Here is a 144,179-nt window from a genome sequence, read left to right on the forward strand (position 1 = left end):
AATTGATATATCTTCTCTGCGTTGGGAAATAACATAGGGCGTTTAGAAAAGATCAACTACTACCTTTCTTCCCCACATTGTTTCCCACGACATTTCTAATTGTTGAGAGAGGGATTGTAAGTCTTTAGCTAATTAAATAAAGGCTCTAAAGGCTGCCAAAATTCACTCAACTTATTTTACGCTGCCTTTTAGCTCTCTATATAGGTAAAATGGCGGCATTATGGATTGAACGCAACATTGCGTGAGTGGGTCATGCAGCGCATGCGTTGATTGCCTTAAATGCTTTAACGTGATTAATAAAAAAAGAATTAATTACCGCCGTTAACGCGATAAATTTGATAACCCTACTTTAAGCCAAAACTAAAGACTCTGGATGAGCGTAAGACATTTTGTCTGTAACGTTAATACAATTAGAAAATGATTTAATTAAAAAAAAAAAAATTTTAAAAAGGCATGTCCGATATTTTTTTGCCGATTCCGATACTTTGAAAATGACGTGATTGGACCCGATCGATTGGCGTCCCGATCGATCGGGACATCTTTACCTGAGTGTTTTCCGCCATGTACATTAATAAATGGAAATACATACAGTATATGTGTACCATGTGAATAAATGGAAATATGTACAGTACGTACAATTTGTTTAGCTGCATCACTGATGTTATTATTGTTATCAATTTAGCTAATTAGTACCACTGTCCCTTACCCAATATTTCATTCCTTGAAAATAGTGTATGTCCGAAAACATTAGGGGTAATGAATGATTATGTTTCAGTGCCGTTGACAGCAATAGCTGAACTAGGAGAGCTGGAAGTGAGTGATTTCTCCTCTACTAGTCAAAATGAATCGTACATATATTGATAGTAGCTAAAGAATTGATGATCAATAATGGTAGGAACTATTGAAATTAGAGATGTCCTGATCCGATATTTGGATCGGATCGGACACCGATATGGGCAAAAAAATGTGCATCGGTATCGGAACGGCCAACACAGAAAAATTCCGATCCAGACTTCCGATCCAGTTTTTTTTTTTTTTTTTTGGAAGACCGGTCCGGGTTTTCCAGCGCACCGATTTACATAATCCCTTCCAGTTTTTACTTCGGTTTCCCTAAAATCCGGTCCGCATTTTATGACACAACTTCAACACACTACATTTACATTACCGTCTCCCAATTTACCGAGAGACTTTATCGGTAAAAATGTCAGCCGTGTGGGATCATTTCACCTTAAAGGACGACAAAGACTAAGAGGCAGAGTGCAACATATGCGACAATAAAGTCAAGCGTGGTGGTAAAGCTATAAGAAGTTTTAATACAACCAACCTAATCAAGCATTTTGCGAAATACCACCACAAACAATATAAGAAGTATGGTAAGAAAACCGAAGACAAAAAGAAAGGTCCTACGCAACTAACACTGGCAGAAACTTTTGCTATGCATGACAAACTGGCACTCGACAGTCCCAAAGCCCAGGGAATAACAAGAGTCATTGCCGAAGAATTTTTATTCTGGAAGACGGGCTATTATCTCTCGTGAGTAAAGACGCATCATCCAACACCACGGTACAACATGCCCAGCCGTCATTACATCCTTGAGCGATTCGGCCGTGGAAGATTCGAAAACGATTCACAAACATCCAAATTCCGATTATTGAAATATGTCAAGTAAAGCGGAATACACAGCGCGGTCTTTGGGACGCAATGAGAAACGGACCGAGAGTAAACATCATGCTTGTCATAGACCCGGGTAATGCCAATGCTCAACTCACGGCTTTAGCTCAACTCATGCCGCTGGATAAAAAACACAAGACTACCTGACTGCTGCTGACAGCCGCTACAAACTACATCAACATCGTTTTACTGTTGATAATAGATATCATATGTATATAGAACTAGATGCAAATTGACAGACTCGACGGCATTAGCAACATTGAAGCATTGAAAACTAGTTGCATTAGTAAACAGCCGCCATCTTAAAGCAGGAGACTTCCCTAGTAGGCTGTTGCGAACCTTCCAAGCGAACCTAATTAACTTTTTCTCTAAAATACTCCTAAACTGGCAATATCATGACTTGAATCTATCTTCAAAACAGTTTTAAAACTTTCACATGTCGAAAGTGGACAGAAGGGAAATTATGGAATAACGGGAGTAATTTTAACAACTTTAACAGTTGATTCGCAAAATTAAATGAATTGAATGTAGGTTAAAGCTGCTGATATAGAATGGGGACTTGAGTATTTTATTTACGGTTTTAAAATGTTAACTTGATACTGAAATAGTAGTTTATTTAAACCTGAGAGGCTTTTTATACAACTTTTGTAACTGACGCACGAAACATTAAAAACATCTAATAGCTTGGGGGGTTTGTGGGATTTTTCACTGAGGTTGTTTGTGTGTTTTGCTTTTTTAAGACAGTTTACAATATTATTTGCACGTTTTAGTGACTGACTATGCCATTTCTGTTTGTTATTTATAATGTTTTGTGTTTGTCACTGAATAAACAGGTCAGTTTCTTGTTACCAACCGTTGTGTTATTCAAACTCACCTAATTCAGCTGGCTAGTTGTTATCAAGAGTACTAAAACCTTTTTCAACATGAGTCTGACAACTAATTAAGGAGGCTAAATAACTTTAAACTTTAACACATGTTCAGATAGGCCGGTATCGGTATCGGCCAGTATCGGTATCGGATCGGAAGTGCAAAACAATATCGGTATCGGATCGGAAGTGCAAAAACCTGGATCGGGACATCCCTAATTGAAATACAAATAGGTTGTAGCTGTACTTATGCAGATGACATATCAATGTAAAAAAAAAAAAAAAAAAATGTTAAAAAGACAGGTAAAGTCAACCCCAGATGATCAAAAGTTTGCATTAAACTGAGAATCTTAACATGTTTAATATCCTCAATATACATCAGAATTAGTACACAATTACTTTATGTACATTATTACAGTTATGCATGTAGTCATAGCAAAGCAATGTAGACTGGTAGTAGGGTTGAAGTGGAGTGGTGCGGAGTAGAGTGGGTGTTTGGGTCCAGCCCGCCTGTGACGGTGCACGCAGTCATTGAGTAGACATTCATTCCTGCAGACAGACACCGCTGCACTGCATGTCCCCTTGGAGCCCCACTGTCTTTTTACATTGTGAAGGAGCACAACTTGCTCGGTGTAAACTTTTTTTGAAACCTTGAATCTCTTATGTGGACCTGTGCATCTCACTTCATGGAGCTGTGGATTGTTGTGCTCTCTTCATTGCTGGGAGTCCTCTTCAGTCAAGGTATGTTTTATTTGAAGTTACCAGGTGAAGCAGAAGTGATGCTTCACTTTGTCCTTCTAATGTGGTTAGATCAGTTCATTTCCTGCTGGTTTCTTTCACAATTAGTAATGACAGTTTAACAAAACATTCTTTCAGGGGTAGAAAGCAGCTTCTATGCCTTACTACTTTATCTTATATGCTGGATAGCATTATTTTTTGGATGATATTTTCCAATTTTATATCACATTATCATCATTAACCCTAATTTCGGCATTAGTTGAATCTTATATTTTCTCCTCCAGTGTGACAAAATGTGTTTACATTTTATTTATCGCATGGATATTTGGAACAAATTATTATGTCAGTAAAAGTTTGAAAAAAGTTCATGTAAATTTTTAAAAACTTTATTACGTTTTTAAAAACATAAAAACTCTGATTCTAAGCATGATGTTTTGCATACAATTAAGAAATTAGATTACATTTTTGTGTACATTTTTATCTCTGTTTCTATTGATTAAATTGACTAAATAAGAACTTAGGTTCATTTCTGATTCTGCTTGCGGAACATTTCAACAAGGCCACGTGCCTTCTTGTGCCAGTGATGGGATGTTAGAGACATGAAAATCCCGCTTACTTCAAGACAGAAGGGTGTGATTTACAAAGAAGGAGGGTCATCAAGGCATGTAGCATCTCTTGCACGCATGGGGCCACTTTCACAGTCAGTGGGGGCCAACATATTTTAAAATGGGACTACAAACCTCCAGCACCCATTCTGCTTCTGGGTATTCAAGGAATCACAAGGAAATATGACTCGAGTGCTACAGTATCTTTAATGTTGCAAAAAGCAGATACTAAAAACTAGGGTTGTTCTGATCATGTTTTTTTGCTCCCGATCGTTTTAGTTTGAGTATCTGCCGATCCCGATATTTCCCGATCCGATTGCTTTATTATTGCTCACGATTCAATTCCAATCATTCCTGATAATTTTTCCCGATCATATACATTTTGGCAATGCATTAAGAAAAAAATGAATAAAACTCGGACGATTCTATACATTCAACATACAGTACATAAGTACTGCATTTGTTTATTATGACAATAAATCCTCAAGATGGCATTTACATTATTAACATTCTTTCTGTGAGAGGGATCCACGGATAGAAAGACTTGTAATTCTTAAAGGATAAATGTGACTTTGTATATTGTGACTAAATATCACCATCTAGTGTATTTGTTGAGCTTTCAGTAAATGACACTGCAGCCATTTAACTGTTCTGCCCAAATGCATGATGGGAAGTGCAACCATGACTGTGCGTAGGGGCACCAATTGATATATCTTCTCTGCGTTGGGAAAGAAAATAGGGTGTTGAGAAAATGATCAACTACTACCTTTCTTCCCCACATTACCTCCCACGATATTTTTAATTGCTGAGAGAAGGATTGTAAGGCTTTAGCCAAATAAAAAATGGCTCCAAAGGCTGTCAAATTTCTCTCTACTCATTATGCGCTGCTTTTTAGTTCTATATATAGGTAAAATGGCGCCTTTATAGATTAAATGCGAGAATGCGTGAGTGGGTCGTGCAGCGCATGCGTTAACTATTTAACGTGATTAATAATAATAAAAAAAAAATTACCGCCGTTAACGCAATAAATTTGATAACCCTACTTTAAGCCAAAACTACTTTGGATGAGTGTAAGACATTTTGTCTGTAATGTTAAATACAATTAGAAAACGATTTAAATAACATATGTATATATTAAAAAAAAGGCTAGTGTGTCTAGTGTATTTGTTGAGCTTCCAGTAGATGATACAGTAGCCATTTAACTGTTCTGCCCAAATGCATGATGGGAAGTGCAACCATGACTGTGCGTAGTGGCACCAATTGATATATCTTCTCTGCGTCGGGAAGTAACATAGGGTGTTAAGGAAAAGATCAACCACTACCATTCTTCCCCACACTGCTTCCCACGATATTTCTGATTGTTGAGAGAGGGATTTTAAGGCTTTAGCCAATTAAAAAGAGGCTCCAAAGACTGCCAAACTTCCCTCTACTCATTTTACGCTGCCTGTTAGCTCTATATACAGGTAAAACGGCGCCATTCTAGATTGAACGCTACAATGCGTGAGTGGGTCGTGCAATGCATGCGTTACTTGCATTAAACATTTTAACGTGATTAATTTAAAAAAATTAATTACCGCCTTTTACGCGATAAATTTGATAGCCCTACTTTAAGCCAAAACTAAAGACTCTGGATGAATGTAAGACATTTTGTCTGTAACGTTAAATACAATTAGAAAACGATTTAATTAAAAAATATATACGGTATATATTAAAAAAAGGCATGTCAGATATTTTTTTGCCGATTCCGATACTTTGAAAATGACCTGATCGTGACATTCTTACTAAAAACAGTTAGTCATGAATGGAGATCCACTGGCACTTGGAGCCCACATACCAATTGATTGTGCCATGACAGTACAGAAAATACACATTTAGTGTTATCATTATGTAACGCAGCATAATGGGACTTCCTCTACAATTTTCACAATACCACTAATAGATGGATAGATGGCTTACAATGTATGTGTCTGCAGTGTTGAATGTTGATGCTCCAGTGGTCTTATTAAGTCTTGTTTACACAAGGCGTCTAGACGAAGTCAAGCCTTGCCAAAAGAAAAGAGAACAGCCCCCACATCTCTCATCTGATCCAAAAGGGAAATCAGCAGACAATACATCACAACAGCATGGCGTCTGCTTTGCCTCGTTCTGATAAAAAAAAATAAAAATTAAAAAGCAGAAGCCGAACTTCTGTTCTTTCAATTTAGGGTTTTAAGTGCCCGAGACAGCGGTGGTCTTGGAATGCCAACTATGACTATAATTTGGAAAACACTTACAGTGGCCCCTAGTGGGAATGATAATTGGATTACTTTTTTTTTTTGTTCTCGTCAGCATGGCGTAAGCCACCTCGCTGGATGTCAACTATGGATGGAAATCATATTAATTAGTTTCGTGGTTGGATGTGGGATAACATGAAAACACTACAGTACTTCCAAAATTCTTAAACCTTATTTATAGAAAAAAATAAATATAAATTTGAATCTTATTTTTCATGTGTAGAAGGGTTGGAAAGTGTAACGGCATGTACTTACAGTAACACATCTGATTCACGTTATGTTTAGGGCTGTCAAACGATTGAAATTTTTAATCGAGTTAATTACAGCTTAAAAATTAATTAATCGTAATTAATCGCAATTCAAACCATCTATAAAATATGCCATATTTTTCTGTAAATTATTGTTTCAATGGAAAGATAAGACACAAGACGGATATATACATTCAACATACGGTACATAAGTACTGTATTTGTTTATTATAGCAATAAATCAACAAGATGGCATTAACATTATTATCTCTTAAAGCGATCCATGGATAGAAAGACTTGTAGTTCTTAAAAAATATATGTTAGTACAAGTTATAGAAATTTGATATTAAAACCAGGAGTGTCAAACGATTAAAAATTTTAATCGAGTTAATTACAGCTTAAAAATTAATTAATCGTAATTAATCGCAATTCAAACCATCTATAGAATATGCCATAATTTTCTGTAAATTATTGTTGGAATGGAAAGATGAGACACAAGATGGATATATACATTCAACATACGGTACATAAGTACTGTATTTGTTTATTATAACAATAAATCAACGAGATGGCATTACCATTATTAACATTCTGTTAAAGTGATCCATGGATAGAAAGACTTGTATTTCTTAAAAGATAAATGCTAGTACAAGTTATAGAAATTTTATATTAAAACCCCTCTTAATGTTTTCGTTTGCATAAAATTTGTTAAATTTTCGATCAAAAAATAAACCAGTAGCCCGCCATTGTTGATGCCAATAATTACTTACACAATGCTCAATTGCTCATGGGTGCTGAAGCCTGTAAAATCAGTCACACCCAAGCGCCAGCAGAGGGTGACAAAACTCCGAAAAACACAAGTACACATTTCACTGTGCTGTCATTTTATTGTTTGAGCGGGGCGTGTGTGTTAATTGCGTCAAATATTTTAATGTGATTAATTAAAAAAATTAATGACCGCCCGTTAACGTGATAATTTGACAGCCCTAATTAAAACCCCTCTTAATGTTTGCGTTTTATTAAAATTTGTAAAATTTTCAATCAAAAAATAAACTAGTAGCTCGCCATTGTTGATGTCAATAATTACACCATGCCCCCTCGTGGTACTAACCCATAAAATCAATTGGACCCAAGCGCCAGCAGAGGGTGCCAAACACCAAAAAACAAGTAACAAGTGGCCATTACACTGTACTGTCATTTTAATCTGTTTGAGCGGGGCATGTGCATTAATTGCGTCAAATATTTTAACGTGATTGATAAAAAAAATTAATTACCGACCGTTAACGTGATAATTTTGACAGCCCTAGTTATGATATCATATAATATATTGCTATATTCGGTGTTGTCAGTAACGCGTTACTGTAATCTGATTACTTTAAGACTTTCATTTTTTCAAGTGTCTGTGCGTCACTATTTTGTTATTGCTTCATAATGTATGTAGAATGAAGACTATTGTAGTCATTTACGAAGAGCATTTTGAATAGAAAATGTGAAAAAAGGTTCCCACTACGTGTTCATTTCCATGGTAACCACTAACAGTTACTTCCTGTTTTGGTCTCGATTCACACGCGCTAAGTGTTTTGTGACCGAGAAAGGCGTGATGAATGCAGGTGCACATTCGAGCCGAGTGCTGCCACCTGTTGAGATGTGTGAGGGAATGTTGATCTGTGTGTGTCCATGAATGAACATGAGTATTTTTCCTTCATTTTGGAGGGTTCCAAAGATAGGTTGAAGCCGCTACATGCGAAGCCGTTTCGCAGCTTTGCCGTTGCAACGGCGGGTAGTCGGCGAGCTTTGTTTACATCGTATTCGTGTTGCACTTTTATGCCGTGAGTTGACGTGTTAGTTTAGCATCTTTGGGATGTGTTGTAAGTCTGATTGAGTGTAAAGTGCTGCCACGTTTAGTGGCCAAATTGGCCGTTTGTGTGTACGGTGTACTTCAGGGTCGATGGAGTTGATTTAAACAAATTCAAGAAGACAAGAATAATAACAATAGTAATAGTAATAATAATACCTTTAATAATGTAACGAATCGGGTTGTAATGTGGGGGACTTTTTTTGCTGTACCTGAACGCACCACAGGACTGATGTGACGGTGAGCCAGAGAACTTACTTTCTGTTTTAATGATGGCGTCAGTGTTGCACAAGTTGATGGAAAAAAATGATTAGAAACATTACAAAGCTCGCGATTTCTTTGGCGATGTTACCACAATAAGAATTGTCACCTTAACTTATAAAGACTGGCGAATGGAGGAGGACCGCCGGCCAAGATCGACATTCTACAGCCCTATTGTCGACCCAGTTCATGGATGCACACACCATGCTTATATTTTGCTATCATTTACATCTTCATTTCAATGGTAAGCGTCACCTTTTCTTTTTTTTTCTCTACCTGCACTAACCTTTTTGGATCCAGTGTTGATTTCTCTCACAAGAAAATCAGCCATGCGCCGTCTTCCGGCAAAACAAAGAAACTGCAACACTGTCAGATATCGTCGTATTTTGAGCATGTCGTCGGATGTAGAAAGAAATGGCGAGTCCAATTTTACGTCGGATGTCGAAAAGATCGTGTGTCGAAGCGATTGTATGTCGAGGTACCACTGTATATGTGATGACATTTTACTGTTGTCATTCTTATGTTGAGGCAGCAAAGGGAGAAAAATTGGTAAAAAGTAACCGATAAATTACTTTTAATTTTACGATCAGAGGCACATTCCAATTTACAACTGTAGACATCAGATTGGCCCAACAGGAATACTTGTACTTTTTTAAATAAAGTTTTTGAAAAGAGAATTTCATTTTTCCAATGTGTATTATCAGGAAAAATTGAAATGTGAAAGACTTTATCAGATAATGCTATTTTTAGCAATCAAATACAAGTACTTCAAATTTTCCCGCCTACTCGCCACACATTGGCTACCCACTGCAGCTGTTAAAGAAACAAGGAAGTAGAAGAAACCCAGGAATTGAGGCGGGGTTCGTCTGAGGCTACGTCTACACTAGGACAGATGATTTTTTTTGCCTTGTAATTCGGACAATATTATATAACTGTCCGCACCACATTTAAGGTGCATTGATAAATGTCCCGCTTCTGGATAGGACGCCTGCATTTGTGCAGACTGCGCATGCGCAAGAAGGAGCAGCCTCGTATGTGACATCATCGTCCACGCAGTTCACCTCTGATCCGAAAGCTTATCATCTTTCGGCGTTGTACGATGTCTTCTCCGGACATATTCAAGCGTAAGAATTACAAGCTCTTTCAGTTGTAAAAAGAGGAGCAGGAAAGCCACGCCTGTACCCTTCGCTTCCATTGTTTACAATGCTTTAATGCCTCGCAAAAAATCGCGATGGCGTGTTTTATTACGTCACTTCCTTTGGCTCCGATTATTACACTGATGCCCCGGCTAGATTAAGCGGCGGGTCCGTAGTTTATGAAATTACACGGCACCCTATTCCGTGTAATAAAATCTCCGGACAAGAAATACATTAGTGTAGCCGACATTCCGTATAGTCTGATAAGTGGAACGTTTGTGACCATTATATGTCCTTGTGTAGACGTAGCATAAGTCTCAGAAGTAAAAGGGAGAAAAGCAATGACAGATTGAACAGGTACAGAGACTATAAAAAGTGTGTGCCTATTTTCTGAGCTACTTTTTTACCAGTTTCGAGTGTATTAGTGTTTTTGCTGTATGCGCTTGGCATTTAAACATTATTTTCTTCATTATCAGAGGTCTAAGAAATGTGTTATTTGCATGCTCAAATACTTTGCAGGTAATTTATACTAGGTCTCTATTACATTAGCCAGGTGAGTAGGTGACATTATCCAATCGCACCTTACTAGTCTACAATTGTTATTTATTCATTTTATTTAATTATTATTATTATTATTATTTTTAAATAAGGAATCTGTGTTCATATTACTCTTGTATAGTAGTATTCAGAATAACTAAATACTTCTATATGCGATTAAATGCTTAAATAAAGTTACAAGTATCATGTGTATCTATCATGAACGAAGTATACAGTGAATGGAACTGAGCCCCGCCAGGGATAATGAAAATCAAAGGGTAAATTCAGTCTTCAGTGAATAATGGACAACACCATTCTCCTAAAATCCCTGAAAATTGTGAATGCTGAATCGTTATTATGTGGGTAATGATGTTTTTTTTTGTGAGACTTTGTAATGTCAAACTTTCAGATTTTTGTTAAATAGGTATTTAGGTTCTGTAATTGTTAGGAAACACTGCAGTCAGAACCATCAGCTGTGCAATGCTAGCAAATAGGGTTGTTCCGATTATGTTTTTTTGCTCCCGATCCGATCCCGATCGTTTTAGTTTTAGTATCTGCCGATCCCGATATTTCCCGATCCGATTGCTTTTTTTTTTTTGCTCCTGATTCAATTCCAATCATTCCCGATAATTTTTTCCCGATCATATACATTTTGGCAACGCATTAAGAAAAAAATGAATAAAACTCGGACGAATATATACATTCAACATACAGTACATACTGTAAGTACTGTATTTGTTTATTATGACAATAAATCCTCAAGATGGCATTTACATTATTAACATTCTTTCTGTGAGAGGGATCCACGGATAGAAAGACTTGTAATTCTTAAAGGATAAATGTGACTTTGTATATTGTGACTAAATACTGCCATCTGGTGTATTTGTTGAGCTTTCAGTAAATGATACTGCAGCCATTTAACTGTTCTGCCCAAATGCATGATGGGAAGTGCAACCATGACTGCGCGTAGGGGCACCAATTGATATATCTTCTCTGCGTTGGGAAAGAAAATAGGGTGTTAAGAAAATGATCAACTACTACCTTTCTTCCCCACATTACCTCCCACGATATTTTTAATTGCTGAGAGAGGGATTGTAAGGCTTTAGCCAAATAAAAAAAGGCTCCAAAGGCTGTCAAATTTCTCTCTACTCATTATGCGTTGCTTTTTAGTTCGATATAGGTAAAATGGCGCCTTTATAGATTAAATGCGAGAATGCGTGAGTGGGTGGTGCAGCACATGCGTTAATTATTTAACGTGATTAATTAAAAAAAAAAAAAAAATTACCGCCGTTAACGCAATAAATTTGATAACCCTACTTTAAGCCAAAACTACTTTGGATGAATGTAAGACATTTTGTCTGTAACGTTAAATACAATTAGAAAACGATTTAAATAAAAATAAATATGTATGTATTAAAAAAAGTCATGTCCGATATTTTTTTGCCGATTCCGATACTTTGAAAATGACGTGATTGGACCCGATCGATCGGGACATCTTTAGCAAAGCAGCTAGTATTGGTGTGATTTCCTGGGATTTGGGTTTTAATAGCAACTGTGCACTTACAAATCAAAAAGAAGTGTTTTCAATTCAAATGAGCACACAACATGGTAAACTTGCATTTAAAGGGCTTTTATGGACATGTTATATAGCTTATTGTTTGGCTTGCTAATGCAATGTTTTGCTTGACTTTTACTACTCTGTGTGACATTTATAGCGACTGTAAAGTAACTCTAGTCGAAGTAATTGTGCTGTATTAAGCACGGAATGACAAAGAGAGAGGTCAGAAAAGACGGTCATTACGCCAATATGACCAGACATCTATGCTACTGTTTAGCTGTGCACAGATTTGTCAGTCAGATTTGTTTCGCGCTTGTGCCAATCCATGTGCTACACAGGTGTGCTCTGGCGTTAATCTCAAAGTAAATAGATTCTCGTGCCAAACCATGCATCATGTGTTTTGGAATATTGGTAGGGTCTGCGCTGAGCTGGAAGTACTGGCTAGTCCTTGCAGACATGCATTGTAAATAACAATTTAGAGGACAAAAGGCTCACTTTTACAATCCAGCGGCGATTTTGGTGCGCCTGCAATCCAGGCGCTGGCAGACAAACAAGCAGCTTTACGGGTCTGTGAGATAGATCATACATACCGTATTGGCCGTAATATAAGACAGTGTTTTCTGCATTGAAATAAGCCTGAAAAAGAGGGGGTCGTCTTATATTCACGGTCTAGACAGTATACCCATTCACAACGCTAGATGGCGCCAGATATCATTGAAGCGATGTTCGGTCATGATAGATCTCAGCTACTCTCATTATTTTATTGCAATGTTTTTCCTTATTCAGATTTGGGTAACACTTTATAAGAACTATCCGTTTTACTAGTTAATAGATCATTAGTGAACTGTTGATAAATGATTCATTGTTGATTTGTGAAGTATTTGTTAACAGTTTGTTAAGCATTTACAGGGTGTTCTTAACCTGAAACACAGTTTGTGTTGAAACGTTTCAAGTTTTTGTGTGTTTGGCATTGCTCTCTTTTCAGGTTAAGAAATGCCGTTCACTTCAAAAGAAAAGGCATTTTGATAAGGCATTTTGCAGGCAGCACTCATGTTGCACATTTATGAAAATCTGCCATAGAACCAATAAATATTTGTACTTTACTTTGTATATTTAACAAATAAAACTTATGACCTTCAACATAAAGTGTAAATAGTTTTATTAAGATCCATCAACTAGCATGGGCATTTACAATGGGATCAACCATATTGGAACACCCTGTAAATGCTTAACAAACTTTTAACAAATACTTCACAAATCAACAATAAATCATTCATCAACAGTTTACTAATGATATATTAACTAGTAAAACGGATAGTTATTATAAAGTGTTACCCAGATTTGTTTCAAGACTATAGTTACAGTTAGCCTTCACTTTGATAGTTAATGCAGTTATTGCAATTTTGTTGTTTTATCACAATAAACTGGTTTATTTACATTTCAAAAACCAGAAGCCATTCATTTACGAATGTGATTGCACTTTAGTTTACATATTTAAATGTTCAGATATTAAGATTTGAATGAGGCAAAATAACATGCTTTTTCTCTCAAATATATTGTTATAATCATTTGTTTTGGATGTACTGTAATTATTTTCTGTATAAAAATTCATTTGGTGTTCAAAAAGTTTTTTTCAAACTTGAGTCTTGAAAAAGAGGGGGTCGTCTCATAATCAGGGCCGTCTTATATTCGGGCCAATACGGTAATTCTTTCATAAATACATAAACAGTGTGTATCAATTCACTTTCAAAGCACTCAATAACTTGGCCCCTCCCCACCTCACAGACCTACTCTGTCCCCACACCCCTTCCCGTCTCTTCTAATGGAAACATCCTCGCACCGACCCAACAAAGAACACACCAAAACTGGGGGGACAGAGCCTTTTCCACTCACTCCCTAAACCCATCCGTACCTGTTGAGACCTTCCCACATTCAAAAAACTGTTAAAAACTCACCTTTTTAAGCTAGCTTTTAACTTATAATTATTTTCTTTATTGTTTTGTTCTGTTCACTTTGTTTGCGGTTTTTATTTTAACTGTAAAGCGTCTTTGAGCATTGGTAAAAGAGCTCTACAAATAAAATGTATTATTATTATTGTTATTAATTCATACAAATGTGTTAATGTTATTATCATCTTTTTTATTTTTGAATTAACACACTGGCACAGTTGAGAAGTGGTCACACATGGACAGGAGGCATCCCTCCAATTGCTCATTTCACATTGGCCTGAGGTCTTCTTGTGCTGCCTCATCATGGGTGGAGTTTGACTTTTGTGGTAGGGGGGCAAAAATGTTGATGACCCCGAAACTCAGTGTCAGAAATGAAATTAACTTACAAGATATATGCTCGGATAGTAGCTTAGCTTATGCTTGTACATACAGGTATCCCAGCTGTGTGTGTGTGTGAGCGCACGCGTTTTTCTGTCTTACCGAGTGGAGACGTAGACGCTGCATCCGTTTTGACTGAATATTCCAGCCAGGAACATTTATAATACTACGTTGAAAATGAGCGTTTTTTTTTGTTTCCCATCATTTTTTAAAGGGTTAATGTCTTTAGTGGAGCAAACTGAAACTCCACTCACCATTTTGGTCGTTCTCTTCTGGGTTTCATGGTCCACATTTTCAATCCTTGGTTCTCGCTCAGTAGTTGTTTGAAAAAAGTACGTATATCCATCTTGCCTCTTTTGTCCTCAGATGTTTTTTGAAAGCAAATGACCAAGGTGGTAGTTACATGATCTGTTTGAAAAATAATTTTGACCCATTATAAAAATATTTTTTTTAATTAATTAATTTTTGTTGTTTGTTTTATTGCTTTACAACGGATAGACAACCTTTTACCGACAAAGTCTTAATTTTAAATTCATATACACTGGTACCTCGGTGGTACAACAGTACAGTAGTACAACAGTAAAATGTCATCACATATACAGTGGTACCTCGACATACGATCACTTCGACACCTGATCTTTTCGACATCCGACGTAAATTTGACTCGCCATTTGTTTATATATTCGACGACATGCTCGAAATACGACGACATGACATCACCGCAGACGAACGCACGGTGGATTTTCTTGTGTAAGAAATCAACACAGGTTTCAAAAAGGTTGGTACAGGTGGTGAAACAAGGAAAAAGGTACACGTACAGCAAAAAAATGTCCGCCACATTAGAACCCGATTCATTACATTATTACAGGAATTATTATTATTATTATATTATTATTCTGGTTTTTATTTATAATTTATTTGTTTTGCTATGTGTTATTGCCATTTGTAATAGTACCAGCAGTATTTATTTAGGGAGTAAGTGTAGGGTTTTTAGGCTGTGGAACGAATTAATGGAATTACAATGTATTCTTATGGGGAAATCCTGCTCGACATACGACCATTTCGACTTACAAACAAGGTCCTGGAACGATTTAACTTCGTATGTCGAGGTACCACTGTATCGGAAAGTCGATTATGTGCAATGACATTTTATGCCACCGGGGGGGTATGCCCCCGGGCCCCCCCCTTAATCTCCGTGTATGTGCCTCATACAAAGTACGTTTCGATTTTCCACTAAATCAGTTTCTCCTTCTCTTCAAAAAGAGCAGTGAAATAAGTCCATCTATCTTATTTTAAAGCAAATGCAAGGAATCCTGCTGATTGGTGCGATAGTGCTGGCAGTTTTTACGCCTATAAATGGCACTTCTGCCCTCTTTCGAAGGAACATGCCAAACTTTAGTTGCGCATTCACTGTACCTCATATTAAGATTCGCAGTCAAAATGTCCACCACTGCCGATACCTGATCTAGAGCTTTCTCTGAGTCATTTTAAGACGTCTGCTTACTCTGATGTCAATCCCACAAAGATTCCTGCTTGTATTTGTCATGGTGAATCATTCTCATTCCAAAAATGTTTTTTAGGTTCGTTTTACCTCAAGCCTAGTGTAGTAAAATTGCTAAAAGCTCGGAGTTGATTTGCAAACACACAAAAAAAGTCCCCACTGTCTTGCCTCACCCTCAAGACAAAACACTTATCTACAAAAACAAAAGTGCTGCTCTTCCAGACACTTCACGTCCTCCCTACCTGACCTAAACTTATTAAAAGTGACCAGACATCATAAAGCACTCATGTCTCCAATAGATGTACACATTCAGTGCATATTTCATAGTCGCTATTCCCGTTGTTTCAACACGTGCAGGGACCTCCAAAACAAGTTTTTTAGTTTTAGAGAGAAGCACATATTTTGGCTCTCTTAGGAGGCTGATAGCTTAACAATTCAGCGGAATGGTCAGTGTTTTAAGCAGCTGACATGAGGAGTGCTGTTTGTCGAGTTAGTCTGCCAAAAGGTGAAATAGTTTTGGCAGTGCAGCTCGATAAACTTACGCAATAATATAAACCACTGGTTGTAGAATGATTGCGACAGGTGATGGATGACCATAAGGGAAAGAAAAAAAACAAAATAAAATCTAGTCATGCTTATGGTGGCTAGTGTAAATTGTAGTATGAAATACTCGAGAGAGAAAAAAACTTTAAATTTACGGCAAAATTGCGGCAGCTGCGGTTGCCTGAATTTACTGTTAAAAAAATGGTAAGACCATAAAATACACGTAAAAACTAGGGATGGGAATTGATAGGATTTTTACGATTCCGATTCCATTATCGATATTGCTTAACGATTCGATTCTTTATCGATTCTCTTATCGATTCTAATTTGGGGGGGAAAAAGAACTAGGGCTGCAGCTATCGATTATTTTAGTAGTCGATTAATCGATGAACAAGTTAGTCGAATAATCGAGTAATCGGAAAAGGAACATGAAAAATTAAAATACCTGAGCTGAGCCTCAAACGGTATTAAAAATAAATAAATGAGGATCTATGTACAATAAAAGAAAATTTGGCTAACTTACATAGCAAAAGTCCGCTAGCTTAAATGCTATAAAATGCTAACATTTTTGTTTCCAATGCTTTTAACAAACGGTTCAGAATCATATTCCCACAAAAATCGGCTAAATATACATATAAACTAAATTACGAATGCATTAAAAAACATTAGCCCCCCAAAAAAACCTTAGCTTACGTTGGTCTTAACAGGGAGCAGTTGGATTCAGCCATGTGAAATGAGGCAGACCAGAGGGCAATGTATCCACCGTAATCAACAAACTAAATGTAAGCACTTTCAAAATAAAACATTACAACGCCACTTTAATTAAACGAATACTCGAGGCAACAAAATTTAATTCGAATATTTTTTTCTAATCGAATACTCGAGTTAATCGATTAATCGTTGCAGCACTAAAAAGAACAAACATTTAGATTGGCATTGAGTTTGTTTAATCAGAAGTCACAACCTTAAAAACTCACAACAAGGTCAAAAGAGGCCCAAAGCCTCTATCTTAACTGTGGCAAAAAGTGGCAAATGCACAAGAATGTTTAACATTTTACTGAAACATTTTTCTAATAGAAATAAAAAATATTGGTATATATTAGCATATAGGTAGTTGGTCTGCCTTTAGCAATATGTGTTAAACTTGCAGGGGTCCCCCAAACTTTTTCCAGTGAGGGCTGCATAACTTTTCCCTTCTCTGAGGGGCCGGGGTCAGTTTGTAACAGAAAAAGTGTGACAATTGCAGGAGTGCCTGAATGTAAAAAAAATATTGTTTTTCAGAACGCCACAATCAAATAACCCTTTCTGGATATTTTACGGAACAAAAGTAAATAAAATAAAAATAATAATATAATATAATAATAATTAATAATAATAGCACTATTAATCAAATAGATAATAACCAAATAACCCTCTCTGAGTTCTTCACAGAAAAAGGCCAGAAAATAAATAACACTATTGAGAAAAAAAAAAAAAAATCAAAATGCTCTCTGGTATTGTTCAGGGGGCCGGACTGAATGTTGGGGCGGGCCGTAGTTTGGGGACCCCTGTTAAAGTATTATTTACCAGTATATTGAAGTGCATGCCTTTTAGTTTTTATGGTGCTTTCATGCTCAAGTGGGGGCGCCCTTGCGCTTCCTCACGTGAAGAAGAATGCGAGAGAAAGCGTGAGAGAGTTAGTGAGAGAGGGAAGCACTGCTACGACCCTATGTTCTTTGTTAATGCTTGTAAAATATCTACAGAGGCAACGCCTGTATGTATCATCTTTTGTGTTGTTGTTGTTGTGTGTTTCCACTCGCGATCGGACACTTAAATCCAGTTGTGTAGTGGTTTGAACGATGTGCTAATGCTAGCGAACGCATGCTAACTGCTTTGTTATTACAGCTAATCATCGCTTACGCTTATCGATTACGTTGATGCAAACCTGTTTGTTACTGGGGATGAAATTGATTTGTTTCATTTCTATTTTTAGTTTCACTCTTCCAGTGATGGTTGAATAAAGTCAGCAAATTATACCAACGTCTTCTGTATCGTCATTTCGGAGTTTAGCTAGCTGTATAGCTGTCTCGGTGAGGACAGTGCTGTCTATTCCCTCCCGACAGTCTATTCCCTCCCGATGCAGTTATCTCTACCTTCCCTCCCGATGTAGTTATCTCCACCTTGCAATGATTGCAAGTCGTTTTGTTGTAATTTTTCCTCGTGAAGTGAAGACACACTTTCGATCGTTTGAATCTACGTGCTGTCATTGTTATGATTACGGCTGCAATGCTCGTGCTAAACCATCGTAACCTTTCATTTTCACCCTCTTTCCTGGTGAAGTGTAGCCAAACTTTGGAGCGGGTGGTTCTTGGTGCCATGCTAGTTTGATGTGTTTGGACAACAAGACAGTCACGACGCAATATGCGTCTTCAGGACTCGTTAAAGGGATCGTTAAGGCTATTTCATTATGATGTCGAGGCCTCGAAACACTCGGAACCGGTTTCGAATTGGAATCAGATTTTGATTCTCATCCCTAGTAAAAACTGTAAATACTGTAGTCCTTTGGTAGTGTAAATTTTAAGGTTTTAAACTGAAAATTGTGGTAGAAAATGAATAATTAAAAAAAAATTTTTTTTTTTTTTTACTATATTCCATATGCAACTGGTTTCAATGGTGGTGACAACATCACTACAATCCTACTCTCCAGTGGGGATTCAAACGCTCATTCTCATCACGGCAGTCGAGTGTGCCTACTATTGAGCTTACTGGAGACCAGTTGGAGCAAGTGCTGTGTATGTACAAAGTACTGTAGAAGGTTAAGAAAAAACATATACTTTGAGAACTGAAAAATCATGATGACAGCTGAAACTAGACTGTGCTATTGGTTCAATCGTCAGCACGCTGAACTGCTACAGTGACAAAGCGGATTTGAATCCCGGTTGGAGAGGGGTAGAAAGGCAAAGTAGTGACATCACCTACACCTAGGTTGCCAATCGTCCCTTGAAAAATGGAATCGTTCCATATTCAGAAACAGAAGTACGTGTCGCAAATTGAGCTTTCAAGGGATTCAAAGGCGCTTTGTCCCGTATCATTATGAAACTCGAAAATAGTGTCTTATTTGGAACTAATACTGGTATGCTGCATTACAAGGATATGCAGGGAAACGCATTCCCCCGCCTCTCCTGCTTTTTGACCAATGAGCTGACGGAACAATGAACATACGAAATCACACTCATCTCATTGGTCGAGTTACTGTCGCTTGCCATGATGAAACCGGAAGACAACATTAGAGTGTGGGAGATAGGTTGCCTGGAACCCCAGACTCACCGCTGTTCCAGCAATAGAGTCTGGCGACCGTTCCGCGGATCAAATTTTCAGGGCGGAGCAAGCCACGGCAAACAGACAGCAGAGTGAACCAATCAGCGACGGGCAGACGTGACGTTGGTAAAGCGACAAGAAACTAACGCGAGGAAATAAGCATATAAGGAGAGCAGAGAACGGGGAAGTTTATTCAACATGTTTAGCGCGAGACAGACAAAGACATAGGTTTGCATAGGGACGGTAGGGACACAACACTACCAACTTGTCAAGATGTTCAAATTGTCCCCACCAACTTTTAAGCAACTTATTTGCATTGTATAATGAATTCAGTTACACAGGTCATTTAGTTTGTCTTCCCATATGTTGTAAGGATAGAATTTACCCTACCATTAATAAGTTAATTGCTTTCACTTAGTTCAGACTTGCATTGACCCTTTCACTTGCTGAATGTGCCCGTTAATTTTTTTCTTCTCAAACACATTTGATTGATCCTCCGTCCCCTTCGACGACGAGGAATATAAAAAAAAAAAAAAAAATTCCGCTAGTCGCGGCCGTTGTAAGTATTGTAAAAAGAAGTCAATGCTGTGGAGGTGGGGAACACACCACTAATTTTGCTACTTTAAGTCCGACCGGCATCAGAGGTCACATAACATTAATCTGTGTGAATTTCCCAAACTAGAGTAGGAAGCTGCTTAAGAGAAATATCCTCCTTTATGTGTTTTCTACTGTTAACGCTAATTAAACTATTAGAAATGTAGTGAACCAAGGTTTACTCCCTTCTCCCCAATTTTCATTTTTATTTTAACACTCAAAACAAGACAACAAGAAACAAGATGGAGAAAATTATTCGACTAGATTTAAGAAAAATGATCAGATTAATACATTATAAATTTGCAGTGTGAAAGTTAGTATAAATCAATACAGATTTATTTTTTCATTGATAATTTAACCTATCAATTAATTAGATAAATATTAGTGAGAAATGTAGCGCTGACCCCCGTTCACCCAGTCTGTTTGGTCTTATTCATGTTCCGTTCCCACCAAAAAGTGTACATGCAGGTTAGGCTGTTAGTTTGTCCCTACCAAAATTGAGACCAAATCTACGGCCTTGGAGACAGTCTGTTGGTCTTAGCAACTCGATGTGTTTTTGGTCATTTAAAACTGAATTTACCGCGGATTGGAACTTATTCTTGGCTCTCCCATCTGTGTTGTTGTGGAGACGACTTCCAACGCGCAAGAGTGACGTTGCTCGTCAAGAACACGTGACGCAAATAAACTAATCTGACTGCACGGTTACTTTCGTTCGGGCTCGAGAGGCCAATGAGGAGCTGGGTCCCAGACTGTTCTCCCAGTGTTTAAAAAATACAGGGAGAACAGTCTGGCCGTGCCAGGCAAGTAGATAAGAGGTTTCAGTGAGGTAAAAAGGATGTTCAAAATGATGGTATTGTTTCCCCCCCCTTGTTATACTCTGTGTACTGTATTTTCACTAATTGTATTGCATTTTTGTGTTCTGTCAATTTCGGTTGTATTTCCACTAGGGTTGTTCCGATCATGTTTTTTTGCTCCCGATCCGATCCCGATCGTTTTAGTTTGAGTATCTGCCGATCCCGATATTTCCCGATCCGATTGCTTTTTTTTGTTTGTTCATGATTCAATTCCAATCATTCCCGATAATTTTTCCCAATCATATACATTTTGGCAATTCATTAAGAAAAAAATGAGTAAAACTCAGACGAATATATACATTCAACATACAGTACATAAGTGCTGTATTTGTTTATTATGACAATAAATCCTCAAGATGGCATTTACATTATTAACATTCTTTCTGTGAGAGGGATCCACGGATAGAAAGACTTGTAATTCTGAAAGGATAAATGTGACTTTGTATATTGTGACTAAATATTGCCATCTAGTGTATTTGTTAAGCTTTCAGTAAATGATACTGTAGCCATTTAACTTCTGCCCAAATGCATGACGGGAAGTGCAACCATGACTGAGCGTCGTGGTACCAATTGATATATCTTCTCTGCGTTGGGAAATAACATAGGGTGTAAAGAAAAAGATCATCTACTACCTTTCTTCCCCACATTGCTTCCCACGATAATTCTAATCGTTGTGAGAGGGATTGTAAGACATTTTAAAAAAAGGCTCCGAAGGCTGCCAAAATTCACTCTACTCATTTTACACTGCCTTCTAGCTCTATATACTGTATGGGTAAAACGGCGCCATTATAGAATGAACGCAACAATGCGTGAGTGGGTCGTGCAGCGCATGCGTTAATTACATTAAATATTGTAATGTGATAAATGTAGAAAATGTTAATTCTCGCCGTTAACGTGATACATTTGATAACCCTACCTTAAGCTTAAACTAAAGACTCTAGAAGAGTGTAACACATTATGTCTGTAACGTTAAATAAAATTAGAAAGCGATTTAAAAAAAAAAAAAAAATTAAAAAAAGGCATCTCCGATATTTTTTGCCGATTCCGATACTTTGAAAATGACGTGATCGGACCCGATCGATCTCTAATTTTCACATTATATTTGGAGTGATTATTTGCGAAAATGTTATTGCTGAGGGGACTTTGAACGCACCTAAGTTGTTAAAAAAACAGTTACAGTGGGGAGAACAAGTATTTGATACACAGTCAATGGGAAAATCCATTGGCAGTGTATCAAATACTTGTTCTCCCCAGTGTATGTCAGAGTTTATGTTAGCACTTTTTAAAAGAAGTATTTTCAAAAAATGGCCAAAAACACTCACACAAAGAAAGCTCAGAATCTTAAGGGTTTAACTACTCTACTACTACAACTACTTTCTTTAGTTGAAGCCTGGGACAGTGTGTATTTTTGTGTGGGACCAAGATTGAGCTTTTTGGCAACAAACACTCTAAGTGGGTCTGGCGTGCCACGAAAGATGCACATGCTGAAAAGCACCTCATACCCACTGTGAAGTAAGGGGGTGGGTCAGTTATGCTGTGGGGCTGTTTCACTTCCAAAGGCCCTGGGAACCTTGTTAGGGTGCATGGCATCATGAATGCTTTGAAATACTAGGACATTTTAAATCAAAATCTGTTGCCCTCTGCCCGAAAGCTGAAGATGGGTCATCACTGGGTCATTCAGCAAGACAATGACCCTAAACATATGGCCAAATCTACACAGAAATGGTTCACCAGACACAAAATCAAGCTCCTCCCATGGCCATCTCAGTCCCCAGACCTTGTTTTGTTGGCAAAAGGGGGTTGTACAAAGTATTAACACCAGGGGTGTTAATAATTGTGACACACATTATTTGATGTCAAATATATTTTTTCTTTATGTGGGATTTTTTCCCCACTGAATAAATTCACTCGTATTGAAGGTTGGATTTTTCTCTTTTTTTCCATTAAGGTCCCATATTATTTGAATTAAAAAAAAATATATATATATATATATTAGAAGCTAAAAAACACATCTTTTTCAGGGGTGCCAATAATTATGGAGGGCACTGTACACTTTCTACAGTCATTTGCTGTAAAACAACAGTTAAAATGTCTGTTCTTGTGTGCAGAAGTTCAGCAGCTCACTATTGATGAATGCTGCAAAAAAGGCCAGAGTCAAGGCAACGATAACCAAGCCTGTTCGACCGTCCCACTCATCTCCTCGTCCCCTATATGCAGGTAAAACTGAGCTGATTTATACACCACATCGTCTTCTTTACAATATGGTATTATCCTGGGAAACATGTCAGCAGGCTTTTAAAATGAGATTGCTTTGCCTGTCTCCCATAAATCTTCAGCCACATTGCTTCCTTTCTGCGAACTAATAATGATGAGTTAATAACATGTCTGCTCGTAACCTGAGAAGTGCATGCCACCTTAAATGATTCCAAATTTGTCTTAATTATAGTACAAGAGGAACGAGCAAGGGGGAGCGGGCGATATAATTAGATGGGGAGAGGGGTGGGTGGTGATTACAACCCCAGGAAATACCTTGGAGGTAAAACCTGAGTGGACGGAGGATGGAGTAACAGGAACTCAGAGGTGAAAGAAGGGTGAGGAGACATTGTTGTGCCCTTAAAAGGCTGTACATGTGGAGGTGAATTTTCAAGGAAAGAGGCTTCTGGTAACAATATGTTGAGAGACGAGAGAGGCCTGTGGGCGTTTAAGCTCCTTTTCTTGTAAAAGCTCACAGAGATTCGCAAGCACAGTTCACTGATCAGACTGAGACAATTTGAAGGAAGATGGGCCCCTTTTGACACGGACGCTCCCAGTATTTACAATATAGGCAAAAATCACGCGACACTTGGCCATTATACTGACAGGAAGTTTCCCGAAGCACACCTCCCTTTTGGGAAAAGAGGAGAGACATTTTCCCTAAACTTTTTCCATAATGTTGGAAGCATTCTTATTCAAGGGTCACCACAGTAAATCACTGATGGCCATTTCTTCCTGTCCTTTGCATCTTTTCCTTCAATCTTCCTTCACCACATCCATAAATCTCCTATTTGGTCTTCCTCTTTGCCTCCAATGTGCCGTCTCAATTTCCAGCATCCTTCCACAAATATATCCACTAATATAATATCCACAAAGTTGGACAAAAACAACTGCCTAAAAATGCATTTGTAAGATTTAGGGGCAATCAATGGAAATTTTTCATCTTCACATTAACCCCTCAACTTTATTTGGTCAGGAGCTCCTGGTTTTCCTTTCCTAACTAATAATATAGAACACTGGGAAAACAATGCTGGATTTTAAGCAACCCTATGTAACTTTTCAATTTTGGTCAATTTTAGCGACGCCGGTGGACAAAAGCGGTAGTGTTTTGCCTTAAAGAAGACTGCGTTTGCCATGAAGACCAGCGTTGTTAAAAGAGCAAAAAATCGGGCAGTTACGCATTTATTTTACGTAAATATGTCGAAGTACTAGGCCAGTCTGTTAGTCAATGCGGCGGCCGCTATTTGTAAACAGAGCTTTTTCCCGTTGAAAATCTGTGAATAAATGCTTAAATCCCCGAATTCTTTATCGATAAGAACTTAAAACAGTCTCGATTCTTTGTTAAAAGAGCAAAAAAACGGCCAGTTATGCATCTATTTTATGTAAATTTACCAAAGTACGAAGCTAGTCTGTTAGTCAATGCGGCAGCCGCCATTTGTAAACAGAGCTTTTTCCGTTGAAAATTCTTGTGAATAAATGCTTAAATCCCCGAATTTTTTATAGATATGAACATAAAACAGTCTCGTTTCTTTGTTAAAAAAGTAAAAAAAAAACAAAACAAAAAAACGGCCAGTTACGCATCTATTTTACGTAAATATGTCGAACAATGAAGCCAATGCCATAGAGGTTTGCATTCTCCCATTGATTTTTTTCACAACGTTTCAAAATGTCTTCTGAACCGCTTATCCTCACAAGGGTCATGGGAGTGCTTGAGCCTATCCCAGCTAACAACAGGCAGGAGGCAGGGTACACCATGAGCTGGTGGCCAGCCAGTCACAGGGCACATCGAGACAGACAACCATCTATGCACACACATGGACAATTTGGAGTGTTCAATCAGCCTACCATGGATGTTTTTGGGATGTGGGAGAAAGCTAGAGCACCCAGACAGAACCCATGCAGATACGGAGAGAATTTGCAAACGCCAAACAGGGAGGCCGGAACCGGGATTGAACCAACAATCCCAGAACTGTGAGGCTGGCATGCTAGCAAATGTCAACGTCCTGCCTAGATTACTACTACTACTAATAAATTTCATAAAAAAACATACTGTAATTACAATCTAGCCATGGCCCTCAACAACGCTTTACAGTAAAGCATTTTATAAAAATGCCTGCCATTCGCAATGATAGACGTCCAATTCTTTTAAACGGGGAGGACTGGCTGCTAATGCTCATCTTTTAGTGCTATTGACAGCACTAGATGACACTTCTGACTGGGAGTGTTGGCAGCGATCATTCGCTGACTGCCTCTCACAGTCTAAATGGATTGCAACTCTAACTAGATTCTTTAACTAAAATAGGCTACATTGACCTGACAACACTGTAAAAAGGTACTGGTAAACTTCCAGTGACTTTTCTTGAGAAGTTAAAGTCCTGTGACAGCATAAAAAAAAAAAATCTTAAATAGCATTACTATGTAAATTAGAATGATATTTTTAGACGATTCGACTATATACAACAATTTGGCAAAGCTCAGATGACGAGAAATTAGGCTGGAGGATGACGTCAGCAGGGTCACGATTTCATCTGATTTAGAATTAAGCTCATTGAGGGGGAATTATTCAGAGCGAGGAAAATGGGACGAAGAGAGCAGCAAAATGCCATTGTTTCAATCTTTCTACTCCAATATTTTACAGGATATTCTTTTTATCCAAGTATTTTTCCCCAATTGCTAAACAAATGGTATGGTCATGACAAATAACAGTCTTGTGCTGAATGGAAAATGAAATATTCTAAATGCATTTATTCATTACGACATGGCAAATTACTCCATGATGGTCAAAACTGTCGGCTTCTTGCACCTCCATGAATGATATTTTATGCCACTGGAGTTAGTCCGGCTTTTGGCATTTCCCTGCTCCGGCTTCGGAGAGCGTAAACAAACGAGGAGGCGTGACAGCTAGCTGACATGCTAACTCGAACCGAGCCACATTTCAAAGTCTTATTCTCGCCTTTCGAAGCAAAAAAAATCACACAAAACTACCCCAGATCATCTCACACAGCGGCGGGGTTGTCGATTGTCTTCACCAATTGGCAACCCCCCCTGGCGGCGAACAAATTACAGCTCGTCGTGCCCCTGCTGCGGGAGAGCAACTGGAGAATGATTGCCGGACCAACACCCGACATCGGAGGAGCGCGTAGCTGCTCGAGCCACACCTGAGTATAGTGGTCCATTTCCGAACACACAAAGAGGGCAGAGGGGGATGGAAGTCTGGACGATATGGATAACCCCACGAGCATAAGCTGAGTATAGCGCTTTCCCGGCAGGCACGTGAAGAGGACCGAGGTTTATGTGTGACAGGCTGCTGGTCGTCGGCCGAGTGGCATTCTCGGTGGACAAGGAGCATTATCAGCTACAAAATGCAAGCCACCTCTGTATTAAAACGTGTGCTATGATCCCAGTATTTGACATAATACAAAGCACGATGTTTACTCACTTCCTCGTAAGTCAATGGTCCAACAATTGTCTGACTTGTTTTGACTAATCTCGGGGTGAACGGGAACTTTTTGAAACCCAAAAAGGCTTACACGCCTCTCCCTGGTGCAGCAACAAGAGCCTGCAGTACATTTGGCTGGCACGATGCGAAAAATATACAAATTAATCCGCAAAATCAGCTGAATCCGCAGTCTATCTGCATGCTATAAAGCAATGCTGTATTGTTAGATGCTGACCCGGGTGGCGTCACATTCACATTCCTCCTCAATCCAGGAAGTCGCTCATTTTCATGACGCTGGATTAAAAAAAAAATATATATATATATATAAATCCATCGCTTCTACACACATCCAAGCGGTCGATTTTATTCAGGAGCATAAAATACAGCGTGAAATATAAAATAAACATGCTTTTTGCTGTCATAGGCACTTAAAGCTGAGTTTCACACTACAGTCTAGTGTAAAACTGCAATTCCTGTACATTTTCCCCCATATAGTTATGTAAATTTCCATTTCTAAAGTTACCAATTTTACTCAAATGATGTAACTGGCTCCAATCTTTTATGTCTTGGAAAGTATTAGTCACAACAGACAATGATTTGCCAATGACTTGCAGGACAAAACAATGTTTATGTGGTAGTGGTTTGCAGTAATTGTGATACAGATGCTTTAAAAATGCCATGGCAAGTAAGAGCATGCAGAGGTTAATTCAGGATTGAATTTAAATCACTAAAACAAAGTCACTGTTGACGGCGATTATATTTTGCATGAGCAGTTTTAATGGATTTATTCTAATGTGATGACGTCTTTATTCTGACAGAATTGTGCAGGAGCAGTGCTGCGTTGCAGTGCTTGAGGACAACATGTGCACTACCGGCATCAACATGGCCAAAGACCAACGAACATGTGATTCTTTGTTCTCAAACACCTGTGAGACCAAAACCACCAAGGTTTGTACTTTTTGATTCTCAAAGTGACTGCCAGCATGAAAGACGAAATGGCATCCTGACCCGCCGGTATGCATGACGTCAGAATATTGTCCCGGGACCAGTTCAGTGAGCGTCAAAGAAACCTCAACAATTTTTTTTGTAATCATAATACATTAAACTCTGCTACATGTGGTATTTGTAACATGACCCATGGAGCTTCTATAAACGTTATAGTCTAACACAATCTGCTGTCCTTATAACAGTCAACCAAATAATGTGCTGGTTGTGTTTCATTGCTATTTAGGAGGCTCAGCCATTGTCTCGTTTAAGAAAAACAAAGCAATATAATTCCCCCAAAAGTCTGTCCACACTGCCCAGACTGTGATGACTGATGATGAAATCTTCAAACAGAAGGAATGATCTCAACTCATCTTGACTTAATAACATTTTAACTTTCAATAATAACACACTGACATTCAGTTTAGCAGCATTGGCCTTGAGACATGTACTTGTGATGTGTGATTGCCAGATGTGCTGTGATTGTTGCCTCCTGGGGATGACGGGCCAGGAGCAGGGACTTCCATGCGACCACAACCTGTCTCTTGGTTACCAGTGTGGCCTGGTGTACCGTGCCTGCTGCGTGTCCGGAGCACCTGACAATCAAACAGAGCCCACAGTGCAAACTGAACGTGGGTACAAGGAAGTGCATGTCACTTGGTGGTGGGAAATAACGATTAAAAAAGTACAGTACAAATACGAGGGGTATTCAAAAAGTAATGCACCCAACTTTATTATGTACAAACAAATTATAATAACAATAGGAGTGGGAACCTCAGGGCATCTCACGATACGATACGATTCGCGATACAAGGCTCACGATAACGATTATCTCTCAATATCACGATACAGCGATTATCGATATATTGGTCAGAAATTGGATACATGATATTCTACGATACACCTGTTGAAACGAAAAAAAAAAAAAATCAAAATAGAAAAAATACTGCTTAAGTCATTTATTAAACAGTGACACCTTTTCTGTGCAACATTGCTGTAAAATATAAATCTACTGCAAATTGTGCACCTGCACATATAGAGGAAACAAACCACAACCACTGATATCTCTTGGAGAGATTATGATGAATGGCACCCTTAATTTCTTTAAAGTTTTAAATCTTAAAAAAAAAAAAAACAGTGCTGTAGGTGTCAGTCAGCAGTTGAGCTTGGAGTGGGGCAATGATAAAAATGGTGGGTCTTTTCTTCGTATATGACCTTTGTTGCCAAAAGCGTTGGTTTGAGCACTTCCACTATCTGCTTTATCATTTGAGATGTCAGACTTGGTCAGTCACAGTCTTCCTCACTTTAAAAACAAAAAAATTAAACAAAAAATATTAGCTACCACATAGTTTTTGAGTTGAAATCCTGATTTTTTTTTTTTTTTTGTGTTTGTTTAAAGTATTGAATTAAAAAATATATATAAATTGAATGTATAGAAATTAAAAATGCAAAAATTACCTATTTTTAATATGTAGGCTAATCATGCACATCACTTTATATATCTTGGAACCTATTCAAACCATTTTTTATAGCTTATTGTATCAAAATGGCAGTAATAACAGTTTGTATAGTAAACTAGATTACTAGTGGTTCATTAGAACTAGTGGTTCTCAAATAAATCGGTAAATTCATGTGGGCTTGTTTGATATTCATTTTCATCCAGTTTAGGGTCCTGGTTTATTTTATATCATTCAACACCAAATGCCATCAAAATAATACGTGTAAATTTAAAAACAATTACATTGCAAAACTTTACCTCAAGTGATGAAAGCGAAGCAGTGAAGAAATCCAGTGTGCACTTCGTCACCAGCTCCCAGTGAACATTATTTTTGTTAGACATTTCTTGCATACAGCAGTCCTTCTTCACCTTACTTCCTTTATTGTTGGTGTAAAATCTAAAGTGTGTCCCCATGTGTGATTTGTAGCAATATTTTTCTCTTTTTTTCCTCCACCGTTCTCACGAAGCTTTTTTATTTTTTCAACCCACTTGGAGCTTCCTGTTCTTCTCTAGACGACTTGTGCGCACTTTACCTTCACCACCACTCCCGAGCGCCCCTAGTGGACCGCTAAGGAATTGCTCAACAAACATTGAGCAGTTTACAGCAGCCATACTCCATTGTATGGCCAATATGTTAAATAAAAGTATCGATACTTGGCGGGAGCATATCGATAACCGATCGGGTCACAAAATATCGCGATATATCGCTGCATCGCGATATTGTCACACTCTTAAATAGCAACATGTATTATACATCAAAAGAAAGGTACAAGTGTGAGGATTACATTTTTACTTCTCCACATAGTCTACACCTCTTTCAAGTGCTACAGTCCACCTATGAACGAGGGCATGTATACCAGTGTTGTAGAACTCAGCCGGTTGATCTCTAAGCCAATTCTTGACAGCAGTTTTCACTTCGTCATTGCCATATCGGTTGCCCCGGAGTCCTTCTTTCATTGGACCAAAGAGGTGGCGGTCTGACGGTGCCAAATCAGGAGAATATGGCGGATGTCCATCCAAATAAAGTGATGACCTCCACGGTCCCGATGCTTGTGTGAGGCCCTGCATTGTCATGCTATAGGAGGACATTGGCCATGTCCAAGTTGGGCCGAACACGTCGAATTCTTGCTTTGAGCTTCCTAGGAGTCTCAATGTATACCTCAGAGTTAATGATTTCCCCCTTCGGCAAAAAATCCACAATGATTACACCTTGAGAATCCTAAAAACGGTGGCCATAATTTTGCCAGCTGATTTTTGGGCCTTGAACTTTTTGGTCTTATCGGCTATGCTGGCTTTACCCACCTCTTCGTGGTCTGCAGTACTGTTTTTAAATTGCTGTACCCATATTTTTACAGTACTATAGTCCATGGTATCATCCTTGTAGACATTTTCCAGCCGATTGTGAATCCTCAGAGGGGTTTCTCCCTCTGCAACAAGGAATTCGATTACAGCTCTTTGTTTCTGACGAGCTTCAAGAGGGGCAGCCATTTTGGAAGCTAGTCTAAGCTTTAAAAATCTAAAATTAAGAAAAACACAATCGCAAAAAGGTGTGTCCTATCAGGTTTGTGCCAAATATAAACAAGATTGGAAATCCTGTACGAGCAATGCACTTCAGTGCATTACTTTTTGAATGCCCCTCGTATATAGGCTACTTAGAATCATTAGATAGGAGATAAGCTAGATATTTAGTCCCACACTGCTCTCTAGTGGATATATAGGGTTATTGCTATTAGATATGGGTAATGGTATTGTGAAGAGTTTAAGAACCACATCTTTATTATATGCATCCAACTGTAAAGAATCTTAAAAAAAAAAGAAAATAACAACACAGAATTTTATATGTCTAATGTGTAATAATTTAGAAGAACTTAAATAAAAGCCAATATTTCCAGGAAGTGGCTGCTCAACATGGGGAGGGGGGCAGCCATATTATTATTATTTATTTATTTATTTATTTTTTCCGTGTGTTTCAACATAATTTTTGCCATTGTCAGAGGTCGAAGAAATTCTCAATTAGCGTATTTAAATACCGTAATTTTCTGACTATAAGACACTACTTTTTCCCCTCATTTTGAATCCTGAGGCTTATAGTACAGGGTGACCCAAAAAAAAGTTTACACTGCCATAATATAACTTAAATGCCATGTTTATTCAGTTTAGAATTAGAATTTAATCACAAATTATACATTATTGTAAAGAACATGTACAGTACACTCTATTTTTCAATGTGTCCTCCCTTAAGTGTCACAACAGCCTCCAGGCGCCTGCGGGACGCTTGACAGGTCTTCTTTATGTAAGATGCTGTCATCTTTTCCCAAGATCTAACAATGGACCTCTCCAAGGCTGCCACAGAAGTTTGTGGCTTCTTACAGGCACTGTCCTCCACAGTTGCCCAGATGCTATAATCCAGGGGATTGAGATCTGGACTCTGGGGTGGCCACATATCACCTTGTCAATCAACTTTTTGGTCCACACAGATCGGGTTTTCCAGACCCAGGTTTTCGTGAGGCTGTTCCAGTATCTTTCAGCTTCTTTTTAACTTTGTAGACTGCACATCTGGATATTCTCAGATTTGCTGCAATCTCAGTAGGTGTCAGACCGGCACGCAGCAATTCAGGTACAGCTAAAGTTTTCTTCATTTTCAGCAGAAGCACAGGAATTGAAGAGACGAGAGATTACCAGCTGCATTGAGTGACCTTAATGAATCACTTAAGCATGACAACCTATTTAGAGATGTTTCAATGGCTTTTAAACAAGCAGTCAACTGAGTGTAAACTTTTTTTGGGGTCACCCTGTATATTATAGTATAGTGCGGCTTATTTGTTGATTTATTTGGGTAATAGGCAACACTTTATTTGATAGCGGCGTCATAACACTGCCATAAGACCATCATAATGATGGCATGACACTATCATGGGCATTAATGAATACTTATGTCAGATGTCATTAAGTGTCATCCGGCAAATTACCGTATTGGCCCGAATATAAGACGGTGTTTTTTGCATTGAAATAAGACTGAAAAAGAGGGGGTCCTCTTATATTCGCGGTCTAGACATTATACCCATTCAGGACGCTAGATGGCGCCAGATATCATTGAAGCGATGTTCTATCATGACAGATCTCAGCTACTCTCAAGTTTAACCAATTTGCATTATTTTATTACAATGTTTTTCCTTATTCAGATTTGTTTCAATACTACAGTTACATTTAGACTTCACTTTGATGGTTAATGCAGTTATTGCAATTTTGTTGTTTTATCACAATAGATTGGTTTATTTACTGTACATTTAAAAAATCAGAAGCCATTCATTTACGAATGTGATTGCACTTTACTTTACATATTTAAATGTTCAGATAATTAATATTTGAACGAGGCAAAATGACATGATTTTTCTCTCAGATATATTGTTATAATCATTTGTTTCGGATGAACTGTAATTATTTTCTGTATAAAAATTAATTTGGTGCTGAAAAAGTCTTTTTTCAAACTTGAGTCTTGAAAAACAGGGGGTCGTCTTATAACCAGGACCGTCTTATATTCGGGCCAATACGGTATGTCACTAACTCCATTTATGCCCAGCTCCGATCTTTTACATCCATTCAAAAGTGAGATCATTTGCCGGACGACACAAAATGATATCCGTCATAAGCATTCATTAATGCTCAAGGCAGTGTCATGTCATAATTATTAGAGATGTCCCGATCGCGTCCGATCATGTCATTTTCAAAGTATCGGAATCGGCAAAAAAATATCGGACATGCCTTTTTTTAATATATATATATTTTTTAATTGAATCATTTTCTAATTGTATTTAACGTTACAGACATAATGTGTTACACTCATCCAGAGTCTTTAGTTTAGGCTTAAAGTAGGGTTATCAAATTTATAGCGTTAATGGCGGTAATTAATTTTTAAAAAATTTATCACATTCAAATATTTAATGCAATTAACGCATGCGCTGCACGACCCACTCACGCATTGTCACATTCAATCTTTAATGGCGCCGTTATACCTATATATAGAGCTAAAAGGCAGCGTAAAATGAGTAGAGTGAACTTTGGCACCCTTTGGAGACGTTTTTTAATTGACTAAAGCTTTACAATCCCTCTCCCAACGATTAGAAATATCGTGGGACGCAATGTGGGGAAGAAAGGTAGTAGTCAATCTTTTCCTAACACCCTATATTATTTCCCAACGCAGAGAGGATATATCAATTGGTACCACTACGCACAGTCAAGGTTGCCCTTCCCATCATGCATTTGGGCAGAACAGTTAAATGGCTACAGTATCATTTACTGAAAGCTCAACAAATACACTAGATGGCAATATTTAGTCACAATATACAAAGTCACATTTATCCTTTAAGAATTACAAGTTTTTCTGTCCGTGGATCCCTTTCACAGAAAGAATGTTAATAATGTAAATGCCATCTTGAGGATTTATTGTCATAATAAACAAATACAGTACTTATGTACTGTATGTTGAATGTATATATTCGTCCGATTTTTATTCATTTTTTTTCTTAATGCATTGCATTGCCAAAATGTATATGATCGGGAAAAATTATCGGGAATGATTGGAATTGAATCGGGAGCAAAAAAAAAAAAAAAAAGGAATCGGATCGGGAAATATCGTGATCGGCAGATACTCAAACTAATCAGGAGCAAAAAAACATGATCGGAACAACCCTAATAATTATGATGGTCTTATGGCAGTCTTATAGCGCCACTGTCAAATAAAACGTTACGAAATACCATAACGAGAGATTAATGTAATAACTGGAACAGTAACTGAAGAAATAATTAGCACAGAACATGAATTTTGATTGTTATTTAATTCTGTAGCGCTGTAATGCATACTAGGAGGCCTGTTGGACGACAACAGTGTTGACAGCTGGTGGCAGCAGAGGTTGACTGTCTATCTTTTGGAGTAAATATCCCATAGTGCAGTAAGGACAGCTGCGGCTTATCTATGAACAAATGCATTTTTCGTATCAAACTTGGTGGGTGGCGGCTTATAGTCAGGTGAGCCTTATCGTCTGAAAATTACGGTACTTTGAACAAGTGTCTTTTAAATGAATGTCATTTATACTAAGTTTTGTCTTGCACTTTTAGGCATTCTGGACAACCAAATAGTATGCCAAATTATTTTTGGATTACATAACAAGAAAAGACCACATCTTATTATTATTATTTTTTAATTCATTCTTTTAAAAAGAATTTTAGCATTGTTTCAGCTTTAGGTATGAAAGACTGATGTTTTCTTGCCATTCATTATGTATGACTGCATTTTTTCAGATGGGAGAAGCTCAACTCAAGAATGGTCTACAACTGTTTTAAAGAAACTTTAATGACCATTGAACGCAATCTTGAATTTGGGGCAGTTTAAGCAAAAAAGTTTATGTTTCTGAAAAATTAAAAACAAGTCATGGCTTTGTACCTGTAAACATTGTAAAGTTGTTCGAAAATGCTCAATATTTTAGCCACAGTCTCTCGAAATGTAATATTTAAGTATCTTATGCATTTAAATATTTAAAGCTATGAACAGTTACACATTTTGTTTGACAGTTATCCCAAGAAGCCACTAAACAAGGCGCTTTGTATCTTACAGTTCCAAATAAAGATGAGACCAAGGACACTGGAGACAACTCAGTATTAAGTGATGAGTGCAATGGTGGAGTATAATAAGCATTTAATTATTTTTGGATAAATAGTTAACTGGTGAATGCTCAGCAGTTTTATTTTTCTTTCTTTAGGAAAATGTGCTCATAATTGTGTGGGTAATGATACCTGTGGCTGTTTCAAAGGTTACCAATTGAAGCCAGATGGAAAGAGCTGTGAAGGTAAGAATTTGTTTCATTTTGTTGTGTTTTATTTTTCTTATTCTCCTTTCTACTCAATAATCATGGTCTCATAGTTCCTCATTTTCTAATAACGTAGACATTAACGAGTGTTGGAGGGGAGCTAGCAACTGCCGAGTGGGCGAGCGTTGCATCAACACCGAGGGCTCTTTCCGTTGCCAGAGAGAGGTCAGCTGCGGAACCGGCTACGAAATGACAGACAACAACAACTGCAAAGGTCAGTTATTCATGCATAGTTGTTTTTTTATGTGAGGCTTTGAGTAATTAATATTTATATTTTCAGATATTGATGAGTGCGAGACCAAAATGCACAACTGTGGCCCAGAGTTTGAGTGTCAAAACACCCAGGGCTCATTTCGTTGTCTCCCTAAGGTCAAATGTGGTGCTGGTTTTATCCAGGATGCATTGGGCAACTGCATTGGTGAGTTACATATATTGAACATGATTTACTAGGATCTATGACCATTGACCTCATTACCCCAAATTTAACTCATTGGCTGCCATTGATAGTGCTAAACGTCCAATCTATTTGGGACTGGGGATGAACGACGATGGATTGAACGTCTACTTGTGACAAACTAATTTAAATTTACAGTGGAAGAATGAAAACACCCACATTATTGGACGTCTACCATCGTCAATGGCACTGAAAGAGTTATAAAACCACATTCGCATCATATTACAAACATATCTAAGTTTGACAATTTCTTCATTCTTTCTAGAGTTATCTTGAACAGACAGACGAATAGACATACATATGGAACTGAATACATAACCTCCACCTTCCTTAGGTTTCACTTTCCTGCATGTTTTTGAAATTTTAGTCTACATATTTGGGTAGGACTGTGAACAGGTCCATAGATTTCTCACCAGTAATGTCATAAATGTCTGCATTACAGATATCAATGAATGTGTTAGCCAGACAGGTCCGTGCCAAAGGGGGCAGCTATGTATTAACACAGTGGGCTCGTACATCTGCCAGAGGAACTCCGTCAACTGTGGACGGGGCTACCACCTCAACGATGACGGCACACGTTGCATTGGTATGACAATCACTGAGCACTACTGTAGACTCGTTTTTAACTAGGGTTGTCCCGATCACATATTTGTGAACGTGAATTCGAGTCCAAGTCACCTGATTTTGAAGATCTGCCAATACCAAGCACCGATCTGATACCTTGAAAAAAGTACGCCCAAATGTAAAATATTTCCATATTGTAGACATTAACACTCTTGCACGATGCTCTTACCGTTAGCTTCCCACAACAGTGGTGTTCCGTTTTTTTCCATACAAAACATACGTTTCTTTTGACAACACCAGTTGTCACCGGGTTATGAAAGAGTTCTGTTCCTACGCTGGCGACGTAACCCGAATTTCCGCGTAAATTGAAATTAACGCTTTAAGTAGGGGAGACTGAAGTAATGTGAGACATAGTGTAATGTGAATCTAAGTGATCTAAGTGACATTTGTAATAATGCAACTATCATGTTTTCAAGCACCTACCAATTCACCTTGTCATGAAGAAAAGCTCCTCCTACTGTGATAAACATGTTTTTACATGTTTACTTTTTTTAAAATGTAAAAGTAAATTTTCTTTCTGTCAATTTAATCAGCTGTTGTGCTAAAGCAAATTGATTTAGCTCAAAAATATTTTATCCCACATGTTGATGAACCAACAACATATGAAACCATGTGATGATGATAGTTTAAGATTAGCCTCTGCTGCCAAGAGAGGTTTTTTTTCGGTAAAGTGAGGCTAAAGTGAGACATGATACCACTTTAATTTAAAAATGTTTTTTTTTTTTTTTTAACTAGTTATATTTTCAATTATCATTCTTCTTGAGTACATTCTGATAATTTCCATAGCCAGGAAACATCCCAAATTAACTCATTCACTCCCAGCCATTTTCACTGGAGCAACCCCCTTTGCTCCCGGCCGTTTTACTGGATTTTGATTTTATAAGGCCAACAGAAAATTCTGTTCTATTTCTATATAAACATGGAACGCACCAAAAAAGACTAGACTCTCTTCTTCCAGCAGGAAAAAAAAGTTAGTTCATTTCTTTTTCCATTCTTTAGAAATCAGCATTAGAAAAGAGCTTAGTCTGAGCAATTTTCCAATTTCTGACACAGCTATTTTTTGCTTTCGTGACATCCCAAACATCTGAATGATGTTTTCCTTCTACAAAATAACATAAAATAACAAAATAACATAAAATAACAAATTAAGCTTTTGATTCTAAAGTAACAATTTATTTACACATAACTAAACTATTGAACTGTTGAACTATTTGCGCACACAACAATTTACTTGAGCATAACATCCGGGGAAGGCTCTCAGCTGCTCCCGGTTGAATGAGGTAGCTCCCAGTAATCTGATGAGTCCGGATCAAGATCGGTCTCGCTTTTTTCATCATCTTCATCGTTGGTTTCAACCTCGGGCTCAGGGGTAACACGACGTGAGCTCCGCCGAACGCGTGTGGAACCTGATGCTGTTGTGGCCGTCTCGGCAGACGGGGTAAACCTCTCTTTCATCACCGTCTGTCTCATCAAGATAGATTTTTTTGAATCCTTCTTTGACGATGGTTTCGTTTTCTTTTCAAAACACTCCTCCAGTGTCGATTGCCTTTTTTTCCCCGAACGTTCTCCACATTTTTCTCACGCGTCTTCACAAGATCCCTCCAACTTCCGTTTATTGCTTTAAAATGGGTTTTGAGCATTGTGCAATGCAGCTTAGTTGCATCAGAACCTAGAGAGGCCTCTTGTCAAAAACAAACGTAAAAGACGTTTTTGGGACGCTGAAATAATTAAAAATAGAACGTATTTATACGTTTTTGGGAGCAAATGAGTTAATAGGAAATATGTAAACTTTACTGGTTTGTTTTAGCTTGTTTGGAGGAGGGCAAATGTAAAAAAAATGTCTCACAATGCCCCAGTCTCCCCACCCCTAAATAACTCCTAAATTTCAAAATAACTATCCAAAAACATGTATGATACATCATTGTACTGTCCTCGCCAAGTGTTGGAGCTAAGTCCTAGTTAGACAGTGAGCTAATCTCCGAAATGACAATGTCAGACGTCCATGCGGTTTGCTGACTTTATTCAGCTCATGACATCAACACTTGCAGAATGAAAACAATTCAAATTTGTGTTTATAACTAGCTGCTAATACAGCAGTACCAATCAATACAAACAGTTTGCATTTATCAGTTAGTGTCCACACATCATCAAAAAGAATCACATAAACTCGCCCCAAGTATTTAACCACAATTGAAAACACACAATAAACAGTACAAACGGTGTTATTTACAGGTGTTGCCTCTGTGGATGCTTCACAAGCAACAAAGGTGCGCGCAGGCTTGCAGCTGTAATCTTTCCCCCCTTTCTCTCACTCAGCTGCGCGACTTTTTCATGGGCGCAAACATAGGGGGAGTTTGACTTTTGGGGCAGGGGTGGCACAACATGTTGATGACCCCGAAACGCAGTCTCAGCAATAAAATTAACTTACAAGAATATTTATAATAATAAGTTGAAAATGAGTGTTTTTTTTTTTTCTTCCCATCATTCTTGTGGGGAATTCTAAATCAGGCTGCTTAGGACAGCTATAGATTTCGCCAAGATCGTCATCCATTGACGCGCGCCGGTGTCATGCCAATGTAGTTACACCCGTCAAAAATTGTATCCCCTGGGCGAAGCCACTGCGCTGCACTGATTTGCTTGATTTCCGTGTTTTGGTGGTGTAGTTATCTACGAGGTTTTAAAACTTGGCCCATCTATTTAAAAAAAAAAAAACGTTATTCTCTGTCATATTACGCAACATACGTACTGAACGTAAAATAAGGCATTGTTTTACTGTTTTACTCGTAGGATGACCTATAACTGTTATTACTGTAATTCAAGTCCTGTATGGAGTTTCTACAGTTTAGTAAACGTTGATGTCCAAAATATATAACTTTGATTCTTTACTGACTTCAACTAATTGTACACGCCACCATAACTCATAACTGATGTGTGTGTAAATGCGCGTCCGCGGCCAGGGGATACAATTTTTGACGGGGGTAACTATATTGGCAAGACACCGGTGGTGGCTCTGTTGTACAATTAGCGTCTTTAGTCGGGCGAATTGAAACTCCGCTCACCATTTTGGCGTTGCTTTCTGGCGTTTCATGGTCCACATTTTCAATCCTTGGTTCTTGCTCAGTAGTTGTTGTCACTTTTGAAAGCTTAGGTTTGAAAAAATTACGTATATCCATCTTGCCTCTTCGGTCCTCGGGTGGTTTTGGCTAAGCAAAGTAACAGACCGATTAGGTGCTAGTCACATGATCTGTTAGAAAAATAATTTTGACCCATTATAAAAAACATCTTTTTTTTCATTCTTTTCTGTTGTGTTTTATTGCCTTACAACTTTTGTAGACAATATTTTACTGGAAAACTCTTAATTTTAAAATCATATATAGGAAAGTCGATTACCATATTGGCCCAAATATAAGACGGCCCTGATTAAAAGACGACCCCCACTTTTTCAAGACTCAAGTTTGAAAAAAAAGACTTTTTGAACACCAAATTAATTTTTATACAGACAATAATTACAGTACATCTGAAACAAATGTTTATAACAATATATTTGAGAGAAAAATCATGTTTTTTTGCTTCATTCAAATCTTAATTTTTGAACATATAAATATGTAAACTAAAGTGCAATCACATTCGTAAATGAATGGCTTCTATTTTTTGAAATGTAAATAAACCAATCTATTGTGATAAAACAACACAATTGCAATAACTGCATTAACCATCAAAGTGAAGTCTAACTGTAACTGTAGTCTTGAAACAAATCTGAATTAGGAAAAACATTGCAATAAAATAATGCAAACTGGTTAAACTTGAGAGTAGCTGAGATCTGTCATGACAGAACATCGCTTCAATGATATCTGGCGCCATCTAGCGTCGTGAATGGGTATAATGTCTAGACCGCGAATATGAGATGACCCCCACTTTTTCAGTCTTATTTCAATGCAAAAAACACCGTCTAATATTCGGGCCAATACGGTACATGCAATGACACTTTTCGGCCACCGGGGGGCTGGCCCCCCTGGCCTCCATACAACTCCGCGTATAGGCGCTAATGCGCTCTTCTTCATGTGCGCAAATAAATTCTGCGTGTGTACATGCGCTTTTACTCGCGTGCCATTAGTACTACCTGCTCTACACTTCCTGCGCCAAAATAAAAGCACGCATCACATCACGAAAGTCAACAATATTTAAAAGAAAAAAAAACAAAAAATGAGACTCAGGAGTCATAAAGTTGAAATCACGCAGGTCGGGCACGTTGTAATCCGGGAACTTCCTGTATCTTTGCACAGATATTATGTTGTTCTTAGCCCTTAAAAATTAAAATAAATAATAAATATTTTCCAACCGATTCTAATCCTCTGAAAAAGGCATAATTTCTGATCATATGATTGGTTTGGGGACATCCCTAGTTTTTACATGCAATGCATTAAAACAAAAACAAAAAAACAGGACTGAGTGTCCAAGGTCATTTTGTATGCAATAACATGTTCTTTTAAACTTCCAAGATATTGATGAGTGCAAAGGCCCCGAAAAGGTATGTGCAGGTCACGGCTGCATCAACACAATGGGGTCCTACCACTGCCAGTGTGACAATGGCTACAACTTCAACAGCATCACTCGCCTCTGTGAGGGTAAGTAGGAAGAGAAGACAGGAAGTTGGACACCAGCCGAAAGCGTAGGCCTACATAATACTTTACATATGTTATATTCTAGATCTGAACGAATGCATGCACTACCCTGGACGTCTTTGCGCTCACAAGTGTGACAACACTCCAGGGTCCTACAAATGCAGCTGCACCACTGGTTTCAAGCTGTCCAGGGACGGAAGGAACTGTGATGGTAATAGAATGGCTCCCGTGATCATGCTAATGAGCCAGACTTTCTTATTCTACTCAGTAATGTTTTTACGACACTAAAGTTTTTAACTCGACATCACTACTCAAAAATAGACTTAATGCCATTTTCAATTCAACATTAATTAAAAAAAAAACAACAACACTAAATTGAATGATTTAAAAAAAATAATTCTTTCAGTGCCGTTGATGATAAGATATCCAGTCATGAGGTGGACAGTCATCCTCCTGCTGGGAATTGAAATGAAATGTCACTAGTAGACATCCAATCCATTTAAACTGGAAGTGCTGAATATTCATTTATTATCTGCCAGCCATCCCATTTCAAATGGATTGGATTTCTAGCACCGTCATTGGTAGCTAATGAGTTAAAATCAGCATTTGTTACTCATCTTTCACTACCATTGACGGCGCTTCACGTCCCATGGGATGTCTAGTGTTGTACGTACGTATATGGCACAAGGAAAATCTAAAAATATTCTCCATTACAATTATTATGAAGAGTAGTGCAAAATCAAATTTACTCCATGACAACAAATTTCCGGTGACCTGTGCTAAAAACTGATAACTGGGTATCCAAAATTTTTGCAATAAAATATTCGATATATAATATACAGTCCCTGACAAAAGTCTTGTCGCTTATCCATTTTGTAGTTGTCAGGATTTGCGGGCAGGCAGGTTGTATGGACCCAAATGCAGGAAAAAGGAGGTGAGGCAGATGAGCGGTGCAAAAAATGATTTAATTAAAGCCAACCAAAAAAAAAAAAAACAAAGTACAAAACAAAGGCTGTGGTAATCTAAAGAAAGCACTGCTTTTCAAAAAACTAACTTGAAACACGAGGGCTTTGGCTAGATGCGAGAATGCTGACCAGAACGTGGACATGGACGTAGACAATGATGCAACAAGGAGTGACAAGAAACTGGGTACTTATATACACACACAGACAAGGGGTAACGAGACAACGAGGAACAGCTGAGTAACACAAGAGGATGCAGGTTGGAGGATACACTGGGAGCAGGCAGAACAGGTGAAATCAATGGGCAATCACAGGGACAAGTCACACTAGGAAAAACCAACACAAAACCTAACAAAAGTTTTGTCACCTACAGAAAGTAGTGTGAAAATTGAACAAAATGTGTTACATAAGCGAATTAAGTAGTGGTGTTGTGAGATCCAAATTTAATATTTTGTATGACTTCCATGGGCTTCGGCAAGGATTCATACAATTTATTGATGAAGTCATCAGGAACAGAGTTCATCAACATTCTTGGGTTTCGTCCTCCATGCTTCCTCTTTCATCCTTCCCCAGAAATGCTCAATGATGTTCATGTCTGGGCTGGCCAGTCCTGGAGGATCTTGATCTTTTTTTGCCTTGAGGAACTTTGAGGTAGAGATTGAAGTATGCGATGGAGCACCATCCTGCTGCAGAAGCTGTCTCTTTTTATGGTTAGGAATGTAAGAGGCAGCTAAGATTTGTTGATATTTCAGACTATTTATCTCTCAGGGTGCAGACAATTAAAAAACCGTGTGGCATTTGCCAATGCCCACAGCCTGTCAAAAGGATGGACGATGGAAAAGTGGCAAAAGGTGGATTTTTCAGATTACTTTACCATTGAATTACACCACAGTTGCCACAAATATTGCAAGAGACCTACTGGAGCCAGCATGGATCCGACAGTCACTCAGAAAACAGTGAAGTTTTGTGGTTACATCATTACCAAAATCATGGGGGTGTGCGAGTGATCTGCAGGGTGGAAGGCAACATAAATAGTCTGAAATATCAAGAAATCTTAGCTGCCTCTTACATTCCTAACCATAAAAAGGGACAAATTCTGCAGCAGGATTGTCCTCATCGCATACTTCAATCTCTACCTCAAAGTTCTCAAGGCAAAGAAGATCAAGATCCTCCAGGACTGGCCAGCCCAGTCACCAGACATGAACATCATTGAGCATGTCTGGGGTAGGATGAAAGATGAAGCATGGAAGACGAAACCCAAGAATGTAAATGAACCCTGGGAGGCATGCAAGACTGCTTTCTTTCATGTTCCTGATGACTTCATCAATAAATTGTATGAATCCTTGCCGAAGTCCATGGACGTCACACAAAATATTTAATTTGGATCTCACAGCACCACTACTTAATTAGCTTATGTTATGTAACATATTTTTTAGGGCTGTCAAAATTATCGCGTTAACGGGCGGTAATTACTTTTTAAAATCAATCACGTTAAAATATTTGACGCAATTAACGCACATGCCCCGCTCAAACAGATTAAAATGACAGCAGTGTAATGTCCGCTTATTACTTGTTTTTGGTGTTTGGCGCCCTCTGCTGGTGCTTGGGTCCAAATGATTTTATGGGTTAAGCACAATGAGTGAGCATGGTGTAATTATAGACATCAACAATGGTGAGCTACTAGTTTATTTTTTGATTGAAAATTTTACAAATTTTAATAAAACAAAAACATGAAGAGGGGTTTTAATATAAAATTTCTATAACTTGTACTAACATTTATCTTTTAAGAACTACAAGTCTTTCTATCCATGAATCACTTTAAGAAAATGTTAATAATGTTAATGCCATCTTGTTGATTTATTGTTATTATAAACAAATACAGTACTTATGTACTGTTTGTTGAATGTATATATCCGTCTTGTGTCTTATCTTTCCATTCCAACAATAATTTACAGAAAAATATGATTCAGATTCAGAATATTTATTGTCATTGTTACAAAAAGCACAATGAAACTTTCTTTGTTTGTATGGCATATTTTATAGATTGCTTGAATTGTGATTAATTACGATTAATTAATTTTTAAGCTGTAATTAACTCGATCAAAAATTTTAATCGTTTGACAGCCCTAATATTTTTGAATTTGAAGTACATTGTTTGTTCAATTTTCACACTACTTTCTGTAGGTGACAAAACTTTTGTCTTGCCAAAATTTGACCTTTATGACTTCATTAAATGATAAATCTTTTTTCAGTGAAACAAATATATTTTTGTACATTCAACATCATTTGGGAGGGTCTTAGCTTTCATATGAGCCATTTCTGAAACCAACTGAATAATTATAAGTCAGTTTATTAGCAATTATTTCTACAAAATGGATAAGCGACAAGACTTTTGTCAAGGACTGTATAGTATCTGGTGTTTTGCTCCCCATCAGGAATTGCAACTTTGCAGCTCTGCGCATGTGCGTAACGTTACAAATGGCCACGAATGTAGCCTGTCCAAAGTAAATACCACAAAGTTTCTATAAAGGAAGAAATATGTATGCTACTTACATTTGGTCATGGACGCACACAAAGGAAAGTTCTCCTCACACACACCTTACTATGTTGCTGCGCTCAACTTGACTGCATACTGCTCTCTTACAGTTAACGTCCTAAGCATTTATTTACACCGTATTCATGTTGCACATGTATGTTTATGATGTAACTTCTTTATTTAGCACCTTTGGATAATATTGAGAGTCCTTAGAGCGCTTATCTGATAAGGGACAAAAATTTGACAGAACACCGGATATAACTTTTCACTGGCAGTACTTCGATATTTTTCAATACTTTTGACGACTCAATAGTAGAATCGTATTTGTCTGTAATGTAAGCATTTTTGTTTGTAGATTTAAATGAGTGTGAAAGTAACCCCTGCAGTCAAGAATGTGCCAATGTGTACGGCTCCTACCAGTGTTATTGTCGGCGTGGTTACCAGCTCAGTGACACTGACGGAGTGACGTGTGAAGGTAAAAAAAAAAAAAAAAAAAACTGCTAAATTTTTTGCATCATAAAACTCCATGTGGTTATTACGCTACCATGTTGTTTGTTGTTACTTCTGTGTAGATATAGACGAATGTGCCCTGCCAACTGGAGGTCACATCTGCTCCTACCGTTGTCACAACACCCCCGGAAGCTTCCATTGTTCCTGCCCTGTTAGCGGCTATACCCTAGCACCCAACGGACGCAGCTGCCAAGGTCATTTATACAAAAATAAAATAAATAAATAAATAAAAATTGGGGCTGGCCATTCAGATTTTAATGTATTTCTCCATGTTTCTCCTAGATATTGATGAATGTGCGGCAGGTACACACACATGTGCTGATAACCAGAGTTGTTTCAACGTGCAAGGCGGATTCCGCTGCTTGTCCTTTGATTGTCCTAACAACTACCGTCGGGTTGGAGATACGTAAGTGTCCAACTTTTGAATTCATTGCGACAAAGTGCAATGTTTCTTAAGTGTTTTAAAAACGTCCAATGTCAAATAATACATGGTAATGAGTATCAAACTTGACACCTTTTACTTTACCTTCATTTTGCACGCGAAAACAACATTGATTCTTTAATATTCAAGTCAAGACAGAAGGCTTGGGTGGATGTGCACAGGCAGTTCAATTTGAAAGAGGACATGGTACAGGAAGCATGAACACCGCTGCCTTTATACAGCCAATAAGCAGTCAGCTTCACATTCCCTTTAAATCCCAGTGTTTACTCTGCCCACCATTGAGAGGCTGTTGAGTCGGGAGGTTGACATGAGCAATGTGGCAAATATCAGAAAACTGCCGTATGAATGGTCTTTTAAAAATTGGAGAAAAAAAGGTGGAACATTGGTTTAAAAAAAAAAAAAATGCAGATAAACAGATTTTTTTTAAATGAGCACGTGTTCCTGGTAAAAACAAGCAAATAAATAAATAAATAAATAAATAAAATGCAAATGTCGAATTTGCACCAATCATCATATTACAAGATTTTTTTTTTTTTTTTTTCATTTTCGGATTAATATACCGGTAGTTTTGCATTCATTCTTTAAAGGGTATCACGGATAGAAAGACATGTAGTTCATAAAAGATAAATGTTAGTACGAATTATAATAATTTGATATTAAAACCCCTCTGAATGTTTTCGTTTTAATAAAATTTGTAAAATTATTTTAACTAATAGTTCGCTATTGTTGTTGATGTCGCACGGCGGTGATGTCACATGGTTACGTTGCCGGACTTCCACACTGTCACTCTTTAACTACACATTAACATGTCATTGGTTCAGCCCTTCCAATTTGAACCCGAGTGGAACATTAATGAGAAGGACAGCAAAAGCAAAATGAACAGGAAAAACAGGATGAGACGAGTAGCGTTCATGTGTCAAGTTCGCTAGTGACATTAGTCCCCTGCTGTAGTCACAAGAGCAGGAGAGTGTTTGATGTCAAAAACTGTTTGCAGATCTTCACGGTAAACTATTGTATAATCCAACTTCTTCCAATATTATTATGGAGACAGTTAGCATTTAGAGCTGCCGTGTGCTTTACATATGATTAGGGTATACAATGAAACACAGCAGTTTGATTATTTTTGCTGATAGCCCGGGCCGCGCATCACAACACACGAAAATGTTTGCCTTTACCGAGACGTCAAGTGCAGATGTCCAGATTGTTGATCATCCTGCCGGTTGCTTCCCGGTGAATAAACGACACAAAACTGAATAAATGAATTAAACTTAGTTTGGTTGCTGGCTACTCATATCATTTTGCACACTGAGATCTAAGAGGCAGAGAAAGGCAAGTGGACACAGGACCGCACAGTTTATTGGTATAAGCTTCGGAAACTCCGTCATAACAAACATAAGTATCATATAGTGAAAATACAATAAAAAATAATATTCATATCTTTTGAAAAAATAATGTTCACAAAAAGAAAAGTCATTCAATCTGTATTAATGAGGCTCAATTCTCACACAGTTAAACAACAATGCAAAGAGAACTGGAATTCACAAATTCACAATCAAAATAGGTATGCAAAATACACAGAAACCTACTCAGACTTTGGTCAAACTCTTTTTAAACATTTTAGCAAGTCGTTAAGCTCAACAAATACACTGGATGGCAATATTTAGTCACCATACACAAACTATGATGCTGGGAGCCATTATCAGGAGTCTTGTTTTTTGTGAAGACAACGCTCATATGAAGTCACAATGGACCCGCACTAAACAGGAAACTACAGCGTCAGTCGAGCGACAAAACACACTCATTGGCTTGATCTCTTATTAATTTAAATCTCCCCATTGACACCTCGTGGTGTATTTAAATCACTACCTTACATAGTTTAAAGAGTGACACTATGAAGTACGGCAGCGTGGCCATGTGACGTCACCGCCTTGCGACGTCAACAACAATCGTGAGCTACTAGTTTATTTTTTTATTTAAAATTTGACAAATTTTATTAAACGAAAACATTAAGAGGGGTTTTAATTAGGGTTGTTCCGATCATGTTTTTTTTGCTCCCGATCCGATCCCGACCGTTTTAGTTTGAGTATCTGCCAATCCTGATATTTCCCGATCCGATTGCTTTTTTTTGGCTCCCGATTCAATTCCAATCATTCCCGATAATTTTTCCCGATCATATACATTTTGGCAATGCATTAAGAAAACAATGAATAAAATTCAGACAAATATATACATTCAACATACAGTACATAAGTACTGTATTTGTTTATTATGACAATAAATCCTCAAGATGGCATTTACATTATTAACATTCTTTCAGTGAGAGGGATCCATGGATAGAAAGACTTGTGACTTTGTATATTGTGACTAAATATTGCCGTCTAGTGTATTTGTTGAGCTTTCAGTAAATGATACTGAGGGCCATGCCCAAATGCATGATGGGAAGTGGAACCATGACTGTGCGTAGTGCTACCAATTGGTATATCTTCTCTGCGTTGGTTAATAACATAAGGTGTTAAGAAAAAGATCAATTGCTACCTTGCTTCACCACATTGCTTCCCATGATATTTCTAATCGTAGGGAGAGGGATTGTAAGGCTTTAGCCAATTAAAATAAGGCTCCAAAGGCAGCCAAAATTCACTCTACTCATTTTACACTGCCTTTTAGCTCTCTATATAGGCAAAACGGCGCCATTACAGATGGAGCGCGACAATGCGTGAGTGGGTCGTGCAGCGCATGCATTAATTGCATTAAATATTTTAACGTGATACATTTTTTAAAAAATTAATTACCGCCGTTATCAGGATAAATTTGATAACCCTACCTTAAGCCTAAACTAAAGACTCTGGATAAGTGTAACATATTATGTCTGTAACGTTAAATACAATTATAAAACGATTTAATTAAAAATATATATATATATATTAAACAAAGGCATGTCCGATATTTTTTTGCCGATTCCAATACTTTGAAAATGACGTGATCGGACCCGATCGATCGGCATCATCTCTAGTTTTAATATCAAATTATCATAACTTGTACTAACATTTAGCTTTGCAGAACTTCATGTCTTTCTATCCGTGGTATCCTTTAAGCACCATTAAAAAAAAAAAAACTGAAGAAAAATTCTTCACATTTAATCTTAATCTAAAAAGTAAGTAGAACTGTGTTAAACCCTTGTAGCACACTTGGAAAACTGCTGTTCTGCATTAGCTAAAACCCAATTGTCGTCAGTCAAAAGTCTGCATGAGCCCACCTTGAACCCACTCTCAGTTGCTAGGCTGTCTTCCACTGCATGTCATGCACGGCACATTTGATTCACATGGTCTTTTTTTCTCTCCTCTCTGCTTGTTTTGTTCTACCTTTCCCTGTGACACCCTCCCCACCCGTCTCTCTTTACAGTCGATGTGAACGCTTGCTTTGCAATGAGTCTGTCGAGTGCCTGGCCATGCCGCTGAGAATAACCTACTACCACCTCACCTTCCCCACCAACATCCCTGTCTTCACCAACATCTTCCGCATGGGCCCCTCCCACACTGTGCCGGGTGACAGCATCCGCATCGCCATCACTTCGGGTGACGAGGGCGGCTTCTTCAAGGTGGAGCAAGTCTCCGGCGGCGGCGTCATGTCCGTGGCGAGGCGCTTCGATGGCCCGCAGGACTTTGAGCTGTCCGTAGAACTGGGGCTACGTCGCTATGGCACCCTCAGCACCTACTTGGCCAAAGTGCTGGTGTTTGTCACTGAGGACGCACCCCGCGTTGTTTACAACCCTCTGCTCGAATAAGGACAGCATCTTTCCTAGGGTTACTTGTCATGTGGTATTTTTATCACCTGTAGTCAGTTTTCCGAGGATATGAAATCCTTATTACAATAAATTGGGTTATATACAGATTAGCTGCAATATTACAAGAAAAAGCTTCAATCTTATGAGAATAGTCCTTGTTTTTAGTCATAGTTTTTGAGGCGATAAAATATTGATTTGCCCGAATAAAATGACATTTTAGCAAAAAAATAAGTATTGTTGCAACAAAAAAGTGCTATTTTATTCTGTAAAGTAAAATTTTAGAAGAATAGTTACAATATTTACGAGAAGAACTGCCATTTTGTAACAATAAAGGTGTAATTTTACAAGTTGACATTCTGTAGTCCCAATTTTACAATAATAATGTCATTTTTTTTAAACCAAGGTAACACTCCACAGCAATGTTGTAGTTTTATGACCATTTTTGTGATTTATTTGAATGAATTGGTTTTACAAAATTTGCAAGAATTAAATCAGAATTTTACGGCGATAAAGATGGGTCCGAATTTTGAACTATTTCTTTGTTCCTATTTTATTTTATTTAAACAAGAATACATTTACAATTACAAAAAAAATGTGATAATATCACAATTCATTCGTAACATGATGAGATTTAAATTTTGGAAGCCTAATGTAAAGGATCAATTCAAAATATCTGAAGAATTAAGTGATATTTTACTGCCTTCAATCCTTAAGGAAGCACGGCTCAGTAATAGCAGCTAGGTGGCGCACTAAACCAAGGTAAATATCAAATACAAAATTTTGGTCTGTCTCGTCGTTGAGTACTCAGACGATTGGTTGCGTGCTAAAAGTCTGGTGATTTATAGAGTTGATGGTTTATGTGTTGGCTGAACAGTTTTGTAATAAAATAAAAATAAGGCAAGTAAAGTATGGTCTTTTAAGTTAAACACAGCAAAGTGGATCAGCGAAGCCAAAAAACATATCATTGTTCTTATGAAAAGTGAATAAATCTAAAAAAAAAAAAAAAAAATCTAAATCTATATTAAATTTCAGCGGTACAGTACAGACGTAAATAATAAAAATGCAAATCAGCCCACATAGTTGCCGTCATAAAACCTTAATGAAGTGTCCAGGCAAAGTTTTAAACATCTTTGAGCTGACATGAAATCGTATCAGTTAAAATTGATCTGACACATTGCAAACAACTGTTTAAAAACTTTATTGACAAACAAGCAGGGCACGTTTATCTATCACAAAAGTAGAATAATGAACAGGACTTAAAGTGCCTGTGACACAATAAAATAAAGCTTAAATAGCATTATTATGTGAATTAAAATCATATTTTGAGACGATTCGACTATGTACAACAATTTGGCAAAGCGCAGATAACGAGAAATGAGTCTTTTAATCTGCCGTTTAGCCCCGCCTGTCATTATAGGGCTCTAGTGCCTCCATCTAGGTGATGACGTCGACAGAGGAACGATTTCAGCTGAATTAGAATTCAGCCCAATGGGGAAGATTCAGATCAGCTGAATTAGAATTCAGCCCAATGGGTAAGATTTAGAACGATGAATTTATCTCTCTATGCCAATAATTTATAGGATATTCTTTTTATCTAAGTATTTTCCCCCAATTGCGAAATAAATTGTCATGACAAATAACAGTCTTGTGCTAAATGGAATATAAAATATTAAAAAGGCATTGTTTCAGTACGACAGGGCTAAATTACTGCTTCGGAGACAGAAGAAAGAACGTAAACAAAACAGGAGGTTTTAGAGCGAGGCGACATGCTAACCTGAGTCTAACCCAAAGTCTTTTCCTCGCCTTTCGAAAACAAAAAATTACACAAAACTACCTCGACTCATGTCACACACAGCGGTGGGGTTGATTGTCTTTACCGATTGGCAAGCTCCCAGTGGTGAGCAAGTTTCGGCTCATCATTCTGCTGAGGCCCCGGCAGGCAGGCAGCGCTCGTCGCCGGGGAAGCAGAGGGGAATGCACGCTTAAAATGGCGCATTCTCGGTGGATAAACCGGCAGACGTCAGAGCGCGTGGCTGCCCAAGCCCAAGCCGGGTATAGTGCTCTCTAAGCAGGAACGTGAAGAGGGCCGAGGTTTGTCGAAGTCTCGACACAATCGAGAACCGGAGACGAGAGCAGGGAGCTCCCCGGGCCCAAGCCGAAGATATAGGCTCTATAGGCGAGCACGCCTTTATCGGCCGGTGACCATGGTGTGAGACAAGCCGCCGATCGTCGGCCAAGAGACCTTCTCGGTCGACAGGGAGCATTGTCACCCACAAAATGCAAGCCACCTTCTTATTAAAACGTTTGCCATGATCTAGGGGTTTGACAAAATATCGAATTGGTGATCTATCGTGATACTTTGTATCCCAAAAGGTTATCGATATGCTCCTGCCAAGAATCGAGATATCGTTTTAAAAAGGTGTCAATGTCTAAAAAAATAATAAACATAAACTAACAAGTTGCTACTAATATCTTCCACAATAGTAGTGTATCAGGGGCAGTTTAAATGGCGACTCTGCGACACAAAGACGCAATCACTAAGTAGCGGAATGGCCTCACGTGCATGTGGTGTCGGCGAAGACGGAAAATTCTGAATCCTGCCTCCAAAGTGGAAGAATTCGATTGTGGGGCAACGAGGGGGGCTTGCTCACCATGCATATCAAAGGCTCCTGCAGTGCGAGACCGCGCCGATAACGTCAGCACTCGTACACGTCACATTGGGCGTGCGCAGCGGTGCGACTAAACATTAAAAACAGCAAATATGCCGGAATATCGGCTTTAATTTGCTGTTTTAATCATACTTTTAAATTAAATATGTTGAATGTTTCCATTTTTGTGCCTTTTTTAACAAAAGAAAAATGCCATTACTTCGAGTGGGCGGGCATATTTTTTTCCAGGTTGAGGAGCTTGGTGGGGTCAAAGTGCATCATTCGCTGTCACCTTGTAAATCTGCACTGCCCCCTAGGGCTTGGCATAAATACTGCATCATTTTCATGCAGAATTGCGACATTGTTCGAATAGAAACAGGTCCATATAAATGCAAATTTTAAATTTTTCTTATTCTAGGAGAGTCACCATGTAAACTGTCATTCTCTCCGATTTTCAGGGCATTAACAGGTTACTTGCTGTTCATTTTAGGGCATTTACAGGTCATTTCCTGTTGAGTTTGAGTCACTGCCTATTCATTTGGGTGATTCCCAGGTCAAGTAACTGAAAATCAACAGGTAAATGACCTTAAATGGCCCAAAATGCCTGGCATTGCCTGGCATTGGCTGCCACTGATCGCCGTAGACGTCCAATCCATTTGAACTGGGAGGGTGGCAGCGAATGAATGTTCATTCGCTGCCACGCTGATTCGCTGATTGAACGTCTACTAGTCATAAACTCATTCCAGTTCACAGAAGCAGCTTCATTTTCTGTTTATTAGTTGTTTGTAGAATATCCTAGAATGATTTCCTAACCAATGTATCGGCAATCGGTGTATCGCCATATCTTCAGATCATCGTTATCGTGAGCTTTGTATCGCAAATCGTATCGTATCGTGAAGTACCAAGAGGTTCCCACTCCTACCAGGATCCCAGTATTTGACATGACATAAAACACGTAGCTTAAACACTTAGTCATCCGTTAAATGGTCTCTTGATTGTCAGACTTCTTTTGCCCAATCTTCGCGGTGAAGAGGATCTTTTGGAAATCCAAAAAGCCTCAAACCACTCTCCCAGGTGTAGCAACAAAAGCCTGCAGCACATTGGTGTGATGTAAAAAAATAAACAAATTGATCAGCAAAATCAGCTGAATCTGCAGTCCTTCTGCATACGATAGTAATAGCTGTATTGTGAAGATGATTAGTTGGCTGGCGTCACATTTGCCTTCTTCCTCAATACAGATTCTGGTCGAAAGTCACTCTTTTTCATGGTGCAGGATTCAAAACATTTAATAAATATATTAGTACTGCTACGATTAATCGATTAACTCGAGTATTCGATTAAAAAAAATATTAGAATTAAATTTTGTTGCTTCGGGTATTCGTTTAAAGTGGCATTTTAATGGTTTATTTTGAAAGTGTTTGCATTTTGTTTTATTGATTAGGGTGGCTACACTGCCCTAAGGTCTGCCTCATTTCACATAGCTGAATCCAGCTGCTCCCTGTTAAGACCAACGTAAGCTACGTTTTTGTTTGAGCTAATGTTTTTAATGCATTCGTAATTTAGTTCATAGGTATATTGCCTGAACCATTTGTTAAGAGCATTGTAAAAAAAAAAAAAAAAAGTTAGCATTTTATAGCATTTAGGCTAGCGGACTTGTGTTATGCAAGTTAGCCAATTGTTCTTTTGTTGTACTTAGATCCTTATTTATTAATTTTTACAGTGGGGCAAATAAGTATTTAGTCAACCACTAATTGTGCAAGTTCTCCCACTTGAAAATATTAGCGAGGCCTGTAATTGTCAACATGGGTAAACCTCAACCATGAGAAACAGAATGTGGAAAAAAAAAAACAGAAAATCACATTGTTTGATTTTTAAAGAATTTATTTGCAAATCATGGTGGAAAATAAGTATTTGTTCAATACCAAAAGTTCATCTCAATACTTTGTTATGTACCCTTTGTTGTCAATAACAGAGGCCAAACGTTTTCTGCAACTCTTTACAAGCTTTCCACACACTGTTGCTGGTATTTTGGCCCATTCCTCCATGCAGCTCTCCTCTAGAGCAGTGATGTTTTGGGGCTGTCGTTGGGCAACACGGACTTTCAACTACCTCCTCACCCCGTGGCGTCAAAATGATAACAAGAACGGTGAGCAAAAATCCCAGAACCACACCTAGTGAATGACCTACAGAGAGCTGGGACCACAGTAACAAAGGCTACTATCAGTAACACAATGCGCCGCCAGGGACTCAAATCCTGCACTGCCAGACGTGTCCCCCTGCTGAAGAAAGTACACGTCCAGGCCCGTCTGCGGTTCGCTAGAGAGCATTTGGATGATCCAGAAGAGGACTGGGAGAATGTGTTATAGTCAGATGAAACCAAAATAGAACTTTTTGGTAGAAACACGGGTTCTCGTTTTTGGAGGAAAAAGAATACTGAATTGCACCATACCCACTGTGAAGCATGGGGGTGGAAACATCATGCTCTGGGGCTGTTTTTCTGCAAAGGGACCAGGACAACTGATCTGTGTAAAGGAAAGAATGAATGGGGCCATGTATCAAGAGATTTTGAGTGAAAATCTCCTTCCATCAGCAAGAGCATTGAAGATGAGATGTGGCTGGGTCTTTCAGCATGACAATGATCCCAAACACACAGCCAGGGCAACAAAGGAGTGGCTTCTTAGGAAGCATTTCAAGGTCCTGGAGTGGCCTAGCCAGTCTCCAGATCTCAACCCTATAGAAATTCTGTGGAGGGAGTTGAAAGTCCGTGTTGTCCAACGACAGCCCCAAAACATCACTGCTCTAGAGGAGATCTGCATGGAGGAATGGGTCAAAATACCAGCAACAGTGTACGAAAAGCTTGTGGAGAGTTACAGAAAACGTTTGGGCTCCGTTATTGCCAACAAAGGGAACATAACAAAGTACTGAGATGAACTTTTGGTATTGAGCAAATACTTATTTTCCACCATGATTTGCAAATAAATTCTCTAAAAATCAAACGATGTGATTTTTTTTTTTTTTTTTCCACATTCTGTCTCTCATGGTTGAGGTTTACCCATGTTGACAATTACAGGCCTCTCTAATATTTTCAAGTGGGAGAACTCGCACAATTAGTGGTTGACTAAATACTTATTTGCCCCACTGTATACCGTTTGAGGTTCAGCTCAGGTATTTTAATTTGTTATGTTCCTTATCCGATTACTCGATTATTCGAACTAACTAGTACATCGATTAATCGACTACTAAAATAATCGATAACTGCAGCCCTAAAATATATCGATCGCTTCCACACACATCCATTTAATCCAGGAGCATAAAATACAGCGTGTAATATGAAACAAACATGCTTTTTTGTTTCACAGGCACTTTAAAAGCACTGGACTTATGGCCTACTGCAAATAGCTTCTCACATAGGGTAAATGTGGCTTATAAAAAGTGTAAATTCAGATGCAGTCACGCATCATAACCTTGTTTCCGAAAAGGAGTAGGGGATATCCCTAAAATTAGAACCCAGTGGTGCACGACATTTCTTTTATGTCTTCCGCTTTGACTTTTGAGTTATAGGACTTTGGGATCTGGACAATTTGTGGTCCGGCAACATCGCCGCTCTCCGATTGAATGATGCCCTGTCATGTTTGTGTTGGGACGTTATCAACTTGCCAGCTATAAATAATTATTACCACAAATAATCAAAAAAAGGCCCGAGGCTTGACCAAAGGAGTTCCGTCCAAGAAAGACTTGTTTTTCTTTCTGGTCTGCAAGTATTGGGGGGTTTTCCATGTAAGGATTGGAAACACATAGACACACTCACAAAAAAGTATGTGAGCATTTGAATGTGGACAAACAGATGTAAAGCCGTTAAAAAGACACTGTAATTAGCCCGTTAGCCGGCTTTGACCATGTGTACGTAAAAGGGCGGTTCATCCTGGGTCATTATCTTCTCATCAATTCATCTCGCCACCTCAAAAGAGCTTCAACCCGGCCTCCAGAGAGCCCCAATTGGGTCCTGCTGCAGCTTAGGCAGAGTTGGTGTAAAAAGCAGGAGAACATTTGTGGTTTTGGCCCGGACTATAGCAAAACTAGGAACTAGCCGCTAATTGCTAATTACAAGCCCCTACCCGCTGGTGGCCAACTGGCCGGCCATCTTGTTCTCAATGAAAAAGCAGCCCAGCCCACTCCAGTTCAACTTAAACCTTCAGGCAATAGGTCCCCAAAGGCGAATCGAACATCCGTGGACCATAACTCACTCTAGGGTCGTGACTGCACAAAAACTTATAGTTGTTATCATAACCCAAAACTCAGTGGCTCCAAACAAGGTTCAGTGCCCTAAAGCTTGTAAAACAATTTATAAGAAAAATAAGCCTCAGATTTTTTACAATTTTTGTACATCCTTCATGTACCCATTTTGTAACACTTTTTTTTTTTAAAGGAAGGTTGCACTGTAATTGAAATGTTAGTGCTTATTATGCTAGGGTGAACATATTTTGAGTTCCAAAAAACAGGACAATCGGCCCGTCCTCAATATACTTTAATTTTACTCGATCAGTCAAAGATCCCTATATCGCTTTAATATATGACGGAAAACACAGACAAGACTGAAAATGCAGTTTCTGCCGTTGCACTCCTCTTTAAAATAAACTGCTGTATTTTAAGCCAAAATAACTGATGTGTTTGAAAGAACAACATGTCTATATGCTGCCATAGCAGGTTCATGGCACAATAAGCTCCCATACTATTTTTAATTTTTCCGTTTTACCCTCAAAACCCCCATTTACAGACATCGCGCAACCCCTTTTGTTTCAACCCATCCATAAAACGTAGGTAATTAATTATATTTATTATTCAAAATGGCTGTCATTTTTAGCTTAGAATCATTAATCGATGATTGAAAAAAAAACGACTGAAAAAATTATTCACTGGCATATTTTAAACTTTTAAACAAATTACGTCACAATGAAAAAAATGGTGTCTGTAAAAAAAGTCATGGATATCTACATCTATATATAACTACCTAACTATCACTTGATTGTATTTTTTTTTTTTTGTTACTATCGCATTTTCTCCAATATGTTAGATGATAAATAATCGATCCAAACAAAGAAAAATTGAAAAACAACATTTAAAAGGTTAATTATATAAAAAAGAACATCTCGACCACTCCTAGACGTCTGCGATTTCTGCATCGCGACCCTTGTTATATTACCATGTTTCACCCATAAAATCCCCCAAAAATCCAGCTGTGGCCATTCACAGCTGTGTCTTGACACTCAGTGATACATGCTACATGGAGTTTTTGGATGGAAACAAGGTAAGTACGCGATAATATTTCGTTCAAGTCATGGCGTCTTTAATTCTGCTCTCACATGCTCTCACCTCCAGGTAGGGTTTTGCTGTTTAAATTTTTTTATTTTTTTATTTTTTTATTTTTATTTTTAGAAATGCCCTACTGTTCATAATTTTTCTTCCACCAGAAAACTGACATGTTAAGCTTTCCAATGATGTATCACACATGCATATCGGACAATTTTGAAAGTTGGTCAAATTGGGGGTCTCAGAGCCGAACTTCAAGTCACCCAAGTGTTTTCCGCCATATTTAAAGTGTGCCTCCTCCGTCTGAATAGAAAAATTCAGTTATGTATATGGTGGAAAACACAGACAAGCCTGAAAAAGCAGCTTCTGCTTTTGCATTCCTCTTTAAAAGAAACTGCTGCATTTTAGGCCAAAACAACTGTTGCGTTTGATAGAACAATATGTCTATATGCTGCCATAGCAGATTCATGGCGCATTAAGCCTCCGAAGTATTTTTAATTTGTCTGTTTTACCCTGGAAACCCCTGTTTACAGTCGTCACACAACTGCTTTTGTTTCAACCCAGCCATAAAACGAAGGTAATTAATTATATTTATCATTCAAAATGTCTGTCATTTTTAGCTTAGAATCATTCATTTATGTCTAATATTTCTTTAAAAAAAAAAAAAGACGACTTAAAAAAAATATTCATTTGCATATTTTAAACTTTTAAACAAATGACGCCACAATGCAAAAAATGGCATCTGTAAAAAAGTCACGAATATCTACCTCATAACTATTGCTTAATTGTATTTTTTTGTTACTGTAGCATTTCCCCTGTTATTTGAGATGATAAATAAATCGATCCAAACAACGAAAAATGGGGCAATAATGTTTAAAAGGGTAAATATATGAAAAAGAAAATCTCGACCACTCCTTGATGTCTGCGATTTCTGCATGGCGACCCTTGTTATATTACCATGTTTCACCCTTAAAATTTCCCCAAAATCCGGCTGTGGCTGTTCACAGCTGTGTCTTGACACTTGGTGGTACATGCTAGATGGAGTTTTTGGATCGAAAAGAGGTAGGTACGCGATAATATCTCGTTAAAATCGTGGCGTCTTTAATTCTGCTCCCGCCTCCAGTTAGGGTTTTGCTGTCTAAATTATTATTATTATTATTATTTTTAAATGCCCTCCTGTTCAAAATTTTTCTTCCCTCAGAAAATACAGATTTTAAGCTTTCCAATGATGCATCACACATGCATATAGGACAGTTTTGAAAACTGGTCAAATTGGGGGTCTCGGAGCGGAACTTTAAGTCACCTGAATGTTTTTCGCCATATATAAAAAAAATAAGAGCGTTATTCTCAGATCTTACTCAACAGGCTTTATTATTCCTAAAAAAAATAATCGAAAAGTAAAAACACAAAAAAAATAAACCCAACCTTAAATAATTATAAAAAATAATATGCATACCTATGGAAATGTACCGTAGTCCAGTTAATACACACACACAGTAGGCTATGAGCCTACTAAACATTTTATAAATTACTATTACGACCGACAATTATCATTGACAAATTCTTATTGCGACTCAATCGTTATTCTCATTCGATGTTTCCAAACGCAGTAGCTCAAAACTACATTTCCAATAATACCTAGCGCAACTTAGCTCACGGATGGCTACCCTAGTAGCGAGCACCGATAGCCGAGGCAAAATCAAACATTGCTATGAAAGCTTACAATCATCGGCAGCGCAACGATGCGTCACCAAACGGGATTTTACAGATCACACCAGTACAAAGCTTTGACAGAAGTCAACAGTTGCCGAAAAGTAAGTTTAGCAAGTGTACACACCGATAGCCTGTGAGCTCCAGCCGTGACAAAGATTTTTTTGTGAATTAGACAGTTGACGCCATGATAAAGCCAGTCTGTGACTTCGCACACATATGCAAATCTGCATCCATAGTAGAAGAAAGGTATTTTCAACTTACTCTTTTGTGTAGATGACATTTGATTATTTAAGTACTGCTCATAATAAAAGTAGGGCTGTCAAAATTATCACGTTAAAGGGCGGTAATTAATTTTTTAAATTAATCACGTTAAAATATTTGACGCAATTAACACACATGCCCTGCTCAAACAGATTAAAATGACAGCACAGTGCTATGCCAATTTGTTACTTGTGTTTTTTGGAGTTTTGTCGCCCTCTGCTGGCGCTTAAGTGCGACTGATTTTATGGGCTTAAGCACCCATGAGCATTGTGTAATTATTGACATCAACAATGGCGGGCTACTAGTTCATTTTTTGATTGAAAATTTTACGAATTTTATTAAAACTAAAACATGAAGAGGGGTTTTAACATAAAATTTCTATAACTTGTACTAACATTTATCTTTTAAGAACTACAAGTCTTTCTATCCATGGATCGCTTTAACAGAATGTTAATAATGTTAATGCCATCTTGTAGATTTATTGTTATAATAAACAAATACAGTACTTATGTACCGTATGTTGAATGTATATATCCATCTTGTGTCTTATCTTTCCATTCCAACAATAATATACAGAAAAATATGGCATATTTTATAGATGGTTTGAATTAAGATTAATTATGATTAATTAATTTTAAAGCTGTAATTAACCCGATTAAAAATTTTAGACTTTTGTTTAGGGCTGTCAAACGATTAACAACTGGGCAGGAAGCAGAGTAGTACCGTAGTATTCTATGCAAAGTGTCAGTCAATTTCAACACAGGCTAATTGGTCCTGTGAAAAATAATGAAAACCGGACATTTTATGAATTTATAAAACCCCACCGGACGCCACGGACAGGATGTGAAAAGTGGACATGTCCGGGCAAAAGCGGACGTTTGGTCACCTTATATTATACTGCATACAGTATAAAGTTTTCAATGATTTATCAGATTTCCCATTTTAATGTGATAATTTATTTCCCCCTCTTTACGTAAAAAACAATACTTTTGTACAAGTACTAATAAAGGCAAATGGCAGCAGTATCTGTCAAGTTATTGTCACTTATAGCAAACACATTAGCCTCTGTGAATTAGAGGGAACACACTTAATGTCACAATATCAAAAAAACAATTAACATAGCAAAATATAAATGAAGTACATGTGAACCAACTGTCACATTAAATATATTGAAGCCAAACCCTTAATGTATTTCATTTGTGACCTATTTTTTGTCGTGGCTCAGTGTTAGCATAAGTGTTAGCATTAGCAGCGCACCTTTTTTACATTTCTGAGGGAGAATCATTAATCACATCTACATTCCACTTTATTTACAACAGCCAGACAATTTGAATTCTTCATATCACAACTGAGTGTGAAGTATTTTAAGTTTTAAAGGTGATAGAGTAGGACTTCTGTTCTGTATGTGGCACCTCAATAAACGCTATCAGGGAAGGGTGCCTATTGATACACAGCAAATGTAGCTATGCTGCCTAACATTGCAGTGCTATGGTAATAAATGCATTAAAAAAAGTGTTATTTAAAAAAAAATAATATTCTGTATACTGGTAGTACCAGGGTCACGATGTACCCGATGTGATTTTAACTTTACGACGCCGGAGTCTCGTCTGCCGTTTTGTCTCCAGTCGTTTTTATTTTTCTTTCTTCTTCTATTTTTTTTTCTTTACTAGTTAAACTAATTTTAAAAATTGTATAAAAACGAAAACATCAAGAGGGGTTTCAATATCAAATGATTTTAACTCATAAAATTTATCTTTTAAGAACTACAAGTCTTTCTATCTGTGGGTCCCTTTAAATCAACACTTTTCCATATTTTCAATAGTTTTTTTTTTCTCACAAAGATATCCTTACCACTATTTCAGGTGGCATTAAGCTTTAGGAGCCTCCATCCCGATCTGACCTGTCACTGATTAGGCCGTGGAATAAACAAACCTTTAAATAATAGGATGTGAGCTGCTTTTGGAGAAGGGCCGGGGAGTTGTCTGTCACAATTTGGGAGGCTTTCGAAACACTCCCTTGGCCCATAAATTATCACTGAGAGATTATAGGGATGTGGAACCGGGGATGCCCCCAAAATTCCAAATATGCTTGTGGATCATTCTTTGTGAGTGCCATCATTTATCTCCTGCTCGCGAGTGCATCGACTGCAGCATGAGGCTCCGTGACCTTAAGGCTTGCATGAGGTTTTTGTGTTTATTTCCTTAATCAACCAGATTTTAAATGTATTTTTCCATGTTTGATGCTTCATCAACTCACCTTATTGGATTTTTGTCATTTTGAGTAAGTCTGTCAATGGAACTTCCAATGTCAAACATGACAAATTCTGATAAGCTATCAGTAGATTTGTTTGGATTTGAAATCTTTTCCCCCAAATAGAATCAGATCAAACCTAAGTTAAACTGACATGATTAAAACAACATTCTGCCATTTTTGACGACCACTCTGATAATAACAACAACAACAAAAAAGGACACACAGGGATATTCGTGCTCCTTGTGTTTGACACTAGAAGTTTTAGCTAATCACTCAATTGAAACAAATTCATATTATTTATTATAATATATATACAGTATAATTTCATGCTTTTAATGCTGAATTGTGTACATAAGATGTTTTACTGTATGTGTTGGCCTATTTGTTTCAGTGTATGTTTTTTTTATCCTCTAGATCGGTACGGCCCGAACGCTCTGACCCAATAAGATGTATCAAGACCTGCCAGCCCAACGACGTCGCCTGCATCATGGATGATACGCATTCGGTGTCCAACACTTTCATCTCTCTGCCCACATTCAGAGAGTTTACAAGACCTGAAGGTATGCACTTTTTCAACGTTTAACCATGCTACATAGTTGAATGTGACCGAACTGTTACGCAGACTGCAGGTTCTGCAACTAGTCTTCATGTGTGGCTTCAGATGACATACTAGAGTGGAGAGATTGCTTCTAGAGACTCAAACTGCAACAACACTAATGCCACCATTTGCATCGACTCAATCACAATAAGAAAAAAATAATTTACTCCATCTGTGTTTTGATGCGACTCTATACATAAAGTTACTTAATATAGAGAGTACCCTGCAAAGCAAGGGTGTAGGTTTGGTCTCAACATTGGTAGGGACGATATACCAGCATAATCTGCATGTACACTTTTTGCTCGGGATGCGACATAATAACACCAAACAGATTGGGTGAACGGGGATCAGGGCTATATGTCTCACAAAGAGGAACCTAATTAATTGATATCCTAAATCAGGGGTGCTCATGACGTCGATCACGATCGACCAGTCGCAACACTTAGTGTGGGTACCTTGCGGCATCCAACCCCCCCCCCCCCCTTTTTTTTTCTTCAAATGTACATAGGTAATTATGATTATGTTGTGTGTATGTTGTGTGAGCAAAATATGAGGTTATGCAGCACCTGTCTCTCTCCAAACAGCTTCTTGCTCACGTTTTTCTGGTTATATAGTTTCCAACAGAGTTCACTACATTTCTCACAGTTTAATTAACGTTAACAGTAGGGCTGTCAAACGATTAAAATTTTTGAGTTAACTACAGCTTAAAAATTAATAAAATATGCCATATATTTCTGTAAATTAAAGTTGGAATGGAAAGATAAGACACAAGACGGATATATACATTCAACATACGGTACATAAGTACTGTATTTGTTTGTTATAACAATAAATCAACAAGATGCCATTAACATTATTAACATTCTATTAAAGCGATCCATGGATAGAAAGACTTGTAGTTCGTACACTTATTCAGCATGTTGTTTTCTATTGTATTTTTATATTAAATAGCCTTTCAAGATGACAGATCTGTTCTATGTGTCGGATTTTGTCAAGTAAATGTCCCCCAAAATGCGACTTATACTCCGGTGCGACTTATATATGGTTTTTTTTCTCTTCGTTGGACATTTTATGGCTGGTGCGACTTGTAGTCCGAAAAATACGGTATAAGGCATTCCTTTTAACCAAACAGCATATGTAAAGAGGACAATGTCCATCAATGTTATGCATTTCAATTCATATGATTACATCTTTGCTTAAACCAATTGCTGTATCGATCCACATTGATGTAAATGTTATCCTGAATTTTGAAATGTCACTTTTTTTTCCAAATCAATTCGCTAATGCATAGACTTCATAATGTATTGACATGACACATTCCCCATTCACTGCATCACGCCTTCCCGAAGGCAGCCGTCCAACACTCCGCTTCATTTGTTAGCAGTCGGTCACATGCAGCGATCTAACGCCGGATTTAGGTTGAAAAAGTACGAAAGCTGCACTGCTTTCAAACAGGGAGGAGTGATTTGTTCGAGGATTCAAGGTAGGGCTGTCAAACGATTAAAATTTTTAATCGAGTTAATTACAACTTAAACATTAATTAATCGTAATTAGTCGCAATTAATCGCAATTCAAACCATCTATAAAATATGCCATATATTTCTGTAAATTATTGTTGGAATGGAAAGATAAGACACAAGACGGATATATACATTCAACATACGGTACATAAGCACTGTATTTGTTTATTATAACAATAAATCAACAAGATGCCATTAACATTATTAACATTCTGTTAAAGCGATCCATGGATAGAAAGACTTGTAGTTCTTAAAAGATAAATGTTAGTACAAGTTATAGAAATTATATATTAAAGCCCCTCTTAATGTTTTCGTTTTAATACAATTTGTAAAATGTTCAATCAAAAAATAAACTAGTAGCTCGCCATTGTTGATGTCAATAATTAAACAGTGCTCATGGTGCTGAAACCCATAAAATCAGTCGCACCCAAGCGCCATCAGAGGACGACAAAACACCAAAAAACACAAGTAACAACTGGACATTACACTGTGCTGTCATTTTAATCTGTTTGAGCGGGGCATATGCGTTAAATGCGTCAAATATTTTAACGTGATTAATTTAAAAAAATAATTACCGCCCGTTAATGCGATAATTTCGACAGCAGAAAGACACTTCTCTCTAAGTAGCTTCCTACTCGAGTTTTGCAGGCTAGCAAATTAACACAGTTTGATGCTATGCAAGTCGGACTTTCAGTAGCAAAATTACTGCTGTGTTTCCTGCCTCTATAACATCTTACAGTGGCTGCTGCTGGCCCAAAAAAACCTTCTAATATCCCTCGTCTTTAAAGGGGTCGGAGGAGACAGCATGTTGTCGACATGTATTTCTGTCGGGGCTGTGTGAGTGTGAGCATGCGTGTGTCGTGGGTGGGTCAAGTCATCAGCCAATCAAACGTGCAATTGAGGGGGGGGGGGGTTGGATCAGCGCATTCAGCAAGTGAAAAGGGGTAAATGTAAGTTCGAACATAATGAAAATAATTCACTTAATAATGGTAGGGTCAATTCTATCCTTACAACATATGGGAAGACAGTCTTAATTACCTGTATAACTGAACTTATTATAGAATGAATATGAGTTTGCTTAAAGGTTAGTGGGGCTGATTTGAGCATCCTAAAAAGTTAGTAGTGTTACAGTCCCTTGCAAAAGTATTCGGCCCCCTTGAATCTTGCAACCGTTCGCCACATTTCAGGCTTCCAACATAAAGATATGAAATTTAATTTTTTTGTCAAGAATCAACAACAAGTGGGACACAATCGTGAAGTGGAACAACATTTATTGGATAATTTAAACTTTTTTAACAAATAAAAAACTGAAAAGTGGGGCGTGCAATATTATTCGGCCCCTTTACTTTCAGTGCAGCAAACTCACTCCAGAAGTTCAGTGAGGATCTCTGAATGATCCAATGTTGTCCTAAATGACCGATGATGATAAATAGAATCCACCTGTGTGTAATCAAGTCTCCGTATAAATGCACCTGCTCTATGATAGTCTCAGGGTTCTGTTTAAAGTGCAGAGAGCATTATGAAAACCAAGGAACACACCAGGCAGGTCCGAGATAATGTTGTGGAGAAGTTTAAAGCCGGATTTGGATACAAAAAGATTTCCCAAGCTTTAAACATCTCAAGGAGCACTGTGCAAGCCATCATATTGAAATGGAAGGAGCATCAGACCACTACAAATCTACCAAGACCCGGCCGTCCTTCCAAACTTTCTTCTCAAACAAGGAGAAAACTGATCAGAGATGCAGCCAAGAGGCCCATGATCACTCTGGATGAACTGCAGAGATCTACAGCTGAGGTGGGAGAGTCTGTCCATAGGACAACAATCAGTCGTACACTGCACAAATCTGGCCTTTATGGAAGAGTGGCAAGAAGAAAGCCATTTCGCAAAGATATCCATAAAAAGTCTGGTTTAAAGTTTGCCACAAGCCACCTGGGAGACACACCAAACATGTGGAAGAAGGTGCTCTGGTCAGATGAAACCAAAATTGAACTTTTTGGCCACAATGCAAAACGATATGTTTGGCGTAAAAGCAACACAGCTCATTACCCTGAACACACCATCCCCACTGTCAAACATGGTGGTGGCAGCATCATGGTTTGGGCCTGCTTTTCTTCAGCAGGGACAGGGAAGATGGATGCAGCCAAATACAGGAACATTCTGGAAGAAAACCTGTTGGTATCTGCACAAGACCTGAGACTGGGACGGAGATTTATCTTCCAACAGGACAATGATCCAAAACATAAAGCCAAATCTACAATGGAATGGTTAAAAAATAAACGTATCCAGATGTTAGAATGGCCAAGTCAAAGTCCAGACCGGAATCCAATCGAGAATCTGTGGAAAGAGCTGAAGACTGCTGTTCACAAACACTCTCCATCCAACCTCACTGAGCTCGAGCTGTTTTGCAAGGAAGAATGGGCAAGAATGTCAGTCTCTCGATGTGCAAAACTGATAGAAACATACCCCAAGCAACTTGCAGCTGTAATTGGAGCAAAAGGTGGCGCTACAAAGTATTAACGCAAGGGGGCCAAATAATATTGCACGCCCCACTTTTCAGTTTTTTATTTGTTAAAAAAGTTTAAATTAGCCAATAAATTTTGTTCCACTTCACGATTGTGTCCCACTTGTTGTTGATTCTTGACAAAAAATTAAAATTTTATATCTTTATGTTTGAAGCCTGAAATGTGGCGAAAGGTTGCAAGGTTCAAGGGGGCCAAATACTTTTGCAAGGCACTGTATGTCCCTACTGTCCCTATGCAAACCTACGCCCTTGCCGCAAAGAAACAAAGATAACATTTTTTCCAGTTATAAATAGTAGTTCAGCAGCATAGTGATTTTAGCATTTTAATAGTACTTTGCATGTGTCACTGTTGTCATGACTAATATTATTTATTTGTTTTTTGTCCCTTACCACCACTCATTAAACCACTTTGCTCCAAAGTGGCTGTTCCATAATGCTTAGGCATGGTTGCATTACATGCCATCTTGGCTTGAAATGAGTAACCATTGCAATCACTGGCATACTATGTCAGCCAGTGACTGGCCCACATGTGGAGTCTGTTTATGAGTATGTTAACATGAGAAGGAGACTTGTCATTTCTCATAAAGTGTAAGTGGGGATGTGCTGGAGGCCTTTTAAGCCTTTCTATGACCTTTCAGTAATAGACCCAAATGTTTTTTGTTTGTTTTGTTTTGTGTGTGTGTTGTCTGACCACAGAGATCGTTTTTCTGAGAACCACAGTGCCGGCTTATGGTTCCTACCGTTTGGGCAGCTATGACGTCAAGTTCAACATCCTGGAGGGCAATGTGGAAAACGCCTTCGACATCATTAAACGTGTGGAGAATGGACTGTATGTGGGTGAGCAACATTTTAGTGTACATTTAAATTGTTTTCTATGTGCTGTAAGCAAGGTAGGTTTGGTCCCAACATTGATAGCGGCGATATAACAGCATAACCTGCATGTACACTTTTTGATGGGGACGGGATATTCATAATGATCAATGCAAAATAAATCTGTATTGATGTATACTTTTATGTGTATTGGTTCAGCCTAGGTTCAATTCAAACCTATGTTTTCAAAGCTACTAAAGAAGCATTTTGAAAACTTCCAGAAAAAAATGTCTGGATTTTAAGAGCAAATTTAAATTGCATTATTTGAACATAACTTAAATTATATTAACATACAAAATAAACACAAGCTTGTTCATGATATCTTAACAATCCAGGAATTAAAAAGAAAAAAAAAATCTCTTAACTGTCCAGGAATTTAAAAAAAAAAAAAAAACTTTTGTCTTAGGACCACTCAACAAAAAACTTTGTCAGGGAATAACAAAAATAAACAAAAAGGGAGCTGTCCTTCAGGTAAAACACTACTGCTTTTGTCCTCAAGCACAGCCAAACTCAACATAAAAATGAAAGCTCCTGTGGGCTTCTTGAGACCATATAAATAAGATAAAAAGTAAAATTGGGGAGAAAGCAGTAGACCACGGTTCACTACCTTTCTCACAGTTAATTTAACGTCATCAGTAGAAAACACATACAGGAGGACCCTTCTTTCTAAGCAGCTTCCTACGCGAATTTTGCAGGTTAGCAAGTTCAAACAGTTTAATGTTATGCTAACTCTGATGCAGGTCAGACTTTCAGTAGCAAAATTAGTGGTGTGTTCCCCACTTCCACAACATTGATGTCTTTTTTACATTTCTTACAGTGGCTGCTACTGACTGAAAAAAAATCTAATATCCCTGATATCTAATGTGTGTGTGAGTGTGTTTGTTGGGGGAGGGGTCAAGTCATCAGCCAATCAAATAAGCGTTTCGGAGGGAAAAAATGGACCGGCACATTCAGCAAGTGAAAAGAGGTACATGTAAGTCTCAACATAATGAAAATAATTCACTTAATAATTAAAGATCTCCCGATCCCTCATCGATCGGGTCCGATCACGTCATTTTCAAAGTATCGGAATCGGCAAAAAAATATCGGACATGCCTTTTTTAAATATATATATATTTTTTTATTTAAATCGTTTTCTAATTCTATTTAACGTTACAGACAAAATGTCTCACACTCATCCAGAATAGTTTTGGCTTTAAGTAGGGCTATCAAATTTATTGCGTTAACGGAGGTAATTAAATTTTTTAAATTAATCACGTTAAATAAGTAACGCATGCACTGCACGACCCACTCACGCATTGTCGCGTTCAATCTATAAAGACGCCGTTTTACCTATAGATAGTGCTAAAAGGCAGCGTATAATGAGTAGAGAGAATTTTGACAGCCTTTGGAGCCATTTTTTATATGGCTAAAGCCTTACAATACCTCTCTCAGCAATTAAAAATAACGTGGGAGGAATCTGGGGAAGAAAGGTAGTCGTTGATCATTTTCTGAACACCCTATGTTCTTTCCCAACGCAGAGAAGATATATCAATTGGTGCCCCTACGCACAGTCATGGTTGCCCTTCCCATCATGCATTTGGGCAGAAGTTAAATGGCTGCAGTATCATTTACTGAAAGCTCAACAAATACACTAGATGGCAATATTTAGTCACAATATACAAATTCACATTTATCCTTTAAGAATTTACAGGTCTTTCTATCCGTGGATCCCTCTCACAGAAAGAATGTTAATAATGAAAATGCCATCTTGAGGATTTATTGTCATAATAAATAAATAAATAATATATAAATAAATACAGTACTTATGCACTGTATGTTGAATGTATATATTCGTCCGAGTTTTATTCATTTTATTCTTAATGCATTGCCAAAATGTATATGATCGGGAATGACTGGAATTGAATCCGGAGCAAAAAAATAAAAGCAATTGGATCGGGAAATATCGGGATCGGCAGATACTCAAACTAAAACGATCGGGATCGGATCGGGAGCAAAAAAACATGATCGGAACAACCCTATTAATAATGGTGGGGTCAATTACAACAATTAAAATATATCTAAATGACATATAACTGAAATCATTATATAGGTTAAATTAGGTTGTATAAAGTTGGTGGGGACAATTTGAGCATCCTGAAAAGTTGGTAGTGTTTTGTCCCCATCGTCCCTATGCAAACCTACGCCCTTGGCTGTAAGCATTTATTTGCTGCTGAATCACAAAAGTGGGACACAATCTGGTAGGCCTCTGACTTCTGAGTGGTTTTAGTCTCAAAATAATTATTACCATAATATTTGGTTCACTATGAAGTAGGCTACATAGGTTGCCTAATGACAATTTCATTTCAGAACCTATATTCCTTGGAAATCGCGTAAACGCTGTCATATAATGTGTTTTGTGCACTTTCTGAAATATCCTAACATGCCACAAGATGGCGCCAAAAGCCCTGTCTTATAGGAACGCAGTACAATGCCAAGAAAGCATTTTGAAGGAATACATATTGAATGAATGACAACTTAATATGTGGTGGAGTTAAGCTTTATCACTCCATTAAAACCTCCACTGAATTGAGATTTAATTGGTGCGGAGTTTCAGGTACAACATTCTGGGCTTAAAGTTTGTCATTCTCATCTGAGGTGAAGTCGCCAGCCATCTGCTGCATGGTGTCTGTCAAGAATATATCCTGTTTTTGGGAAACTTGCCATCTGAAGCGTAAATTGTACTATGTGTTGGAAGAGTGCGAGCCATAAAATTTTTCAAACTTGCAATGAACTGCCGTGAGGGACAGAAAAAAGTTCTTGCCAGGCGTCAATTTTGCAAAACTGCTCCAATGTCAATTGGTGAGCCATAAGCAGGCAAATGATATGCTTGTAAAAAACATTGCAAAACCCAAGCTGTCAAATACTGATGGCCTTCCATCTCTATGAGTGATACCTGAAACGAAATAGAAAAAAGGACGTGCATCATGACTTTTGGGACATCCAGTGTAAGCAGTTCTATTTCATTGTGTTACCTCTTTGCCACAGAAATTCCAAAAAAGCAAAACATTAGTTAAGTTCCCTGGTTGCCACAAGACTTGCTGATGGAACGCATGTTGACTGCTTGACGTTTGGACCACTTTTGGATGTTTCCACTGTCTGCTACTTTCTTTAAATCAAACTATCATGTTCCAGTTGAGAAGGTATAAAAGCAAAGTTGACTCTAAGTGCATGTGACACAAGTCTTTACGGTCATTGCAGTGCGGCGGCGTAGTGTAACCATCATGATAGTTGTGGGACCGTTGGAGACCTTTGTCTTCATTGTGGAGTCAGACGACAAAGGCCTGTTTTCCGTGTTTCGCTAAATATTTGGCATTAGTGTCTGCAGCCTAGCGGTTAAAACATAACTTTTAGTGTAGTTCAGCGTGGCCCTAAAAGCCATTCTTCCACTGTATAATCTGCATGGGAATATTGTATGATATTGTATCACCCATTTGGTCTTCATTTAGGAAACACTCTAAGTATGCTTTGTGGGTGTAGGTCACGCTCATCTTTTATTTCGCTATCTGTTGAAGTGAGCTGTGGCCTCTTAAGGACGAGGCTGCTTTGAGGCCAAGGATGACACATTGCTGGGCACATTGTTTGTTTTGCTTTGTGTGCTCAGTTGCAGGCCCGCCATAGATGGATGGATGGAGGGATGGCCTGTCAGCATGCACATCTGTCTTGCGAGAACGTGACTGGTTCAGGCTCTATTGTGGCTGCACACAACTATGTATGTGTCTTGTACTCTTGTGAAGAAACAGATGTGCGCTAACTAGCTCAAGCTATGCTTGGGACCTCAGACTACGGATGACCTGAATTACGAACAGTTGGATTTATCCATCAAATTTTCAAAGTGAAGTTCCTTCGATTTCTGCTTTATTCTGTTCAGTTGCAAACATACTGAACATATAAATGAGAAAGGCTCAGTTGCACTTTTCCTCAAATCACTAGCATCATTTGCTCCATGTGCCACCAATTTATAGTATTTTTCTCTTAATTGGCCCACAGTGTAACTCATAAGAAACAAGGAGTGGAAGGAAATACAGTGATCCCTCGCTACTTCGCGCTTCAAACTTCACACCCTCAGTCCATTGTGGATTTTTTTCAGTTAAAAAAAAACAAAAAACAGATGAGCTGACCTGAGCCGATCGCGTAGTCTCAACCCCCCCACGACCCTTCTTTTTTGGTCAGGCAGTGAGTGCCCTGGAGTTTCTTATTAAGGTAAACAAGGATTGACAGACATTTAACCCTTAAAGACCAACAACATGAAGCAATTATCAGAGAATCCCAAAATTTGAAAAATAAGGTTCTAATGAAACCTTTTTTTCAAATTTGCAAAAAGAAATGTCAAAATGAATATGTGTAATAAGCGCTCTAATATCTATACCCCTAGCTAAATCCTGTTTTTTTTTTTTTTTTCCTTTTCCTCTCATGGGACCTGCAGATGCATGTGTTGACTTGCATCCATTATTTTTTTTTTTCAAAAGAAATGTCAAAATTCTGAATTACTATCAAAATCATGAAATTTTAGGTGTATCAAATGTGATACATTTGGCAATAAATGGTTAATGTTTGAAGTTTGCTTCTCTGGCAAGATCAATGTGCCGCATGCGTCAATCATTGTTTAACTTGTTAAACAGTTGCTGTGGCAACTCATTGTGTGTAAGTGCTGCTCGCTTACTTGAGTGGAATTGAGTGGACTCACTCAATGAAGCGTTTAATAAAGGCAAGCATTTGTCTGCTTGTCTTGTTTAGAAATAATTTGGTGGGACAGTAACATGTTTAAAACGTATCATAATTATTGCATTTGAAGTGCTTAAAAACCATTTATTAAAATATATACACCCAGCCACACCCTTCGTCCAGCCCACCGCACTGCAGCCTTCAAAAAGATTGAACGCTTAGCTAACTACTGTCGCTTCTCGGTGACATTCTGGTATGCTCGTTGTTTTGCTGACTCTGGATTTAGTTTTTGCCTCTCTGTCAGGGACCTGTTCGCTATTTGCCTTGCTGTTTGATCGCTGTCTTTTTTTTCCCAATGCTGGATCTGAAAAAAAAAACATTGAACACACGCAAAAAGAAATGTGTGTGTGTGTCGGGCGCTACTTTGCAGTTTTTCACTTACCGCAGTGGTTTCTAGTCCCCATTAACCGCGAAAAACGATGGATCACTGTAATAGTTAAACATTAGAATGACTATGTATTTGTGAAATAGTCCCTCCATGGAGCCCACTCCTGGGCTATAGCCAGTGTTGTCATAGACAGTGTTGTTAATAACGGCGTTACAATATAACGGCGTTACTAACGGCGTTATTTTTTTCAGTAATGAGTAATCTAATTAATTACTTTTCTCATCTTGGCAACGCCGTTACCGTTACTGAGGCGGGAAAGTCGTGCGTTACTATGCGTTACTAAGTTGGTTGAATAAAAAAAGTCTGAGAGAAACGGACTCACGGGGACGAGAGCAGAGCAGGAGTGGGAAGACGCCGTTGCAACCGCGATGCTAGGTGGCTCCAATAATACCTGACTGCAGCCATAGCCGACAAACTACGCCCACATGACACGGTAGATATCATATTATAGAACTAGATGCATATGACAGACACTGCTGCACTGCCAACATGTTTTAAGGACTACATGCGTTTGTAAACAGCCGCCATCTTAAAGCAGTAGACCTCTCAGGAAGGCCCTGATGTAGAGATCCTTCCTAGCGAACCTAAGTAATTTTTTTTAATCTAAAATGCTCCTAAATCGGCAAAATCTTAACTTAAATCTATCTTTAAATGATGAAACAGTTTTAAAACTTACACATGTTTAAAGTAGACAGAGGGAACTAATGCAATAACGGGAGAAATTTTAACAACTTTAACGATTGCTTCACAACTTTAAATGACTTCCACACATAGCAAAGGTTACTAGCTAGTTATCGCAATACCCTTGTGTCTAGTTAAGTGGAGGGTAAAGAATTGGGCTAGGGCCAATTGTCCCCCAAACACTTTAAGCTTCACATTGTGTGACCTGTGTGTTTTTTTTTTTTTGAGGGAAAAAAAAAAAATCACTAGTTACTTTGCCAAGTAACTAATTACTCTTACATTCAGGTAACTGAGTTACTAACGCAATTACTTTTTGGGAGAAGTAATTTGTAACTGTAATTAATTACTTTTTAAAGTAAAATTAACAACACTGGTCATAGATTACTTGAAAAAGTAATTTAATTACTGATTACTGGTTATGCCTCAAAAAAGTAATATAGTTAATTATATAATATATAATTATATATTATTTAACTGATTATTTTATTCTCGAAGTAACTAAGTTACTTTAAAAAATAATTTATCAGTTACTTTTTACCAATTTTTATCCCTTTGCCGCCTAAACATAGGACAACAGAAAAATGCCATCGCATGTAATTGACTTTCTGATAATTGAATTTAAAGGGGAAGATGAGAATTTTTCACATTAGGCTTAATCTTCGAGTTAGCAGAGGTTTAATTAGTCAATGGACTTGATTTCAACCACCATTGACTTGCGCTAGCTTAGCCAATCCGAAGCCCTGAAACTAACAAATAACTGACAAACTGCATGGAATTTGTTGAAATCAACTCCACTGATTAATTAAACCCCGCTAACTCGAAGATTAAGCCCAATGTGAAAAATTCTGAATTTTGGGTTAGATCAGTGCCAATGTAAAACAATGCAAATTGACTGCACAATAATCAACAACACACAATGAATTGCACAGTGCAATAAACACAAAGGTGGGGGCAGGCGCACAACCCGGAAGTACGGCGTACACAAACACACACGATCAATTTGATCACAAAACCTGGCGGCAACTAAGCACTATACACTCAATCGGACTTAAAACACATCCCAAAGATAAACGAACACCCAATTCACGGCATAAGTATGCAACACTAATATCATGTAAACCATGCTCGCCGATGACTAACCGCCGTTGCAACGGCAGAGCTACGAAACAGCCGTGCATGTAGGGGGTCCAACCTATCGCTGATACCCTCCAGAATGAAGGAAAAATACTCACGTTCATTCATGTATGTACACAGATCAACAATCCCTCGCACATCTCAACACACGGCTCGAATGTGCACCCTCGCTGGCAGCCTGGCCAACGTCTTTCTCAGTCCCAAAACACTTAGTGCATGTGACTCGAGACACGTACCGGGAACCTTTCTAGCATTTTGTATTCAAAATGCTCTTCGTACATGACTATAATATTCTTCATTCTATATACATTATGAAGCAATGACAAAATAGTAACGCACAGACACTAAGGAAGCTAACTTTAATCAGATTACTGGTTTGGAAAAATGAACGTGTTAGATTACTCGTTACTAAAAGACAGTAATCAGATTACAGTAACATGTTACTGACAACACTGGCTGTAGCAATGTCGGGTAAAACTATTTCTTTCATGTGACCATGCCATTTTCACTGTGTATCTGTAGAAGTTCAACAATAGCTACAGATAGCTCAAAATGATTAGAACATGCCCCATTGAATTATTGTGCAGTTAGCATTTACAGTATGTAGCTGTATCCACAGTGGTATGATGCAAGAGATCCACTACTTTAGAACAACGTTGATTAGTGCAAACAGTCATGATTTGATGTAACCACATCACAAGACTAAATAAATAAACACATTTAAAGAGCATACGACAGGAGAAAAAAAAGTCTTAAATAGCATTATTATGCGAATTAGAATCATATTTTGAGACGATACGACTATATACAACAATTTAGCAAAGCGCAGATGACGAGAAATTAGAATTTTTAATCTGCCGGTTAGCCACGCCTACCATTATAGGGCTCTAGCGTCCCCAACAGGTAGATGACGTCAGCGGGAGACTGGGCTCATCGGTTTTACTCTTCAACCCATTGAGGGGGAATTATTCAGAGCGAGGATAACGCGACGAAGAGAGCCGCAAAATGTCATTGTTTCAGTCTCTGTACGCCAATATTTTTACAGTATATTCTTTTATCCAAGTATTTTTCCCCAATAGCTAAATACATGGCTTGAGAAGGACCAGTCAGCCTGTCGAGGGGGAACTATTCACAACGAGGAAAACGCGACGAAAAGAGCTGCAAAATGTCATTGTTTCCATCTCTTTACTTCAATATTTTTCCAGGATATTCTTTTTATCCAAGTATTTTCCCCAATTGCTAAATAAATGGCATGGTCATGGCAAATAATAGTCTTGTGCTAAATGGAATATTAAATAATAAAAATGCACTTATTCAGGACGACATGGCAAAATTACTCCATAATGGTCAAAACTGTCGACTTCACCTTTACTGTCGCACCTCCCGAACGATATTTTATGACACCTAAATCGGACATATGTCATTTCCCTTCCCCGGCTTCGGAGAATGTAAACAAACCAAGAGGCATGACAGCTAGCCGACATGGTAACCCGAACCGAGTGATGTTTCAAAGTCTTCGAAGCGGAAAATCACATTTACAGTGGGGAGAACAAGTATTTGATACACTGCCAATGGGTTTTCCCTGTAACTAGCCCGGATTATTTGACATGACGACTGGGTTGTCGATTGAATTCGCGGATCGGCAAACCGCCCTGCGGAGAGCGATTTACAGTTCGTTCCCCGGAGGAGGGCGGCTGCAGTTGTTGTGCAGCTAACGTGCAGCTAATGTTCACGAGGAGAGCTTTTTATGGAAGGCAAATGATATACTTGACTGTGCAGATCACCCCCTTCACTGTTCATTTGAGGTTCTCCCTCCAGGCAGGAGATTCAGAGTCCCTCGTTTTACGTACAACAGGACAAAGAACTCCTTTTTACCAAGTGCGATTAGGCTGCTAAATTTGCACAATTCTTGGACAGAGAGGCGAAGCTGTTCGTAGCATTTTTTAAATTGTGGTCTTTGTTATTTTATGTGTATGTGTTATCTGTTGTTGTGTATCTGTGTGCTCACCTGCTGAAAGATAAGTTTCCCCCTCCTTAGGGGACAATAAACTTGAACTTGAACTTACTGTATATGCCTATCAATGATCATACGTAAGTAGTCCTTTATTTAAAGAAAGTTTGTAGTGTTTACTTTGTAATCGCTGTATTCGTATTTGACATAATACAAAACAAGATGTTTACTCACTTCCTCGTAAGTCCAATGGTCCCACAGTAGTAGGGCTGGTTTTGGCATATATCCACGGTGAATGGGAACCTTTTGAAACTCCAAAAAGGCGCACACGCCTCTCCCACAAAAAGCAAGATTTTTCTGCAGCCGTTTGGCTGGCGTGATGTGAAAAATAAACGTATTAATCCGCCAAATCAGATGAATCCTTAGTCCTTCTCATACAACAGTACGGCTGTATAGTGGATAGGACTCCTTCTCCTGTACAAGTCACAGCGCCCTCCTCCTCAATGCAAGACCGAAGCCGGAAGTCACTCATTTTCATGGCGCGGGATTAAAAAAACTAAATAAATATAGCGATCGCTTCCACACACATCCAAGCGGTCCATATCATTCAGGAGCATAAAATACAGCGTGTATAATGAAATAAACATGCTTTTTCGTGTCACATGCACTTTAAAGGGTATGACAACACCTGGGGAAATGCTAACATTCCATCATTTATCCATCAACGCATGCCTTTTGAATTCATATCATGCCACTTCGTGTAATTACACACATCGCAACACCAAGAAAATGATAGAAATTAGGTCAATTGTCAAGCTAAAAGGACCCGCCCCCGAGATGCCGGAAATCTAGCATATTGTGTGCGTGACGTCACTTTCGGGAAACAGCCGGCTCAGTGCTTAGTACTGAATTGGCGGCGATGATAGCGGACAATTTTGTTTCTATTTGCAGCGACGAATCCGACGAAACGAACATTCTTCTAATGGTGACGAGGAGTGTTATGAACCTTTCTTTGGTGTTTTGGGTTATCAATTTGAGCCCAAACGAAAGCCAATGCAGCCTAATGAAAGGATCATTGAGGGGAGCAATCACACTGATGAAACCCCGACAACAGTTCGTGTGGGAAACACCAAATGGTATGTTTTGCATTTCTTTTTGTGAAGCTGATACATCGTGACCGCAAAATAAAGTAATGTATAGAATAATTATCATTTAATATGCTATCATCGGTTTTGCTTTGCCAACCGACACAAATATGAATGGGATTAGAGAAGGGGTCCCCAACCTTTTTTGCACCACGGACCGGTGTGATTTGGGTCTTTTTTTATAACATTGAATATAAAAGTGGGACCGGTGTCCCACTTTTATATTCAGTTGGACTCTCAATGTTATCCAATGGTGCTAAAAAACTATTTACATCACAAACATACATGTGCAACACGGAAATGGCGTAAATTAAAGCTTAACGACACGGCAAAGTCGTTAAGTGAGAGGGCTACGTGCAGTTGTTGTGTGCGCCAAACATTGCAAACGTAAGTTAATATTCCTTTCTTTAAAGAAATTTTGTAGTGTGTACTTAGGAATCGCTGCATTCGCGGTCCTTTTTAACGTTACGCGCATGCCAACTTCAGAAAACCGGCAATGTGCGGCAGAAAAATACAGTAAATATAAAATAGCATTTGTTTTTAGCCTCGTCGTGTTAAGTGCAGGGAAAAAATACAACTCACCCGCTGAATCAGTGGGTGAGTTTGTTTCGTTGAGACGAGATGGTCCCGAGATGGGAGAGTGAGAGAAGCTAGCATCACAAATACACGATGTTGGAAATTGTAGCACAGTTTTCAGCTCGCTCCTAGCGATGTCGGGATATTCCGAAATGACTTTAATCCAGAACTTCGGTAGAGTTGTTGTCTCAAATGTACGTTTAAGTCGCCGTGATTTACGATCTCTACAAGATGATATTCCTGTTCCACAGACATGCTCGAATCACTCGATTTATTCACATACGGGTCACGAATTCACTCCTTCGCAGTTCGTGGGTCTTTAGTGATTGGGAAGTAGCATAAATTTTGTTTTTTTTTGAGGTTGTAGACACATCTTCTGGCTCGTCAGGTTCCCGTTTCCCTGTAAAATTGCAAAATTAGCCCTCTTAGCACTGACGAACTTTACTCATTGTCTGCATAGTCCAGCTCTTTTTCTCGCGTTCGGGAACTCATGGGTACTACATTGCGACAAATGACTATTTGTAAACGACATAGCATGACAGGTTTGAACCATTTTAGCGATTTTTTGATAAAACATGAACGCAACTCTCTCATCGATAAACAACGATGGCACCTGCCTCGACCTTTTGTTTCCTTGTTATGACGTCTCTGCCCCATTCGGCTGTTTCCGGAACACTTTCGGAAATGTTCGTCATTTTCGATCTATTTTCGATAATTGCTCATTAATGTGATTGATTTTTTTGTTAACTTTATCAATATTTGTTATCTTCGCACATAATGGTTCTATTGATGTTTCACAGCCCCTTTGCGTTTTCATACCCTTTAAACTACTATTGGAACTGCTCCATATGTAAAGTACCCTAATTAGTAATACACAAATTAACTTGAATTCTTGTTCCTTCGGTATTTCATACCAGCATTGTCTTTCCGTTTTTGTGACCGTGAAACCTCCTACAATACAGTGAACTTTCCCACGATTTTGTTATACTGATAGTACTGTGAGTTTAATACCTTGATGATATCAAACTGTGAAATTTAGATGATGTGACATCTCTCAAAAAAGTACTGTAAAATATTCCAAGATCTGGAAATCACTTGAAGGCATTGTGTTTTGGGTTTGTGAATGATCCCTTCTGGAGTTTTGCATTGGCAACAACGCACGAGATTATTCAATGGATGACGGAAAGATTGTAGAAAAAAAAAATGTGCAAAAGAAGTAATCCTGGCCGCTTAGCTTCATGTGGTTGGACGTATTGTTCCGTTTCCCCCAGGCGAAGCATCAGTGTCTTGCCGAACATTAGAGCACTTAAGTGATGACCACATAAAAGGCTTGTTTGTGCGGGGCCTCTGTCGGATGCTTATTAGATGCAGCTCTTGCATGTTGACACCAGTTGCCCATCACGAGAAATCCAATTCATACTTACTTTGATTCAGCTAGCTAGCACTTTGGAGTGCAGATGGTGCGGGTTACATATGCACTGTCTGAGAATCATTGACGTGTCACTTAAGGAAGCTCAGTTTCCAGAATCTCCTGTGTCTCACTCAGATGTAGAGCACAGCAGACATTGAGGCTCCACTAATGAACAAGTGCATGAAATCAAGCTCACTTTGTCCGTTATTTTTGGACCCTTCTTTGTTTCTAAAAGGGACAACGGAGGCAATTAGAAATTCCCAGGATTCATTGCTAACATGAGAAAAGGCTTCTCATAGTCTTCTATTGGCTGCTCGTCTATTCTGTTCTGCTCACTTGCTTAAAACAAGTCAGCTGCACGCATGCATTGAATGGCGGCTCTCTTCTGAGCTTCCCATCATCCATCACTGGCTCTCCCAGCGCTGTCGCTTTAGGATGACGACCGTAACATCTGTACAAACACAAAAAGCCCTTCAGCATTTACAAACACTTACCACTACCCATGACGACCGCAGTCTTGGAGTCGACCAAACAAAATCCAATCAGGTAAACACAATGCTGATCCACCTCAAAGTACATTCCCAAAGGCCGTTTCATAGAACAGTGTATTGCAGTTCATGGCAGGGGATATATTCCAGATCTACTCGCTACAAAAGAAAATATGAAATAATCTGGGCCTTGAATCTGTTGCAACTGTGCTGTTCTGGCTGTTTCAAAGACGTTTTGCCTCTTATCCAAGCAGGTTTTGTCAGTTCATGCGAAGGCTCTGTTAGAACAGTACTAGCCAATGTTTCATCTCCCCAGCCTGGAGCCTCTCGTGAAAAATCTAGGCACTGGGCTGACTAACCTAAGTAACTCTTTCCATGAACTGATAAAGGTTTTCTCCCACAGTAGTATACAGTGGGGCAAATAAGTATTTAGTCAACCACTAATTGTGCTAGTTGGGTAAACCTCAACCATGAGAGACAGAATGTGGAAAAAAAAAAAAAAATCACTTTGATTTTTATAGAATTTATTTGCCAATCATGGTGGAAAATAAGTATTTGGTCAATACCAAAAGTTCATCTCAATACTTTGTTATATACCCTTTGTTGGCAATAACAGAGACCAAACGTTTTCTGTAACTCTTCAAAAGCTTTTCACACACTGTTGCTGGTATTTTGGCCCATTCCACCATGTAGATCTCCTCTAGAGCAGTGATGCTTTGGGGCTGTCATTGGGCAACACGGACTTTCAACTCCCTCCACAGATTTTCTATGGGGTTGAGATCTGGAGACTGGCTAGGCCACTCCAGGACCTCGAAATGCTTCTTACGAAGCCGCTCCTTTGTTGCCTTGGATGTGTGTTTGGGATCATTGTCATGCTAAAAGACCGAGCCACGTCCCATCTTCAATGCCTTTGCTGATGAAAGGAGATTTTCGCTCAAAATCTCTCGATACATGGCCGCATTCATTCTTTCCTTTACACAGATCAGTCGTCCTGTTCCCTTTGCAGAAAAACAGCACGAAAGAATGATGTTCCCACCCCCATGCTTCGCAGTGGGTATGGTGTTCTTCGGATGCAATTCAGTATTCTTTCTCCTCCAAACACGAGAACCTGTGTTTCTACCAAAAAGTTCTATTTTGGTTTCATCTGACCAGAACACATCCTCCCAGTCCTCTTCTGGATCATCCAAATGCTCTCCAGCGAACCGCAGACGGGCCTGGACGTGTATTTTCTTCAGAAGGGGGACACGTCTGGCAGTGCAGGATTTGAGTCCCTGGCGGCGCATTGTGTTACTGATAGTAACCTTTGTTACTGTGGTCCCAGCTCTCTGTTGGTCATTCACTAGGTCTCCCCGTGTGGTTCTGGGATTTTTCCTCACCGTTCTTGTTATCATTTAGACACCACGGGGTGAGATCTTACATGGAGCCTCAGATCGGGGGAGATTATCAGTGGTCTTGAATGTCTTTCATTTTCTAATAATTGCTCCCACAGTTGATTTCTTTACACAAAGTGTTTTATCTATTGCAGATTCAGTCTTCCTAGCCTGGTGCAGGTGTACAATTTTGTCTCTGGTGTCCTTCGACAGCTCTTTGGTTTTAGCCATAGTGGAGTTTGGAGTGTGACAGACTGATCCTGTGGACAGGTGTCTTTAATACCGATAATGAGTTAAAACAGGTGCAATTAATACAGGTAACGAGTGGAGCCTCGTTAGACCTCATTAGAAGAAGTTAGACCTCTTTGACAGCCAGAAATCTTGCTTGTTTGTAGGTGACCAAATATTCATTTTCCACTCTAATTTGGAAATAAATTCTTTAAAAATCAAATAATGTGATTTTCTGTTTATTTTTTTCCCCACATTCTGTCTCTCATGGTTGAGGTTTACCCATGTTGACATTAACAGGCCTCTCTAATCTTTTCAAGTAAGAGAACTTGCACAATTGGTGGTTGACTAAATACTTATTTGCCCCACTGTATATCATGAAATAATATGCTTCAATCATAATTATTCAAAATACCGTATGTCCAATGCTGACTTTGGCCATAATTAAGATGTGAGAGGTAATAATGCCTTACGTTGTAACATAGACTTAATAATGTAATTGAAAGGACACGGGGCGCTGGGCGGATAAATAAGGGGCCTGAATTGTTGGTGAGGCCGTCAAAGCTGACCGAGTGGAATCACAGACAAAGAGCTTTTTCGTTGAAATTTTTTGTGAATAAATGCTTAAATCCCTGAATTCTTTATCAATATGGACGTAAAACAGTCTCGATTCTTGGTTGAAAGCAAAAAAAAAAAAAAAAAAACGTGCAGGTAGCATTTATTTTACGTAAATATGTCGAATGTGTGGCCCGTCTTTAAGTTCATTGTGGCGCCGGCTTACCATAACAAAGAGCTTTTCACCTTAAAATTCTCGTGAATAAATACTTAAATCCCTGAATTCTTTATAGATATGGACGTAAAACAGTCTCAATTCTTGGTTAAAAGCAAAAATAAACATGCAGGTAGCATTTGTTTTACGTAAATATTGCGAACTATGATGCCAATGCCTTAGCAGCTAATTTCTGTTTTTTTTTCCACAACGCGCACACCACGCTCATATTTTTCCATCATTTCTCTTTTCATTTCAATGGTGGGCGTCACCTTTTTCCCTTTATTCACCACCTGCACTAACGTTTTCGGATTCCATGTTGATTTCTCTAACAATAAAATCCGCCGTGCGTATGTCTTGCGGGAATACAAAGAAACTGCGGCGCTGTCATAAATTGTCGTATTTTGAGCATTTGGTCGGATGCAGAAACAAATGGCGAGTCAAATTTTACGTCGGATGTTGAAGAGATCGTGTATCGAAGCGATCGTATGTCAAGGTACTACTGTATAATTGTGTGTGTGATGCACCATGTTGTTCATATTGTGTACACCACACTCTCCAAGGGAACAGTTATTTTTTCCTTCTTGTCTTGTTTGAGAGCTCTTCCATTTTAAATAAAGAAAAAGCTGAAATGAGTGCATAAATCATCAAGTAATTATCATTTCATTTATGTTAGCTATTCAGCCTTTGCAAGCGTTTACTCTCCACTATTGGCTGGTTCCTATGCTCGTTTATTCCGGTCTGTAGATCATTCCTGCTGCCAAGATCCCTGGCCCGTCATACTTGGAAAGACAAACAGTGGAGGAAGGCATTATTCATACTAACAGTGGATTAGGAGCATGTTTGCACAGAGTTGATGATGGGATGATTGACAGTAAGTGGTTAGCCACCCTTGACCTCCTCGGGGCCCCCCTAGAATAACTCTGCTGAGGGGCCTTAGTAGCTCATAGAGAGGGCAGTAAACCACACAGACACACCTGAGCTCCTTCTAATCCTCCTCTCATTGGGACCAGTTGCTCCAAATTGCTGAGTAAAAATACAAGTCAAGAAGCCCCCCAAAGAATAGTATTCAGGCTTACAGTACTGCATAAGCACATATTTAAGCATCACCTGCATTATACACGAAAAATTAGCCAGCATACTGATGACTTTATACAAAAATTGGACCAACTGACTCATTGTTCTCAATCTTTGCACGTTTTGTGCAATTGTCTTCAAATGGGTTTTTAAAGGGTACCTTGGATAGAAAGACATGTGGTTCTTAAAAGATAAATGTTAGTATGAGTTACAATAATTTGATATTAAAACCCCTCTTAATGTTTTGATGAGGGTGTAAAATAAAAACTTAATCATGCCAACTATCAATTTTAGCTCAGTAGTCATTGCTGGATAAAACACCAAGTAGCACTGGTCCCTAATGGGCTCCAATACAGCCTGTATCATACATTTATTTTGAACACTGCAAAAACTCAAAATCCTATCAGGACTTACAATTTAGACTAACTTAAAACTTAACTAGAACTTAAAAATGGCTTGACACAAAGAGAAATTCAATTGAAACACGTGGGAAAAAATCCTAACTTTTAAGTGATGTGTATTATCAAGCGTAACGGCATTTCTAGGTAAGATATATATATATTTTTTTAATAAGATCTAAAAGTTTTTTGAGTGAAAGCAGTGAATTAGTCTTTTTTTTTTTTTTTTAAATTCTAGTTACATCTGAGATGCAATTGTTGGCTGTTTTCAACAATATACATCGAAAATAAAGACATTGATTGACTGAAAATGGTTCAAGATGAGATGAAATGTCTTGTTTTCTCATGTATATTTATAATTGCTCTTCACCTAAAAATATATTTGTTTTATCCGATTACTCGATTAATCGATAGAATTTTCAGTCGATTACTCGATTACTAAAATATTCGATAGCTGCAGCCCTACATGACAGTATCATGGGCATTACTGAATGCTTATGACAGATGTCAATATGTGTCATGTGGCATAATATGTCACTAACTCCATTTATGTCTAAGTCAGATCTTTTACGTCCATTCAAAAGTGAGATAATTTGCTGGATGACACTAACCGACTTCTATTATAAACATTCGATGATGCTTATGACAGTGTCATGTAATAATTATAACAATATTAAGGCACCACTATCCCAAAAAATGTTGCCAAATACAATAGCTAGCAATTATTGAAACAACTGGAACAGTGACTGAAGAAATAATTAGCACAGAACATGAATTTAGATTGTTATTCACATCTGTAGAGCCGCAATGCATGCTAGGAGGAATGTTGGATGACAACAGTGTTGACAGCAGGTGGCAGCAGAGGTTGACTGTCTCCCCCAAGGGAGCAGTGATGGCCAAATGAAGATTTTTGAAACAATAAGGCATTGCAGACAATTGGTTCAAAGCTTCATGGTGGTTCATTTGGTTTCATGACAGTCTTATAATGCCTTTGTCAAATGAAATGTTACCAGTTAATATCTTTTGGTGGAAATATCCCATAATAAAATTAGTACAACTGCGGTTTATAGTCCAGTGCGGCTTATCTATGAACAAATGCCGTTTTCATGTCAAATTTGGTGGCTGGCGGCTTATAGTCAGGTGCGCCTTATAGTCCAGAAATTACGGTACATCTTTCTATCCAAGGTACCCTTTAAAATTAAATCTTTGACTTCACTTCAGAGGGTCTTCAATCACAAGGAGGAGTCATGCCATGTCATCTATGACAAAATTCCTTTCAACTCTTGTGACATTTCCTTGCGTTATGAGCAGTTCAGCCTATCCAGACAATTAATGTGGGTCTTTCAAGAGCAGTAATTCTGGTGCACCACTCTAAGTATTAAACATAACATAAATCAGGATGGTCACCAGAGGCCATTGCTCTAAGACTGCAAGGGAAGCTCAGCTTTTCCTAAAATTGACAATTTGACCTAATAATGCAGTGCTCAGAGCAGATTTATTGACAATGTTTTTGAGAGGAAGAAGTCTTGGCTCTTGGTGAGGCACGGAGGGCTGTTCGAGCAAGGGGGGACGAGCAAGGTGTGGACCCTGGCAGAGGCGATCCAGATCCGGTCCTGTAGCAGGTCGCAGAAACGAGGCAGAAGTACAGACAAGGAGCAGGCTAGAGGCAAAAAATCTACAAGGTCAAAAAGTATCAAAATCCAGCAAGACAGGGTAACTAGGATTGCTTGTATGTTGCAGTGAGGGCTAGCAAACTCACAATGGAGCAGAGGGCTGTGGGTGTTTAAGTAGGGAGGCTGTGGTAATGACCAGGTGCGCAGGACAGGTGTGTGGAATTAGTGTTGATGACTGGGAGGGAAAAAAAGGAAAAGGCATACAGGCCTGCAGTGGGACTCTAACAAAAATGTCAAAAAATAGATGATCACATGAATACTATTGTGTCTACATACAATTTACTAAATATGCGCTACAATGCGCTCAACTTTTGTTCAGAATTAGCTTTTTATCACTAGTTACGACGCAGCTTGCATTTCATTCATTGGCACTGCTTCATAGTCAGGCCCGGATCTAGGTTTACCCACCAGAGTGGGCACTAAGAAATCTTGAAGGGGCACCCCCAATGCAGGCATTTTTTTGCCCTATGCATTTCTCTGGGCTTTGGACTGGCGCAAGTAGGACACTGGCTTGTTTCCCGTTGAGTTTGCATTAATTTTGGGGGGGTTTATTTGTTTTTTTTGTTGTTGTTGTTTTTTTCCATTCATCTATCTACTTATTCTCGCAGTCGGCGTGATGTCATGATGATGTCATCTCGCATAGCAACGTGTCGCCATTTTGAGATGGGGGCACGCACAGGTAAACATCTGTAGACAAACGTCTGAAATTCATATATTTCAGCTGTGTTTTGCAACTTTTCATAAAAATGTCTTAAACATGACTTATTATTATCACGAGTTACTGCCGACAGATGCGGGGAGGCGATACAACTTAAAATTAGCGTGTACTGGCCTGCAAATCTGCCCATACAAAGTCGCAGCTGGTAGTTGGATGAACAATCCAAAGGAATTGCCTGCAGTGGAGTTCAGAAACATCTACAACTACCTCATAAAGTCACCCAGTAAATTGACCTTTATCAATTACGTGGAATGTGTACTGTGTGGAACTAAGAAAACTGGTATTATATACGGAGTGATTATTTCTGCCGTAACCGGTAATTCGCCTCCAAGCGTAATTTAGCCGTGAACACGTCACGGCAAAATAACCAATTCCCACCAGGCCAATAATATACCGATTGACCGATCAGAGCAGAAAATAACGCTTTGGGAGTTGTCGGTTACGGTAATAATAACCACAGCCTAGTCTATTGAATCCTAGCAGCTAATTGGGGCAAAAAAAAAACAATCGATTAAAGTTTACTCACTAGTAATAAAATGGCGGCTGCAAATGTAAATTTGCCTGGATTTAGGTTCCCACTGGCTTCTTTTACTGTTCCACGATTGATTGCTTTCAGCCATTTGCTTGTCCTTTTCTTCTCACAAGGAAGAATGAAGAACTTCAAATGCGGCTCCGAACTTGTAGTCATTCCGATGGAAAAAAAGACCGCAAATAAGACAAAAGTTCAACGCGTTTGTACTACAATGCACTACATAGCAACTGCTTGTGACTGGTGTTTTGTCCCCATTTCAATATGGCGACACTTTGTTGTGGTTGGTGACGTCATTAATGCCCGGATGTCCGACTGCGAGAATGTGTCTGAAGGAGAGAGAAGAAGCGCGGGGATAACAAACGAGGTTGGAAAAAAAGCTTGTTTTGGTGATTGCCTGTTCGGCGTGGTTGCGGCCAACAGTAACCGTTAATCCTGCAATTAAAAAGTAGGTGAGACCAACTCTCTGTGCGTTCTCAATATGCAGTGCGACGCTACAATAGATATTCCCGACATTTTGATTGGGTGGGCACGATTCACGTCTGGGTGGGCCGTGCCCACCCCGGCCCCCCCATACATCTGGCCCCGTCACAGTCTTTTAAACAGTGCAGGTGCGGTGTGTTTCCAGAGTTGAGAGTTAATTGTGTCACGACAGTGAAACGAAACGTTTCATTTGCTAAAGGCTGAGTTTACCCCGCCCATCGGATGCCATGCGTCTCAGGAGGTCTATGGCAGTGGGTGGGGCTCGGCTGGCCCGGACACTCTGGTTTTCAGCAGTTTGACGAGTGGATGATCTGTCTGAGGCTGAATTTCTTTTTGAATGACAGGGAAATGAGCTTGTCTTATTAGAATCTGGGGGAGGCATTTTCAAATTTTCATTCGTTGTTCTGAGTTGAACCGGACACTTTCATAATCATCCTAGCAACACTTGCTTTGTTAAAAACGACTGCAAAAAATGGAGCTTATATCTGGTGTTTTTTTGTATTGTAGCTGTTTGTGTTTGGACACTTGACTTCTGGTTAGAGATGTCTTGATCGATCGGATCCGATCACGTCATTTTCAAAGTATCGGAATCGGAAGGTTTTAAATATATATATATATATATATATTTTTTTTTTTAATTAAATCTTTTTCTAATTGTATTTAACGTTACAGACATAATATGTTACACTCATCCAGAGTCTTTAGTTTAGGCTTAAGGTAGGGTTATCAAATTTATCCTGATAATGGCGGTAATTAATTTTTTTTTTTTATAAATGTATCACGTTAAAATATTTAATGCAATTAATGCATGCGCTGCACGACCCACTCATGCATTGTCGCGTTCAATCTGTAATGGCGCTGTTTTACCTATATAGAGAGCTAAAAGGCAGCGTAAAATGATTAGAGTGAAATTTGGCAGCCTTTGGAGCGTTTTTTTAATTGGCTAAAGCCTTACAATCCCTCTCCCTATGATTAGAAATATCGTGGGAAGCTATATGGGGAATAAAGGTCGTAATTGATCTTTTTCTTAACACCATATGTTTTTTCCCAACGCAGAAAAGATATTTCAATTGGTAGCACTACATGGTATCATTTACTGAAAGCTCAACAAATACACTAGATGGCAGTATTTAGTCACAATATACAAAGTCGCATATCCTTAAGAAGTCTTTCTATCGGTGAATCCCTCTCACAGAAAGAATGTTAATAATGTAAATGCCATCTTGAGGATTTATTGTCATAATAAACAAATACAGTACTTATGTACTGTATGTTGAATGTACATATTTGTCCGAGTTTTATTCATTTTTTTCTTAATGCATTGCCAAAATGTATATGATCGGAAAAATTATCAGGAATGATTGGAATTAAATCGGGAGCAAAAAAAAGCAATCGGATCGGGAAATATCGGGATCGGCAGATACTCAAACTAAAACGATCGGGAGCAAAAAAACATGGTTGGAACAACCCTACTTCTGGTACTCTAGTTTCTTTCCCTACTGAGCAGTGACTGCTGTTGAGCCTCTCCACTGACACAAAGCACTCATGGGCAGACAAACTTTGAGCTTTCCATCATTAAAAGACCAGCATCCGCCACAGATGGTCACATACAGTATTGCTATGAACTTCCATAGACTTCATATTATATTGACAGGACACATTCCACAGACACTGCGCCATGCCTTCAAGTAGGGGGCCGTCCCACACTCCGCTTCAGTTATTCACAGTCGGTCGCAGTTATTCAACACATGTAACGATCTAACGATTTAGGTTGAAAAAGCATGAAAACTGTACCGCATACAAACAGGAAGGATTGTCTCAGGAGTGATTTGTTCGAGGATTCAAAGCAATTATTATATTTTTCGTACCATGCATGCATTTATACTTGTTGAAATGTTGTGAAAAAAATCAATGGGAGAAATTAACCGCGACAGCATTGGCGTCATAATTCACATTATTTACGTAAAATAAATGCTAACTGCCCGGTTTGTTGCTTTTAACCAAGAATCAAGACTGTTTTACATTCATATCTATTAAGAATTCAGGGATTGAAGCATTTATTGACTAGAATTTTCAACATAAAAAGCTCTTTGCGGTGATAAGGCAGCGCCACAGTGGCTTAAAGACTAGCAACACATTCGACATATTTACGTAAAATAAATGCTAACCGCCCGTTTTTTTTGGGGGGGCTTTTAACCAAGACTCGAGACTGTTTTACGTCAATATCTATAAAGAATTCAGGGATTTAAGCATTTATTCACATGAATTTTCAACGTTAAAAGCTCTTTGTGTTTCCACTCGGTCAGCTTTGACGGAGATAAGCCCCTTATTAATCGGCCCCGCGCCCCATGTCCTGTCAATGTATTATGAAGTCTATGGAACTTCTTTTTGATAGGTTGCTGACTTCACCCAAATGATCAGCACAGCTGTTACACGTCCAATTCCATCACTTCTACACCCGATTTTACATTGGATTTGCTCTACCAAATCTTACATTGTGAAAACCATCAAGGCTACTTAAGGCTCCAAACTATCTTTTAAATAAATCTCCACTACCTGTTACCAGCAGCGTGCACAATCTGTTAGAGTGAGCCGACACACATTTTAGTGATTGCGATTTGGGCTCTTTGCAAAGATCATAATCTTAGTAAATCATGCACAACTCCCGACTAACAATGCGTATAATCTCGCAGAACAAACACATAATTTCGTGCTGACGATTTGGGACCTTCATAAATCAAGCCTGTAGTGTTTATTCTTCATTTTAGGATCTGGTCCTTGAGCTACGTCCCCTTCTAAAGTGGCATCCAAGAGCACCCAGCTGTCATGTATGATGGTTTAGTGTCTTACGAAAAATGTCTTACATACATTTTGAGGATCAGTGTACCTCTCAAGTTCCGGCCAAGTATTCTTACACTGAGATTTTATCTATCAATCAAGTTTTGCGGAGGGTTATTTGCATGGGACAAGTCAATTTTCATGCATGAATCTAACTAAAGCCAAACAGGGGGTTTAGTCATCTCTGGAATGACTCCTCTTCATGAGTAACTATTTGTAATGGAAGGACTTGTACGTGTCATTACTCAACTTCTGTCTTTTAATTATTATCATTATTTTTTTTTTTCTAAGAAAGACATTTCAAGTCTTGGAAGACACAATGCAACGTTTGTCTTCCTTTGAAGGAAAACGGCACTGCACATTTATCAAGCCACAGTAAAATTCCCATCATTTTTGTAATGCTAGTGGGAACCTACAAATGCGGTTTTATAAGCTACGCGGAGATGAAACAGGGTTAGCGCTGGCAGTCACTGAAACGGACAGTGAGGTAAATGAAAGGGGAAGTGGACAGTTTGTCTCTGTGCAGGTAGTCGGCAGCGTGTGGTGGAATGTGAGCCTCCTGTGTGAGACATGACTACCTCAGAGCGGCTGGAAATTACGGCTCAGACTTACGACCGCCGAGATGAGCAGTCGAGGATGGCCGCGGAGATAAGATGCAGTAACTCGACCCTGGGTGGATGTCATTTTGGCATGAATCATGACAAGGAAGCGGCCGGCTCGCCAGAGAGCGCCAAGCTCATAAGGAATAACCTGTCGAACAAAATGGAGATTAGCATTGGGCCTTATCCTCCTAACAAGGCGCTCTTTAACAACAAGACAAGGCCTCTCTTGGGTGGTCTTCTGACTTCAGCTTGTACTGTAGATGAAGTGATAGTGAATAGCAGATACTTGTGTTCATGTAGACATTTCCAGGTATCACTCACAGTAACTCACTGGGTGTACTTTCCACATTTGATTTATGTCTTTGTTCATCCATTCCCTGCTAAAGTATTTCAAATAACAGTGTTGGCCCATACACATACCGAAATAAACGCAAAAACAACCGTCACTTTTTTCCTTCATTTTGAATCCTGCGGTTTATCGTCCAGTGTGGCTTATTTTTATTTTTTTATGTTTTTTTTTTAAACCTGTCATGTTCAGCTGTTTTACATGGAGAATGGAAGTCTAAGTGTCCAGATGGTCTGAACAGTTTTAATGTTTCACATTGAGAGTATGACATACTCCCATTGTAATCATTCAACATACCTCGTTATTATGACAAATCAGCGAACAGGAAGGGGTTATGGTGGAACAGAAGAAAAGAAACACAAACAACAACAAGAAATACATTGAACGCCTACACTAACTATGAATATATCGGTGCTATCGTCAGCTAGATGTATTTTCAGTTGACCAGGGAAAGAAGGGGAGGGGGGTGGGGGAGTCTATAAGCTAAGTGGAGTGTACACAAATCAGCTCTGTGATCTAGAAACCAGTAATCGTGTGAGTCCCTTGTGAGTGTAAGCCCGTTGGCAACCGACCCTACGCCGCCCCATCACCAATCCTGGCACCAGGATCACCCACCCGAGCATGCCCAATCACATCCAGCTGCGCGCGAGCACCCCCAAACATGCGACAGCCACGGAAACGAGTGGAGATGCCGCGCGGGCGCCACCCGGGGCCACGGCCCCCACACAGCCAGCCCGGGGAGGGAGGGAGGCTTGGCATGGGGAGGGGGACCAGCGCAGCCCATCCCTCCTCCCGTAGTCTAGCAAAGGAGCCATTATCACCCCCCTGGGATCCAGGGTGGTCCCCCTGGCCACCCGCGCCCCCATCAACCGGTCTTCAGGGATGGGAAGAGGGGATGCACCACCAACCCCACGCCCTCCACCACCCCCGTCTGCCCACCCGGCCCACGAGCCACAGCCGCAGTCCCCCAACCGGCACAGCACGCCAAGGGACCCTCTACAGCCCACCAGGCCCAGAGGCAGGGCAGGGTCCCCCGCCGGAGCAGGTGACACCAAGCCGATACACCAGTGTGGCTTATCTGTTGATTTATTTGGGTTAATAGATGTCACTTTATTTGACAGTGGCATCATAAGACTGTCATAAGACGGTGATAATTATGACATGACACTATCATGGGCATTAATGAATGTTTATGACGCATGTCATTAAGTGTCATCCGTCAAATTATGTCACTAACTCCATTTATGTCCAGCTTGGATCTTTCCCATCCATTCAAAAGAGAAATACAGTGAGGACAGCTGCGGCTTATCTATGAACAAATGCCGTTTTCGTGCCAAACTTGGTGGGGGGCGGCTTAGAGTCAGGTGCATCTTATAGTGCGAAAATTACGGGATATTTTATCTTTATTGCCTAGTGTTTGTTCCCTGTAACAACGCAATACAAATTAATTCTCAATTACAACTTTTTTTGTTTGAAAAATGTGATTTTTTTTTTTAAATTAAAAATGTCCTTTTGAGTGAATTTATACTTGTATATATTATGTACAAACAAACATTTGCAACTTTTTTGATTCAAGGTTTATAACGGAGTACGTACGACAGGAGAAAAAAAAAGTCTTAAATAATATTATTACGTGAATTAGAATCATATTTTGAGATGATTCGACTACTGTATTGGCCCGAATATAAGACGGTGGTTTTTGCATTGAAATACCGTAAAACTGAAAAACAGTGGGTCGTCTTATATTCACGGTCTCGACATTATACCAATTCACGACGCTAGATGGCGCCAGATATCATTGAAGCAATGTTCTGTCATGACAGATCTCAGCTTCTCTCAAGTTTAACCAGTTTGCATTATTTTATTGCAATGTTTTTCCTTATCTAATTTTAATTAAAAGACTACAGTTACAGTTAGACTTCACTTTGATGGTTAATGCAGTTATTGCAATGTTGTTGTTTTATCACAATAGATTGGTTTATTTACATTTCAAAAACCATGAATGAGGCAAAATAACATGCTTTTTCTCTCAAATATATTGTTATAATCATTTGTTTCGGATGTACTGTAATTATTTTCTGTCTAAAAATGAATTTGGTGTTCAAAAAGTCTTTTTTCAAACTTGAGTCTTGAAAAAGAGGGGGTCGTCATATAATCAGGGCCGTCTTATATTCGGGCCAATACGGTATTTACAACAATTTGGCAAAGTGCAGATGACGAGAAATTAGTCTTTTAATCTGCCGGTTAGCCACGCCTACCCTTTTAAGGCTCTAGCGTCCCCAACAGGAGGATGACGTCGGCAGGAGAATGGTTTCATCTATTTTATTATTTAGCCCATTGAGGGGGAATTATTCAGAACGAGGAAAATGCGACAAAGAGAGCCGCAAAATGTCATTGTTTCAGTCTCTCTACTCCTATATTTTACAGGATATTCTTTTTATCCATGTCACGCCAGCGAATGAAAGGTGGGCCAACGTTTATTCTGTATATCCTGGTAGTCTGCCTTTTTTTTCTTCCTCAGACAAAACTTTTTCTCTCTTGTTGCTCTGCCATCTTTGCAGAATTCACGCGAACGCGTTCGCATCGACTTCCGTCTTAATAATGAATGGGGAAAGGGGGAAGTGACGTATGCCGTAAAACAGTCAGTACATTTGTAATTTTTTTGTGTGGAAAGGTTCCTGCCACCCTCCTCAAAGTTAATTAGTGCCGGTGAAAGCGATGCAGACACCCTCAAGATATAAAAGAGGTGTCATTCAAGATTTCAGTCAACATATTATCACAAATGTTATGAAAATAATTTATAAAAGTTGAAAAGTTACCTAGTGCTGTTTTAAATCTCATCAATGTATGACTTTTATATGTGATATTAGAACTTTATTTAGAGCGCAACTTGAATGATAAGTAGTGATAATTTTGTTGCCAGTTTTTGATATCAAAATTGACTTTATTCTTAAAGAATTTCCCGATAAAATAACTTCTGTATCATCATGAAACCTCGACACCCCCACCTAGTAGCATTATTGTTTGGAAAAGGTAGAGTTTATATCCTCGTATATGTATGCAATTGTTTACCGTAATTTTCGCACTATAAGGCGCCAGCGACCAAAACGGCATTTGTTCATAGATAAGCCGCACTGGACTATGAGCCACAGCTGTCCTCACTGTATTATGGGATATTTACACCAAAAGATATTAACCGGTAACACTTTATTTGACAGCGGCATCATACGACTGTCATGAGACCAAATGAACCACCATGAAGCTTTGAAACCAATTAGCTGCAAAGCTTCATTGGCTTCAAAAAGTGTCATTCGGCCATCGTTGCTCCCTTGGTGGAAACAGTCAACATCTGTTGCCACCTGCTGTCAACACTGTTGTTGTCCAACATGCCTCCTAGCATGTATTGCAGCTAAATATTTCTTTAGTTACTGTTCCAGTTGTTTCATTCATTGCTAGTTATGGTATTTGGAAAGACTTTATTTGACAGTGGCGCCATAAAACTGTCATAAGAAAATCATAATTATGACATGACACTGTCATGAGCATTAAAGAATGCTTATAACACATGTCATTTAGTGTTATCCGGCAAATTATCTCACTTTTGAATGGGTGTAGAAGATCCAAGCTGGACATAAATGGACTTAGTGACATAATTTGCCAGATGACACTTAATGACATCTGTCATTAGCGTTCAGTATTGCCCATGATAGTGTCATGTCACAGTTATGACGGTCTTATGACAGTCTTGTGACGCCAGTGTCAAATAAATTGTTACCTATTAACCCAATTAAATCAACAAAAAAGACGCACTGGATTATAAGCCGCAGGACTCAAAATGAAGGAAAAAAGTTGCGGTTTATAGTCCCAAAATTACGGTAGTTATCTTTGAAAGTTGTATTTATGACACATCTCTTGCACAACAATTACAATTACTACTCAATCAAATGTTTTGAGACACTTTCTCATCCTACTGAATGGTGAAGTGTCTCAGAACTTCTGACCTAGACTTCTGTGGGTAATTATATCGACGCCAGTCAGTGTGTAAAGGTCTGAGCACATATTTGTGCAAGCGATGATGATAATAGGACTGAACCATACAGTGAACTCAGGTTTTCACCCCATCCCTTCATTGTCAGGTCTATTTTTGCTCTTGACTTAAGGGTCTTTGCTTTTCCAAAGGTCAATTGCAGTGGCACAAAAGTTGCGGTCAAATATAATGATGCGTGTTTTATCATCTCAGCTGCTGCGGCCCACGACTGCCAAGAAAAGAAGCGAGCGATTCCCCACTTGGCTACGTTTGGGTGACGTCACTCCCCAGTGAGCAATCCTGTCCAAAAGTGACACACGGGCCATTTGAGAGATCTGTAACTCTGACTCACTTTCAATTGAGCTGAAAATATCACACCGCATACGCCAGCTTCCCCCCCCCAAAAAATCAAAGATCCTGCCTCCTCTTTGGAGTGGTCGTGTTTGGACAGCTTGACCTTTCAGTCTTGTCCATGTACAAGTGACTGTACTGTACTACTAACACATCCCAAAGGCCCAGTATTTTAACCTTTACATTGCTTTGACATCTTGAACTGCTGTACACCAGTCGTACAGTATATTCCCAAGTTGTGCTTTTCAATGGTTTCTGTGGCGTGAACAAGCGTTGACACCATGAATACAAGCCGTAGTACACTTTCAAGTGCAGTTCAATGATGTATTGTGAATATCACACAACATCAGGGTTTAGGGTTCTTTGGACAACATTACAATATTTGCCGATAATACAAAATCTACCACGAATCGATTTGATTCAAGGATCTTAATCGATTTAATACAATATTAGTAAATTTTACCTAAAGCAATACAAAAGTAAATGGCCATTTTGACGTTTTTATAACTGCCGTTAAAACCGTGTAATTATACTGTTACAATTTTGACTGTAATTTTAATATTGAAGACTGGAATTATATTTAGATCCATCCTGGTGATCAGGCATGTCATATTTAATCAGCTCCTATGCATATGCGGTTGCAACTCCAGATGAGGTAAACTGCAGTCTGGAAAGCTAAATGCACATAACAAATTTTCACATATTATGAACTCATAAAAAATACATTTCTTCTTTCTAATGCCCGCTAGCTTAATCCTAATATACAACGTTAAACATTGTTGTGTAAAAACGACCAGATATAAAAATTTAACATAAAAATCAAGTTTTGGTGTTTTGGAGTGACACTGATGGTTTGGTAAACTTGTTAGCATGTTCTTTATGCTATAGTTATCTGAATAACTCTTAATAGCTATGGCCACGTTCGCCTTCTGCCTTTTGCAATGTGTGTTTAATTGTATTATTGACTTTTTTTATATTGAAATGCATGCTTTTAGTTCGTGGCGCACTTGTTTACTTGAAGAAGACCGCTGACATGCCAGAAGAAGACGGACAGCTATGCTAGGGTGACCATATTTTGATTTCTAAAAAAGAGGACACTCAGCCCAGCCTCAGCCCGGCCTCAAGATACTTGAATTTTACCCGAAGTTCACTCAAAGATGCCTATATCACTTTAATATATTTAAAGTGTGCCCCCTCACTCTGGATGGAAAAATGCAGTTAAATTAAAAAAAAAAAAAAAAAAAAAAAGACTTAAAAAAAAAAAATATATATATATATATATATAATGCAGACCCATAGAAATGTAGTCCAGTCAATACACATACACACAGTAGGCTATGTGCCAACTAAACATTTTTATAAATTACTATCACGACAATTGTCCTTGACAAATTGTTATTCCCATTCAATTGATGTTCTCATTCAATGTTTTAGATTGCACACAAACAAAAACTGAAATAAACTGACAAACTATTCAATCAGCATGTTTCCAAACGTAGGAGTTCAAAACTACGGTTCCCATAATGCCTAGCGCGGTTTAGCTTACTGATAGCTAGCTGAGGCAAAAATCAAACTTTGCTATAAAAGTTTACAATCATCGGCAGCGCTCCGATGCGACACCAAACGGAATTTTACAGTCAAAGCTCCGACAGAAGTCAACAGTTGCCATTATATACGTATTTATCACTAAAAAAAAAAAAAAACTTCAGGCATTGTGGCCAAATCGTCAACCCAGTAGATGGCGGTAATGCCTCATGATAGGGGTAAACTGCCAACAAAAACAAGAAGAACTACTACTTCCCTCCATTCTCGTAGGAGCCATGTCAACTGCTGCCACCCAGCGGTCGGAGGGATTCTCTTCAAATTGGTCCCGTGAAAAATCATAAAAACCGAACATTTTTATGAATTTATAAAACCTGCCCGGACCACGAGTACACTACGTGAAAGTAGGACTTGTCCGGGCAAAAGAGGACGTTTGGTCACCCTAAGCTATGCAACTTCAGTGAGTGGGCGAGTTAGCGAGAGAGAAACACGGCTGCGAACCTACGTTCATTGTTTATGCTTGTAAAATATCTCTACAGAGGCAACACCTGTGTGTATCATCTTTTCTGTCATTGTTGTGTGTTTTTCACTTGCGATCGGACACTGAAAAGCCAGTTGTGTGGTTGTTTGAACCATGTGCTAATGCTAGCGAACGCATGCAAACTGTTTGTGTCATTGCTGTAACAGCACCTAATTATCATTTATTTACGTTGATGCGAACCCGTTTGGTATCGAGGACGAAATTGATTCTGCAAATTGTACGGACGTCAAGCATCGTCATTTGGGAGTTTAGCTCGCCGTATAGCCAGGACCGAGCCGTAGCGTCCTGGTGAAGACAGTATATTCGCATTTCGTTGTTCATGCACTGTACACTTATTTAGCATGTTGTTTTCTATTGTATTTTTATATTAAATTGCCTTTCAAGATGACAGATCTGTTCTATGTGTCGGATTTTATCAAGTAAATGTCCCCCAAAATGCGACTTATACTCTGGTGCGGCTTATATATGTTTTTTTTCTCTTCGTTGGGCATTTTATGGCTGTGCGACTTACACTCAGGTGCGACTTGTAGTCCGAAAAATACTGTATAAGGCGTTCCTTTTAACCAAACAGCATATGTATAGAGGACAATGTCCATCAGTGTTATGCATTTCAATTGATATGATTACATCTTTGCTTAAACCAATTGCTGTATCGATCCACATTTATGTAAATGTTATCCTGAATTTTGAAATGTCACTTTTTTTCCCAAATCTTTTCGCTAACGCATAGACTTCATAATGTATTGACATGACACAGGGAGCCGTCCAACACTCCGCTTCATTTGTTAGCAGTCAGTCACATGCAGCGCTCTAACGCCGGATTTAGGTTGAAAAAGTACGAAAGCTGCACTGCTTACAAACAGGAAGGAGTGATTTGTTCGAGGATTCAAGGTCATTATTATATTTTTCGTACCATGCATGCATTTTGAAACATTGTGAAAAAAATCAATGGGAGAAATTAGCCGCTACATCATTGGCATTATAATTCGCAATATTTACGTAAAATAATTAAATAAATGCTACATGCAGGTTTTTTTTTTTGCTTTTGACCAAGAATCGAGACCGTTTTACATCCATACCTACAGTATAAATAATTCAGGGATTGAAGTATTTATTCACAAGAATTTTCAACTGAAAAAGCTCTTTTCAGGATCAACAATTATTATCTTATTCCATGTCTGTTGATGTTTTTTTTTTATATATGCATGATGCTGACGCATAGGAAATAACAAATCTTAGCCCTGCTACACAGTCACTACAGCAACATCATCCCAAAACAGGAAAACACAAGGGTAACCCTGGTAGGAATTGGCCCCATTCCTCAGAGTGCTTTTGTGCAACCCTATGAGTACCCACAGAAGCCCCTTGAAAACCCCTAAAAAGACATGTGAGCAAAGGACAAGTGACAAAGTGATAGAGACGGCGGGTTTTCTTGCCGTATAAGACGGATCCACGGAGAAGTGCCTCTGCGGCTATATCGCGTGACTGCGACCGCTCCCCTCCGTCACACACACATGGGACTCATTTGCCATGGTGGGCCACATTGATGGTGCCCCCTTTGGAGGAAGAGAGGGGAAAAGGGAGCGGGAGGAGAATTAGTTTGAGAGTGCAATTTTCTGTGGTACAGTAATTTCGCCTATATTTGCAATTTACTATCCACAAAATCCACCTATTATTGTGTTTTTTCTGTGATAGCAATCCTTATCCGTTTGTTGAAAGATCCTCCTATTGGCTGTTATTGTGCTTTGAGATGCCATTAAAATGCCAACAAAACCCTAAATAGGAAGGTATAGTGTATTTTCCAGACTATAAATCCCACTTTTTTCGCAGTTTGGCTGGGCCTGCGACTAACGTATACACAAGTGTGACCTACATGTTGTTGTTTTTTACCACTCTGACCCACAACGGCCTGTTGTGTTCTGTTCTTTAGGATATAGACACATTTCCGAGGCCCTTCCGCTTTACTTCCTTATGTCTGCAAGCAACTTCTGTTTTAGAATTTCTCCAACCAAAACAACAGTGGAGCTGGAGTAACATTACTCATCAAAATCCCTTAAAGACATTTTGGTAATACCACATCCATCTGCAATCATCACGACAGTGGAGGACAAAATGTTCATGAGAGCAGATGTGGAACCAAGCTCGCGCCACCACAAAGACCGGGTGTTTTTGTAGCCATGCTACCGCTGTGTTATGGAAGGTATGTTCTTCTTATTTTCATATGTCCAGTGCTCAAAAAATACAAAAGCTAAAATCTTGCACATGAAACGACTTGTTGCCTTTGATATTGTTATTACGATGATGATTATAATCATGATGATCTTTAATATTATGTACTACAACTACTGCTGCTAGCCTGTTGCTAATCAGTACGTGTAGCATGGCACAATTATGTCAACTCATAAATGCAAGTTTTTTGTATGTTTGTTTGTTTACAGGTGGAAACGCTGTGAAGCAAGGGAAAACAAGTTGATGTGCCTCACATCAACACGTCAATGGACATTTATCGAGACTATGTGCGTTTTACCCAGGCCGCCAAGAGGCTGGGACAGATGGTGGCTCGCCTCGAGGTGGACCATCAGCTCGATCCTGAGATCCAATTTCGAGCTTTTTAACTGAAGCAACTTTAAGATACGCTATTGGAGCTGGAATTACTGAGGACAGCGGGAGAAAGCCTGTCTGTAGGCCGCCGAAGGTCTTTGTAATGTCAGGTCAAAGTTCGACGAGGCTCTCAAGCCGCTGCGGAGCTCTGCTGTCTGATATCACATCCTCGTATGTTTTTTTTTTTTTTTAATAATTTTGTAAATTGGGATTTATAGACCTGTTTTGCACGCGCACCAATCGTTTTAAATAAAACAAGAAATGGAATCATGTTGTCCAGATGTTTTATTGCGATCAATATCTGCAACTAAAAAAAAAATGACATTTTATTTTTGTTTATATGTACATACTTTAGTAGTATTTCCTTGTAACAACAAAATCCGTGTCAGCCCTTCTGCAGTCGGCAAATGTAATATAATTTGTAATTCCACTTCATTTTGGTCACTCAAGCGTATCGATCTATACCTAACGTCAACACAGGCTGACAGGTTGTTATAATTTTGTCCATGAACAATTAACAAAGTGATGAGAACAATCATACAGTCTCATCTACGTCATGATGAATCCCCATTTTTGGAGATTCCGTGGGTTCCTCTGGCTTGATTTTGCAGTTTTAACTTCGTCAACACACTGCTAAATTCAAGCGCAACTCATGAGGTTTTTTCTAAACCGGAAATTCAAAGCAGAAATTTTCCAAGATGGCTCCGCTCATATTTCGCTCAGGAAACTTGTCTATGGTTATATGAAAAACTGTTAACATTAATAGATGCCTATCTAGCCTGTTGTTCTCCATCTTAATGATTACCGCTTGAAGGTTTTAGAGGTCGACCGATATGGGATTTTCAAATGCCGATGCCAAACCTGATATCTAAATAAAGATTTCTGCCAATTGGCAAAACCCAAAACTGATTTTGTACGCTGATATTTGAGGCAGATCTTTTTTTTTTTTTTTAAAGCACGTAAATTATGAAAGGCAATTAAAAAAAAATGCATCAACAGCTTCAAATTTAGAATGGTGACCTGGGATTTAAAAGATTAATCTGGTCTAGTGCTACTAAACCAACCACTCAGGACATCATTTTTATGATTGTAAACACTCAGCAAGAACAGGACATTATTTTCAAGTAATTAAACCCACCAGGACGTCACGACGAAATGGAAACGTGAGAGTTGAAGCGGATGCTCGGCATGTTAAAGCTAATGCTAACGTGAATGCTATGCTAATGCTACAAGTTACATTTAGAGTGTAAGGATTACTCAGTAAACACCTTAAAAGGTTAAAGCAACATTGCATATTCTCCCATGCAAGATAAAAAACATATATTGCAATATTTACATAACAGGTAAGCCGGAAGGTTCCTGTAGCAGCCTGGCTTCAAGCTGGGTCCTTCCGGGGTCCTACTATCAGTCAGTAGCGTCCACAGTTGCCTACACAGATGCCTGATCAAAATCCTTTTTTATTGACTTATTTTTTCTTTAATCAGCTAATGGCCGATGTTGGAAAAAAACTCCATATATCGGCCTAATATATATCGGCCGACCTCTAGAACAAACTCAGTTCTTGATTATTTTAAAAATTGCCCCCAAAAATGTGACTTATATATGTTTTTCTCATCTTCATTGTGCATTCTTTGGCTGGTGCGACTCGTACTCGGGTGCGAATTATAGTCCGAAAAAATCGGTAGTAGAGTAATAGGTCCATGGAAGTATGTTGAAGTGATTAATCTCAATTTAGTCAACCTAGTTTAACCTAGTTTGTAATTTTCTTACTCCAATATTGCAGTTTTAATCCCCCAATTTTACTTTTTTTCAAAATAATTGTGATTGTTGTAATGTGACCAAACCCAAAAAGCAACAACAACAACAACAACAACAAAAAACTGTCTGAATCCTCAAACATTTTTTGACTATTTCACGACTCCCCCCTTTCTTGAAATACTACATCTTTAGTCTTGTAACATTGAAAGTTTTGAAACTTTATTTTCACTATATGCAATTTTATTCTTATAACTTGCAAACTTTTTACTTTTACAGATTCATACTCATCATAAATATCTTGTATCACCACAGCATTACTCTTATAACGTTATGACTTTTCTATTTCAAATCAGACATAATCATCTTCGACCCAGCAGCCCACACCATAGACAGTCATTTTTCCCTCACCCTCAACAACTGCACCCTGCCTTTCTCAACACATTCCCGCAACCTTGGTATCATTTTTGACAATAAACTCAGATTCGACCACCACGTCAACCATATCACCAGAACTGCCTTCTTCCACCTCAAGAACATAGCCCGTCTTCGCCCCTCCCTCACCTTCTCTACTGCTGAAACCCTCATCCATGCCTTCATAACCTCCAGACTTGACTACTGCAACAGCATTCTCTTCGGTTCTCCATCCAAACTCATCAATAAACTACAATATATCCAAAACTCTGCTGCACGCCTTCTCACCCTGACCCCCTATAGGAACCACATTACCCCCGTCCTCCACAAACTGCACTGGCTTCCTATTTCATACAGAATTCAGTTCAAAATCATCCTTCTCACTTACAAAGCACTCAATAACTTGGCCCCGCCCTACCTCACAGACCTTCTCTGTCCCCACACCCCTTCCCGTCACCTCCGCTCTTCTAATGGAAACATCCTCGCACCGCCCAAACAAAGAACACACCGAACTAGGGGGGACAGAGCCTTCTCCGCTGCCGCCCCCTCCCTTTGGAACTCACTCCCAAAACACATTCGTTCATGTTCAGACCTTCCCACATTCAAACAACTATTAAAAACTCACCTTTTTAAACTAGCTTTTAACTTATAATTATTTTCTTGTTTTGTTCTGTCCACGTTGTTTGCTGTTTCTGTTCCTACTGTAAAGCGTCTTTAAGCATTGGTAAAAGCGCTCTACAAATAAAATGTATTATTATTATTATTATTATTATTATTTCTAATTCTAGAACATCTCTACTTTTTTTTCTTGACAAATTTGCAACGTCATCAGTATATCTTCTTGAAAAGTATCTCAATCCTGTTGCATATGTCCTCTTCCCTGCAACTTAAATAATACCAAACCCAAACAGACCATGATTCCATTTAAGCGACTGATACTTGAACACAAACGGTACAGCAATAATAATAATAATAATAATAATAATACAGTGAGCCTTTGCTCCTTCGCACTTCAAACTTCGCGCCCTCACTCCATTGCGGATTTTTTTTTTCAATTAACATAAATAAATAAATAAATACAGATGAGCTGTCCCGAGCCAATCGCGCTGAGTCACGCTCGCTCCCTCCCTCCCTCCCTCCTTGCTCTTAGCTCATCAGAGAGTGAACTGGAGTTGCTTATTAAAGTAAACGATGATTGACAGATGGTTAAGCTCTGATCTTGTCAGAGACACAACCTTCAAAACGCCTCAGGCGTCAATCATCGTTTTACTTGTTAAACAGTTGCTGTGGCAACTTATTGTGTGTAAGCGAACAGCTGGAGCTGATCTGAGTGGACACTTAATGAAGCATTTACCGTATTGGCCCGAATATAAGACGTCCCTGATTATAAGACGACCCCCTCGTTTTCAAGACTCAAGTTTGAAAAAAAAAGACTTTTTGAACACCAAATTCATTTTTATACAGAAAATAATTACAGTCCATCTGAAACAAATGATTATAACAATATATTTGAGAGAAAAAGCATGTTATTTTGCCTCATTCAAATCTTAATATCTGAACATTTAAATATGTAAACTAAAGGCAATCACATTCGTAAATGAATGGCTTCTGGTTTTTTGAAATGTAAATAAACCAATCTATTGTGATAAAACAACAAAACTGCAATAACTGCATTAAACATAAAAGTGAGGTCTAACTATAACTGTAGTCTTGAAACAAATCTGAATAAGGAAAAAAATTGCAATGAAATAATTCAAACTGGTTAAACTTGAGAGTAGCTGATATCTGTCATGACAGAACAGCTTCAATGATATCTGGCGCCATCTAGCGTCGTGAATGGGTATAATGTCTAGACCCCGAATATAAGACGACTCCCACTTTTTCAGTCTTATTTCAATGGAAAAAACACCGTCTTATATTTGGGCAAATACGGTAATAAAGACAAGCATTAAAAAATTTTTTTTTTGTTTTTTTATGGATCGGGCGTTTACTTTTTTTTTCTTGTTTAAAAATATGTCTGTGGGACAGTAACATGTTTAAAACTTTTCATAATTATTACATTTAATGTACTTAAAAACATTTATTAAAATATATAAACATAAAAGCTTTTTTTAAAATATACTTTGGGGAAAAAAACGTAAAAACATCTTATATGTTTCTCTTTCCAACGATAGATCTGAATAAATACATTGAACAAAAAAAAAATAAAAATAAAAAATAAATAAAGCGGGGGGCGCTACTTTGCGGTTTTTCACTTATCGCAGCGGGTTCTGGTCCCCATTAACCGCGAAAAACGATAACTGTAATATTATAAACCCACAACATAAAACTATTCATTATTGTTGATGCTTACATAGCATAGTTCTCTTTGTGTATATGTTATGTAGGTATTATACAGTCCACTGGTGGCCAAGGTATGAAGACAAACAGGAGCAGCACAGTGCCCATTGAATTATAATCATGCCGAAACGGTTATTTTCATGTAGAGTGCTATTTTTCTTTATTGGTGTCTTAGCTAGAGTAAGAGTTAGTTCATTTGGAAGACCTGTCACAAGTGTTTATAGTTTTTTAATGTCAACACGTGTCCGTTGTGTCCTTATCTGCGTTATATAATTTATGTTTGTTTGTCTTTTTTTGTTCTAGGTGTAGTCCGACAAGTGAAGCCGCTGATTGGCCCATTGACGACAGTACTCAAACTGTCCATGCGCAACGTGACGGCTCAAGGTGACTCAGGCCAGAACATCATCAACGTTTACGTCTTTGTGTCGGAGTTCTGGTTCTGAGCGTTTGCCAATCTCGGTTCACCCGCTGTCAACACTGAATACATTGCTAATGCTAAATGTATCAATGCTTAGGTCAGTGCTGGGGCGGAGTAGAGTTGAAAGTTTTTAATTACTTGTGACAATTTCGGAGTTGAAACGCTACCAGCTGCCACTATTTGGTTTGATGACACGCTCAGCCTGAGTCACACTTCTGTGTCGCATCTGGCATAACTGAGCTAAAGAAGAACATTTATGCTATCAAAACATAACAAGTAGTCGTCGGGAGTGAGACTTTGAAAAAAAATAAATAAATGAAAGTGCATGTTGTTGAAAGGCTGTTAATGTTACATTGTACACTTTTTTCCTTTTGATGCATTTTTTTCTTCTACAGAATAAACATTATTTTACGTACAGTTTTTCCTCTACCATTTATCAAACATGTTGCTGAACTGATTTTAAGTTTTCAGATTATTAACCCTGCTTTCCAAAAATTGCTTTTTCCTACAATTATGTAATAAAAAGACTTGAAACCTTTAACCCTTGATAGGACAAGTGACTAATTTTGGTCATTAAAAAAAACTGTTACACTTTATTTGAACTCACTGTCAATAGACTGTCATAATAAGGACATGACATCTGTCATGAATATGAAGGAGGACTTATGACAGATGTCATTGAGTGTCATATAGTAAATTACGTCACTTTGATGCAATATTAAGATTTTTTTCAAATGTCTTTGTGCTGGGATTAGAGTTTATAAACTGTGTTAGTGTTAATTTAGGATTATGAAATTTGTTAAAAGCATTAACTAATGTAATGGCAGTGTCATATCATAATTATGACGGTGTTATGACAGCCTTATGACATTGAGTTCAAACAGTTTGAAAAAAAACAAAAACTAAAAAAAAAACTAAAAACTAAAAAATACAGTATATATACATATTATAACTTATTTTAATAATAATTGTTATCACAAACTGTATATTTTATATCAATAAATATAATAAATAATTTTATAAATTAATACGATGTTAATGAAATCTATAAAGTTATAATGAATAAAAAACCAAATACACTGTTTACAGCCCAAAGTAAAACTTGTTGAATTTTTTTCATTATTTAAAAAAAAAAATCAATGCCATTAACAGTGATAGACCTCAAATTTGAACTGTGAATTCTGGCTGTGAAATGCTCATCTTTCAGTACAATTGACTAATCCAGTTTGACTGTTCGTTCAAATCGGGCCTCCCAATCAAATTGGATTTGTTGTCTAGTGCCGTCAATGGCAGCCAATGAGTTACACTGCTGGCCAAAAGTATTAGCACCCTTGCAATTCTGTCAGATCATGCTAAATTTCTCCCACAAAATGATTGCAAATACAATTGTTTTGGTAGTAATATCTTGATTTATTTTGCTTGCAAAGAAAAAACACAAAATATTTTTTTTTTTTTTTTAAATCATTATCATTCTACACAAAACTCAAAAATGGGCCGGACCAAAGTATTGGCACCCTTTGAAAAATCATGTGATGATTCTCTGATCTGTGTAATTAACAGCACCTGTTACTTACCTGTGGCACATAACAGGTGGTGGCAATAACTAAATCACACTTGCAGCCAGTTAAAATGGATTCAAGTTGACTCAACCTCTGTCTTGTGTCCTTGTGTGTACCACATTGAGCATGGAGAAAAAAAGTAAGACCAAAGAACTGTCTGAGGACCTGAGAAGCAAAATTGTGTCTACCGTGCGCAGTGTCATCAATAAGTGTAAAGCCCATGGCACTGTTTCTAACCTCCCTTGATGTGGACAGAAAAGAAAAATTGATGAGAGATTTCAACGAAAGATTGTGCGGATGGTGAATAAAGAACCTCGACTAACATCCAAACAAGTTCAAGCTGTCCCGTACTATCTGTCGGCGTCTAAATGAAAAAAAGACTCTGTGGTAGGATACCCAGGAAGAATCCACTTTTGACCCAGAGACATAAAAAAGTCAGGCTGGAGTTTGCCAAAACTTACCTGAGAAATCCAAAAACGTTTTGGAAGAATGTTCTTTGGTCAGATGAGATAAACATAGAGCTTTTTGGGAAAAGGCATCAACATAGAGTTTACAGGGGAAAAAACGAGGCCCTTCAAAAAAAAAGAACACGGTCCCCACAGTCAAATATGGCAGAGGTTCCCTGATGTTTTGGGGTTGCTTTGCTGCCTCTGGCACTGGACTGCTTGGCTGTGTGCATGACTTTATAAAGTCTGAAGACTACCAACAAATTTTGCAGCATAATGTAGGGCCCAGTGTGAGAAAGCTGGATCTCCCTTAGAAGTGATGGGTCTTCCAGCAGGACAATGACCCACAACACACTTCAAAAAGCATTAGAAAATGGTTTGAAAGAAAGCACTGGAGACCTGAATCCCATAGAACACCCGTAGAGAGATCTGAAGATGGTAGTTTGGAGAAGGCACCCTTCAAATCTCAGAGACCTGGAGCAGGTACCCATACAAGAATGGTGTAAAATTCCAGCAGAGTATTGTAACAAACTCACTGATGGATACCGGAAGCGGTTGTCCACAGTTATTTTGTCTAAAGGTTGTGCTACACAGTATTAGGCTGAGGGTGCCAATACTTTTGTCCAGCCCAGTTTTGTGTTAAATGATAATGATTTTTCCCCCATTCTCTTATGAGTTTTTTCATTGCAAGCAAAATAAATTAAGATATTACTACCAAGGCTTTTGTAATTGCAATCATTTTCTGGGAGAAATTGAGCATTATCTGACAGAATTGCAAGGGTGCCAATACTTTTGGGCCAGCAGTGTAAATGTAAGCTAAAATGGATGGAAGGATATTCCATATACTTTAAGGTCTTCATCGTTCCTTCAATAATTTTTGCTGTATTAATGGATGGAAGGATGTTCAATATACTTCAAGGTCTTCATCGTAAATTTAATCCTTTTTGCTGTATTGCGCTACCATTCCCGTTTGAATGATGTGAACATATTTGCATCACGTTTTGGGAAATGTTTAACATTTGAGAACTTTACAACTTGTGCAACAGTTGGAATTACGCCGATGACAGGGCACTTGATTACGACTTTTCAGACGTGTCAATATTAGCCAACAAACAGAAACATGCAAACAGTGCTATCTCGGGCCCACTGGACTTTTTATTCCCAGCGGTCTGTGGAAAGTCAGTTTCCATGGTGACATTTGGAACATTCTGTTTGTTTTGGCGCCAAATAATAGCTGCCCTCCGGCGAAGACGTGGGTCAACAGTTTGGCCTCCGGGCGCCCTCGGAACCATCCGTTCGAGATAGTCCGTGCGTGCGTGCGGACACGTTCGTGGTGAGGAAGGATTTCCGGAAAATCAAGGTGGCAGGGTGGTCAGAGGTACTAGTAGAGCGCATTTCTAATTCTATTAATTTGTAGAGAAGATATATTTTTCTTCTTGTCAAACATCAGTCGCAGCAGCTTAACGCCGAGTCTGTAATCATCATTGTGGCCAGAGCCTCCTGTCGCTTCAAAGACAATAGCAGGTTGAAGCGTACATCATGACCTGCGCAGCCGTCAGCTGTGATGGATTTTGATAGTACTCCTCTCAGGAAATGGGAGGGCAGCGGGTCAACCCTGGCTTGTACATGAAAGAGCGTCTTAAAAGCGTCGTGAAAACACTAAAGTTCACTTCACAACAATTTAGGCAGATGTCAACAATTCTTCAGAAATGTTTATTCTATTCTAGATAAGACATAAAATAAAGATGATTAAAATATGTATTTAAACAAAGTCTCATAGCGGGACTAACAAATACTATTTTGTGGCAGCTTACTACTTTCCTAACTTCTTTTTCCTGGCCTCTTATAACTCTTCTCACCACAAGGAAACAACTGAGTCCTTATAATGCTTTACAATCTCCTTCCCCAACCCTTCGATTCTTTCAAACCATGTCTGTTCATCTCGATTTATAATATACAGTAGTCAAATTATGCCACATCAGCAGCCAAACAAGTAGTGCAAAGGGGACGTATCATAGTGACAGTTATTAATAGATGACATATTGATGATTTATAATACACCAGTATCTATTTTGAATGCAAAACAGCTGTTAATATGCACTGTATTTATGCTTGGTATTGCACATTGAAGTCAGTTTGAACACCGAGCCGGGTTAAGGAGTCATGAGCATGAATATAGATGGCGTAAACAGTGTATAGTGAGTATGTCAATATACATAATAGTTGTGGTACATGTAATGTATACATTATTGCACAACATCCAAAAGTGTTTTTCTCACTCCCATATGGGAATAGTTCAATAAGTGGAAACAGAACAGTACAAGCTAGAATTAAAAAAACAAAAAAGACAGAATTTTCAAGTTAGGTCAAGTTATGATGGACTTAATAAACTAAGAACAAAAAGAAGAAAACAAGTTAACAGTTAAAACTAATTATTTTAAGTCAACTGTGCTTCAGTTGAATTAACATATATGCGGAGGTGGGTAGAGTACCCAAAACTTTTACCCAAGTAAGAGTAGTATTACTTCAAAATAATATTCCTCAAGGTAAGGTAAAAGTAGTCGTCCAAAAAATGTTCTCAAGTACAAGTAAAAATGTATTTGGTGAAAAGAATACTCAAATAATGAGTAACATTATGAGGAACTGCTTATATATACATAAATATATATATACATAAAAAAAAAAAAAATATATATATATATATATATATATATACATATATACATATATATATGTATTATATTATATATATTTACTGTATATAAATATTTTAAACAATGGTATTTTTTTTCTGAGCTCAAAGTTATCTATATGGACTATTGTTATAATGATACCTTACAATAACACATTACATAACCACCTTAAGCCAAAGAATTACAAAAAAAAAAAAAAATAAAAAAAAATTGAATTCCGACGAGAGAGAGAGAAAAAAAAAAAAAAATGAAGCATTATTCATCCAAAGAGCATGACTGCCCTGTGGTGGAGAAAATAGTTCCGATTTTGAATAGTGAAGCGTTTTTTCATAATTACTATTTTGAAATTAAAAGGATCATATCTCCTGTTTTCCATGGTCGATCAGTGCCAAATAAAACTGGGACAGGGGTTAAAATCCGCACTTTTGAGTAATGTTGACGGCAGTGCTCTATGTAAAATACTTCTTTTTTTACGGTGCTTTAAAGACACCACATAATTGAAAAGGCTGGCATGAAAATAGAACGGCACACATTGGTATAATGGAGTCATGTGATTATTGTTGCGACGTCTCATTGGTTAAATCGGTAGAGCTACCCTGGTAAATACACCAGGCAAGTGTCTACTCTTAGCATCGCTGGCAAAAAAAAATTAAAAATAAATCTAATATGCAATAAAGAGTAAAACAATTCTTGTGTTGCCCAAAGTAGGGAAGTAAGAGTAGCGTTTTTTTCTTCACAAATCTACTCAAGTAAAAGTAAAAAGCACAGCTATAGTATAGCTTAGTAAAAGTCTCATAATTTTTTTTCAAAAAGTTACTCAAGTACCATAATTTTCGGACTATAAGTCGGTACAGTTTTCCCTCATTTTGAATCTTGCGGCTCATAGTCCAGTGCGGCTTATTTGTTGGTTTAACAAGTTAATAGGTAACACTTTATTTGACAGTGCCGTCATAAGAGTGCTATAAGACTGTCATAATTATGACATGGCACGATCGTTGGCATTAATGAATACTTATGACCGATGTCATTTAGTGCCATCCGCCAAATTATGTCACTAACTCCACTTATGTCCAGCTTTTACATCTATTCAAAAGTGAGATAATTTGCCGGATGACACAAAATGACATCATGGCTCATGGCAGTGTCATAATTATGATGGTCCTATGACAGTCTTATGACTCCGCTGTCAAATAAAGTTTTACCAAATACCATGACTAGCAATTAATGAAACAGCTGGAACAGTAACTGAAGAAATAATAAGCACAGAACATGAATTTTAATTGTTATTTACATCTGTATCGCTGCAATGCATGCTAGTAGGCATGTTGGACAACAAGTGTTTACAGCAGGTGGCAGCAGAGGTTGACTGTCTCCTCCAAGGGAGTAGTGATGGCCAAATGAAGCTCCTTGAAGCAAAGAAACTTTGCAGCCAATTGGTTCAAAGCTTCGTGGTGGTTCATTTGGTCTTATGACAGTCTTATGATGCCGCTGTCAAATAAAGTGTTACCGGTTATCTTTTGGTGTAAATATCCCATAATACAGTGAGGACAGCTGCGGCTTGTGTCAATGAAAAAATGCCGTTTTCGTTTCAAATTTGGTGGGTGTCGGTTTATACTCAGGTGCACCTTATAGTCCGAAAATTACGGTATATGTAACGGAGTACATGTAACGCGTTACTACCCACCTCTGCATATTAGTTGCTCCAAGCGGGAATCTAACCTAAGTGGCAGCGGAGCATACAGACAACTGAGCGTAACACCCTGACTGATTTTTTAAATAATCTGAAGTGAAGCTGCAATTGTTTCACACAACTTATTATTTCAGTATGTAAGTATGGCTCACAAACCTGATCATGGAAGTTAATTAAACCCATTTATTAACTTGATTAAATGGATTAGGAATCAAAATAACAAGTTGCTTATAGGTGTTACATGGAGTTTGTGACTTTTTTACTTGTGACTGCCACCTCCGGCCTAAAGCGTAACTGCAGCCACTGTTAAGCTCGTGCGTTGTGTGCATGCTTGTATGAGCACGAACATAAAGCAACGAGCGCTAGATAAGCACTAAAAACATAAAAACAGCAAACATGATTGTTGACTGTTAGTAGCAAGTTAGAAAAGTGGGTTAAAAAGTGTTTTCGCCAAGTGAAGACTAAGGTGAGGCATGGTGAAACAGCGCTGCTGCTGCGGGTACGTGCGTAGACATGCACAGGCTCGTGTTTGCCCACAGTGTTAAACCCGAACATGCTCTTTTGAGGGGAAAAAGGCAGTCTCAGTTAAAATATTAGGGCTCTGTGTACTCATCAGGGCATTGGTGGAGCCTGCATGGAATAAAAAAGTATTTTAAATTAACACTAACAATTCCACACAGTACCTTTAAGACAGTGCTTCTCAATTATTTTCTGTTACGCCCCCCCCAAGCAAGACGTAGATGTTTCGCGCCCCCCCAAACTCTCCGCCGCCACTGTAAATAGTATTATTCGTCTATAAAATTACTATTATAAATACGCATCTGCCTAACATTGTGTCCTTTTTTTCTAATAAAGAAAAAAAGTAACAGATCAACTTATAATAAAGTATAACTTTATTAACATTGTTTTGTTTGTAACAGAGAAGACGTGACGTGCATCAATTTGCCTGAATTTTTTTTAAAAAGTCACAAACTGTAAAAATACACTCAAGGTATTTTTGACCATTTGATACAGAAAAATAAAATGTAATAAAATCCGTAAATAATAACAAATTCAAACTGATTGGAAACATTTACTCATGAGGACAATATGCCAAAAAATTTGACCGAAAAAACAAAAATGAATAAAGGGAAAAAAGAGTGTCCTTGGACAGAAGGACAGTTTTTATTTTTGCTGCTCACACTCAGTATTACCTCCTTTGCAATGGTGTGGAGTCATTTTGCAATGAGCATGCTAACAATGCTCACTGGTTTACTAATATAACACTGACAAAGCAGGACTATTGTTGGCAATATTCGGCACGTTTTCACTGAAAAACAATCAAGCGGCTTATCAATGAGATTGGGGTCGAATGTCTTTAAGTGGCGTCTTAATTGATTTGGCTTCTGGCAGTCCGCTATAATTATTTTCAGACACAGTAAACAGTAGTCTTTCCTCATCACCCCACTGTATTAAAAGTCAAAGCTAAAAGGCAAATGGCACGAAAAAAGCGCATTCTCGGCGGCCGAGGTAGAACCGTAGGTGAGGGCGGTCGTCGTGACGATCCCAAGCCGAAAATGGCACTTCTCGGGCGGCGACGTGAGAACCGGACAAGACAGTGGGTCGCTGCGTGAGTGAGTCCGGTCGGAAAACGGCTTTCGAAAACGGCGGCGGCGCACTGCTCTTCATATCTGTTTTCTGTGTGCTGAGTGCTCTTCCTTAGTTCAAAAATACTGCACGCACTCTGAAAATGAGAGCGCCACTGCCACCCACTGAGTGGATGTGCAAGTGCACTTTATTCCAGTCCGGCAAAAAAAAAAAAAAAAAAAGAAAAAAGCATGTTCCCCGAGGACACATGCGCCCCCCTGGCATCGCTCTGCGCCCCCCCAGGGGGGCGCGCCCCACTATTTGAGAAGTACTGCTTTAAGAGAACTTAAGATTTTGTGTTAGGGCTTAACATCTTTAGACAGCCACAGACTTCACTATCATTTGACGGGACAAAGGGCACAGGGCCTATTTTAAAAAACTTAAAATATAAATATTTTCAAAACCAAAGCCACTAGCGATCTAAAACCAAAACAGGCACCTCATTTGTAACGCGTGGCAGGGCAGGATGAGTGCATAAAAGGTAAAAAAAAGGGAGCAGACGTCCACTTATGCACTTTTAATAGACAAAAATAAATAAATCCAGCTCAACCACTCGTCACTCGGGAGTACAACGGACCATGTACACATGATCACACTTGACTCCTTAAAAAGTAGGTAGCAACTGAAGAAGAAAGTGAAATACAGTACAACATAAAGAGGCACCACCGTGTGGTGGAGGTCCAAAGGAACAAAGAGGATCTGAATCTGAATCTGAATCCTTAGGCATATATGAGTTTCCACGAGCAGCAGCATCCAAAAATTCAAAATTCAAAGCCGCTCCATAATAAAATTCTGGTTACTTTTTTATATAAGTATAACAAAACTTAAAATTGCTATAAAATACCCAGATTTTACGCTAGATGCACAAAAATCACCAAATGCAGAGATAATCAACTATATTTAACATATCATATAAGGTTTTGCAAAAATAGCAACTTTTATTTTATTTTATTTTTTTACACAATCATTTTACAAAATCAACATGGTGGCCGTCACAAAACAAAAAGCTTTTTAAGTTGAAAATTATTGTAAATAAATGCTTAAATCGCGAAATTTTTATATGAATGTAAAACAGTTTAGATCAGACATGTCCAAAGTCCGGCCCCGGGGCCAAATGCGACCTGTGGTCAAATTTCATCTGGCCCCCAGCCTCTGTCATAAAATCCATAACGTCTGGCCCGCACACACTTAATAAATTGGTACAGCTACCAGCATATGGAGTAGCTTACACACTAAATGCTGCTCCTCATTGACCCACTAAAAGGCAGCAGCACTCTAAGCAACATTACCCCATGTGATCCTTTACCTCCATTTTTTAAAAATAGCGACAATCAACAAAAAAAGTTGACAGTGACGGCCGACACTTCAAGGATAGGTGGAAATTGGACTATTTCTTCACTAAAATACACAACAACTGTGTCTGCCTCATTTGCAAAGAGACAGTCGCTGTTTATAAAGAGCTCAAAATGTGAGGCGATATTACCAAACGAGACACGCTGACGTTTGACGAGATTACAGGGAAGATACGCAGCGAGAAATTGAAGCAACTTGAAGCTAGTTCAATTTCACAGCAGCAGTATTTTGCAAGAGCCCCAGAGTCGAAAGAGAACCCCACAAAGGCTAGTTGCGAGATTGTTGAAATTATGAATGAAAAAAATAAATAAATAAAGCAAATGTGACACACAGAATTGGTTGCTAAAATTTGCTTAAATATATTGTTCTACATAAAGGACGTCAGCCAAGGTCGGTCCCCCACATTTTTACCACACAAAATCTGGCCCCCTTTGCAAAAAGTTTGGACACCCCTGGTCTAGATTATTGGTTAAAAACAAAAAACGGGCAGTCATCGTTCATTTTACGTAAATATTTCAAACCAAAGTTACGGTATTGTGTAATCCAGCATGATGGCCATCACAAAACAAAAAGCTTTTTAAGTTGACATTTGTTGTAAATAAATGCTCAAATCACAGAATTTGTATAGATTTGAACATAAAACAGTGTAGATTCTCTGTTAAAAGCAAAAAACTGGCAATTATTCATTTTACGTCAAAATTTCGAGTCAAAGTTACACTAAATATATCCATTGATCTTTTTCACAACGTTTCAAAGTGAATGCATGGTTGCCTGGCACGGCCAGACTGTTCTCCCTGTATTTTTCAAACACTGTGAGAATAGTCTGGGACCCAGCCCATTAACGGCCTCTCGAGCACGGACAAATACAACCGTCCAATCAGATTCGTTTGTTTGCGTGACGTGTTCTTAACGAGCAACGTCACTCTTCCGCGTCGGAAGTCCTCGCCACAACAACAAAGTTGGCCAACGGGAGAGCCGAGAATATGTTCCAATCCACGGTAAAATCAGTTTTAAATTACCAACAACACATCGATATGAGTCATTGACAACATTCTGTCTCGTGCTAGCCATGTTGAATAGACCCTACTCACCTACGTCACAAAATGGGCGTGTCGCTGTTTCCGGCCGCCATATTGTACCTCTTTTTCAGACCTATTCTCATTGTTTTCAATTAGTCGAGCAAGTTATAGAGCAATTCATGGAAGCCCCGGTGTTATCTGACGCTGTAAACTCATTGGATCCGTTGCATAAAAGGCGTTACGTGGAAAAGCTTCAGTTTATCCATTCGCCAGATCCGTATTTGATGTCTAAATCGATGTTTTTCGACCCGCTGGCTTCGCCTGACATCTGATATCCTGATATTTACAACTATCTTGTCCACACAAAATCAGCCTATTCTCACGAAAGTTTGAAAAACTTTAAGAGCTTGGAGGCTTATAAATGCTACGTTGCTGGTTGGGTGAAACACGTCCTCGTACACGAAAATTCGGCAGGAATCTTGTGCTCGGAAGGTGAGTTACGAAATTTTCACTTCAAAATCTTTTGTTCTTGCTAACATCCACTGTCAAGTCTAATGTATTTCATGTCATTTGTCAATGGAGCTAGGGCTTTTAATGTTTATATGGTTTAGCGATAGCACTCACTACATACATACGTGTATGTTGTCGGCGATTAGCCTAGCAATGATCTTAATTGTGGTTGTCAGCCCAAAACCCTCTAAATATATATTAAATGCATCTTACCAGATATAAAATGACTACTACATAATCTGTGGTAGTCGTTTGGAGCCCAGTTTTCTCGTCGAATTGCAGCAGTCAATCGCGGTCTCCTCTTCGGGTCTCTCGGAATACGGTAAAAATTCAAGTCTCTCCGTCTATCTTCTCTGTTTTTGCAACCGACCGCCACACACGACTTCACCATTTTGATTGTTTAATGTTAACGAGCAGAAAAACACGCCATAATAGGAGGAATTTACGAAGCGCTAATGCATTAACATGACTAGTATCCGGACAACATGGCACGGGGGCGTGGCTGTGACGTCACGTGAGTAGGGTCTATAGACTCCGCTCTCCTCGTATGTTTACTTCCGCGCGCAAGTCCCTCGTCCTGCCCTCGTCGCTTTACTAAAGTCACGTCCGCCCGTCGCTGATTGGTCCACTACGCTGTCTGTTTGCTGTGGCTTGCTCTGCCCTGGAAATTGTATCCACTGAATGGTGGCCAGACTCAATAGCTGGAACAGCGGTGAGTCTGGTGTACCAGGCTACATGCATGGTGCTATTTAATATACCGTAATTTTCGCACACTATAAGGCGCACCTGACTATAAGCCGCCACCCACCAAATTTGACATGAAAACGACATTTGTTCATAGATAAGCCGCACTGGTCTATAGGCCGCAGCGGTCCTCACTGTATTATCGGATATTTATACCAAAAGATATTAACCGGCAACACTTTATCTGACAACGGCATCATACGACTGTCATAAGACCGAATTCTTCCACCTGCTTTCAACACTGTTGTTGTCCAACATGCCTCCTAGCATGCATTGCAGCGCTACAGATGTAAATAACAATCAAAATTCATGTTCTGTGCTAATTATTCATTCAGTTACAGTTCCAGTTGTTTCATTAATTGCTAGTTATGGTATTTGGTAACACTTCATTTGACAGTGGTGCCATAAGACTGTCATTAGAAAATCATAATTATGACATGATACTGTCATGATTATTAATGAATGCTTAGAACAGATGTCATTTAATGTTATCCGACAAATTATCTCACTTTTGAATGGATGTAAAAGATCCGAGCTGGACATACTGTCAATGGAGTTAGTGACATAGTTTGCTGGATGACACTTAATAACATCTGTCATAAGCGTTCAGTAATGACCATGATAGTGTCATGCCAAAATTATGACTGTTTTATGACGCCGATGTCAAATAAAGTGTTACCTATTAACCCAAATAGATCAATTAATAAGCATCACTGGACTATAAGCTGCAGGATTCAAAATGAAGGAAAAAAAGTATATAATCCGAAAATTACGGTAATAGTTAGCTTGAATCCTCGACCAAATACCCCTTGAGACACTCCTGGCTGCTTGTATGGAAAACCTTCTTCCTGTTTCCACCTAAATCCGACGTTAGAACGCAGCATGTGTTTGAGTTTATCACAGTGAAAGCCAACTCAATGTTCTGACTGGGTCGGCCCCCTACAAGAAGGCGTGGCGCAATGTCTGTGGGAGCTGTCGTGTCAACTGATGGTGGATTCTATGAGTCAGTATGAGCAATAGGAGGTTTTACATTTTTTTTACAGTGGCGTTCAACAAAACAGCTTGGGAGAAGCAGATCTTGATGTGAAACGTTTAGTTTTTCCCAGTTCTCCAGTAGTCACAGGTTGCGTAAACCACTCATCACCCTCTCTCCAAGACTTTCATTAACCTTTGACAGCCAGCGTGAAAGGGGCAATTTTGCTGAAGTCCAACAGATGGCAGACCTATACAGCACAATTCTTCACATGCCAGCACCTTAAACAATGCCCTTTCCCTGACACTCCCAGACACTTAACTTATATAGCCACAAAAGGTTGCCATAACATACCAAAAATGACAATTTCCTACGTTTTCCAGACATACAGAAAAATCTAAACTTCTACTCCAAATAGTACTACATCTTAAAATAATTGGCATTCAAGAATTTGCAGAAAACTATGTATGATGCAGAAGTCTTGTTGAGGTTAGGATGAATGACAGTCCAGATTAGTGCGGAAAAAAGACACACAAAGCACACAAGTGTGTCCTCCCATAACTTACACATTTGAAAAGTAACCATTTACAGTCATTACTGAGTTGGAGTTGTTGCCAGAGTACACTTCCCACTCGGTAATACGGAGCTGAGGTGTACTCATGAAAATTCAGTGTGCAGTGGCTCAGTTAGTTAATGCTCATGTGGGTGCATACCACAGCGATACACACCTAACCACATGACACGCTACATGATGGACGCCGAAAATGCTCTATGAGCATACACTTGTCACAATTTGGGTCCCGTGAGGATTAAAAGCACATTGTTTATTCAGGGGAGGGGGACGCGCATGAGTCACGGTCAAATTAAAATATGAGAGCATAAAACATCAGTAAAAAGCAATGTTTGCTGCAAATGAAAGGGTGGCCATTTTTGAATGTTTATCATGATTTTGTTTTGACTGTTTTATTGCCACATGTTCTCCATTTAATGCATTTCAAATGAACGACATTAAAGCAAGAATGTGTGGGACTTCGGCCTTAAAATAACAGACTTTAAATGATGCACTTGATTATAATAAGGAACATTGTGTTCCATTGCTATGGCGACCTCAGATCTCCGTGTTCTGGACTAGGGATTAGCCAGGACACCTCTGATGTTAGAATTTGATTTTTCAGTTGCCTATCCTGGAGCGAACAACAGTCATGACTTAACAGTCATTGTAAAGTGTCAATGAAAATTTGTTTCTTAACAAATTGAGAAATATGTGGTTAAGACACCTAAATGAACAAATAGAAAACACCGAACATTTTGGCTTCATAATCATTCAACATAATGCTTAAAGAATGGCATGAGGAACATTCTAATGAAATTGAGCATCTTGTATGGCCGGTACAATCCCCAGACCTCAACACTATTGAGCATTGATGATCAGTTTTAGAAATTCAATGAAGACGTCGATTTCGACCGCTATTGTCTCTAGAAGAGTTAGAGGGTATTTTAACTGAAGAATGGCTTAAAATTCCTTTGGAAACAATGCATAAGTTGTATGAATCAATACCTCTGATAAGTGAGGCTGTAATTGCCGCAAAAGGCGAACCTAAATCATATTAAATTACTTTTTGTACATTTTTCAAGGATTTCCATTATTTTTTCCAACCCCTGTGAAATGAGGCATGAAAACCTAGGGACATGCAAAAACTGGCTATCAGGTAGATTTAAAAAAAAAAAAATATATATATATATATATATATATCTTTTTTAACTCATTGGCTGCCATTATCGGTGATAGATGTCCAATCCATTTTGGGAGGAGCAATTGGGTCCAAGTTGGAGTGGCAGTGAAAGATGATAACTCAACTCAATGCTAGCCATCCTATTTGGCATGGATTTGGTGTCTATTACTGTTCTCAGTCTTCTGTCTTTGTCGATGTAATCCTTAATTTCAAGTATTAGCGGTTACACATTTATAGGGGATGGGAATGTGACTGCTGATTAGTAGTTGGATGGTAAGTTGAATTCAGTGACTCGTTATCATCTTTTCAAAGAAAAACTGGGAAATTATATACAGTAGGGAGAACAAGTATTTGATACACTGCCGATTTTGCTGGTTTTCCCACTTGCAAAGCATGTAGAGGTTTGTAATTTGTATCATAAGTTCTCTTCAACTGTGAGGGATGGAATCTAATACATAAAACCTGAAAATCACGTTGTATGATTTTTAAATAATACATTTGCATTTAATTGCATGAAGTATTTGATACATCACAAAAATCGAATTTAATATTTGGTACAGAAACCTTCGTTTGCTATTACAGATACCAAATGTTTCCTGTAGTCCTTGACAAGGTTTGCACACACTGCAGCAAGGATTTTGGCCCACTCCACCATGCAGATCTTCTCCAGAGCCTTCAGGTTTCGGGGCTGCTGCCGGGCAACACGGACTTTCAGCTCCCTCCATTGATTTTCTATCGGGTTCAGATCTGGTGACTGGCTAGGCCACTCCAGGACCTTAAGATGCTTCTTATGGAGCCACTCTTTAGTTGCCTTGGCTGTGTGCTTTGGGTCGTTGTCATGCTGGAAGACCCAGCCACGACCCATCTTCATGGCTCTCACTGAAGGAAGGAGGTTGTCAGCCAAGATCTGGCGATACATAGCCCCATCCATCCTGCCCTCAATACGATGCAGTCGTCCTGTACCCTTGGCAGAGAAGCAGCCCCAAAAAAATGATGTTTCCTCTTCCATGTTTCACAGTTGGGATGGTGTTCTTGGGGTTGTACTCATCGTTTTTTTTCCTCCAAACACGACGAGCCGAGTTTAGACCAAAAAGTTCAATTTTGGTCTCATCCGACCACATGACCTTCTACCATTGCTCCTCTAGATCATCCAGATGGTCAGTGGCAAACTTCAGACATGTCTGGACATGCACTGGCTTCAGCAGCGGGACCTTGCGTGCGCTGTAGGATTTTAATCCATGATGGAGTAATGTGTTTCCGATGGTTTTCTTCGAGACTGTGGCTCCAGCTGTCTTCAGGTCATTGACCAGGTCCTGCCGTGTAGTTCTGGGCTGATCCCTCACCTTCCTCATGATCAGTGATGCCCCACGAGGTGAGATCTTGCATGGAGCCCCAGAACGAGGCAGCTTGACCGTCAACTTGAACTTATTCCATTTTCTAATAATCGCTCCAACAGTTGTTACCTTCTCACCAAGCTGCTTGCCTATTTTCCTGTAGCCCATCCCAGCCTTGTGCAGGTCTATTATTTTATCCCTGATGTCCTTACACAGCTCTTTGGTCTTGGCCATTGTGGAGAGGTTGGAGTTTGTTTGTTTGAGCATGTGAACAGGTGTCTTTTATACAGGTAACAAGTTCAAACAGGTGCAGTTACTTCTGGTAATGAGTGGAGAACAGGAGGGGTTCTTAAAAAGAACTAAGAGCCGAAATATTTACTAGTTGGTAATGCATCAAATACTTATTTCATGCAGTTAAATACAAATTTATTATTTAAAAATCATACAATGTGATTTTCTGGATTTTTGGATTAGATTCCGTCCCCCACAGATGAAGAGAACTTATGATACAAATGACAGACCTCTACATGGCTTCCAAGTGGGAAAACCAGCAAAATTGGCCGTTTATCAAATACTTGTTTTCCCCACTGTAAACTGTGATTCATTTGAAAGCAATACCTGTATGTCTCTTTTAAACGGATAACCTAACAGTTCACACTTCAGGTGCATAGTTGATCATTGGTAATCCCAACAACGATGGGTTCCTTTAAGTACTCAAATAACCAACCCCCAACCAACCAGTGTTGTTTTCATCATTGATAACGATAACGAAAATATTTCGTCAACGAACAATTTTTCCATGACGATGACGTCACGATAACGCACTGAAAACGTGTCTTGGGAGACTAAAACATAATAGATGCCTGCTGTCGTCTGACGACACGAAAAGGAGATGAAAATTCGCCATAATTTCCATCATAAATTAAAAATGTGTGATATTTTTTTATTGTATGTGTAGTTAAAACGCATTTCGTTTGGTCGTGTCACTCATGTGATGTGGTGGCACACACAGGCTTATGCGTGTGCCCATTCCAGGCTCCTTTTGTGAAACGTGTCAGGTGCTGCTTGGTAAGTTTTGTTTTCTTATCTTGGCTATGCCATGTTGCTTTAGCCTTTAAAAGGTCTGTGCTGAGTAATCATCACACACTAAACAAAGTTGTTGCGTTGGTATAGCGTTCGCATTAGCATAGCGTCCGCGTTAGCATTAGCATTTAGCGCGGTGACTTGGTGCGGTGTCTTGGAAAACATTTTACAGACATTTTGTGGCGTCCAGGTGAGTTTAATTATTTGAAAAATGATGCGCTGTTTTCCTGCTGAGTGTGTATTATCGTCATAAAAATGGTGATGTGCTCGTAGACAGTTATGTGCTCATCTGTCATGTTTATTCGAAATTGTTGGAAACCTTTATTTATTTATTTATACATGGACTAAAACCTTTGAAGTTTATAGACGACAACATTTTGAGAATTTTCGACTAAAACTAAACCAAATTTGGCTGAGTTTTCGTTGACTAAAACTAGACAAAGACAAAGACATTTTGAAATGACTAAAATATGACTAGGACTAATAAGTATTTTCGTCCAAAAGACGAAGACTTAGACGAAAATTAAAATGGCTGCCAAAAACAACACTGCCCCCAACACACTCAAAATATTTGAACTTTCATTGTTGCAGCATTTGCTGTGTGTGCAAAGTGTTGTTTTGTCTGCAACTAAGTACACATACGACACTATCACCCCTCTGAGGTGTCAGCTGCACTGACTGAGCAGAAAAGATGTGAAAAGGCTTGGTAGGCCCAACTTCACATTTGCAGCACCCACAGTAAAAAACTAGGGCTGTCAAACGATTAAAATTTTTAATCAAGTTAATTACAGCTTAAAAATTAATTAATCGTAATTAATCGCAATTAATCGCAATTCAAACCATCTATAAAATATGCCATATTTTTCTGTAAATTATATATATATTCTGTAAAATAAATTGTTGGAATGGAAAGATAAGACACAAGATGGATATATACATTCAACATACGGTACAAAAGGACTGTAGTGGGCATTTCACTCTACTGTCATTTATATCTGTCTATGCTGTCCTCACTCCGAAGCGTCTACTTTTTCCAAAGCTAGACAGCTAGTGAACGACGCCTTAATAATTAGACTTCTTCCTTTTTCATCTGATTTATTAATAAAATGGCCTCAAACCATTGTCCTCTTTAGACCGTCGTAAAACTACAAAAAAAAGTACACAAGCATCGAGCTCGAGCGTTTACGTCACAGCAGCACGGGATCGTGCGAGATTTGCGACAACACAGCCATTGCAGAAGCACGTCTGCATCACGGGACATTTAAACTTAACGGCAAATACAATTCAACTACGAGTGCCAAAGATGGAAAAATGTAGGGAAAACTTGCCAGTTCGAAACAGAGACAAACTTGTTACCACGGCGAAGGACAGATATGTGAGCAATTTTAAGGATGTGAACAATGTTGACCCTCACGAGCAAGCCGAACACAAATGGAATAAAGATGTCGACAAGCTTCCACCACTACGCGAAATGGACATCATGCTGTATTTAGTGTTTGGTATATGTTACAACACTCATCAGCAATTCCGAAACTACAAATCGCTACAAAGCTACGAACAGTTTTGCTGCGGATGGGTGCAGGATCTTCACTTTATGACCATAGCAAACGGCAACACCATCTTTCTAGCAAAGGTAGGCAATGTGTGTTTACATTAGTCTGTGACCACGGATGTACAAATCTTTTGCTGCATAAAATGTAGCCTGTGTACAAATTCTTTACCACTCTCTCACGTCAAAATATTACAGCTTTTTCATTTAGCAACGACAGGAATTATGTCTTATGAAGACAATGCACATGTATGCATGCTAGTTGTTTAGCTGTAGCAATAGCTAACAACAGGCCGACTTAGGGCGTAAAGTTACTGAAATTTGCGTAAACAAACGAAATTAACTTACCGGAGTGGAAGTGCATAGAGCAAACTCAGTGTGTAACTGGAGAATCAAACGTTATGCCCTTCCTTCTGATCGAGGCCACCCATGCCATCCTTCGACGTTTGGTAAGTTCAGATACGAGCTTTCCCTCGCCTTTTCTCCATGTAGGGATCCGGAAGAAACTCAATGGTGTTCCGTCGAGCTGTACATTCTCCTTTCTGTTCGATCGGTTGTTGCAATTCTTTATCGCACAATAATTTCCAACCATTTTTAAAGAGCGACCTGTGTTGAAATGCCTCAGTTTATGTTTCTCGCTTCCACAATGGCGAGAGCGGCGGACACCTCGCGAGTGCCACGTCATACGCTCGAGCCTAATACATGTTCACTAAACATAAATAAAAAGCGTCTCATACAAAAAATATAACATTTCATTTACTAACATAATATGTACATTCTTTACAACAACCATACTTACGGACAAATCTTGTCCAAGGATCATATAAGCACAACATTATCAGCCCGAGACGTCGTGCAGCCATAATGAACTGGAAAGAAAACAATAAACCATGTCGCAAAGCGACCACAAGAGTTCGCTGTTGGACAGCCCAAAAAGTCTTGCTGTAAAACTTACCAAAAGGCAGAATACTTTCTGAGCGGGACATGTGCGTTAATTGCGTCAAATATTTTAACGTGATTAATTAAAAAAAAAAAAAAAATTACCGCGCGTTAACGCGATAATTTTGACAGCCCTATAAAAAACAAAACAAAAATCCATCAATGGTGTCTTCCACCCTTCCCTAACTTCCATGTGTGATTTAAATATGTTAACAATTCCTCTCAATTTGAACAACTAAGCAAATTCAATAAGTTTAACCCTTTATAGGGCAAGTAGTTTACAAATGTGGCCTACATGATAAAAAATGTAATGTCTACATATTTTGACGCCAGGTCTCAAGTATACTGTAAATATATTATATTTTTATTATTAATAATCATTAGTATTTTTATTGATGTTTTATACATTTTTATGAATAAAATTTTTGGCCTCTTGAGGCGGGATCAGCCGGGCTTTTCTCTGACCAGACATGTTGCCAGAGTTCAGGACTTGTTCTTTGCTTGATAAAATGTTAATAAAAACAAAATTCAGAAAAATAAAATGAATAAAAAAGGAGAAAGACACTTGGTTGGAGGGCTGAACAACATTTGGAAAAACTTACATTGTGACTGTTTGGGGGTTACAATATATTGTGGAGCTGTCCCGATTAGTCGATGTAGTCGACGTCATCGATGACTTAAATGCATCAGCTAGCACACTGCACACAATCGCGTCCACAGTTAATAAAGGGTTAAAAAATATATAGGACTAGGACTTATTTCAACAAAACAAAGGAGGGTACACTGTACACTAAGCTTGCATACCACGGCGGCGTGTTGGCCGTGAATGAACATCTAAAGCGCTGTCAGCTCGGTATAATTTGGGAAAACGACGGGAGACAACAAGCTGGCGGATCGTAAGTCCATATAATTACATTTTTTATTGAAGTTGCCTTTATGTGGGTCTTACGACAGGGTATTAGGGGCTAATCTCGGGCTATTATACCTAAATAAGCAGCCACGTAGTTTACGTAGCGCGTTGCCGCCTCCGTTGAAATCAACAATATTGAAAGTATCTTGTGTTTTAGAATCGGTTTCACAAATAAGGTAATCTTTATTATTTTGCTTCTTCTACATCAAGTTCTAATCAATAGAATAATTATGCTTCGCCATTGCTCCCAGTGAAGGTACATGTATGTAAAATCCGTAGCGGCTCAAAACTACATTACCTCAAGAAAAATATGAGACTTTTCTTCTTGAAGCAATAGTACAACTTTAAATTTGTAGTCCATTTATTTGTCACTAATACTCCGTCGCAGCATTGAATCACAGTGCATCAGTAAGTCTTTTTTTCCACGTACATCACTCCGGGGATACATGACATTTACTAGCTTTGATGGTGCTCACTCTAATGCTGAGAACAATAGAGACATACCACAAAAAGAGAAAGTAAGAATTGTTTTGAAACCTGTTGGAAAAGTGAAGTCACAGTGTTCTGAATCTTTTTACATTCCATTCTTTTTCACTAGTTAATGACATCAGCATTTGACCTCGTTGTTTATTTTTGATTTATTATTAGTATTTATGTGTTTATTTGTTCTTTAGGAATTTAAGTGTTCCAAAATGTTTTTGTGAAATATTAACAGTCTACAAAAATTTTATTGCATGATTAGTATTTAACAAAAAAAAAAAAAAAAAAAAGGTTCTTAAAACTTTTTTTAGACTAGTCGACTAATCGTTAAAAATGTCTGCAGACTAATCCGGAGAAAAATAAGCGTTTGGGAGAGCCCTAATATATTGCAATATATATTGTAATAATAAAACTAAAAGAATTTTCAGCAGAGGACTTGAATAGCTCTGTTTGGGAAGACTTTGGTTGACTCACAATTTTTTTAGTATTGGTTTATTGCATTCAGTATTTTATTAGATTGTTTTTTCCTGTGTTTCACCCTTGTTTTTTTTTTTTTTTTTTAATCTTATTTATTCTTGTATTCTTTTTTTTCTTGATTTAATATTCTTTAACAATTTATCACATTCATCATTATAAAAATATTATCTTAGTTACTGTATTTTTTCATTGTTACATTATAGATTTAAGGTGCTTCAATTTACTTTAATTGTATGTATTTATTCATTTATTTATGAGCTAAACGTGCAAAAAATTGCAAAACCGCGATATATGATTGTATTCATATAATAGAGTTTAATCCAGGGTAAGGAGGTTTATCTGTGAATGATAAAGATTGCTGTACATAAAAGGAATACAGGAAGCCATGACTAGGCACACTTGCTTTTATGATACAGACCAAAAGTTTACGTATTGAAATATATATATATATGTATATATATATATATATATATATTATATATATATATATATTTTAATCGCAATTGCGATAGGACTATTGCGCATGCGCACATTGCGATGGCGATATTCCAACGATATATTGTGCAGTCCTACTTAGTTATGATCTGTCTAAAGTTTATTTTTATTATTTAGTATTTAAATCGTTGTTTGCCACTGACTTGATAGACATCCAATTCATTTTAATGGAGAAGATTGGCTGTGAATGATCATATTTCAGTGCCAGTGACAGCATTAGACATCATTTCCATTTTAACTGGGAGAGGCTGGCAGCAAAGGATCCCTCACAATCAAAATGGACTGGATGTCAAACACCGTCAATGGCAGCCATTGAGTTAACAAGTAACATATAAAAGCTTAAAGTGCATATGACACTAAAAAGCATGTTTATTTCAAATTTCCCGGGGTGTTTTATGCTCCTGAATGAAATAGACCACTTGGATGTGTGTGGAAGCGATCGTTTCAGTTTTTGAATCCCGCACCATGGAAATGAGTTTTAGGGTGAATGCGAATGTGACGTCATCCGGGTCAGCATCTCACAATACAGCATTGCTTTATAGCATGCAGATGGACTGCAGATTCAGCTGATTGTGCGGAGTAATTTGTTTATTTTTCGCATCACGCCGGCTAAACGACTGCAGGCTTTTGTAGCTGCACCAAGGAGAGGCGTGTGAGCCTTTTCGGGTTTCAAAAGGGTCCTGTTCACAGTGGATATTGGCCAAAACAAGCCCTACTACTGTGGGACCATTGGACTTACGAGGAAGTGAGTTAACATCATGTTATGTATTATGTTATTGTAACTTTGTGTTAGAAATGGCCGCGAATACAGCGATTACAAAGTAAACACTACAAACGTTCTTTAAATAAAGGACTATTTACTTACGTTTGATCATGGATGGGCATGTAGAACAGCTTTCCTGACACATTCTGCCATGTTAGCTGCACAACAACTGCAGCCGCTCTCCTATGACTCTCTCGCTGTTTACGTCTTTGCCGTGTAGTAAAGCATTATTTTAGTATATTCATGTTGACCATCTGGCAGCTACGCCCTCCTCCAACGTCAGCCGGTGTGTCTGGCGGTCATTGTCCACCTGCTTCCCCGCAAACGAGCCCTCTGCCCTCAGCAGAGCTCTAACTTGCTCGCCGATCGGCGAAGACAATCGACAACCCTGTGGCCGTGTGAAATGACCGGGCAAGTTATATGTGATTTTTTGCTTCGAAGACTTTGAAACATCACTCGGTTCGAGTTAGCATGTCGGCTAGCTGTCACGCCTCATGGTTTGTTCACATTCTCCAAAGCCGGGAGAGGGAAATGACAAAAGCGCGACTAACTACAGTGGCATAAAATATCGTTCGGGAGGTGCAATAGTAAATGTGAAGTCAACAGTTTTGACCAGTATGGAGTAATTTTGCCATGTCCTTCTGAATAAATGCATTTTTATTATTTCATATTCCATTTAGCACAAGACTTATTCGTCGGGACCATAGCATTTATTTATCTATTGGGGAAAAAAATACTTGGACAAAAAGAATATCCTGTAAAAATATTGGAGTAGGGAGACTGAAACAATGACATTTTGCGGCTCTCTTAGTCGCATTTTCCCATTCTGAATAATTCCCCCGATATGGGCTGAATAGTAAAACAGATGAAACCATTCTCCTGCCGAGGTCATCCTCCTGTTGAGGACGCTAGAGCCCTATAATGGTAGGCATGGCTAACCGGCAGATTAAAAGACTTATTTCTCGTCATCTGCGCTTTGCCAACTTGTTGTATATAGTCGAATCGTCTCAAAATATGATTCTAATTCACATAATTATGCTATTTCAGACTTTTTTTCTCCTGTCGTACGCACTTTAAAGAGTTCAAATATGACAAACACTACAACATAATACAAAACGTTTTCAAACTTTTTACCTGATTTCCCCAAGCTACACTAGATGACAGACCCCCTTTGCATTCTAGGAACCCAGTTTGAGAACAGCAGTGGTAACGAGATCAAGACTTCCCGATGCTTGCCCTGTTAGCGGGACATTCACGAGCACCCCTGCTGTGTACATGTCGTACCAGTTTGTTGTGCGGTAAGCATCCGAGCAGATGCTTACGATAAGACAGTTAGCTGGGGGAGTCTCTGGAAGCCATTGATCTTTGGGCTCCACATTAGCCAAGGGTTACGCTCTTACCCTTCACCCTCCTTCCTTATTTTGCCTTTGTTGTGGTCACTGGGACAATCGGTTACAGCCCCGTCCCTTGCTACAAAACACTATAAAGGCAGGATCCAGTTACTGGGACTTGAGGGAAGGAATCTATAGGGGAAATTGACTTCAGAAAACATTTTCATGCACATTGTCCCAATCACTTACAACACTGCAGAGACTATGAAGAAATTAACTGTAACCTGATGATTGCTGTTCAGATCACTTCCAGACAGTGGAAGTCTGTGTATTTTGTACCTCACTCTCATCATCATCATCATGATCGGCGGTTGCTTTTGGTACCTAAAAGGCCTTCAGTGGGGATTCATCTGACTAAATCCACTTCTTAATACCACCACTATTAGATCACAATTACCGTATGGGGAGTTTAGAGGCCATTAATTCTTTTCAGAAATGTACTGTAAAGGCATGCAACTGTGCCATGCACATCATCTAAAGAAGTTCTGAACCAATGTTTATATGATGATATGAAAAGAACAAATTAAAAAGGCAAATACAATACACTATGCAGTTGTGTTTTGCAAGTCACTCTAGGCTTGTTCTGACCAACCAGAAGATGAAAAGATGTTGACGCATTTAAGGACCAGCAAGTAAGGCGAATTGGTCATAGATAGAAACGTACAATTAAAAACGAAAAGAAAAATCAACATAATTTATCACAACATAACTAGAGGTGGGACTGGATTTTAAAAAAAACAAAAAAAACATCAAATTCATCAGAGGCATTGTAATAAATGAACCTTAATTTTTCACAGTTCAATTATAGCAATTTTAATCCCAAACAGCTACATTTTTTAATTTGAAGGGATTTCAGTGGATGAATGAATCAAATTACATATGGTACTCTGTAAAACTACAATTGCTGTCAATTGCATTTCAATACAAAACAGAAGAAAACAATACCTAGGCAAAAACCTACCAGGTCTAAAGCTAAATTTTCCCCCCAGTTTTTTTTTTCCAGAACAGACTAACATTTAAATGGTTAAAAAAGGCCAAAAGAACTCAAAATATAGTAATAATAATGAAAAAAAAAGGCATAAAGTGCAACTCTTTCTTCTTCTGGTTGAAGAGTCACAAAAAAAGATGCAAAGAAGCATTTTGATGTGCCTTTTCAATTAATCAGCCCATAGGTTAGTGGAGGATTTAATCGTATGTAAAAACATTCCATTCCATTACATATATACTATATATGCACAAGATTTTTTTTAATCAAGGTATTGTTTCCTATTTAAATATGCTTATATGTTTATGCATATTTCTCTTTTTCAGTAGCTACCATGCGACCTAATACAATGGGGCAGATAAGTATTTAGTGAGCCACCAATTGTGCAAGTTCTCCTACTTGAAAAGATTAGAGAGGCCTGTAATAGTCAACATGGGTAAACCTCAACCATGAGAGACAGAATGTGGAAAAAAACAGAAAATCACATTGTTTGATTTTTAAAGAATTTATTTCAAAATTAGAGTGGAAAATAAGTATTTGGTCACCTACAAACAAGCAAGATTTCTGGCTGTCAAAGAGGTCTAACTTCGTCCAACGAGGTCTAACAAGGCTCTACTAGTTACCTGTAGTAATGGCACCTGTTTTAACTCATTATCGGTATAAAAGACACCTGTCCACAATCTCAGTCAGTCACACTCCAAACTCCACTATGGCCAAGACCAAAGAACTGTTGAAGGACACCAGAGACAAAATTGGAGACCTGCACCAGGCTGGGAGGACTGAATCTGAAATAGGTAAAACGCTTGGTGTAAAGAAATCAACTGTGGGAGCAATTATTAGAAAATGGAAGACATACAAGACCACTGATAATCTCCCTCGATCTGGGGCTCCATGCAAGATCTCACCCCGTGGCATCAAAATGATAACAAGAACAGTGAGCAGAAATCCCAGAACCACACGGGGGCACCTAGTGAATGACCTACAGAGAGCTGGGACCACAGTAACAAAGGCTACTATCAGTAACCAGTCCCTGGCGACACATTGTGATCCAGAAGAGGACTGGGAGAATGTGTTATGGTCAGATGAAACCAAAATAGAACTTTTTGGTAGAAACACAGGTTCTTGTGTTTGGAGGAGAAAGAATACTGAATTGCATCCGAAGAACACCATACCCACTGTGAAACATGGGGGTGGAAACATTGTGCTTTGGGGCTGCTTTTCTGCAGAGGGACATGGACGACTGATCTGTGTAAAGGAAAGAATGAATGCGGCCATGTATCGAGCGATTTTGAGTGAAAATCCCCTTCCATCAGCAAGGGCATTGAAGATGAGACTCGGCTGGATCTTTCAGCATGACAATGATCCCAACACACAGCCAATGCAACAAAGGAGTGGCTTCGTAAGAAGCATTTCAAGGTCCTGGAGTGGCCTAGCCAGTCTACAGATCTCAACCCCATAGAAAATCTGTGGAGGGAGTTGAAAGTCTGTGTTGCCCAACAACAGCCCCAAAACATCACTGCTCTAGAGAAGATCTGCATGGAGGAATGGGCCAAAACACCAGCAACAGTGTGTGAAAAGCTTGTGAAGAGAAAGAAAACGTTTGGCCTCCGTTATTGCCAACAAAGGATACATAACAAAGTATTGAAATGAACTTAGTAGGAGAACTTGTACAATTGGTGGCTGACTAAATACTTATTTGCCCCACTGTATATACTATATGGCAATATAGGTATATATTTTTTTTTTTATAAAACTGAATTTTTCTATCCAGACGGAGGAGACACACTTTAAATATATTAAAGTTATATAGGCACCTTTAAGTGAACTTCGAGTAAAATTCATGTATCTCGGGGCCAGGCCAACTGTCCTCTTTTTTGGAAATCAAAAATATGGTTACCCTAAGGTAAAAGCTATTTTACTCTTTCTCACATGATTCATTCCTGCAGTCTGCCATTCCCTCCAGATTAAAAAAATATGCATGCCCCCAATTGTTTGCGCTGTAATAAAACTCAAACCTTTTGGTATTTTTTGGATTCCTGCATGATGACGCCGCACTTTGCCTTTTAGAGCTTGTGGCTGTTCGCCGTGGAAAATGTAGCTCGCCGAAAAACTACCGAAGCTGTTTTCATTCGGGTGTCTGCGGGATGAAATGAAGAATAATAGAAGGCGTCTCGCCGATGATGCTCGCCCTGCCACAATTAGGAGCAGACCTGCTGAGTGCTGGAGAAGGCGCAAGATGGAGGGAAGCAGCCGCTGCCATCGCCTATGAGACGTGACAATGAGGGCGAAGTTTTGAAGCCCAGAAAATGTCATTTTAATGATCTACATTGTTCATTCTCATCCGTCATATACATTCTTACTTTATTAAAGTCGATCCATTAGAGCCAGTTGCCCCCTGTTCTCCATTTGTCCCCAGTTGGATACCACTCACAGTGCACTACTCAACAATGCCAAAGCACATATGGTGAACCCAAGCTCTATTGCGGTTAAGTAATTTTTTTTTTCCCTTAAAAGGCATTGACATGCCCAGCAATACATTATATGGGACTTAACAATTTCGATGCAAATGTACATTCTATGCAACAATGGTTCTCCAACAATTTAGAACAAGTAGCCGTAGCTTCGGCCACAAAATGAAATATTAAGAACGACAAAAGGAAATGGTTTGGAGAGAAACAAAACAAAACCCATAAAACAAGCGCATCTAATCAAAAATAGTTTATTGCTGCATGCAAGATTGTTAGGTTCAGCATGTGAAAATGCTAAATTGCTACTTGAATTATTAGCTTTATTATTTAAGCAGTAATGCTGGCAAAAGTTTGAGTTCTTTCCATGATTTCTTCTGGGGAAAATTAATTACAATGGATTGGCGGAATGAGTTGTGCACATTTCGACGCTGGATCAGGCTCAAATATGGTTCCTCGGGCAATAGATGGCTAAGACGTTGTCAAATTTATGCTAGAAAGGCAGCCATATTGTGATAGGAACGGTCGTCCGTCATTTCTAGCTCGTGAAACCAATCAGACGTTGACATGCCTTGCTATGGATGACTTCAATTTCACAAGTAGGTCCACATGTGTTCATGATCTCATCCCATCAGGATGTCAAAGTTATGCGCTTAATTGATCACTTAAGTTCGGGCACTCGATGCCATGAGAACAATGAGGGTGAGAGAAGTTCATGTCGCTGAGCCTCCCTGGAACACCACTTAAAGCACAAGAACATACGCTTCCAGTTTAAGAGCTGTGGTGGGAAGTAACCAAATGAAATACTTCATTATTGTACTAAATGGTGTTGTTGTTGCCTGGTGTGGCTAGCGGAATGACTGTCATGCATACCATTCAGTCGTTCAGTCTGTGGAGAACAGCTTCTTAAAGGGATCCACGGATAGAAAGGCTTGTAGTTTTTAAAAGATAAAAGTTAAAATAATTTGATATTGAAACCCTTATTGATGTTATCGTTTATATTAATTTGTATAATTAGTTTAACTAGTAGGTCGCCATTGTTGTTGACGCTGCAAGGCGGTGACGTCACATGGTTACACCGCCAGGCTTCCAGAGTATGCCTCTTGCGACATAAGGCGGAAAATACAGACAAGACTGAAAAAGCAGTTTCTGCTCTTGCACTGCTGTATTTTAAGCCAAAACAACTGTTTTGTTTGATAGAATAATATGTCTCTATGCTGCCATAGCAGATACATGGCATATGAAGTCCCCAAACTATTTTTAATTTGTCTGTTTTACCCTGGAAACCCCCGTTTACATACGTCGCACCACCGCTTTTGTTTCAACCCAGCCATAAAACCTAGGTAATTAATTATATTTATGATTCAAAATGTCTGTCATTTTCAGCTTTGAATCATTAATTGATGTCTAATAATTAAATAAATAATAAAATAAATAATTAAAAAAAAAAAAAAAAAAAAACGACTTTAAAAAAATTATTCACTCACATATTTTAAACTTTTACAAAAATTACTTGAGCTGTCAAAATTATCGCGTTAACAGGTGGTAATTAATTTTTTTAAATTAATCACGTTAAAATATTTGACGCAATTAACGCACATGCCCTGCTCAAACAGATTAAAATGACAGCACAGTGCAATGTCCACTTGTTACTTGTGTTTTTTGGAGTTTTGTCGCCCTCTGCTGGCGCTTGGGTGCGACTGATTATATGGGCTTCAGCACCCATGAGCATTGTGTAATTATTAACATCAACAATGGCAGGCTACTAGTTTATTTTTTGATTGATAACATTTCTATAACTTGTACTAACATTTATCTTTTAAGAACTACAAGTCTTTCTATCCATGGATCGCTTTAACAGAATTTTAATGTTAATACCATCTTGTTGATTTATTGTTATAATAATCAAATACAGTACTTGTGTACAGTATGTTGAATGTATATATCTGTCTTGTGTCTTATCTTTCCATTCCAACAATAATTTAGAGAAAAATATGGCATACTTTATAGATGGTTTGAATTGCGATTTGTATTTTATTTTATTTTTTTGTGTATTTTTTTATTAGGATCCCCATGAGCTGATGAAAACATCCGCTACTCTTCCTGGGGTCCACACAAAACATAAACAGACAAAACATCAACATACTAATCTATGGAGGACCCTTCCTGGGGTCCACACAAAACATAAAACAGACAAAACATCATTAATTACGATTAATTAATTTTTAAGCTGTAATTAACTCTATTAAAAATTTTAATCATTTGACAGCCCTAAAAATTACGTCACAATGAAAAAAAAAGGAGTCTGTAAAAAACTCACGGATATCTACCTCATAACTATTGCTTAATTGTATTTTTTTTTGTCACTGTCGCATTTTCCCTGATATGTTAGATGATAAATAATCGATCCAAACAAAGAAAAATTGAAAAATAATGTTTAAAAGGGTAAATATATGAAAAAGACACTCTTTGTTGTCTGCGATTTCTGCATCGCGACCCTTGTTATTTTACTATGTTTCACCCATTAAATCCTAAAATCCAGCTGTGGCTGTTCACAGCTGTTTCTTGACACTCAGTGATACATGCTACATGGAGTTTTGGGATGGAAACAAGGTAAGTATGCAATCTCGTTAAAGTCATGGCGTCTGTAATTCTGCTCTCGCGTGCTCTCGCCTCCAGATAGGGTTTTGCTGTTAAAAATTTTTTTTTTTTCTTAAAATGCCCACCTGTTCAAAATTTTTCTTCGCTCAGAAAATTGAGATTTTAAGCTTTACAATGATGTATCACACATGCATATCGGACAATTATGAAAGTTGGCCAAATTGGAGGCCACAGAGCGGAACTTCAAGTCACCTGAGTGTTTTCCACCATAAACATGACATCTGTTCAACCCTTTCAATTCGTACCCGGGAGGAACATTAATGAGCATAACAGCGCTGTCGATATTTCACAAAACTAGCAGCAAAAGCAAAATGAACAGGAAAGACGGGATGAAGCGATACGAGAGTAGGGGGGAAAAACGGTGTTCTACACTGGTGAAACGTCGACAAAAGGCATATTTGACACCCACAGTACCACCGCTTTCAGCTTGTTTTGTTTAGATGCATACAGACAGAACATATTAAAGATGCCTTAAGAAAATACTTAAATGTAGTAATATTAAATAAGGGTGGTTTAAAATACGCTACGTGACTAATGTGGTCAACAGATCAACAATCTGCTTTAACATTACTACAAGTATGAGAGGGAAACACACGCAAAAAGTATTTTGAGGCAATAAAAAGGTCATAAAAGACTCATAAAAACACGTACAGAGTACCTGACAAAAGTCTTGTCGCTTATCCATTTTGTAGATACAATTGCTAATAACCTGACTTTTAATTATGCAATTGGTTTTAGAAATGGCTCATATGAAAGCTAAGACCCTCCCAAATAATGTTTAATGTACAAAAATATATTTGTTCTACTGAAAAAAGATTTACAATTAAATGAAGACATAAAGGTCCAATTTAGGCAAGACAAAAGTTTTGTCGCTACAGAAAGTAGTGTGAAAACTGAACAAAAAATGTACTTCAAATACAAAAATATGTTACATAACATAAGCGAATTAAGTAGTGGTGCTGTGAGATCCAAATTTAATATTTTGTATGACTTCCATAGGCTTCAGCAAGGATTCATACAATATATTGATGAAGTCATCAGGAACATCACAGAAAGCAGTCTTGCATGCCTTCCAGAGTTCATCAACATTCTTGGGTTTTGTCTTCCATGCTTCCTCTTTCATCCTACCCCAGACATGCACAATGATGTTCATGTCTGGATACTGGGCTGGCCAGTCCTGGAGGATCTTGATCTTCTTTGCCTTGAGGAACTTTGAGGTAGAGATTGAAGTATGCGTTGGAGCACCATCCTGCTGCAGAATTTGTCCCTTTGTATGGTTAGGAATGTAAGAGGCAGCTAAGATTTGTTGGTATTTCAGACTCGTTGCTTTTAACCGATGTGCGCATGTGCTAGACGTCTCGCCGCGTAGATGGAACTGGAGTAACCCGGTAGTTTTTGTCTAGTGACAAACTATGTCATCACCCCGAGCCTCCATTGCGTGCATATAACATGGCGCCCTCCGTAGGTCAAAACATGTACTAAATATCAGTGGTCCCCAACCTTTTTGCACCATGGACCGGTGTAATATGGGCCTTTTTTCACGGACCGACAATGTGTGGCAGAAAATGACAGTAAATATAAAATAACATGACGAGGCTAAAAACGAATATTAAGTGCAGGGAAAATGTCACTCACCATACACTGAATCAACCTTTTTTAACAGCTGCCTCTCCTAAAACCTGTCAGCAAATGTCTGTGGTCGCAAGCATAATGAGTTTTTCTCCAATCATGAAAAGTTTCTTAGCTTTAACAATACGGTTCGCCATGAGGTATGATGCTCTTAGTGCATTCGCTTTTGTTGCCTCGTTTGCTAGCTTTAAGCCACATATTATGCAGAATGGACTTGGTTGTAGGCTCCTCTTCTGGCTCAGCAAGTGGCCTTTTTCCCTGTAAAAAAGCTGTCCAAAGACGTCGCCGCCTGCAGCACACAACCAACAGCAGCTAAAGTTACTGTTTACATTGACTGACGCTGGGGTGCTATAGGTGTGCAAACACCATAGTAATTACAGCCAACCACTAGATGGCGAAATTTACAAATCATTACTCGGATTAGTCTATATAGCAGGGGTCGGGAACCTTTTTGGCTGAGAGAGCCATGAACACCACATATTTTTAAATGCAATTCTGTGAGAGCCATACAATATGTTTAAAACTAAAAATTCAAGTAATATGTGCATTTTATGTAATTTCAACACTTTTAAAGTACAATAAGTCTCTGAATTCTTTTTAATAACTTATAATAAATAATAACAATTAAATGAAATAATAATTATTAAACAATATTTAAATAGTTATTTTAATCCACAGATACTCTTGTACTTACGGTTTTAAACCAGCAGGGGGGAGGCGTTCGCTAAGTGGCGTGCATGGGCAATAAATGTTCGCATTTTAGAGCAAATAAGAAATCAGCCATCTTGGCAGTAATGTGAGACGGACGTTGTAAACTAGTAATTTTTTCTTGTTTGAGGTGAGAAAAAGAGTATAATTTGACTGTGTATATTAGCGGATTGGTTTATTTTAGGATGATTGTGATGTGTGCTGAGTGTTAATATAGGTCAGAAATATGTTAATCGTTAAGAATTGTAATGTCCGTAACTATTTGTGGGCCCTTGAAGAGGCCATCAGACGGCAGAGTTGTGACGTAGCGGGAAGCAAGGAGGAGAGAGTGTACGGCATGAGAGCGGAGTTAGCATGTTGCGGATGCCGCTGTTATTTTGTTTATTATTTCTATGGTTGCCACAATAAAGTGGGAAAGTCATCCCTGACTCCTCTCCTTCCTATTTCCACATTCGGGGCTATTACAGTATTTTTATGTGTGACTGCAGATGTGTTCGTAATGGCGAGCAGACGACCAGTGAATGCTAGGAGTGTCTAAAATGCAGAAGTTAAATGTTTTGTCACAAAAACTTGTATTTGTTTATTCATAAAATTATATGAGAATCCACATTTTAGAGCGAATAAGAAATGAGCCGCCTGTGTGCAGCAATGCGAGACGGATATTGTTTTTTTCTTGTTTCAGCTGTATAAGAAAAATGAAAATAAAGCAAAATTAAATGTGTAACAACAGACTGAAGCATTTAATCCCTGTCTGCACTACGCTACAGATTCATCGCTATTATTTAAACCGACTGCCACACGCATCATCAGACTTCGAACGTCCTCCACAGCCGCACCTGAAGTGTCTGTAGTGTCCCGACCCGAATGTCGCCTGATCACTGGCTTGCCAATGAAAGAAATGTGAGCGCCCCTTACTGGTTGCTCTTTTTAATGGTTCCCCTGTGGCTCTTACGCCCGCTAGGTTTCCCCCGAGGTCCTAGCGCCCCTCCGATTAAATGATGAAACTTTTTTTCTTTTTTTTTTTTTTTTTAAATAATTGAAGATTTGTCTGCGAGCCAGATGCAGCCATCAAAAGAGCCATATCTGGCTCGCGAGCCATAGGTTCCCGACCCCTGCTATATAGAGTAGACAGGGTTATTGATGTGTAAAGAGCCACAGGCCAGATTGCAGTCGTTAATAGATTTCTCTGCCGCCCAGAAGCAAATACACCACGGACAGGTACCAGTCCGCGGCCTGGTGGTTGGGGACCGCTGCAAAATATCATAGATTTTTAAATCAATGATAATATTTTATGTGTTTCTAATAACCTACTTTAGTAAAAGAGAACAATTGTGGCTTATTAGAGCTGACAAGTCTTTAAGTCCAAGGTTCCCTTTAAGGCCACTCTGTTCTGGTGGCCGGAGGATGTGACCCAAAAGCTCAGCAGGGAGAAGTCGGTTATCAGAAGCAGCCCGAGGGCGTTTTTATTTAACACACACAAAAAAAAAAAAAAAAAAAACTGTGACAAGCAGTGGCTCTGTAGATTTTCTGGCAGTGCTGGTAGGCCGAGGAGACTTGTAGTTGCTGTGGAGGAATTTGAATAAATCAGTCGCAAGGTTAGTTGATAAAGTGGCCTGCCTGTACATTTCCATACGTGGTTAAGTGTAGCTGTGGCATTGAATGATGTGCAGACCGGTCTCTTATAGTGGCAGGCAGTTGATTGGAGAGTGGAGGCAGCTGTGGAGATTGGTGACAGGTGTGCAGAGCAGAGTCAGTGAGGAGGATGTACAGGTGAAGATGAGTGAGCCATTACACACTCTCCCCTTACCCTCAAGTAAATTCCTGATTGCTTCATGTTGTCATCTGATGATCAAATGATTCCTATCAAATGCATTGTGTCCTTCTTAAAACCTAAATGTATTTTGTCTTTTAAAAGAACCCCACTGCACCCAAGATCTATTTTTTCACTTGTCATCACTAGCTAATTAGCATTTTTGTTTCAGTTGACAACATTAGCAAAGCTATGGAAACATGTTGGTTAGCATGAATATCTGGGTTAAGGCTTAAAGCAACAATATGTAACTTTTCAGTTTTGGTCAATTTTAGCGACACCAGGGGACAAAAGCAGTAGTGTTTTGCCTTAGGAAAGACTGCGTTTCCCATGAGTACCAGAGCACACCTGTTCTGTATTGTAAAATCAATCTCCCAGTCACCTGCAGATGGATTGAACGATATTTCTGTTTCCAGCGGCTCTTTGAAAGATGAATAGTAATAAGGTAATAAATCCAGTTGTGGCTAAAGAATAGCTAATGACGGTTAGCAACAATGTGGTTTAGTGTGGCTAACCCCCCAAACCCAGGGAGGAAGGGAAGGGGGTGTCATGCCAGCCAGTGAAAGCCGGGCCAATGTTTATTCCCGTCGGTGTTATTTGTCTATATTCTGGCTTTTAAAAGGTTTTTTTATGTGTTTCATCAAAGAAAAAGCATTGTAAAAATTACACTAGGGAGCCAATATTTCCCCAGGATAGTAAAAACATGTAAAGATCAAAATGGCACCATGCTGCAATTCGCACTAAATTCCCATTATAAATCATAATTTTTGATATGCTGTAAACCTGATGTGTTATAATGCATTTTCATTTCATTTCAATTCAATTCAATTTTATTTGTATAGCCCTAAATCACAACAAGGTTGTCTCAAAGGGCTTTGCAGAGGCAGTATGATACACAGAAACAAAGATGAATAAATAAAGTTCAAGTCCTGGGCATCCCCCACCCTTGGACCCGCCATGTCGGCAAGGAAAAACTCCAAGCTCTTTGGGAGAAAATCAGAAACCTTGGGGAGTACCACAGTCAGGAGAGCCAGAATAAGTTTTCTTATTTTCCGTGATTACTGATGCAATCGCTTCTTTGGCAAGACAAAAACATGGAAATACAGTGATCCCTCGTTTTTCGCGGTTAATGAGGACCAGAACCCACCGCGATCAGTGAAAAACCGCGAAGTAGCGACCCCCCCCCCCCCAAAAAAAACACATTAAAAAAAAAAAAAAAAAAAAAAAAACTGTCCTGTTCAGCTGCTTGGATACAGGAGAATCTTATTTTATGTATATTACATTCTTTATATATATTTTTTGTGTATACAATACACCAGTTAGAAAAGTAAATGCAATATTGATATACAATAACATGCATAAGATGAATAAAATGTAGTCACCACACTGATGATCTTGATGAATTAAGAAAAAACTCCAGAACAATGGATATGAAGGTAAAGATGATTTATTGAGAAGATTGAGAGACACGCAATCTTTGTGGGCCTTAAAGCCTCGTCTCTTCACTTCTTCCTTGAAAAGGAACGTCCTGGATGGCATCCTCTTCCAAAAAAGGTCAGTCTGGTCCATGTTAAACACCTGCTCCGGGAGATAGCCCCCTCTTCAATTAATTTGGGAAATTGGTCCTCATCATAACGAACAACTGCGTCATGGTCCGCCGAGGAGGCCTTCCCATGCAACGTAACGCTGCGAAGTCCAAACCTCTTTTTGAATTTTTCGAACCAGCCCTTGCTGGCAACAAAACCACAATTTTATCACTTGAAGGACTGGTACGAGGCTGTGGTTCATCTTCGTCGTAGTCGGCATCACCGTCACCTTCATTCAACTCTCCTTCAGGAATGAGGCTATCATACAGCGCTTTGGCTTTTCATGTTTGTGTCGAGACTCACCTTCTTTTCCCGACAGTCTGATATCCACACTGTTCGTGCATTTTCCATTTTTACAATCGTCTTGTTGTGAGGAGTCACGACTCGCTTAGTGTCCCTGGAAAACGACATTGAGGCAGTCTTTCGGATTTTCGCCTAGTCTTTTTTTATATAACGAACGGTTGCTTCGTTTAGTCCGTAATGGTGTGCAACATACACATAGCTGTGGCCAACTTTAAGCATGTACAGTAATTGAACTTTCTCGTGCACGGTCATCATTTTTCTTTTCTTCTTCGGTTCGCTAGAGGATTAAGCAGGCAGAGGACGCTTTGGAGCATTTTCCTTCGATAGCAACAAGGTTAAACATCTCGGCCAATCAGCTTGCGATATTCCTGAATGACGCTGGCCAGCGAATCAGAGCGGTGGAAAATTGAGTTGGGCGGGCTCTCCTTGCCTTCGGTTAGGGAACGGGCAGATTTTACACCATATTTTCTCCATTATTTTAATTTTTTATGCATGTATATATATATTTTTTGACTGAAAAAAAATCCGCGAAAGACAAACTGCGAAATTCGAACCGCGAAGTAGCGAGGGACCACTGTAGAGGAATTTGTGTGTTGAGTCTTAACACCCAAAAGTCATTAGGGGGCGCCAAAGGCCAAAACATGAGTTTGCTTGCAAAGAAATTCTGTTGTTATGACTTATAGTTAGAGGCCCAAATAACTCCATGTCATATTAGATAGGTCTGATGCCAATGAACATTTTTGAGTGTTTGAAAGTGAAAAAATATTCATAAATGACATAGTTATCACACATCAAAGGAAAAGCCATACTTTGGACAAAATCACAAGAATTTAGTCAAAATAAAACACACACGGGTTAAGTATCCTGGTAGCATCCCTTTTTTTCCCTCCTCGGACAAAACCTTTTGTCTCTTTTGCTGCTCTGCCTTCTTTGCAGAATTTGCGTTCGGATCGACTTCCTTCTTTATAATGAATGGGGAAGTGACGTATGTCCTAAAGCAGTCAGCACAGTTGAAGTTTTTTGAGTGGCAAGGCTCCTGCCACCCTCCTCAAAATTAATTGGAGCTGGTGAAAGCGATACAGACCCCCTCAAGATATAAAAGAGGTGTCATTCAACTAGTTGTCAGTCGACATATCATCACAAATGTTATGAGGATATTTTATAAAGGTTGAAAAGTTAACTAGAGTTGGTTTAAAGTGATTAGCTTTTTATTCAAAAAAGATTTTTGCTGTGCCAAGCAATTCATTGCTTCATTCGCGTGCGAGTACATTTCGGAGGCCGTTCAGAGTATATCTGCTACGTCTGATTAAGACATGCATGCGATGCTAAGGGGTCTCTCACTGTGTGATGACTTTAGCATATGAAACCACCACACTTGTGGCTTTTTGTTTTTTCTATTTAACACAATACTCACTCGGCACAATGATACCCTTACGGCAACTATTGTAGATAAATGTCTCCATTTGGCTCCGCAGATTTAAACCATCTTTTGATTTATCTCTATTGTTGTAAGATCTTTCCCCAAATTATATGCCCCAGGGCTTCAAGTACTCTCCCCACTGTCTTTTTTAGAATGTCAGGCAGTCATCAGAAGTCGTTGACTGACATCTGCAGCGCGACCACGCAGAATGCTTGGCGATGCACTCCAGTGTAGAGAAGAATTCATCAATTTAATGGTGCTGACACCTTCCACTCAAAAGCTGAAGACTGGCCCAATTTAACACTATGCTGTCTTTTGGCAAGTCATGGATGTGTAAAAAACTTTGTCATATTTTGTCTTACACTGGCCCAAGAAGTTTATTAGTTTTATTGGGCATCTGTTGAGTGGGTGGTTCTCCCAACCACTTGGGATGGTTACTAAAATCTGGACTGATCTAAATTCTGATCAATTTGGTTGAAAAGCCTACCTGAAATCAAACGAGACCATGTCATAGACTTCACCATCAGTTGACTAGATAGCTCCCACAGACATTGTGCCATGCCTTCCTGTAGGGGGCCGGGCCAGGCAGAGCGTCGTGCAGCTTTCACCGCTATAAACTGAAACATACACTGCGTTCAAACGCTAGATTTAGGTGGAAAAGGACGAAGGTTTTACAGCATAAAAGCAGGCAGGAGTGTCTCAGGAGTGATTTGGTCGAGGATTCAAGGTAACTATTATATAAAATAGCACCATGCATGCATTTTGAAACTTTGTGGGAAAAAAATGAATGGGAAAATTAGCGTAACTTTAGCCTGAAATATTTACGTAAAACGAATGAAAACTGCCCGTTTTTTTTTTGCTTTTAACCAAGAATCTAGTCTGTTTTACGTTCAGATCTATAGAAATTCTGGGATGGACGCATTTATATACATGAATTTTTACCTTAAAAAGCTCTTTGATTTGTGATGGCCGCCATGTTGTATACATACACAATAGTGTAACTTTACATTCAAATGATCAGCTAATTTTCGGCCAACTGCCTGTTTTTTTTGCAAAAAAAAAAAGTAGTAATTTAGATGTTTCTGCATCCATACGACAAAAAAATGTGAATTTTACGTGTTTTATTTTATGTAGCATTTCAATCTAGAATCAATGAGGGCCAGATAGCCTGCAAGACGTGCTAAGGCAATAGTAACATCAGGATCAAACCTAAATAAGTTGTGACTGTATGTAGAAAAATGCAAATTTTGCTTTTGTTGAGTAAAATTAATATTTGAGGAAAGCATGCAGAATCATCTGAAGTTTGTCTTTCGGGCAAAAACATAAACATGATATGTTAAATATTGCTATTGATCCCGAGAGTATAGGTGATTATCTCTGTATTTGGTGATTTTAGTGCATCTAGCGTAAAATTTGAGAATTTTAAAGCCATTTTAAGTTTTGTTATACTTATATTAAAAAATAAACTGGATTTTTTAGGGAACAACTTTGAATTTTTTGATGTCGCAGACTCATATATGCTCAAGGGAGGTGCCTGTTTTAGTTTTAGGTTGCTAGCGGCTTTGGTTTTGAAAATATTAGAACTTTATGTTTTTGAAATTAGGCCCCCTAAGTATCGGCCTCGAGCTCCGTGTCCCGTCAACTAATAGTAAAGTCTATGACCATGTTTTGGTAAGCCTACCAAAACTTTTATCGCAGCGGTTGTACAACAATTAGCAATTCTTACAAAAAGATAATAATCAATCAAACGACTTTGGCTATTATGTGATATGATGAGACAATTAGGCATAACCAAGCGAGAGTCAACGCAAGAACATATGCGTGATAAACACAAGAAGATGTTCCAATCACAGAAATTCCATCTTTCCTTTCTTTCCTTCTTCTGCTGCTGCGAGACACGGCGTGGCTAATTGTACAGTGGTCACCCACCGAGTCTAAATAGGGTGCGAGGCCACACAGTGCGACGCAGGCCCAAGGCAAATTGTGAGCTCTCTTAAAACTGATTGTTTTACTTTTGGGTGATCCATCTGTTCGGGGGTCTTAAAATACACTCGCTTCCATTTATTTTCATGTCTTGGCCGTGCCTGGCTTAATGAGAACTGACGGTAGGGTGCCATGTTACAAAGGCACAATCCAAAATTCTGTACTAAATGACTTGTGTATGTACAGTATTTATGTACGTTAAATATGTCGCTAAATTAAAAAGGTTATTGATTTTGACAGACATGGGTCGACTGGATGTCAATGGTCTATTGTTATTTCACAATGCGCTGGCCTGGAAGGCATCTTTTTCAAATTAATAGATTTTATTGACCCCGCTGACTTGGACTAAAACTCACACCAATGGAAAGTTTATAAGCTTTATTAAACTTAACACGAATGTGCCTAGAAGCTGGAGTACCAAAAGAAAACCCCAACTCATATAGGTGGGTGGCACTCAGTGGGGCGGGAAGTGGAATGCAGAGGGTGCTGCAGCACCCATGGTGTTGGGAGAAAAAAATGGTTTTGGTAGATTTTTTTGGTTAAAAATAGATCAATATAAAATAAATTGAAACCGCGTTTTTATCTTCAGGATTGAATATATATGTTGAAAAAAAATGTTTTGGTTTTTTTTTTGTTAATAACTTGGTCACCACCTGACACCTTGCTTGCTACCATGTCATGTTGGATAAGGCGCTATTGGAACGGAAAAAAACTGTTGACAGAGGAAGCGTTAACATGGCGCAAAAACGATTTTTTTTCTGTACAAAAACAACAAAATT

The 144,179-nt window shown here is 38.7% G+C and overlaps 1 protein-coding gene across 2 annotated transcripts; it reads left to right on the forward strand.

The window, feature by feature from the left end:
* Nucleotides 1-3,057: 3,057 nt before the first annotated feature.
* Nucleotides 3,058-104,523, forward strand: fbln1 (fibulin 1). 2 transcript variants are annotated; one of them, XM_057836945.1, is made up of 17 exons: nt 3,058-3,278; nt 22,973-23,081; nt 27,375-27,504; nt 28,013-28,172; nt 34,650-34,712; nt 34,795-34,881; nt 34,979-35,116; nt 35,183-35,320; nt 35,799-35,942; nt 40,480-40,605; nt 40,688-40,813; nt 44,456-44,575; nt 44,673-44,804; nt 44,893-45,016; nt 61,430-61,575; nt 66,352-66,492; nt 103,969-104,523. In XM_057836945.1, the coding sequence occupies exons 1-17, from the start codon at nt 3,200-3,202 to the stop codon at nt 104,106-104,108; spliced, it is 2,103 nt and encodes a 700-aa protein (XP_057692928.1). In that variant the 5' UTR covers nt 3,058-3,199; the 3' UTR covers nt 104,109-104,523. The 2 variants fall into 2 exon arrangements, with proteins under 2 accessions (XP_057692928.1, XP_057692929.1); XM_057836946.1 differs by lacking the exons at nt 61,430-61,575; nt 66,352-66,492; nt 103,969-104,523 and adding an exon at nt 48,452-50,323.
* Nucleotides 104,524-144,179: the final 39,656 nt, after the last annotated feature.

The sequence above is a fragment of the Corythoichthys intestinalis genome, chromosome 5 (assembly GCF_030265065.1).
Source record: "Corythoichthys intestinalis isolate RoL2023-P3 chromosome 5, ASM3026506v1, whole genome shotgun sequence".
In the NCBI taxonomy this organism is placed as follows: Eukaryota; Metazoa; Chordata; class Actinopteri; order Syngnathiformes; family Syngnathidae; genus Corythoichthys; species Corythoichthys intestinalis.

Coding starts and splice junctions, on each gene's coding strand:
- fbln1 (XM_057836945.1), top strand. CDS start 3,200: ATGTGGACCTGTGCATCTCACTTCATGGAGCTGTGGATTGTTGTGCTC. Junction 35,321..35,798: donor TGCATTGGGCAACTGCATTG/GTGAGTTACATA, acceptor TCTGCATTACAG/ATATCAATGAATGTGTTAGC. Junction 35,943..40,479: donor TGACGGCACACGTTGCATTG/GTATGACAATCA, acceptor TAAACTTCCAAG/ATATTGATGAGTGCAAAGGC.